Raw genomic sequence first — 144,179 nt, forward strand, 5'->3', positions numbered from 1 at the left:
TAATTTGCTAAAACAGTTACTTTCTTAGTGATGTCATCTCTCTTGATGTTCATCTAAAATGTCAGCTCCTGTTTCCTGACACTGCACATCTGACCATGTTTTACCTTTTCCATTTGGTACTTATTGCTCCTGGCATTTTACTTAATGATCCTTTAATTGCTGATATCTTGTATTAAAACGTTGGCTCCATTAAGTCAGGGCTTTTTCTTTCTGTTTTGTTTGCTGATATTTCCCTAGTAACCAGAAAAATGCCATGGATATAGTAGGTATTCATAAATATTTGTTATATTAATCCTATAGTCATATACTGACTAACACCATGCCTTCTTTGATCTGGGGAGTCACAGACAGGACATTCTATATTTTCGTGTTTCAGAATAGTGTATCTCCTGGTGTGGGATGTACTACTGTATAGAATAATCTTGACACTTTTACTTTCTACGTTTTAGCTGTTACAACCCTTTTGTCTGCTTACATAGACATATGTTTAGGTTTATAACTCCAAACACTTTTAGGTTTATTGACAGAGTTTAATTTCTTAAGGTCGAAGTTCTTCCTACTTTCTCTGTTTTTTCCTTCTTACTTTTACTTACTTGAGACTGAAGGCATTACTCTTCTAGATTATATATGGAGGGATTATATATTTGTCAGTTAAAATCTCTCTTTTCCCAGGAATTTTGAGGGAATGATGTTTCTGTTATGATTTTGTAGCTATGGCTTATTCCTTTTTGCCTTCCAACTATATGCGATTTCTATTTGCTTAATCTTGTAGGAAGTTCTGAGAATTTGTACATCTCAATCATGATCTGTAAGTGCTAATTTAGAGTTAAAAGCATAAGGAGGCTGCATGGAAATATAAACATAATTCCTACGTTTTCTTTAGCTCATACACTGTCTCTTTCCTCAATGAATTCAAGTAGATCAAAATGTACACGTTCTCATTTTCAGGTTGAAAGTTATATTAATTATAATAGGGTAATATTCAAGACAAAAAATTTTTGTTCATTTTAATAGTATTGTGCACCAACATAAAAAATTCTCTTTTTCTGTTGCCTGACCAACCCATTTTAAGAACTTCTGTCATGTATGTGGTTATGAGATTACAACTGAGGTTAATTTCAACAACAACTTTGCCAATAAAGACTCAAGCGAGCAAGTAGCCAAGGGTTTTCTCCACTCTCTAGCGTCTAGCCTTTTCCATGACATGCCCTAACTCTGACTAGTGGCTTGAGCTGGTGGCACTTAGAAATGGGCATGTGGCATGTTTGTTAATGGCCAGCATATACCAGTACCATGATGAACTGATGCGTATACTTCTGAAGAGGCAGAGACTGACTAATCAACTTCCTTTCAAAATCTGTTACTAGAAAATAAGCTTCACCTATGTCACAAATTCATCCAAGGCAGGAAAGTGAGATTAATTCGTGATGTTTATCCAGAAATGAAGTCCAGGGCATGGGGCTTATTTTCATAAGAAATACACTGCGTTCAATAATGTGAATGCAGCTCAGTTGAAAAGATACTGGGCATCAACTGAGCCCCAGAGGCTGCAGCCTCAACATATAAATGATCTGTCTTTGCTATTTTAGGAAGACTCAATCGCCATTGTGTTTGGTAGCCACTTATATATAGTTCCTTGTGATCAGAAATGCAACGATGATCACAGGAGCGAGGTCAGTGTACGTTACCTCACTCCTGCCACCTGTCCCAGGCCTCTTCTCAGATAACCCAAGGTCCAGACATGATTGTAGCAAGGAGTAGAGAATGATGTGTTTAGAGGCTTTTCTTCCATTTATAACCTCACGGGTGGCAACACCGGCTAGCACTGAATGAAACGAAAATGAATCAGAGGCATGTGAATAAATGTGAAGACTTCTAATGCGGTACAAAGAGCACTGTGTTTAAAGTGAGAGGACCTGAGATGAAGCTTTTGCCATAACATTTAACAGCTCTACTGTTAATGACTACCTACCTACTTTCTAGGATTGCTGTGATGATTAGGGAAACTGTGTAAGCAAGAGTTATTTTGTATAAGCTAGAAAGCACTTAACTCTCAATAATACGTGTCGGCCTGGCATGGTAGCTCATGCCTGTAATTCCAGCACTTTGGGAGGCTGAGGCAGGCAGATCACCTGAGGTCAGGAGTTCAAGACCAGCCTGGCCAACATGGCGAAACCCCGTCTCTACTAAAAACACAAAAAATAGCCGGGAATGGTGGTGGGCTCCTGTAATCTCATCTACTCGGGAGGCTGAGGCAGGAGAACTGCGTGAACCCAGGAGGTGGAGGTTGCAGTGAGCTTAGCACACCACTGCACTCAAGCCTGGGTGACAGAGCAAGATTCTGTCTCAAATAATAATAACAATACATGATGTTATTGTTAATATTATTTATGATTGAGTAAGACTAAATCCTATAAAAGTCAGAAGGCTTATTTTCAGTATCTGGAAGATCCTTAGGGGTATTAAAAAGATACCCTTCTTCTGCACCTGTTTCAATTCATGCCATCACATCTTTGAAAACTGGCAATTCAGCCTTGCCTTGAGCATTTCCACAGACAGGAAACACATTATCTCGTCGGAGTCCATGCCACTGTCAGACGATGCTGAAGGATATAAGAGGTTCTCAATATTGGAACCGGCGCTGGCTCCTGGTTTGAATTTCTGAAGCCACTCCAGTCTGGTTCTTGTGCTCACTGTTCCTCCAACTGGCCACCTATGACTTTTATGACAATAAATCCAATGGACCCTTGCCAAGCTTATTATTTCTCAGGAGCATTTGACCCAGTTGGCATTCTTAACTTCTTAAAGGCTCCTTCCGTCCTTGACTGACTCTCCCTATGTCACTTTCTCCTGGACGCCTGCCTACGTCTCTAGGCATGGCTTCTGCATTTCCTTTGCCAATGTATCTGCCTCAATTCCAAAAAAATTACAACATCCAGAAATGCTTTGTCCCACACAAAATATTTACCTAAATGTTCAAGTTTTCTTTAGGTTTACAGTCAGTTTACTCAGAAAAGCATGCCATGTTGTGCATGGGAATAAAAGAAATTGATAAATAGAAAATAATCACTTTTCAAAAGACTACCGTTAATTTGGATGAATATTCTTTTATTAAAAATGATGTTCATTTTTACTAAAAATAATATGCAAGCAAAAAAATTGATGATCTCACTTTCTGTGTTTGTTACTGAATTGTATCTGCCAAATTCTCAAGTACTTATTTTGATTGGTAATTCAAGAAAAATATTATTGAATATTAATGATTTAATTCAAGATACATATATGTTAACACTTTCTTTTTCAATTTTCAATTATTACTCACTCTGAATTAACCTGTACTAATTAAAAAGAAAACAAGACCTTTCATAAGGAAGAAAAACCAGTGCAGGATATACAATCTACAAATACAGTAAAATTGCTTTAATGGGTTATGTGTCTTGAGGAGAGAGTCTAATGCAAAGTAGGTAGAAGATTTAAAGGTGAAGCAAACTCCCTTGTCCTTTTTATTTAATAAACACCATCACCATTGACCTTTAAGCTGATAAAGTTATAAGGGAAGAGAAGAACAGATGCAACATTCTGCGAAAAAGTGATTGTCTTTGCAAAGATATTTCAAGTTGATTTCATTTCTGTGTGGATATTTTGTCATATTAAGGTTTTCTGAATAAAATAAATTGAAATAGCAAGTTAACTGGAAGGGAAAATGAGCCTTTTCTTGCGCTGGTCTTAGAGAGGGTTTGAGATAATGGGAACAACGGCTTCCAGTGACATAACGACGTGATATATATAAGCAAGCATCTGTGTTTGCTAATTCTGTGTCATGCTGAGGTATGATCTCAGGACTATCCACAGAGGTGTGGGAATTAGGTTGCCTTTTATTTGACCTCAACATTTTTGATTTGTTATATTGTCATTTAGTCTGTGAAAATGTTCAACCTAATCTTTCCAGCCTCTTACAATCAACCAGAGTGGTATTGATCTTCCTGTCATTCTCTCATGCACCTTGAAATATCATGTATGAGAATGTGCACACTATTATAGATGATCTGAAGCCATTCAAAATGTTCTTAATTATAAATAGCTCTTTCTAAATTTCCTACAGCTATAAACGTCATATACTGACATATACATATATATTCCCCCTCTTATCCACACCTGCACATTTATGTTCATATTTTATAGTCACACATGCACAAGTTTCACTCCCAGATGTCTCTCTATGAGATCTATTCTGTACTCACCCTCTTAACAATCTCAAGCCACTAATAGATACCTGATTATGAATGAATTGCACACAGGGCTTGCAGAGAAACCCTGGAATGAAACATGCTTCTTTGAGCTGCCTTTAGTTTTTTTGTTTTCAAATATTTTAGCTAAGAGTAGAAGAGATCATTCAGCATCTACTAAATACTTGCCTTCAGGAAATGGCAAACATAACAAGCAGTCACATTAACTATGTAAGAGGACACAATTCCTTTTGTGCCTTTTGAGACATCAGAGCAGTATCTCTAAGTGCAAAAACAGTTAACAGAAATGCAACTTCAGGACTCAGTGCAACTTTATTCACAATGGATAATTTTCTTGCTAAATTCAGTGTTCTTTTTTTCTTCAGTCCCATATTTTATTTGGAAAGTTTTCAAATCCACAAAAAAATTGACATACAGCACAACATGCATCTATTCATCCCTTAAAAAAAGTAACTCAACATTTAGTTATTATTGTTTTTTTTCTATCTATTCTAAATGTTAATATTTGGTTAATGCTGGTGGACAGCCACTTGGAGGTTAGCTGCAGATACTGTGACATTTCACCTCTAAATACTTTGTCATGCATTTCTTGAGAATAAAGGCATTTTTCCACATAACCAGAATACTCACAATCAAACACATGTGAGCAGTAAATCTAATTATACTAATATTTATTCCATATGCTGAATCAGGACTTTTTTTTTTTTAAAGATTCAGGCTGCAGTTTGTGTAGATTGTCCCACACTCTGGGTCTTTTTGATTGTTTGCTCATAACTAATTGCATTTATGTTAACATTTTGTTTTCAAAAATACCACCTGGGGGAACCTGTGTACTTCTTTCATTGCCTCATAGCAAGTAGTACTTCACTTCAATTTTATTTCACTATTGGTGGCTAAATTTGATCACTTGGTTAAGGCGGCACTGTGCAACCTGCTGGTTATAAAGTCACATGTTTCATTTATAGGAAGTGGTGAGAGATATTTTTAAACTCAGTAAATATGTATGATCCCAACATCTTGTAATTGATAATTCTAGCATCAATAGCTATCTTGTAGTTGTTTTTATCAAAAGAAACTTTATGCTGGGCATGGTGGCTTACCCCTGTAATCCTAGCACTTTGGGTCCAATGTGGGAGGATTGCTTGAGCCCAGGAGTTGGTGACAGGCCTGGGCAAAATAGGGAGACCTTATCTCTTAAAAAGCAAGCAAACAAACAAACTAAACTAAACTAGCCAGGCATGGTGGCACATACCTGTAGTCCTAGCTACTTGAGAGGCTGAGGTAGGAGTATCACTTGAACCCAGGAGGTCAAGGTTGCAGTGAGCCGTGATCACAGCCTGGGTGAGAGAGTGAGACCCTGTCACCACCAGCAAGAAAAGAGAAGGAAAGAAGGAAAGAAAGAGAGAAACACAGAAAGAGAGAGAGAGAGAAAGAAAGCAAAGTTCCATTTACAAAATTAATTCATGTGCTTCCATTTAAAAAATACATACGCCAGGCGCAGTGGCTCAAGCCTGTAATCCCAACACTTTGGGAGGCCGAAGCTGGTGGATCAAGAGGTCGAGAGATCGAGACCATCCTGGTCAACATGGTGAAACCCTGTCTCTACTAAAAATACTAAAAATTAGCTGGGCATGGTGGCGCGTGCCTGTAATCCCAGCTACTCAGGAGGCTGAGGCAGGAGAATTGCCTGAACCCAGGAGGCAGAGGGTGCGGTGAGCCAAGATCGCGCCATTGCACCCCAGCCTGGGTAACAAGAGTGAAACTCCGCCTCAAAAAAAAAATACATACACAGAAAGGCAAGATGAAGGAAATGATTAAATAATATTTGAACATAATTAATCCCTTTAGAAAATGTTTACTCCAGCATAACCTAAACATTGAGGCCAACAAAGACATTTAGTTGTTTGTTGGCATATAGACTAAAATGGGAGTGGGTTCCCCGTAAAGCTTTGGGGACTACACTTACCTTCTTTATGAACTAGAGCTAATTACAGATTAGCATATGCAAAATCCAAATAGAATCATAGGAATATACTAATAACTTCTGAAATTGCTAAAAAACTACTTGAATTATTTTACTGTGTTTCACATCCTTTCAAGCACTGTCCAGACTGTTCATTTATTTATTTATGCATTTGAAGAGAAAATAAAAGCACAGGGGGCACGTGGGAAGCAGAGCCGTGATGTCAAAGCCCTCCCTAAAGAGTCCCTTTTTGATTGAGGCATTATTATTATTATTATTTTTTGAAACAGAGTTTCGCTCTTGTTACCCAGGCTGGAGTGCAATGGCGCGATCTCGGCTCACCGCAACCTCCGCCTCCTGGGTTCAGGCAATTCTCCTGCCTCAGCCTCCTGAGTAGTTGGGATTACAGGCACGCGCCACCATGCCCAGCTAATTTTTTGTATTTTTAGTAGAGACGGGGTTTCACCATGTTGATCAGGACGGTCTCGATCTCTTGACCTCGTGATCCACCCGCCTCGGCCTCCCAAAGTGCTGGGATTACAGGAGTGAGCCACCGCGCCCGGCCCAATTGAGGCATTATTAAAAGAGGCGCTCAAAATAACATCTAATGAATTATCTTAGCCAACTTTGAAAATGCAAGAAAACACAATCCACAAACACTTCTTACATAGGTCAGGTCAGCATCCTGACAGAAAACTTTGAAATTGTTCTAAGAAAGACAAATTAAATTATTAAGAGGTTTGAGCCATTTCCTGGTCAGAATATTCTGAAATATGGAAACGAAATAGTTCATGAGGGAAAGTGAAAGACTAAGTGAAGAAGAAAGAGAGAGAGAGAGAGAGAGAAAGAGAGAGAGAGAGAAGGAAGGAAAGAAGAAAGAAAGGGAGGGAGGGAGGCAGGGAGGAAGTTGAAGGTGATGAAATCTACACTGCAAGGGAAAGAGTTTTAGATGAGTAAAACTCTATACAGTTGCAAGTAAACACTTGCAATGTGTTGCTATTGGAGACTCCTAGGCTAAAATAAATTTAAGAAGTTTGACTTAAATTAATAGGTGATCAATTCAAATATGAGGGTAAACAGAGGCAACTACCAGTTTTCTATTATATATTTTTTTCTATTTTCTATTTTCAGATACGATCTTTTAAAAACTTACACCATACAGCAATATAAAAATCCCTATAGTTCTATGCTTTAGACTATATATACATTTTTGGAAATGTATTTTACTTCTTCTTTCAAAAGCAATAAGGATACACCACAGTAATCACCTCTTAAATGTTGATTTTCAAATTATTACTATTTTTCTCATTATAAATATAATACAACTTTGGGAGGTCGAGGAGGGCAGATCATGAGGTCAAGAGATCGAGACCATCCTGGCCAAGATGGTGAATCCCTGTCTCTACTGAAGATACAAAAATTATCTGAGTATGGTGGCGTGCGCCTATATTCCCAGTTACTTGGGAGGCTGAGGCAGGAGAATTGCTTGAACTTGAGAGGTGGAGGTTGCAGTGAGCCGAGATTGCGCCATTGCACTCCAGCCTGGCGGCAGAGCAAGACTCCATCTCAAAAAAATAAAATAAAATAACATTAACAATAACACACATTTATTTCTAATACTAGTAATTAAGAGGAGCAATGGATTATCAAACAACTGAAAAGTGGCTGCTGTGAACACTTAATGTATGTCTTTCATTTTTAAAATGACTAACAGTTATATTTGGATTACACTGCAGCTGTATGCCCTACCCCGCATATTGATGTTTAAAACATGTAAATATGAGTTTGAAATCTATAAGAAGAAGAGCATTGGGCCGGGTGCAGTGGTTCACACCTGCAATCTCAGCACTTTGGGAGGCCAAGGTGAGTGGATCACCTGAGCCCACGACTTGGAGACCAGCCTGGCCAATATGGCAAAACCCCATTTCTATGAAAAATACACGTATTAGCCGGGTGTGATAGCTGGTGCCTGTAATCCTAGCACCTCGGGAGGTTGAGGCATGAGGATCACTTAAAGAGGGATCATGGCACTGCATCCCTGCTGGGACAAGAGAGCAAAATCCTGTTTAAAAAAAAAAAAAAGCTTCTTTTTCAAGTAATTTCAACTTTTATTTTATACTCAGGGGATACCTGTGCAGGCTTGTTACATGGGCATACTGCCTGCTGAGGTTTGGGATATGAATGATCCTTCCAACCAAATAGTGAGCAAAGTTGCCATTAGTCTGTTTTTCAAACCCTGCCTTGCTGCCCTCCCCGCTCCTCTATTAGTCCCTAATGCCTATTGTTGCCATAGTGTGTACTGTATCCAAGTTTCACTTCCACTTACAAGTGAGAACATGTGGCATTTGGATTTATGTTCCTGCATTAATTCTCTCAGGATAATGGCCTTCAGCTGCACCCATGTTGCTGCAAAGAATACAATTTCGTTTTTTTTTTTAATGGCTGTGTAGTATTCCATGTTGTAGCTGTACCACATTTTCTTTTCTAATCCACCACCAATGAGCACCTAGGTGAATTACCTGTCTTTGCTATTGCAAATAGTGCTGCGTTGAACATACAAGTGTGTATGTCTTTTTGCAAGAAACATTTATTTTCTTTGGGATATATCCCAGTGAAGGGATTGCTGGATCAAATGGTAGTTATGTTTTAAGTTCTTGGAGAAATCTTTAAGCTGCTTTTGCAGTAGCTGAACTAATTTACATTCCCACCAACAGTGTTCCAGCGTTCCTTTTCTCTGCAGCATTGCCCTCATCTATTGTTTATTCATCCTTTATTAATAGTCATTCTGATTGGTATGAGATGGTATTTCATTATGGGTTTGGTTTGCATTCCTCTGATGACTAGTGATGTGGAGCATTTTTTTCATGTGTTTGCTGGCCACTTGTATGTCTTTCTTTGAGAGGTGTCTGTTCATGTCTTTTGCCCCTTTATAAAGTGGGATTGTTTGTTGTTTCCTTGTTCAATTGTTACAGATCACTATAGATTCTGGATATTAGGTACTTTTCAGATTCATAGTTTAGAAAAATCTTCTCCTATCCTATAGCTTGCCTGTTTACTCTGTTGATGGTTTCTTCTGTTGTGTCTATAAGCTTCTTAGTTTAATTAAGTTTCACCTTCACTTGTCAATTTTTGTTTTTGTTTCAATTGCTTTTGAGGATTCGTATAAATTATTTCTCAAGGTTAATGCCCAGAATGGTATTTCTTAGGTTTTCTTCTCGGATTCTTAGGGTTCTGAGGTCTTATACTTAAATATTTCATCCAGTTTAAGTTAATTTTTATATATGGTGAAAGGTAGGGGTCCAGTTTCATCCTTCTGCATATGGTTAGCTGTCTATCCCAGCACCATTTATTGAATAAGGAGTCCTTTCTCTATTGCTTATTTTCGTCAACTTTGTTGAGGATCATAAGGGTATAGGTGTGTGGTGCTATTTCTGGGTTCTCTATCTTGTTACATTGGTCTATGTTTCTGTTTTTATATTAGAACCATGACGTTTTCATTATTTTAATTTTATAATATACTTTGAAGTCAGGTAATTTGATGTCTTCAGCTTTGTTCTTTTTTGCTTAGGATGGCACTAATATTGTGGGCTCTTTTCGGTTTCATATTAATTTAAAAAAATTTTTTGTCTTAGTTCTCTGAAACATTATGTTGATAGCTTAATAGGAGTATTGCTGAATATGTAGATTCTTAGGGCAGTATGGCCACTTTGATGGTATTGATTCTTTCAATCCATGAGCATGGAATGTTTTTCCATTTGTTTGTGTCATGTATGATTTTTATCAGCAGTGTTTTGTAGTTATGCTCGTACAGATCCCTCACTTCCTTGGTTAGATGTACTCCTAGGTATTTTTTGTGTTGTTATTGTAAATGGGATTGTATTCTTTATTTGGTTCTCATATTGAACATTATGGGTGTATAGAAATTGAACCGATTTTTCTGTATTGATTTTGTAAACTGAAAATTTACTGAGGTTACTTACGGATGTCATATACTGGAGATCTTCACAAAGATAATAACATAATGAAACAAAAACTCAACTAAGCAATAAAGTAGGTCGCTTGGTAAGATGCGATTTAAACATCCTGCCAGGTTTCTCTGTTTAGCAACTTAGATAGAAGGTCGTCTGGGTAAAACACTTTTTTGCCTCCTTCTAAAGCTCTTAAATGATCATTTTTAGACATAAAAATGCAAATCTAGGAGGTGTCATTTTCCATTCTGAAACATTTCTGTAGCTGAACCAATGTTACTATTTCTTACCACTCTTCTTTGGCACATTCCTGGAAGGCCCAAAGTAAATTTTCCCTGGATTCAGAAGACCTTCTGGGTATAAGTTTCAAACCTGACCCTGTTTGAGAGGAGCAGATGGATGGAGTGGTTGTAACTGAGATATGGGAGCAGGAAGGGACAATACAGGCCCGAGAGAAGAACTCCCTATAGGGAGAGCAGAGCATAGGCTTTTTGAAAAGATCAACAAAATAGATAGAGCGGTACTCAGACTAACAAAAAAGAAAAGAGAGAAGAATAAAATACCTGCAGTAAAAACTAATAAGGGGATAGCACCACCGATCCTACAGAAATACAAAATACCAAACACCTCTATGCAAATAAACCAGTAAATCGAGAAGAAATGGATGAATTCCTGGACACATATACTCTCCCAAGACTAAACTAGGAAGAAGTTGAATCCCTGAAAAGACCAATAGCAAGGTCTGAAGCTGAGGCAGCAATTAATATAGCATACTAACCAAAAAAAAAGTCCAGGACCAGATGGATTCACAGCTGAATTTTACCAGAGGCACAAAGAGGAGCTGGTATAACTCCTTCCGAAACTGTTCCAAACAATACAAAAAGAGGGAATCCTCCCTAACTCATTTCATGAGACCAACAGCATCCTGATACCAAAACCTGGCAGAAACACAACTGAAAAAGAAAATTTCAGGCCAAAATCCATGATGAACATTGACGCAAAAATCCTCAATAAAATACGGGCATACCTAATCCAACAGCACATCAAAAAGCTTACCAAGTAGGCTTCATCCCTGGGATGCAAGATGGGTTCAATATATGCAAGACTATAAATGTAATCCATCACATAAACAGAATGAAAGACAAAAACCACGTGATTATCTCAATAGATGCAGAGAAGGACTTTGACAAAATTCAACAGCCCTTTATGCTAAAAACTCTCAATAAACTAGGTATTGATGGATTGTATCTCAAAATAATAAAAGGTATTTATGACAAACCCACAGCCAATATCATACTAAATGGGCAAAAACTGAAGCATTTCCTTTGAAAACTGACAGAAGACAAGCATGTCCTCTCTCATCACTTCTATTCAACATAGTATTGGAAGTTCTGGCCAGGGCAATCAGGCAAGCAAAAGAAATGAAGGGTTTTCAGTTAGGAAAAGAGGAAGTCCAGTTGTCTTTATTTGCAGATGACATGATTGTATATTTAGAAAACCCCATCATCTCAGCACAAAGTCTCCTTAAGTTGATAAGCAACTTCAGTAAAGTCTCAGGATACAAAATCAATGTGCAAAAATCATAAGCATTCCTATACACCAATAACAGACAAAGAGAGAGTAAAATCATGTGTCAATTCCCATTCACAACTGCTATAAAGAGAATAAAATATCTAGGAATATAACTAACAAGGAATGTGAAGGACCTCTTCAAGGAGAACTAGAAACTACTGCTCAAGGAAATAAGAGAGGATACAAACAGATGGAAAAACATTCCATGCTCATCATTAGGAAGAACCAACATTGTGAAAATGGCCATACTGACCAAAGTAATTTATAGATTCAATGCTATCCCCATCAAGCTACCATTGACTTTCTTCACAGAATTGGAAAAAGACCACCTTACACTTCATAGACAATCATAAGAAAAAAAAAAAAAAAGATGGAGGTATCATACTACCTGACTTCAAACCGTACTACAAGGCTACAATAATCAAAACAGCATGGAACTGGTACCAAAACAGTGATATAGAACAATGGAACAGAACAGAGGCCTCAGACATAACACTACACATCTACAACCAACTGATCTTTGACAAACCTGACAAAAACAAGCAATTGGGAAATGATTCCCTATTTAATAAACAGTATTGGGAAAACTGGCTAGCCATATGCAGAAAGCTGAAACTGGATCCTTTCCTTACACCTTATACAAAAATTAACTCCAGATGGATTAAAGATTTAAACATAAGACCTCACACCATAAAAACCCTAGAAAAGGCTGCTTGGGGTGGCTCATGCCTGTAATATCAGCACTTTGCGAGGCCGAGGCAGACAGATCAACTGAGGTTGGGTGTTTCACATCAGCCTGACCAACATGGAGAAACTTGTCTCTACTAAAAAGGCAAAATTAGATTGGCAAGGCAAAGCATGCCTATAATCCCAGTTACTCAGGAGACTGAGGCAGGAGAATCACTTGAACCCAGAAGGCGGAGGTTGCAGTGAGCTGAGACTGTACCACTGCACCCCAGCCTGGACAACAAGAGCCAAGACTCCATGTCAAAAAAACCTGGAAGAAACCTAGGCAATACCATCAGGACAGAGCCATGAGTAAAGACTTCATGACTGAACCACCAAAAGGAATGGCAACAAAAGCCAAAATAGACAAATGAGATCTAATTAAACTAAAGAGCTTCTTCACAGCAAAAGAAACTATCAAGAGAGCGAACCAGCAACCAACAGAATGGGAAAATTTTTTTGCAATCTACCCACCTCACAAAGGGCTAATAGCCAGACTCTACAAAGAACTGAAACAAATTACAAGAAAAAAATCTACAACTCCACCAAAATGTGGGTGAAAGATATGAACAGACACTTCTCAAAAGCAGACATTTACGTAGCCATAAAAAGGATCAGTTCATGTCCTTTGCAGGGACATGGATGAAGCTAGAAACCATCATTCTCAGCAAACTGACACAAGAACAGAAAACCAAACACTGCATTTTCTCACTCATAAGTGGGTGTTGAACACATGGACACAGGGAGGGGAACATCACACACTGGGGCCTGTCAGGGGGTGGGGGGCTAGGGGAGGGATAGCATTAGGAGAAACACCTAATGTAGATGATGGAGTGATGGATGCAGCAAACCACCATGGCATATATACACCTATGTAACAACCCTGCATGTTCTGCACACGTACCCCAAAACTTAAAGTACAAATATAAATAAAAACAAAAAATAAATTTAAAAAAAACAAAACTTTTTTTTTTTTTTTTACATCCAATTCTGGGGCATCACCAGGTTCTGTGTAGAGAGCTGGGCTGGAAACGACAGTGTAGTGGACACAGCCGCACACATAGCACTGGCAAAAGAGTGAGGCAAGAATTGCATTTTCACTGATTTGACACTCCTTTTATCCTTCCCTCTGGCACTTGAAAATAGCCCTAATGCCTTTAAACTGAGTATGACTTCATGTGTCTTTTGAGTTTTCAGAAGAGCAGTTTCAGAGGGAAATCTTGGGAAAGCAAACAATATAAACAAAAAAATATTTGAACTTCAAGGAGATATTTACAGTGACACATAGTTTATACAATTCTCCCAGGTATGAGGGAGAGCCAGGGAGGTTAACAGACCTAAATGGCTGCTTTTATCCAAGTTTCTGTTCTCTGAGGACAGAGGAAACTAACCAGACAGAACCATCTGACATAAAATATATGCACCCATTCTCTAGCTGGCGTTAATGAGCTTTTTCATCTTGACTTTTTAAAAACAGAATTCTAACCACTAAATGTGCAGAAAGTTAGACTGTCTCTTTGTTTTGTTTCCTTGGCATGCTTAACTGATACCTTAATTCTACAAGAGGAAGAATGCCCAGTCTCCCACTTTTTAAGGGCCTAAGAAATCATCGTCACTGTGCTCTTCCTACCTACTTTAGCAAGGTTATAATTTGACAGAATTTGTACCCTATTCATTACAAATCTTTACTTGAATGATTCATAGAAAATCTGTCTTAGCCTGGCTAGTGATCTGTTTACATTTTGCTTAAGTATAAAATTATAGTCCTTCCAGTGGCTCATTGTTACCTTCGTTTACTGAAAAATTACCTTGGTAAATGCAACTCTCCCTTTCCAGACAATTAATTTCAGAAATATAGAATGTACCCAATCTACTAGGCCTTGGAACTCAGCTCAATTTGAACAATAATTAGTAAAAGATTAACGTGCTCCTAGGTCCTTGCACTTCTTCCTCCTTCACCCCCAATCTATGTGGATAATTCTTTTTTAGAGAAAAAGGGAAAAAAACTTCCTGTGCACTTAATCAGGCTACACTAGGTTATTTGGTAGCTGTCACTTAAAACAGATGTGTTGTCACCTTTTTGTGAATGAATGAAAACAGGCCCCGTAAATAAATGATATACAGTAACCAGCTGCCATAGAAGAAGGAAGGTGAAGGGGGTGAGGCAGGTATCAAAAATGTAAATAAATAAATGAACCAAAAGGATTTGACAAAGTGCAATGATAAATCTCTCTGGGCTATAGTGGTTGCATTTATTTGAAACACAGGAGGCACCATCTGGGTGCTCCTGGAACCGTTTTATCTTTACCTGTACACAGTTTGACAGTTGCATTTTTACTTCAGGGAAAGAGTCAAGGACAGACAAGAAAAATCAAAACAAAAAACAGGGGGCAATGAAAGAAGAGACAGAGCTCACAAACTTGAGTTATTGCTAACGTCATGATAATATCCCTTTCCGCTCACCCTTTCACCGGCATAGGATCCCGGAACGAGGAATCTTGTGGGAATTTTGTATCCGTGGCTTCCTCGCTTTTAAAGATGGAACAGTCAAGCTGAGTTACTGTCTACATAGGAAGAAAAATGAAATATTTAAAAAGCGGAAAACGGCAAAGCTGATAAATTATATTGTATCCCTGTCAGATGTTTTCTTACTGTAAACTCTGGGATAGGAGTAGATTGATTTAAAGGATGAAAAAACAAAAGGGACTTGAAGGAGAGGAAAATGTTTATTGAGAAAGTGATAGAATCACATATAGGGAGAGAGCGCTTACCACTTGAGAAAACAATGAAATTCAAAATATAATGTTTTTTTTTTTTTCAAAATAGAGATAATTTTACAGGATTAATTTCATTTCTCCTGTCTTTATTATATACTATTATCTCTGAACCAAAACCAGAGAAATCAAGGCACAGAAGGATAGAAAATACAGTAAATTGGAAGTTAGTCCTAATGCCGTCAATAAGAAAGTTATTTCCCAGTAACCATGCCCAAACTCACATTTTTTCTATTTCCCATCAAACCTGGAAGCACTTCAAGGCATCATCAAAACCACAGATACTTGTCCGTTCCTGTCGTTATTCTGGGCTGTGAGGGTACCACAACTGGGCACACTCTTCAAGGTCCTGCAGACTGTGCTGCCACTTAGTTCCTGAGGTACTGCGACATTTTTAGGATTTGTAACGGCAGACCCCTAATAGTTTCAAGTACTAAATCCCTTCCAGTTACTATGGTTGCATAACAAAGCATCACAAAACTTAGTGACATAAAGCAACCATTTCTACGTTCATGGATTGAGCTGTTCACGTGTTTGGACAAAATACGTAAGAGATAGCTTCCTCTGCTCCCTGATGTGTTCTGGGACCTCAGTGGGAAAACTGGAAGTCTGGAACTAGAGTCATCTGAAGGCACAGTCACTTAATGTATGGCTGTTGATGCTGTGTTCCAGGAGCCTTGCTTTCTCTCCCTGTGGCTCTTTTCATTTGACCTCTCTAAATGAACTTCTTTGGGCTTCCCTTCAGCATGGTTGCATATTCCAAGGGCAGACATCCCAAGAGAAAGCCAAGAGGAAGCTGTGTGGCCTTCTCTAATCCAGCCATGGAAGTCATGTAGTATTATTTCCACCCGGAAATAAAACTCAGAAACCTGCCCAGGTCCATGCAGAAAGGGAGGATGTGAGGAGGCTCTACCTCTTGATAGGAAGTTGGTAAGGTTCTGAAAGAGCATGAGGGCTCGGAAATATTGCCATGATGATTTTTTGAAAATGTAATCTGCTCCAGTGAGGAAACCACACTACAGAGTAGTTAAGAGATTTACTCAACAGATCCATAGCAGGTAAGGTCGGGGGCAGAGAACAAATCCTTCTCACTCCTACTCCACAGGTCTTCTTTCACTTATGCACCAGTAAGGATATATTAACCCCAGCTGAATGGGAGTTGCCCTTTGTGATGGTTCATACTGAGTGTCAATTTGACTGGAATGAAGGATGCAAAGTATTAATCCTGGGTGTGTCTGTGAGGGTGTTGCCAAAGAAGATTAACATTTGAGTTCAGTGGGCTGGAGAAGGCAGACCCACCCTTAATCTGGGGGGCACCATCTAATCAGCTGCCAGCAAATATAGAGCAGGCAGAAAAACATGAAAAGGCTAGACTGGCCTAGCCTCCCAGCCTACATCTTTCTCCTGGGCTGGATGCTTCCTGCCCTTGAACACAGAACCCCAAGTTCCTCAGCTTTGGGACTTGGAGTGGCTTCCTTGCTCCTCAGCTTGCGGACAGTCTATTGTGGGATCTTGTGATTGTGTGAGTTGATATTACTTAATACATTCATTCCCCTTTACATATACATAGATATCCTATTAGTTCAGTCCCTCTAGAGAACCCTGACAAATACATCCTGATCGAGAGGTGAAATCTTCAGGAAAATAAAATTTCATAAACAGACCAAATGAAAGCAAGCTGGGCTACTTTATAAAATTGGCATCACACCAGGCTGGCTCATGGGAATTAAATATTATTTGAATGACTTTTTGTAAAGGAGTTAGCCATAAACAAGCTCCAACTTTAAAACTCTATGAGTTTTAAATTTGATCGCCATTACAGCTAAGGTTTCCAAATATGTAAACTATAGTACTGATTTTAACATGTAAATGTGAAAGGAATACTCAGCACATGTATAATCACAAATCGGGACCCAAAATGTGAGATATATGCCAATATCAAAGGACTGCAAGTGGACTAAATACTTCTGCAAGTATTCTAGCTAGTTAATATATAAAATATGCCAAAATAAATTTGATCTTTAAAAACTGGTGTGGTGTCATTTCTGATTATGATTGTTTATATTATATAAATCTAAAAGAGATTCACAAATTTCAATCGAATTGTTATATGTAAGTATTATATTAGGAGGGCAACCTCTTCATTAAAAATACCATTGCTACAAAAGGGTCAGTGGTAAGAAGGAAAAATATGCATACTACTGAGGAGGAGGAGTTACAGTTAATAGGACACTTTAGCCTGTTTCCACCCCCACCCGGCCCCTGGCCCCAAGCAGAGATGGAGACAAATTCTTTTTACTCAGTGTATGAGAATGTGTTCTCGGGAGTCTGGGATTCAGAGAGTGGTATAAAAGATCTAGCACAGAAAAGCAACAACATGTGGGTGAGGCTTTGTGTTGGCCACTCTATCCCAAAAGAGGCCTCGGAAGATGCTAAAGGAGTAGACCTCAGATCTTCTTCCATAGAGAATGAAAGAGGAGAAGCTTTTATTTGCTGGCTCCTGTCCTTTGTGGGACAATGATGGTCAAATGGGCGTTCACAATCCTCTACTCATGGGCTACACATGCTGGAGACGAGAGCAAATTCTACCAGTTCCCCCATGTCATGCCTTCAGCAGAGAATGCAGGTATGCAGTGCAGGAGTGAGGCAATGTGCTGCCCACGTACACCTGTGCAAGGCTGCAGTCAATTATCCTTTCGTTTTATTTTTTGGGGGAAACTTATATAAAATAAAATGCACAGATCTTAAGTGTTCATTTACAACGGTGTTGACCATCTTACACTGCAGGTGAAACCATCACCTCATATGACTGTTACCATCACCCTAGAAGGGCTCTAAATTCTCTCTTTCTTCTATTCTTCCCAACTATTTTCTGACTTCTATCACTGAAAAGTGGGGATTTAATTTTATCTGTTCTATAACAATGGAATAAAAAGTATGTGTTTCTCTGTACATGGCTTCTGTCACTCATCGTAATATCTTGGAAGTTCATCCATGTGGTGATTGGTAGCTGTAGTAGATGTTAAAAAAATTATTGGCTAGTATTTTTCTGGTGGAATAGATCATATTTGCTTATCCAGATCCTCAGTGGTGGCAAGTGTCGTTTCCTGCTTTGGGGTATTGATTTTCAGATCTTTAAATTTTAATTTTCATGAATTCCAACTTGTCATTTTTTTCCTTTTTTGTTCTTTTCATTTTGGTGCTTTTTATACCCTGTAAAACAATTCTCCTACTCCAATGCTATGAACATATTATCCTTTTCTTCTAGAAGCTTTATTGTTCTAGTTTTCATGTTTAGGCTTATAATTCTTCTTGGATTAACATTGTGCATTAAGTAACATCTAGGTCACAGTTCTTGTCTTTAGTAAACATATGTTATTTGTTCCAACACCATTTGTTGAAAGCTATCTCCATTAAGTTTAGAATGGTGCTATGGCCATAAATTAGTTCTACAGGGTCTGTCTGTGGTGTGTTAAATTTATCCATTTTGTATGTTTAGGACATTACTACACTCTCATGGGTAACATGGCACTGTAGCAAATTTTGGAATCTGATGAAAAGATCTTTCAATTTTGTATTTCTTTTAAAAATTCTTTTATGTATTCTAAGTGGTTTACAATTGATGGAAATTTTTTAATTAGCTTGCCAGTTTTACCAAAACCCTGATGAAATTGTGAAAATCTTGAATGAAAGACTATTTTCATAATACTGACTCTTCAGCTCCATGAAAGCCATATTTCTCTTTATTATTTAGGTTTTTCTTATTGCCAAGTTTGGGGAAACTCTTTCAATATTTGACTATTAATTATAATGACGGATGCAGATTTTTCCATAGATGTGTTTCATTATTTAAAGAAGTTTCTCTATTTTTCTAGTTTGCTGAGAGGTTTTATTTTAAATGAGTGTTGAATTTTGTCAAGGCCTCTTTCCAGCATCAGTTGAGATAATCATATGGGTTTTCTTTTTATTTTATCATACAGTAAATTATATCAATTGATTTTTCCTAATGTTAAATCAAGCTTACATTTCTGGGGTCATGTGTATTTCTTTCATGATGTTATGAAATATTAGTGGGTTTGATTTGCTAACATTTATTATAGAATTTTTCACCTCTATCATGAGAGTTTCTGATCTAAACTATCTTTGTTAGGCTGAGTTATCACTGTCAGACTTTGTTTCACAGTACAGAAACCTCATAAAATGGGTTAGGAGGCTTTTCTGACTGCCCCGAAAATTGATGAAACGTTTCAGTTCTTAATCTAGAAACTGAGATGACTGTATGCCATTCATTAATAATCAAAAAACCTACAGCTATAAATTTTTTCAAAGCATTGTTTCATCATCATTCTATAATTTCTAACGTTGCATCCTCACATTTGTTCAGATGGAAAGTTTTGAATATGTCTTGTGATTTCTCCCTTCACCATAAACTATGTATAAGTAATTTGACTTATTTTCCAAATATTTGGAAATCTACATCAATATCATAGATTAATAGATTGTTAGCCACAGATACGTTTGAATTTTCAAATGCTCATATAAAAGCTTCAAATACTATAGATTGAAATAATTTTACTAATATATTTTGTACATAATACATATAACGTTTTAAAGCTTCAAATGCTATTGATTGAAATGACTTTACTAATAGATTTTGCATATGTTTTACCTACAATAAATATTTAATAATTTAACCCAACATATCTAACAAAATTTAAATATATATCATTATTAAGATATTTTACTTTTTTAAAACTAAGTCTTTGAAATGTTATATGTATTTTACCCTTACAACATATCTCGATGTGGTTTAACTACTTTTCAAGTTCTCAGCCTTATGTGGATACTGGCTACCATATTTGTGGCAACAAAGGCTGGAGTTAAGCAATGAGGTAGAGAGGATTTTGAAAGAGAAAAGAGTCCAGAACAATGGTATTCGTGCAAATAGGGTTCTCTCCATTTTGCCTAAATTTGGTTTTATGAGTATTCCGGATACTTTATTATCTATTGAAGATTTTATTGAAGAGATATTTGTCACAAACAAAAGACATACTTAGGACATAAATCTCATATTGAGAACATTGTATTTAGTCTGGAGGATTTTTAAAAGGCAAACAGAAAAGAAAAAAAATGCATAAAATTATTTTAAAATTGATCCAGAATTTAAATTTAATTTTTTACTTCCTTGGTAGAGACAAAATAAATTTGGTTAAAGTGGGTGAAAAAAATGTAATCTTCAATATTCTATAAACTAGATTACTAACAAACTTTGAAAATGATATTTTTCTGTTAGCATGTATGAAACTTTTGATAATTTATAATTATTTTTCTTTTAATTCACTGCTAAACAGGATAGTAATGCTAGGTGAGATATGTTTACATCTATTCACCTTTTTTTTTTTTTTTTGAGACAGAGTCTTGCTCTGTCACCCAGGCTGGAGTGCAGTGGTGCTATCTCGGCTCAATGCAACCTCTGCCTCCCAGTTCAAGTGATTCTCCTGCCTCAGCCTCCCAAGTAGCTGAGACTACAGGTGCATGCCACCACACTGGAAAATTTTTTTGTATTTTTAGTAGAGACAGGGTTTCACCATGTTAGCCAGGATAGTCTCGATCTCCTGACCTCGTTATCTGCGCGCCTGGGCCTCCCAAAGTGCTGGAATTACAGGTGTGAGCCACCAGGCCCAGCCTATTTACCCATGCCTTTTCTTGTAAGTCTTTAATCAATGATTATGTTGGAAAAAGGCTATGTTTATAGTTGGACAAACTGCCAATATAAAGGTCCTCAGACCTTTATTTTATATCTTTCCAAAACAAGAACAGTAAGTTTACTTTCAGTCTGTAAAATGGAAGCATTAGACCTAGTGTTTAATATTGCTATCAGAGAGATTAGACCCTAAGAATTTTAAGGAAATGTTAATTTTTTCTAATGATAAATGACATCTCTCATTTTACTAAGCTAATGTTACTGATGGTCAGTTGAATGAGAGATAAGTTAATTTTTTCTAGTTTTAGTACTGGCATTTTAATTCATACTGTAAACTAACTTTTTGGAAGCTAGAACCAAGCCCTTCCTATGTAGGGGCTCCACAAATATTTACTGACTTGACTGATACACCCCAAAAGAGAAGAAACATAGCTAGAGTTAGATTATGGTCTCTAATAACGTAATTAACTTGCCCCTAAGTATGCCGAATCTATAACCATGTTAGTGCGTGCCCTCAAACCAGTTAAATATAGTTGATACTTGAACAACATTGATTTGAACCTCATGGCTTTGCTTGTATGTGGATTTTCTGCTGCCTCTACCACCCGTGAGACAGCAAAACTAACCCTTCCTCTTCCTCATTCTCCTCTATCTACTAAAAGTAAAGACAGCAAGGATGAAGATGTTTATGCGGTTGATCCAGGTCCACCTAATGAACAGTAAATTTATTTTCTTTTTCTTAGTTTTTTTTTCAGATAGGGTCTTACTCTGTTATCCAGGCTGGAGTGCACTGAAGCAATCACAGCTCACTGTAAGCCTCGCAGTGATATTCCTGCCTCCGCCTCAGCCTCAGACTGCAGGCACATGCCACCACACTCAGCTAATTTTTTTCTTTTATTTTTTGTGGAGATGAGGTCTCACTAGGTTGCCCAGACTGGTATTCAGACCCCTGGCATCAAGTGATACTCCCACCTAGGCTTCCAAAAATGCTCGGATTGTAGGCATGAGCCACTGGGCCCGGCCTCTTTTTTAAAGACCCTCCTGGTAAAATGTTTCTTTTTCCATCCTACTTTAAGAATACAGTGTATCTATATTTAACATACAAAATAAGTGTCAATCAACTATTTATGTCATTGGTAAGGCTTCCAGTCAATAGTAGGGTATTAGTAGCTAAATTTGGGGGTTGTCAAAAGCTATACATAGATTATCAATGTGGTGGGGACACTGCCCCATGCCCCATTTTGTTTTAGGGTCAACTGTTATTGCATTTAAAAAACTAACATCTGCATAGATGTTTAAAGCATCCATAGTAACATCCAGATTTTCTATTAAAATACCCACATAAGACACAATTTAGTAACCCATAGTCCTTAGTTCTAATTGTGACATTGTCACTAATGAACTAGTAACATAAAGTAGGCCTTTTACATCTTTGTTCCTCAATTACTTTAGCAACTGGAAGATAAACCACCTTATTATCTTCCCAGGGATTGCTGGACATTTTAAATAAAATAACAGATGTGAAAGCAATTCCTACATTTATAAGTGTATCATATATTCACACAACACATGTTACTATTATTGCAAGTTCTTAGATGACTGATGGCCAAACACGTCACTCTCCACGGCAAATGCTCATTCATATGGAGAGCGTCTGTAATAGCATGTGGGTAACAGAGTGAGCGAGGACTAACATAAAATCCACATCTAAACCTTGGGGATAATGGACTCGTTTGTGTTTTACTTGAACCAAACTTTCAGTATATATTTCTATTTGATGTTGCTTTTACGTATTATATACACTTGAGTATGCACGTATATGTGTATACACATGTTTTTGTATATACTTACATACATGCGTATTTATTTATATTTATTGCACGTTATCAGGAAATATGCACAACTTACAGTGACTGATTCCTAGTTCATACAGTGTTTCAGGAGGCAAATCTTAGATGAGTATTTAAAATCTGCTACTTTCTGAGTCAAAGGAAAACACGAGACTCTTTTAAGTGGTGCGTGCACAAGATTAAGACACATTCTTCATGTCTTTAGGCGTCATGACTTACCGCTCACCCCTCCCCACTCTCCCCCATTTCATTTTTTATGTGCATTTATATTGGAAAAAGAGTTAGCAATTCCAGCAGCTCAATATCACTCTCAGCCCTTTCAGTAGGGAGCACCACCACATTTGGATTGCAGCTGAAAGGTCTTGCTGATCGAGGCACCCCATGTAAGACATTCGGGGTTCAAACAAGTCACATTTGCAAGTAACCTGCACATAGTTCTTGTGGCACCATTTGTTTCAACCCTCTCACCTTCCGCTCTCCATCTTCATCCCACCTACACAGACAGCGCTTAGCTTCTTCTGAGCTTAATGAACATTCTTAAATGTTATGAGAAAATAGCAGAGTCAGGGAAAAGTACACGCCATAAAAAATGTGCAAGTGAAGTAGTATTGTCACTGCGTCTGTTCCGGTGCAGATCACGGCTCCATGGCCTCAGTGTGAGTCCTTCTGCGCCCAGCAAAAATGAAAACAGCATTGTAATAAATTAGCTGGAACTGCACTTCCCTAGCTGTGCAGTGACAGCATGATAAATAATCCCAGGCACTACAATTTGGCTTTCCCTCTGCCAGGGTTTTCTGCCATAATATTTTTAGGCCTTAAGTCATGGTCATCAACACTTGATTAATACAGGGAGGGATGGTTAAGATAACACTAGGGATATATTTTCTTGAACAGTATAATGTGGCAACAGTATGATGTTTCACCTGGGTTAAGCATTTATTGATCATTACACGGATGAGCATTTTTATATATAATTAGCAACTGTAATGTCCCAATCATTCCTATAAAGTAAATACTTTGAGTAACCCTAGAGGCACATCATAGGTTGGTTTGTTTATGGTGATCGAGACATATTTTTCCTTGTCTTCACATTTTCTGATTTTGTGACAGGGGTACTTAAATCTCAAATCTCATAGCACTATTTTTGTGTGTCGAGTTTATTCCTCAGTACATTCTCCATTATAGATCCATAAGTAGATACATATATATACACACACACACACACATATATGCACACATATACCTGAATATATCTAAATGATGTATATAATACAATTGTATTTTATAAATATTTATACCACATTCACTTAACCTCAATCCATCAAATAAATTCAGTTATATTTGTATAAGTTCCACAGGGAAAGAATAACTTAGCATATAACTTTTCTATTTAAACTACTATTGTCAGAAATAAATCTGTCTTTCCTCTCCGTATCTCGGTCATCTTTATTCTCTGATGAAAAAAAGGTAATGATAAACATCCGTTTTCCATTAATTATTGCACCAGAGAAAAATGAATGTTCAAATAAATAACAATAATACTGATTTTTACTGAATAGCAAAGATGGATAAAGGAAGAAAATGTCATTTGTTTTTATTTTTGGAGGGATGGCTTGCATGATTAACTTAACTCTAAGATACTGAACATAATGTAGTCACTCTACATACATTTATTTATTGGAGCACTTCTCATCCCTTAGGCCCTATAGAATATAATGAGTTTAGACCGCAGGCTTCCCTCTACTTGGGCTGAATATGTTTGCTGTGTGTGCATAGCTGTGCTGTGTTTCTGCATTTGCATTTAAAGAGAGCAATGACAACAACCATTAGATATTCAGCACCTACTATGTACTGGGTACTATTTTCAGAGTTTTATATTTTTATCATATTTAGTTTGCAAAATGACTATATTGGGTAGGTACGTTCTACCCCCTTTTTAATGAGGACGAAACAAGAGCAAGCATTTAAGTTAGCTGAAATCGTCTAATGAGAAAATGGCAGGATGAGATTCAAAACCAGTAAGTCCGTCTCAGGAGTCTGAGCTCCCGAACAATGAGCTATACTTCAAAATAAAGAGACTTGGCATCAAAGGTAGAAAAAAAGCCTAACAACCACAAATGGCCTTTTCCCTAAAATACAATTTTTGTCATGGAATCCTTAAAAAATTCTCATCTAGGAAATTCCTCTGATTAAAGTCACCACACTTCCATCATTTCTTTACTATACTTGCTCTATTTCAATAAAAAGTCAAATTCAAATTTGACAGATGTGGATGATCACAAAATTGCTGCAGTACAGCCAAGCATCATCAACACGGAAACACACTGTTACGGAAGATTGAAGGTTTATCTTGTATTAAGAATGACCAGTAAAGAGAGCATCTTTGTTTTGTCTGACTCAAAGCAGTACTTGCAGGAAAAATGTCTGACTGGATAGGATCCATGTCTTACTTATCTTTGGAGTTCCACGGGCAACTTCTGCATGTGATACATAACAAGCACTCATTAAATATTTGTTACACCAGACGTACCTAACTGACCTCAAGATATTCATCAAACATTTTATTTCACAATTTTGGTAAGTGGAGTGTTCACATGGTTTCAGGTCTTAGTTACAATGCCTTTGGGTTACAAATGACAAAACCAAACCAAACTAAAACAAAACAAAAAACACCTTCGTGGTCAGGCACAGTGGCATATGCCTGTAATCCTAGGACTTTGGGATGCCAAGGCAGGCAGACCATCTGAGTCCAGGAATTTGAGAACATCCTGGGCAGCACAGCCAAACCTCATCACTATATAACTAAAACACCAAAAGCGATGCAATTAAAGCCAAGATAGACAAACGGGATCTAATTAAACTTCAGAGCTCCTGTACAGCAAAAGAAATAATCATTAGAGCGAATCAGCAACCAACAGAATGGGGAAAAATTTTTGCAATCTACCCATCTGACAAAGGGCTAATATCCAGAATCTACAAAAAACTAAAGCAGATAATACAAGAAACAAACAAACCCATTCAAAAGCAGGCGAAGGATACGAACAGACACTTTTCAAAAGAAGGCACATGTGAGGCTAACAAATATATGAAAAAAATGCTCATCATCACTGGTCATTAGAGAAATGCAAATCAAAACCACACTGAGATACCATCTCATGCCAGTTAGAATGGTGATCATTAAAAAAATCTGGAGACAACAGATGCTGGAGAGGATGCGGAGAAATAGGAACACTTTTACACTGTTGGTGGGAGTGTAAACTAGTTCAACCATTGTGGAAGACAGTGTGGCGATTTCTGAAGGATCTAGAAATAGAAATTCCATTTGACTCAGCCATCCCATTACTGGATATATACCCAAAGAACTATAATTCGCTCTACTATAAAGACACATGCACACGTATGTTCACTGCAGCCCTGTATATAATAGCAAAGACCTGGAACCAACCCAAATGCCCATCAGTGATAGACTGGACAAAGAAAATGTGGTACATATACACCATGGAATATTATGCAGCCATCAAAAACAATAAATTCATGTCCTTTATAGGGACTTGGATGAATCTGGAAACCATCATTCTCAGCAAACTGACACAAGAACAGAAAGCCAAACACCGCATGCTGTCACTCACAGGTGGGTGTTGAACATTGAGAACACATGGACTCAGGGAGAGGAACATCACCCACTGGGGGCAGCTGGCGGGGTAGGAGAGAGATAGCGGGGGGTGGGGAAGGAGGGGAGGGTGGAGAGGGATAACATGGGGAGAAATGCCAGCTACAGTATGCAGCTAAAGTAAAAAAAAAAAAACGTACAAAATTAGCTGGGCATGATAGTGCATGCCAGTAGTTCCAGCTACCCGGGAGGGTGAGGGGGAGGATCTGCCTGGGCCCCGGAGGCTGAGGCTGCAGTGAGCCATAAGTGCCCCACTGCCCTCCAGCCTGGGTGACAGCGTCAGACCCTATCTCAAAAAACAAACAAAAGGCAAGCCCAAAATCCCACCTTTGTCTCATGTAAATATAAATTTGCAAATTTATTAGAGGGATACATGGAACTCAAGACCAAAAATGTAAAACAGAGCTTTACAGGGTACCAGTAACAAACTGCAGTGGTCCCAGCGATTCCCGTTCTCACTCGTTCTTTCCACATTTACTCTCTGTCAGCATCTCTTCATTCTTCCCTTACTTCCTTACCTAGATTTTCCTGCTACATCATACCCATGACAGAAGACTGTCACTCCAGCACAGTTCCTACATGAGCTCGTAGCGGTAAGGCCACCAACTAACTGACTCAGTCTCTCCATGTGCTGAGGCTAAATTCTCAGAAGCAAGAATTCAATCAGTCTAGTTTGCATCAGGGACCTATCTCTGGCTACCTGGCTCACTCAAAAGAGGCCATGAAAACACAGTCTCTGAAAGGTGAGGGCAAGCAGCTGCTCCAAAAAGGGAGGTGTGGGGTGCTAAGTCTATCATTAGAGAAAACGATCAGCATCTTTAATGCATTTGTATTCATCTCAGCAAAACGATACCTGTTTGAGATTTTGCCATTTTGCAAGGAAATACAGTTATAGCCTTATGTGAAATTCTTTTTGAAAATACATAAAGAGGTAACTATATGATACTAATGCACCAGAAGATTTAGAGAAAAATCAACCAAATATTTATTTGAAAACCAAATATTCCAAATTGAATGAAGGCAAAGTATGTTGCTTCCATTTTGGTCAGTTTATCCATGTGAAACAGAATAAATACCAAAATATTTTTGTCATTTGATCTCTAGTTTACCTGTCATTATTCAAGACAGATCAAGTCAACGTATTCACAACAAGAAAAAAATACACAAAATTGAAACACAATTTCATTTATCTGCATTTTAAATAAAACTAGAGAGGTGGGGTTATAAATATCTACATATTAGTTTGCCATTCTATTTTCTTTGTAAGAAATGCCTTCATTCTAAAATCATTGACATTTTTTTAAAGATGGAGTTCGTTCTTGTTACCCAGGCTGGAGTGCAATGGCACGATCTTGCCTCACTACAACCTCCGCCTCCTGGGTTCAAGCAATTCTCCTGCGTCACCCTCCCCAGTAGCTGGGATTACAAGCATGTACCACCATGCCTGGCTAATTTTGTATTTTTACTAGAAACGGGGTTTCTCTATGTTGGTCAGACTGGTCTTGAACTCCTGATCTCATGTGATCTCCCCACCTCCGCCTCCCAAAGTGCTGGGATTACAGGTGTAATTAATACCAATTGTGCCTGGTTTACCTTTTTGCATTATTAATAAAATGGATATGGTGCCAGATTTCTTTTCTTTTTAACATTACTATTTGACAAGTTAAAAGGCTGAAGTATTAAATACGCACTGCAAATATTATTTTTGTTAACTTGTTAGTGAAGGGAAAAATAAAACAACCACTCATTTGTAGTAAAAGCACAGGTATAATAAGAAACTTAACACATTAAAAACAGCAAATAGATAGGAAAGAGACAATGGCAGAGGAAAGGTCAAGAAGGAAAAGCAAATCTTGAAAATAAGACAACAGTATATTTCATGGCTCGGAGTTTTGTAAGAGTCTCATCAGGAGCAATTCAACCCTTTTCTCATTCTCAGTGTCACGTATGGTGGGTGCTGAATAACAGCCTCCAAAGATGCCCATCCCTTACGTCTGGTTACCTGTGAACATGTTAGCTTGCATGGCCAAAGGGACTTCGCAGTTACGATTCAAGATGAGAGTCTTGAGATGGGGATTGTCTAGGGGTGACTGATCTAATCAGGTGAATCTTTGAAATTGCAGGGAACATCCCTCAACTGCAGAGAGGCTGAGTGATGGGAGCCTCAGGACCCACTTGTTGCTGGTTCTACAATGTAAGAGGCTACATACAAGGACCAGAAAGAAGGCGAAGAAGTCGGAAAAGGAATGGAAATGGATTCTCCCCTGGAGTCTGCAGAAAGAGGAAACCTTGCTGACACTGTGGTTTCAGGACTTCTGATTTCTAGACTGTAAGATAACAAACGTGTGTTGTTTTAAGCCACTAAATTGGCAGTAATGAATTGCAGCAGCAATAGGAAAATAACACAGATACGAAGATGCAAGACTGTTTATGGAAAAAAAACCCAAAAACAACTTTTCTTGCTCCTGAGCTTAGGAAGATAACTTTACTCCTAGAAGCTTTATAAAAGGTTAATTAAGCAGGCTAATGAACAAGGATACCAACTGCAGTTTTTCAAAACAAGACGAGACCAAAAAAAAAAAAAAAAAAAAAAAAAAAAGCCAAAGAAAATGGCAGAAGCATTCTTCACATGGCTGCCCTGTTTATTTTTATTTATTGATTTTATTATGTTTAAAATTCTGTCTTCTTATTTTATTTATTTATTTTGAGATGGGGTTTCACTCTGTCACCCAGGCTGGAGCGCAGTGGCTCAATCTCAGCTCACTTCAACGTCCACCTGCCAGATTCAAGCAATTCTCCTGCCTCCGCCTCTTGAATAGCTGAGACTGCAGGTGAGCACCCCCATGCCTAGCTAATATTTTGAATTTTTTTGTAGAGGTGGGGTTTCACCATGCTGGCCAGGCTGGTCTCAAATGCCTGACCTCGTGATCTGCCTTCCCCTGCCTCCCAAAGTGCTCAGATTACAGGCATGAGCCACTGTGCCCAGCCTATTGTCTTATTTTTAATAATAATTGTATAGTGAAAAATGACCACAGTAGGAAGTCAGAGGGATGTAGCTGATAGATGTAACCTGGAGAACTTTAAGGAACAAACAGTTAACATAGTCTGAACTCAAAAAAATCCTTAGGTATTAAAATGACACTTACGTCTCACGACAAACATAACTGAAAAATAATGAAAGCATTCTATTGTCCTTGAGGATCATGATTTTGGTAACTGAACACTGGCTTTTTTGACTTGAATTCTCTGGAATATACACACTTGGAAAATGGCCTCAAAACAAAATGTACCCCTGATTTATAGTAATCAGTGTACTACGAAGTATACATTGGGATGTTAAAATACTGTAAGTATTTTAAATACTTAAAGTGTTGATCCAAGTGACAGTATTGACAGAACTACAAACTTTCCTCTATTTTAAACTTTGAGGTACAGGCAGTTCTCACTTGGCAGAGCGGAGGAATGCTATAAAAATGACTGTGCAAGGCAAAGCCACGCCGTGTGACCACGTTAGTCAATGGGGAAAAATTCAATTGTCATGTGACCTTTAAACATTTGCCAACACATTAGGAACTCTGTCCTTTACAAATGTACAGAGAAATGAAAAATAGTAAAGCTACTATTGATTTAGTACCCTGTCATTTCAAACATTAGATACACTGAAAATCACTGCTTTAGGCTTGGTGCAGTGGCTCATGCCTGTAATCCTAACATTCTGGGAGGCTGAGAAGGGAGACCTGCTGGAACCAAGGTGTTAAAGACCAGCCTAGGCAAGATGACAAGACTCCATCTTGGAAGGAAGGAGGAGGGGAAGGGAGGGGAGGGAAGAAGAGGGGAGGGGAGGGAAGAAGAGGGGAGGGGAGGGCAGGGGAGGGAAGGGAGGAATAAAGAAAAGGAGGAGGGAGGGAGGGAGGGAGGGAAAATCAGCTGGGCACTGTGGAGCATGCTTGTAACCCCAGCTCCCTTGTATCCAGGAGTTTGATGCAGCAGAGAACTAGGATCGTGCCACTGCAGTGTAGCCTGGGTGATGAAGCGATAGCTTTTCTCCAAGAAAAATAAGAAAATTACCGCTTTACTTCTTTGTAAAATGCTCATCTAGAGTCATGTGAACAATGTTTGCCTTTAATAGCATGAATTACAGTAAGCATTGAGTGTCTTTTCTGTATTTCGGTAGATGGTCAGACTCCTTTCCTAAGTTTCTATTAGCTGTAAACATGTTATCTTTTGGGTTCCAAGGACATAAAATATCTCTGAGGTTTTCTTTTGTGTGAAGTTTTGTGTTAATGTCACTTGATCTAAGACATCTTTACCCTTTTGATTATAATTGCTTTCCTCGTAAATATCAGTAAGTTTGCCTTTGCAATGATTCTCTGGTTGTATTATCTAGAGTCTAGGCAGCTTAGGCAGAGTCTAAAATCTAGGGCAGCAGGGTCAGCATTCCCAGATCAGCCATTTTTTTCCTATAATTCCACGTATGTTCAATTCAAATTTCACTCCCAGTGTTGCATGTCTTGTGTCTTTGCTGCATTTCTATCTGTGATGGCCAATTCCCCACCTGGAGTATCTAACACAAAACATGAAACACAACTTCATGCTTTGCTGTCTGTGTGTAAACTGAATAACATCTGTGCAGGACCAACCACCAAATGACTTTGAAAGGAGAGGCTTGATGGGTCACAGTACTGATGCTCCTCTCTTACTTACGTAGTGATGTGTGAGTGGGAGGGCTAGCAGCGAAGTTTGAAATTTATGCAATTACTTACAGTTAATATACAACGGTGCCTGAGATTTGAACATATCGTTGGGAATTGGCATTATTTAACTAAACCAGGATGACCAAAATCTGTGCATATCACAACTGGGAAGGGCAAGAACTGCCTGTGTTGTGACCTTATTGCAAACAGAGTTTGAATAGTAAAAATTGCCAGTTTTACAGAGAGAGGAGAGACACAGATAGAGATAGAGATAGAGAGAGAGAGAGAGAGACTGAGACTTGTTAAAAACAAGCAAAATATAAGTATTTGAAAAACACATTAAAGGAATTCAAAATGTTATTGAATATATTTAATATAGATAATTCTATGCAATATGGGATTAAGAAGTACTAAAAAGTAGGCAGATAACATAAAAAGAAATGTTCTACTTATCTTCAATTTAAGTGATAAAAAGGGATCCTTAAAAGAAATCAATACAGAAGGCCACAGAGACGGGGACTGGGGAAAAAGCCAGCCCACAGATGCACACAGGACATAAAGACAGTTGTATAAAAGCAAAACATGCTGGAATTTTTGCCCACGAAGCCCTTGCATAATGATAAATGTGAGTGCTCCGTATGTATATTTGGAAAACCAACTGTGCCTTCTGCTGTAGCTGCCTTTTTTGCACCAATGATTTCTTAAACAATATTCTATTTCTACAGCATAACTCTGTCACCGTAGTGTAGCCAAGCTTTTCTTTGACAAATCAAGTACTAAATAATTCATTGCTGCTCTGAGGGGAAAAATATTCCCAGCATACTGCTACGGAAAGTTTCCCTTTCTCAGAAACAGAACAGTTTAACATGGATGTGCAGACGCACGTCCTCTTAGTGTGCAAGTGTCTTTCGGATGGAACAGGGCTGGGTACACACCTTAGGAAGGAGATGGACTCAGTGGTCAGCTGACCATTCCTCTTATTAAAATACTTTGCTGTCATTATTATTTACCTTAAGTGAATAGCATTCTATTGGCTTAATTAATTGGGCATAAATGCATTCTTTTACTAAAGAAAAATATAATGATTTAATCCAAATAATAACTGACAGTTTATTGGATTTTACACATTTTATATATTTACATATTTTGTGCTCTTCCAATCCCTTTATTTCAGACAGTTTTTTATAAAGAGATGGGAGAAGCCAGGACAGGAGGCAGACAACAGATGTCCTTGAACAACAACAAAATAATGTTGAACTAGAATGATCTGATGGTTAGTTCCACGAATTAAAATATATTAGGTGTAGGAATATGTATCAGTAGTATTGGTGTCATGTAAATAAATCACTGATGAGGCTACAAAAATAGTCAAGACCATTATTTTTAAATATGTCTTTTCAAAATCCAAATAAAATCTGATTTTTTTTTTAAAAAAGTTTTTAATCAAGACATATTTGTAGTATATATATTTATGGGGTACAGTTTGATGTTTTGATATGTGCAATTACTACTTTGTGCCATAACTAAATCAGAAATATCAGTTAGCTGGATACCTAAATGCATGTCTTCCCTTCCCATGTGCCGGGTACAAAAGAAGTTGAAGAAATAATGTACACAAGCATAAGATATTTATGTTGCGTATCTCTAGGGGTCTTGAAGAGCTTGCAGAATTCATACCATTAATTCTTACTATATCCCCGTGAGATAGGAAGCCAGCAGATATTACTAGACAATAGCATAACTAATGTGCACACATGGAAGCAGGAAGGCTGGCCAGTTTTGAGAGGAGCCCTACATCAGCTGGTTTTCTGCCTTTGGGGGCAGGAGAATGGCTGCAGGGAAATTGTGCTGGCTCCATAATCTACCAGGCCCTTCCCGGCACTGGGAGTTTGTTTTGCCTCTAGTCCTTTCATAACTAAATTTATCTAGGTAAACTCCTTAAACTGAATAGGAAGATGAATCTTTAAGCAAGGGCACTTTCTGGCTCCCTTTTTCTCACTTCCTAACAGCAGATTGTCCCATAGTCTGAATTCCTTTGTTTACAGCTTATTTTCCAAGTCAAAACTGTTACCTGGTACAAAACTCCAGCGATATTCCCACAGGCTAGAGAAAAACGCAGAGTCTCCTCATTTTGTCTCCAGTGTTCCTGCAGATCCATGAAAGCTGCCCTTCTCATGCTGATTCCTTGCAAAGTCAAGCCCTTTAGAAATTCTAATCAAGAACTAGGTATTTACACTGCTGCTTCCTTACCGCAGGCCATGGATGTTTACTCCGGAGCAAAGAACATCTGCTTATACAAGAACATGTGGTATAAGCACGTTATACTTCATGCTTCAGCCATCCCTGCCCTGACTTTGGCCTTTAAAAACAGTGGCATTAATTATCTCGACAAATGAATCTCTGGGATAATAATCATCTAGATATTATTTTATACTTACTACATATTTACAATGTTCTAAGCACTTTATGGTTGCTAGCACACAAAACACTTCCAATATGAGATGGGTATTTTATGACAGACATTTTCAGATTAAAGATAATAATTTCAGAACGTAACATGTCTTTAACACCAAAGCACGTGTGGATTGAAACTCAAGCCCATGATTCTTTCACCTCAAATCATATGGTTCTGAACTGCTAAATCTGAATGCTATTAAGAATGGTGCATGCTAAGCAATGTTAAGCTATACATTTTTATCATTAATAAATAATATCAAAAGGGCGTGATGGATAGGTTAAAAATTAAAGGATTAAGCTGGAATAACATGTCAAATTTTTCATAGTTTATTTTCATGAAAAAAATATATTTTATATTGTAGCAGAATGAACTGGACTTGTTTAACAGTTTAGGTAGCTGATTGCATATATTTTGATAGTCCTATCATATTTCCAACAAATACATTTTTCTCCCCACCCCACCTGCAACTGCAGATTTCGCAGAGGTTGGGAAGAGGCTTCCCTTCATTGTGATGTGTATCAGGTGACAGAGGACATATAACGAATAAGAGGGAAAACTAGGAATCTGACCTTAGATTCCAGACATTCTAAAGAGGATACAATACATCCCTCTTGCTTTCCTGTCAATAAAAGTGTACTCGGTTTGTGCAGCAGACTGTCCCAACAAATACATTCAACCTGGTATTGCTTTGCTTTTTCTTTTACTGCCGCAGTCGAAGAGTTAGGTGAAATACGAAAATAATATTACGGTTAAGTCAGGAAAAAGTAACCTGTTTGATATCAGGGTCTCACTCACCAGTTAAGTAGTGAATAGAATACAAGCCTGGTGAATGTTGACTGTGCCCTATAATTTGTTTAAGTATGCTTTCACTATACTGGAAGCTTCAGGAGATTATTTGCAGAATTATTGTTTTGCAAATATACAGGCAATGCTGGGGTCTTAAGAACTCTTCTTTTAAAGCTTTATACCAGTTAAATTTCACATAATAGTACTTTGAATGATCACAGACCTATGGGTTCCCAGCTTTGGGTGTACAATATAATAAATCCAACCAAGGATGGGTAAAGTGGGCGGCGAGAGTTTGTCAAAATACTCACAGCCATTATTCAAACACTGTGAGTTTAGCCAAAACAGAAAGATGTTACCGATTTCCTTTTTACTCACATTTTTAAATCCTTCTGAATTTTAATGAAATGTAAGTGTATATATTGCTGGCTTTTTTAGACTTAATTCATTATAATTACATTTATTTGGTCATAATTTCAAGAGCTCATTTTATCTGGAGGAATAGCAAGTTATCTTATGCCTGCAAACCTCATTTTATATATTCAAATAAACAATTTCATGGTGTTTCTTTTATAATACTTTTATATTGCAGGATTTTCTGTTTTTTTAAGGCTGAATAATATTCCACTGAATGGGTATACAATATTTTTATCCTTCCATCCGCCAATGACTATGTAGCTTGTTTCCATATTTTGGCTATTGTGCATAGTGCTGCAATAAACGTGGAAGTGCTGATCTATCTTTGAGATCTTGATTTCAAACAAAAGAAGAAAATCTTGCAGTATCTGACACCATGGATGAACCTGGATGTCTTTATGCTCAGTGAAATTAGTCAGTCACAGAGTGACAAACACTGCATGATTCCACTTACATAAGGTTTTTATAATTTTTTTAAAAAATTTTTATTTCTATAGGTTTGGGGGAACAGGTAGTATTTGATCACATGAGTAAGTTAATTAGTGGTAATCTGTGAGATTTAGGTATGCCCATCTCATGAGCAGTGGACACTGACCCCAACATGTAGTCTTTTATCCCTCACCTTCCTCCCACCTTTTCCCATGAGTACCCAAAGTCCACTGTATCATTTTTGTGCCCTTACATCCTCATAGCTTAGCTCCCACTTATGAGTGACAACATATGACATTTGGTTTGCATTTCTGAGTTCCTTCACTTAGAATAATAGTCTCTAGTTACATGCAAGTTGCCGCTATGCCATTAATTCATTCCTTTTTAAGGCTGAGTGTATTTCATCATAGACATACATCATATATACATATATATATGACATTGTATATACATTGCATACAACAAGTGCATAAAGAAATTGTGGTGTGTATATACACACACACACACACACACACCACACTGTATATACAATGTGTATACATACATACATACATACACACACACACACACCCCCCACATTGTATACATTCCCACCAGCAGTGTATATACAATGTAGTGTATATGTGTGTGTGTGTGTGTGTGTGTGTATACACCACAATTTATCGACTTGTTGTATATATATTGTATATACAATGTGGTATATATATGTGTGTGTGTGTGTGTGTGTGTGTATACCACAATTTCTTCATTGACTTGTATATACATTGTATATACAATGTGGTGTGTGTGTATATATGTATATAAAACAAAATTTATCTACCTGTTGTATATACATTGTATATACAATGTGGTATATATATATATATATATATATATATATATATATATATATATAAGTGTGAGTGTGTGTGTGTGTATGTATATATATATATATATATATATATACCAAAATTTATCTACTTGCTGTATATATATTGTATATAAAATGTGGTATATATATGTGTGTTTGTGTGCATCTGTGTGTGTGTATACATATATACCACAATTTCTTTATCCACTTGTTGTACATACACTGTATATACAATGTAGTATATGTGTATGTGTGTGTATATACACACTTGTATATATTTATCCACTTGTTGTATATACATTGTATATACAATGTGGCATGTGTGTGTGTGTATACCACAATTTCTTTATCCTCTTGTATATACACTGTATATACAATGTGGTGTGTGTGTGTGTGTGTGTGTGTGTGTGTGTGTATATATCAAAATTTATCTACTTGTTGTATATACATTGTATATACAATGTGGTATATATATGTGTGTTTGTGCCTGTGTGTGTATATACATATATACCACAATTTCTTTTTTTTTTTTTTTTTTTTTGAGACAGAGTTTCGCTCTTGTTACCCAGGCTGGAGTGCAATGGCGCAATCTCGGCTCACCGCAACCTCCGCCTCCTGGGTTCAGGCAATTCTCCTGCCTTAGCCTCCTGAGTAGCTGGGATTACAGGCACGCACCACCATGCCTAGCTAATTTTTTGTATTTTTAGTAGAGACGGGGTTTCACCATGTTGACCAGGTTGGTCTCGATCTCTCGACCTTGTGATCCACCCGCCTCGGCCTCCCAAAGTGCTGGGATTACAGGCTTGAGCCACCGCGCCCGGCCTATACTACAATTTCTTTATCCACTTGTTGACTGATGGGCATTTGGGCTGCTTCCATATTTTTACAATTGCCAGTTGTGCTGCTGGAAACATGCATGTGCAAGTGTCTTTTTAGTATAATGACTTACTTTCTTCTCGGTAGATACCCGATAGTGGAATTGCTGAATCAAATGGTAGTTCTAATTTTAGTTCTTTAAGGACTCTCCGCACTGTTTTCCATAGTGGTTGTACTAGTTTACATTCCCACCAGCAGTGTAGAAGGTTCCGTTTTTCCCACATTCACGTCAACATCTAAAGTATCTAAAATAGTTAAATCCATGGAAGCAAAGAATAGAATTATGGTTGCCATGGGCTGAGAGAATTGAGAAACTGGGAGTTACTAATCAGTGGCTATAAATTTTAGTTATAAAGATGAATAAGTTCTAGAGATCTGCTATATGATACCGTGCCTATACATAAAGTACTACAATGCACACTTAAAAATCTGTTAAGAGAGTTATTATATCGTACTTCATATGTTTGAAGTAAAAATCTACAATATCTTATGCTCTACTTCCTATTTTCTGCCACTCTATGCTCTTAGCAATACAGACTAATAAAAAAACAAAAACAAAACAAAAAAACCGAAGCATTAGTTTTAAGTGATAACGGCCTCTGGCATATATAACAATCCTTTCAGGTATTCAACATAATTTTAGGAAATCATTTAGTAATTCCTTAAGTTTCTTAAATATATTTTTATCAACACCTGATATTTACCAACTCAATGTGACAGATATTAGATAGCCAAAGATAAGGTAGAGCAGGTCATCAGCTCAAACTAATCTAGTAATTACTAATTAAGAATTGCTCATTATTAATGAGAAGGCATATATAAAAGTAAATGATAAGATATAATTGGTATTATAGATAATTTTTAATTAATTCAAATAATATTTACTAATCAGTTACTATATGTTCTTTGTAAGACCCTAGAAATATAAAGATGAAAAATTATAGTCACTCATTCAAGAAGTTTATGTTGACGAACAAATCGTGGTAGATATTCAAAGGACTAAGCCATCAATTGTGCTTTGGCTGGATCAGGGAGGGAGAGCAGAGTTGTTAACAATTGTATCTTAAAAAGTAAAGAGTAGCTTATCAGATGAAAGCAAGATTGGCAAGTAAAGATTATTCTAGACCAATTAAAATACTTCTAAAGGCATGAAGGCATAACACAATTAGAGGGCTTTGAATGATTTCGTATGATTGGAAGGAATAGAACAGGGTTGGCAAGAAGTGAGGGCGGGACTGGAAATAACACAGATTCCTAAGTGATAAAGCTGTCAGGGGCATGCTAGATCTTTTTAAAGGTAAGCTAATGAATTTAGCATTTATTCTGTGATGATTAAAAGGCACTGAAAGATTAAAATGGGGTACATGATATTAAGATTTTTGTCAGGAATAAAATTACAGTAGCAATACGGAGAATGGATGGATAGAAGGCAAAAAAAAAAAAAAAGACCAGATTCAATGACAGCCCTCAGTTACCTTGACAGTCTTCCTAGGCAAGGGATAACAGTTTAAGTGAAAGTAACATAAACAGAAAGAGCAATAAGAACTATTCAGTCATGCAACTTTAGAGAAATTAATAACCAATTGGATATAGCATATGAAGAAAAATACTGTTAAGGCTGAATTATCTAGTTTACTGCATTGATAGTAGTACTCATTTTAAAAGGACAGAAGATTTCAAACATAAATAGCTTCCAGGGAAAATAAGAAACTTGATTTTTAGAATATTGCGTTTGGTGAAAAGTTTTATTTATAATTTAAAACTCAAGCAAGAAATTAGAGTTACATTTAGAAGACATCAACATTTGTGTGGCAACCGAATGGCCGGAATAGGGACAATTTTCCAGGGATTATATAAAAAAAAAAGCAACAGAGAACCAGGTTAACACATTGGGAAGCACTGTTACTTTAAGGAACAGGTAAAGAGGGAAGAATAATGGTCATTAAGACAGAGGTAGAACCAGACAGGTGTGTTACGAAAGCAAGGGGATTGTAAAATCCACATAAAGGTCAAGAGGAACCCAAACTTCACAAAGAGGACCTAAGGTAAGAACTGAAATACATTCATTGATTTTAGCAATTAAGAGATAATAGATCATTGATTTAGCAGCACCGGTGAGGATAGAAATCAGATAAAATGATGGGAGAAGTATAAGAGATTTAAATGTGTGCACATAGCAAGGAGACTCTTAGGAGACTCTTGTCTATGCAGGAAGAGAGTGAGGCTGATACCAAGAGGAGAAATATACTGGCTGCATCACGTCCAGGGTTCGAGAAAGAAGATGAAAAAGAGGGAATATATGAATATGCAGGAGAGATGAGATACTCGATAAGAAACCTTCTAGGAGAAGCTGGGGTCGAACAGAATCCAGTAAAGGGGGAAGGTTAAGCCCTGACGTGGGGAGGGAAAGGACCAAAGTGAAATGCTGGTGCTCTCTTGATACCTGAGGCAAGAAAGCGAGGGAGGCTGTGCCTCTAGGTCTCTTCCTTCTCTTTGAAGGTGGTTTTCGGGTGGTTTTGGGTGTTCATCTGGAGGGCCATGAGGGAAGGGAGAGACTTGATCAGAATGGATAAGATTCAGAACAGCTACGTGGAGAAAAGGCAGGACATTTAATCGAGAAAGCATTGGAGGCTTGGCTGAGATTTAATATATGTTTAGTGACATTTGTTCATTTGTTTACATAATCATTTATTCAACAAATATTTATTGAGCATCTACTATCTGTAGGGATTACCTGGCTGTTGAGGAGTTACCAATAAATGAAAACAGAAATCTCTACTCACCTGGAATTAGCGCAGTGAATAAAAGCGCAGTAAGTAAACAATAGCCTATTCGACCCCATCCCCCATCAAAATTCTCTGCCTTTTTCCTAATGAAGATTACAGTTCCTATCTTCACAGGTGCTGTTAGCGCTAAATGAACTCATTTATTTTTAAAGCATGTTTTCAAGTATAGTTTTAAACTACAACCATTTCAGAAGTGCTGACCCATGACTCAAATCTCAAAAATAAATGCTACCGTTCACCGCCGGAATACGTACACAAGAAAAATAATAGGTGAGTAAAAAAAGAATTTTCACCACAGAACAAAAGTTTATTATACACAATTATGAGTGAATATTAATGTCAACAGAATGCTTTTTAGATGCCCCCTAAGCTCTGTATGTACCTAAAAGAGATATAACTATAGTTCAGCTGCTAAGGAAGAGGCAGACCGGAATGTAGTCATGGATATAAACACTTGAACAGATAATTTTAACAGGATATGATAAATGTTACGGGAGAAATTCAGAGAAAGTGTGGAGAGGTCACAGAGGAGAGACCAGCTGTCCCTGGCACAGTCGGTGGAGGTCTTATCAGACACTAATGCTAAAGCTGATTCTTAATTATGAAAGGAAATGCACAGAGAAGTAAGTAAAAAAGCAATGGAAATATTAATATGTGTACTCTATTTCATCACAAGTACATATAAAAACAGAACATTCAGAGACCTGGGCAATAAAACTGGTATTTCTTGCAAGAGGCTTTGGCCAAAAAAGAGTGCGGTTCTGTGATGAATATCAGCTTCATCAACATGCCCCAGGCACCGCGATGTTCTTCTTCTGCTCAGCTGCTGAACAGGGTGGAGACCAAATCAAACAGTATGAAAAACCATCCATCAAAACCACAGTGCTATTACGGACACAAATTCTGACTGAATTTCTTCAGCCGACTATCCAAGTCATCATGTTCATCAAAGTATTTCATTTAAATGGCCATTAAAGCGAAATTAAGTTGGCATTAACCTTGTCTTTTTAGATGATGCCACCGAAAGGTAAACAAACTGTTCTGACATGCATGAAAATGAAATGATAAATTGACACATGCACTGCTTGAATAGATGGAGTCGTTCTAATGAGTGATTACCTGTGCTATAACTATATTGATTGTGTTTGTATATGTCAAATGGGGCTGGTGAGAATGAACTTGAAGAAATCAATCTTGGAACTTGCTAGGACAGCAGCCTGCTAGTTTCACAGTACTAAATCATGACGTTAAAATTTTGAAGAAAGAGAAAACTGCAAAACTTTGTTAAGGTACTAGTTTCTTCCTGACACTGTTTGCCTTGGCAAAAGATTTCTTGACAACTTAAAAGACAAGCATGTGCTCAGATACTGATTTGTGAAGGACAGATAACTATGAGTACATTTAGAAATACACACTCTTCCAAATCCTAATCTTTCCATATAATGAAGTTATTTCTATTTTTAAATGTATTTTTCTTACAATTACAAAAATACATTTGGAGACCCACATTCCTCTATTATTCTTTCAGTATACTGACAAAGAGTTATTTCTTTGCTTTTTTTCTATGTTTTGGGCTCAAGATTTATTAGAAGGAATGTGTAAAACCAAAGGCAGCAAAGTTTGTGTTTTTACATTTTCTTGGGAATCACTCTAGGAGTAAGTGGGGAAGTTGGGCACACATACACTCTGACATACATGCAGTCCTGCACGCAGAGTGATAAAGGGTATTATTTAGTAGTGTTCCACTGGAAGAATAAAGTGTAACTCCTTGTCTGCCCTTTTCTTATATTGGAGTTCACACTAAGAGAGTCTTTGAAGACTTCTGCAACTCCCATTTGCATGAAATCACTTTTGCATATATTCTGAAGGAAAACTTCCTAAGGCATATTTGGACAGAGGATTGCTATCAGAGCAAATGAAACAATGCAAAGCCCACTCCCACGAGGAATGCTGCTCCGCCACCATGACTGAAACGGGTCATCCCCTTGGTTTCTGAATAAAGAATTATGATACCTGGGGCTATAATGCTCAGGCAGGAATCTACCAAACCAAATCTTCCCCATATGGTAGAGAACAAACTTGCATGAATCGTTCTCCACCGTAAGTGCGCGAGCGGTTAGGGACTGTGTTATGGCTGCAGGAGACAGGTGTGGGGACCTCGTTGGCTGTACGACTCATTTCCCGTTGTGATTTTACAATCATCTCTTTCTCAATATTTGCGTTTAAATATAGGAAGGTATGGCTCACCGCGGAGCAGACATTGTCTTCAGGAACAGTAGTGTCTTAGATAGGCAGAGGCTGTATTCTAATCCTATAACTCAATTCTTGAACACATGGCTTTCATCCAGGGATATCCTAAAGGAAAATTACACTATATGCAACCCATCCTTACTCCTCAAATATTACCTATATTAAACACAACTGAAATTTGACAGTGTCTTTACAGGGGAACATTTAATAGAAGGACACTGCTGAACCTGTGGGGACAAAGGAAGGGTGAATCTTCCATCGTAAAAGCCTTCTTGCTGAATTCTTCTTTAACTTCAAAAAGCAAAAACGGGGCTGGGTGCAGTGGCTCACACCTGTAACCACAGCACTTTGGGAGGCTGAGGTGAGTGGATTATTTGAGGTCAGGAGTTCAAGACAAGTCTGGTCAACATGGTGAAATTCCACCTCTACTGAAAATATAAAAATCAGCTGGGCATGGTGGTGGGTGCCTGTAATCCCAGCTACTCGGGGGGTTGAGGCAGGAGAATCACCTGAACCCAGGAGGTGGAGGTTGCAGTGAGCTGAGATCACACCCCTGCACTCCAGCAACAGAGCAAGGCTCTGTCTCAAAAGGAAGAAAGGAGGGAAGGAGGGAAGGAAGGAAGGAAGGAAGGAAGGAAGAAAGGGAAGAAGGGAGGAAGTGGGGGAGAATGCATGTGCCAGAGAGAGGTACTGTATTTGGTTTTACCAATTAACAGCATTTTAGTTAATCCCACATTTATTACTAAATAGTCTAGCAATATGAAAAAAAATAATTGGAAACCTTAGGTGCTCAAGAATTTTCTCTCTCTCCTTTTTTCATTCCCTTCACTGAATTTGTAAATATTCTAAAATATGATAATCATTTTCCCATTGAAGTACTATTCGTACATATTACATATCTGGCTTATTTTTTATAATTTTAAAATTCAGCTGAACAACTGAACTGAAGTTTTTCCATTCTTGATTTTTGGATCAAGAAGGACATAAAATTCATTTATAGTTTTTAAGAAGCTATTTATGCAATTAGATAATAGCGACTATGAATTTTCAATTTGACCAACATGTATGCATAAATAAAATGGGGTGTGCTTATTTTAAAAATATATTAGAATGGTGTCTGTAAGAAACCAGTATGTTTGTCTGAATCTATACTCATTTTGTAAGTTAAATAGTACTGAAGCCTGATGGTCTTAAAGGCTGCTGGAAAATTCTGATCAGTCTTGGAGGCATTGCTTAGTTATCCATTAAATAAAATCAGGGTCTGGGTAGAAAGAAGGTAAAATAAAAATTAAGAATCTACACTGATGTCGGAGGTTTCAAAGGACTGTAAGAAGTAGTCACTGTGCCATGAAGGAACTCTTCAAGGAGAACTACAAACCACATTTCAAGGCATTAATAGAGGACATAAATGGAAAAACATTCCATGCTCATGGTTAGGAAGAATCACTATCATGAAAATGACCATACTGCCCAAAGCAACTTACAGATTCAATGCTATCCCCATCAAGCTACCACTGACCTTCTTCACAGAACTGAAAAAAACACCTTAAACTTCATATGGAACCAAAAAAGAGACCATATCACCAAGACAATCCTAAGCAAAAAAGTAAACAAAGCTGGAGGCATCATGCTACCTGACTTCAAACTATACTGCAAGGCTACAGTAATCCAAACAGCATGGTACTGGTACCAAAACAGAAATACAGACCAATGGAACCGAACAGAGGTCTCACAAGTAATGCCACACATATACGACCATCTCATCTTTGACAAAGCTGACAAAAACAAGCAATGTGGAAAGGATTCCCTGTTTAATAAATGGTGTTGAAAACACTGGCTAGCCATATGCCGAAGGCTGAAACTGGACCCTTTCCTTATACTTTTTACAAAAATTAACCCCAGATGGATTAAAGATTTAAACGTAAGACCTAACACCATAAAAACCTGAGAAAAAAACCTAGGCAAAACCATTGAGGACAAAGGCACAGGCAAGGACTTCATGACTAAAACACCAAAAGCAATGGAAACAAAAGCCAAAATAGACAAATGGGATCTAATTAAACTCCAGAGCTTCTGCACAGCAAAAGAAACCATCATTAGAGTGAACTGGCAACCAACAGAATCGGAAAAAATTTCTGCAATCTACCCATGCAACAAAGGGCTAATATCCAGAATCTATAGGGAACTTAAACAAATTTACAAGGAAAAAAACCAAACAATCCCATCAAAAAGTGGGCAAAGGATATGAACAGACACTTTTCAAAAGAAGACATTTATGTGTGGCCAACCAACATATGAATAAATGCTCATCATCACTGGTCATCAGGGAAATGCAAATCAAAACCACATTGAGATGCCACCTCACACCAGTTAGAATGGCAATCATTAAAAAAATCAGGAGACAACAGATGCTGGAGAGGATGTGGAGAAAAAGGAACACTTTTACACTGTTGGTGGGAATGTAAATTAATTCAAACATTGTGGAAGACAGTGTGGTGATTCCTCAAGGACCTAGAAATAGAAATTCCATTTGATCCAGCAATCCCATTACTGGGTATATATCCAAAGGATTATAAATCATTCTATTATAAAGACACATGCACATGTATGTTATTGTGGGACTGTTTACAATAGCAAAGACTTGGAACCAATCCAAATTGCCATCCAAGATAGACTGGACAGTGAAAATGTGGCACATATACACCATGGAATACTATGCAGCCATAAAAAAGAATGAGTTCATGTCCTTTGCAGGACATGGATGAAGCTGGAAACCATCATTCTCAGCAAACTGACAAGAACGGAAAACCAAACACTGCATGTTCTCACTCATAAGTGGGCAGTGAACAATAAGAACACATGGACACAGGGAGGGGAACATCACACACCAGGGCCTGTTGGTGGGTGGAGAGCTGGAGATGGGTAACGGGGTGGATTGGGGAGGGATAACATTAGGAGAAATACCTAATGTAGATTATCGCGGGATGGATGCAGCAAACCACCACGGAATGTGTATACCTATGTAACAATCCTGCATGATCTGCACACGTATCCCAGAACTAAAAGTATAGTTTTAAAAAAAAGTAATCGCTGTGCTGTGAAATACAGATTTTACCTTCTTTAGCACTTGGATAGGAATAACAACATCAGCAATATATTCTCATTAAATAATGATATAATATAAAGGTAGCATAGTCATTGCAGAAAATTTGAAGAATGCATAGAAGCATTAAGAAAAAAATTAAAATCATGTCTAATTCATCATGTACCAGAGGGTGCCTCTGTGTGTGTGTGTGTGTGTGTGTGTGTGTGTGTGTGTGTCTGTACATTATGCTTTCTGTATCTGCTTCTACTGTTTTCCTTTGTATAGTTTCCACAGAACCCTAAAAATTATGGCAGTATATATTTTGCTGTTTTATCAAAATTATTAGGGAAGCATTTCCCATGCTGTTGAAAATTAGATAATTGGATAGTAAATCTCAAAGAGAGACAGAGGTAGAGAGAGGTGATTCAGGGCATGGCTTTGTTCAGTAGTGAATTTTGCCCTGTGTTTGTGTGTGTGTGTGTGTGTCAAGAGAGAGAGAAAGGGAGAGACAGGCAGAGTATCACATTCAAGGCACTTATTTCTGGGCATCCGGTACTTCCTTTTCGGTAGAACATGAGAATTAACTCAAAAATAAATTCTGGGCCATAGTGGTCAGTCATCTAGAGTAGAGAAGGTGAAACTTTTATAAACAGTGAACGCATAACTATTAATTCACTGTTATATAATACAGCATCTAAATTCATAATAGTATGCCAACAATTTCTACTATGACATTTATACATCTATTTCTACAATTCTACACTTTTGCACCTGAGTCCCTGTCTGTTTCCTCAGTTGGCCATTCTCACTTGCTTGTTCTTAATTCTCCCATATCCAATTTTAAACTATATGGGTCTTCCTCACAAGCTGAAGCTGCAATTGTTTATCCAAAAAATTCAAAATGGGCAGTCACCAGTAATGTCCTAGCCGCATCTTTCTCAATAATGACAACTATTTTTCTTACCAACTGTAAAAATCACTTGACCATTACAAAAACTGAATTCTACAAGTCAATAAAATTATAATTGAATCTAAAAGACCCACTGCTTCCCTCCTCTTACTTAGGTCTTCTCTAGTTTACTTCCTCCCTTGGTTCTCCCATTTATATTTTTCCCGCCCTTTTTCATTCCTGCCTACCTGTCTTGTTTCATTAATTCTTCCTTTATTCTCTCGTTTTGCACCTTTATTCAGTAAACTTACTTGGATGTGTTGAATTTCTTGAAATGTATGGAACACTCACCATATATGCACAGCTGTGTTTTTCTGCTGTGTGAAACCTGAAGGCGCTGCTTATTTCATCACGGTTGCAGAGATGAGCGTGAGATTGGGGATGGACATATCAGTGCACCAAAGTGTCTATTATAAACTCAACTCCTCTTATGTGGACGGAACGACAAATGAACTGAAAATTCCACCAACCTTGGAGAGCCCTCAAGGTGCTAATGTTTGACAGTCAGGATTCTATGCAGCTGCCTGGCAAAGCAATAAAAGCCTTAAATGGTTTGGGGACCACCAGTCCCTGCTTTGTAAAGTATTCATGAAGTGGAATGAAGATGACCTGCTACCTTGATATGATTTTCAATCGCCTCGAACTCTCTCTGCATTCAGTTTGACCTCCTTTGCTACCTCTGACATTGATCTATTCTTGAGATTGTAGCTATAGGCTTTATGTTTGAACCTGAGACTCCAGTTGGATATAAAAGTCAGCGTAATGTCTCTGCCTATACGTTGATGGGCTGGTATTGCAGTTCTTTGTACTAATCGGAGTGGCCAATGAAAAGTCCATTTGGAAAACAAGATCTTCTGAGACTTGAGATGTGATAAAACCATTGCAGAAGGTTGAGGGGAAAGGAGGAAGAAAAAGAACTGTTGTGAGCTAAAAACCATTCCCGAATGATAGAAGGAAATGAGAGGGGGTTGCTAAAAATAGCCAGAAGCACTTTGTATTTGATATTGGTTCATCGAGTACATTCAGCTTAGAAATGACAAAATCATTCTTTTCCCGCCTCCTCGTGGGTCTTACTAAGATGCCTCACTGTGTTTCAATTCTATGACTTTCCTGTCTGCTTGCTTTACCACCAGCAAGCTTTTTTCTTCTGCGTCTCATCCCCAGTATCGTCCGGACTATTTGCATTTCTCTGTGCTCAACAGCGATCTGCTACACCCTCCTGTGCCCTTGTGGCCTTTCATCATAATGAGTACTTTGCAAAAGGTAGTGAATTTCTGACTTTTTCTTCTCTCGCTGTCTCTCTCTTTCATTTTGCCTTCCTTTCCCCCTTTTTTTTCTGGGACTGTTCTTGACTTATTCAGAATAAAGGAAAAACTACATCATGAAGAAAGTACTGTCAATAGGAAAATACAATTGTACCTTCCAGATACTAAAAGAGGAGCGAGGAAGCCAGCACAGCACAGCTGATAACGTGGGTGCTCTGCCTCTCTAGCAAAGGGGATCTTTTCTCTAGCTAATTCCTACTTAGAAACAAAAGGTTTTTCAGAGAACGGAGAGAGAAGACTGAATGATGCTCAACTTGCATTTCTGTTCACATAATATCCATGTTCAGTTCACAAGAGAAAGGTTATTTTTTTCCCCCTTGTTTCAGGTGGAAGCACCTGTTTAAAAATACTTCAATCAAATTTTATTCACAATTACTATTTTTCTCAAACCTGTCTCAGATGGCCAAAGAAATACATTCTGAAATCTATTGGCTGTTTTTGTTTTGTTTTGTTTTGTTTTGTTTGTTTTTTTTAACTCTGCACTAAATAACTTACAGTAGCATGGCATAGTAAGACAGAACGTTGTTTTAGGACCCTAAAGGTATAGGTTATAACCTAAGCTATGTCATTAACGGAGTGTTATTAAGTAAATAATTCAAACATCTTGATCATCATGTGTTTTCTTTTAAAAGTAGGAGTCTGTATCAGATCATATGTAATTTACTTCCCAGTTTTAAAAAATCTGTGGTCTTCTTTTTTTTTTTTTTTTTTTTTGAGACGGAGTTTCGCTCTTGTTACCCAGGCTGGAGTGCAATGGCGCGATCTTGGCTCACCACAACCTCCCCCTCCCGGGTTCAGGCAATTCTCCTGCCTCAGCCTCCTGAGTAGCTGGGATTACAGGCACGTGCCACCATGCCCAGCTAATTTTTTGTATTTTTAGTAGAGACGGGGTTTCGCCATGTTGACCAGGATGGTCTCGATCTCTCGACCTCGTGATCCACCCGCCTCGGCCTCCCAAAGTGCTGGGATTACAAGCTTGAGCCACCGCGCCCGGCCAAATCTGTGGTCTTCTATCACTCTTGCAATTCAAAAACCGTGTCTCTGAAGCTGATGGTTTGTGTAGCCCAGCCTGTGGTAGGAAAGGCAGCCCTCCCCTCAGGGCAGAACCTCCGGCCACACACCTTCCTCACAGAGGATTCTGATGCTTTTGCAGAACTGAAAGAATTGGAATAGAGATACTCTGATTTCCACAGAAATTCTAAGGAAATCACTGTAAATTGTTTAAAACCACTTTAAGTACCATGATCTAACAACCACATTTTCAAACTCACATTTTTAGGGGGGACTGCTCTGGCTGCTTTCTGCTATGGCTGACAGAATTCTGAAACACAGTGGTGCTTTTAAGCTGTATACAGGAATGACTAGCTCATTATTGGTGAATTCCATTGCATCATTTATTAAAGAGTTGCTACTGAGCTAGGGAACTAGAAATGAGATGGACGTTAGTAACAAGTTTTTTAAGAGAAAATACATTTTTAAAATTAGAGTTATAATACTGATTCCTTATCAAACTACACTATAGTCTCCTTGATGGAATGAAAATAATTTTGTTATCTATATCTCCTGATTACTAAATTCACTGTCAGGCACCAGTAACTAACCACAGGCCGTCAAAATATGTTAGACTGACAGCTGAGAAGGGCTGAATCATTTTGATATTTTAAAAACAATTCAAAGTAGTGGTGCCTTGAAACTGATAACTAAGTTTTAAAATATTCGATATGCCATTTATTCTGCGGAAAAGAACTGTCTGCTAAACATTTGCTCATTACCTTTACCTGACTTTCCTGTCTTTTCCCCTTCCACCTTCCCCCTTCATTTCATTTCCTATTTTTATTTTTTACCTTTGCTGCTCCCTTACAAAAAGCTTCAGGGCAGACCTAAGTGGAACGGACAAGATCCAGTTCGCCCTGCTGGAAACACGCACGCCTCGTGCACGGCCCCTCCCTCTCCTGCCCCACTGCCACTCCCCTGGCTACCTCCTAGTTTTCTTTATCACTCAGCTCCGACTTGGCTTCTTCACAGAAACCTTCTGTGACAGCACCAGCCTGCTGAGATGCCTTCGTGTGTGGTAAGACAGCATCTTGCCCTTACCTTTTCCAGTACACTCATCACAACTAATATGACTGACTCATTTGTAAAAATTGGGGAACTCCATTGCCCTGTGAAAATGATCGCTGGAATATGCTTAATATGACATGATATTAATTAACACACTGGTAACATTTCCATGAAAAACCATCATCCTGGTCCATGTGCTTTCTCCAATTTTCTCCTCTACCGGGAATACCATTTTTTCTTCTCCTCGACACATCTGTAATGTTTAGTCTTGTGACTCTCTAAAACTTTTCATGGAAAACAATCTTCATGTTTTTCTCAGAATCGTATCCTTTTAATTCTTCTTTCCCTATCTGGCTAATAGGCATAAAAGATAGTGAAGATGGCCAGGTGCAGTAGCTCACGTCTGTAATCCAGCACTTTGGGAGGCTGAGGAAGACAGGTCACTTGAGGCCAGGAGTTCGAGACCAGCCTGGCCAAACATGGTGAAACCTCATCTCTACTAAAAAAAACAAAAAACAAAAAATCAAAATTTAGCCAGGTAGTGTGAGTGACGGGTGCCTGTAATCTCAGTTACTTGGGAGGCTGAGGCAGGAGAATCACTTGAAACCAGGATGAGGAGGTTGCGGTGAGCCAAGATCATGCCACTGCACCCCAGCCTGGGTCTCTGCTCTTTCCACCTTTATTCAAGAAGCTCCTACGGTGTCTGGTCATTCATAAGATTAAACACAAATTCCTATGCATGTTTTTCTGGGGCTACGTCACACAAGGCCATGCTACTGATACCCTTGGCTATTCTAACCCTCTCTTTCCTTCCAGGCGAGAATTCAACATCCCATTCTTCAGGATGGCCACATGCTTTTGTTTCTTTTCAGATTCTAAAACTCAAGTTCTGATAAACTTTTATCAATCTCACTCTACCCAAGAAAGTCATCACATATTAGAAAAATACATCTCTCTGAATGGCCAGATTTCTAATATACTGGAAAACTATTGAAGACTTAGTAGAGCCTGCATGAATGAAAACAAAATCATAGTAGAAGAAAGAAGATTGTCTTATTTGGTGTTTTAGGCACACCCATAGATACTGGAATAAAGTTATTCTTTGTTTTGAGACAGAGTTTCATTCTTGTTGCCTAGGCTACAGTGTAGTGGTGTGATCTCGGCTCACTGCAACCTCTGCCTCCTGGGTTCAAGTGATTCTCCTGCCTCTGCCTCCCAAGTCACTAGGATTACAGGCATGTGCTACCACGCCCAGCAAATTTTGTATTTTTAGGAGAGATGGAGTTTCACCATGTTGCTCAGGCTGGTCTTGAACTAACCTCAGGTGATTCACCTGCCACGACCTCCCAAAGTGCTAGGATTACAGAAGCGAGCCACCATGTCCTGCCTATTCTTTATTTTTTAAAAAATACTTATTTCTGTACTTTAAAGTGGCTCATGTTTCCCTTTTAAATTCATGGATAACTTTGACATAGATTATCACATCTAATTCTGTGGTGATGAAGCACAGAGCTGGGAGGAAGCATTTACACATACTACTGGAAGGTTTCTGTTAATTCAAGTCATGTGGGATTCTGTAATTAATTCATTTTCATTACTTTAATACTGTGTAATAAGACACATCTGTAATGTAAGTTTAAATATTTATAATAAGATATATATTACAAGGACCCTTTGACATTATGAATCAAGAAAAGGTACATATTTGTGATAATTTTAACAAGTAGATATATAAACCATATATTTTCTCATAGATGCTAATATCTGTACTATGAATAGCCAATAACTGACTGCAAAGTATTTTGCAGACGTCAAATCTGTGCAAATACTTGATTATCCTAAGAATTTCAAAACCGATAGTCAAAGGCATAGACAGAAAAAAAGAGAAACACACTCCAACTATGATTAATAAATGAACAAAGGAAATATATTGCCTACAAAACACTAAAAGCAAATGTGTTTTTTATTACATCTAATCAGGCTATGACTAATAATATTGGAATCTAATACGACAAACTGTGTTTAATTCCCACACGGGGGTCTTGTTGGTTACCGAAATGTTATCTGTGAAGACAGCCAAGCTGGTAAATGTATGTAGTGCCAAACATGACACTGTTTTGAAATTTACAAAGTTTATCTGTAAAAACTGTGGAGTGGTGTTAAAAGCAAAAACTACATTGTCTACAAAAGTATTACTACTTTTATTCATCTCTTTGATATGCTCAGGTATGTTAGGTTAATCCAGCTTTAAAATTAGGTACAGGAAAGAAGAAACTTCTTTACGGAGCATTCGCTATGCCAAATGTTATCAGTAGGTGACCTATCCCCCCAGTCTCTTTACTCATCTATCTATCTTGTATCTTTCTATCTTCTTACATCTGTGAGGCAGGTATTATTCCCCAATAGTACAGTTGAGGACACAGCAGTGAGGGCTCATAAAACCTTGTCCAATGTCACCAGAGCAAACTGGGAGATTGAACTCAGACTTTCGCTGGTTTCTAGCCTAGGTACCTTCTTCTGTGATGACAGCTTTATTTGCAGTGATGACCACATTGCATCACAATGGTTTTTTTGGCTGCTGTCCTCTCTGACAGATGATAGGTTCTTAGTTGCAGGGGTAGTCACATCATAATTACAATGCCCACGTCCACTAGCAGCATGCCTGGCACATACCAGGCCTTCAGCAAATATAGGTTTAATTGAACCGAAAACATGCTGCTTGCACTGGTGTAACTACATTCTAAATCCAGATATTTCAACAGTCTGTGTCTTGTAAAGCACAGTGAAATGGAGACGAGGGCTGGTGGGAGCTGACTGAATGCCATGTGGTGGCCAGTTCTTTACCGGCATCTTGATTGTTAAGTTAAACCTCACCTGACATTAACTCAGTTCACATGAGAACAAAGGGAACTTTCACCCCATTACTTTTTTTTTTTTTTATTTTGGCAAGTGTGGTTTCCACGTTCTTTTTTCCCACCCAAATATTTGGTTCTCCAACACTAGGAAAATTTTATTTCTCCTGTTTCCAAACAATGGTAGTCACTGGTTCAGCTGGTTACAGTTATTCTATCTTCACAGTGTGCTAGTATGCCTGAAGTTCGACACAAAGTAAATAAATTCTATTAGCACGAGGTAGTTATTTTTATCATCCTGGTCATACATGTAAGGAAATGTCACAATTCACAGTGAATGTTGTTGGCATGCAGACAGAGACCACAGGAAACAGAGATATATTTAAACTGACGAGCTTTATGCCTTAAGCTTTATCAGGACATACAGGGGAAAGTCCCCTCTTAACCAGAGTTAATTGCCCTGACTTGTACAAAAATAATTTTCCCTGCAGCTACCCCTGCAGGCCAGTAAAGTAAAAATTCAGTTTAAGTAAAAGTCATCACCAAGGCTTACGGAGGACCTTCGAGTCATGTGATTTTTTGTTCCCACTGGCCACCAGCCTACTGCTGGGTACCATACCAGTGAGAGCAACGGCAAGACACTAGAGAGGGGATAAACGCATTTCTCCTCTTCCCCTTAACGAACAACTCTTCTTTAACATAAGGTGAGAGTATTAAGCTGATGGTTTTCATATTTATCAATCGCCAGAAAAAAACCCACAAAATTTCACTGTGTCTGTTGGAACTGAAGCTAGAAAATGACTTCATTGGCCTGGTGCAGTGGCTTATGCCTGTCATCCTAGCACTCTGAGAGACCGAGGCTGGAGGATCACTTGAGACCAAGTTCAAGATCAGCATGGCCAACGTGGTGAAACTGCATCTCTACTAAAAAATATAAAATTAGCTGGGCGCATTGGTGCAAGTCTGTAGTCCCAGCTACTGGGGAGGCTGAGGAACTAAAATCACTTAAACCCAGGAGGTAAATGTTGCAGTGAGCCAAGATGGTACTGGTGAAATCCAAGCCTGGGCAACAGAGCAAGACCCTGTGAAAGAAAGAAAGAGAGAAAGACAGAGAGGGGAGGGGAGAGGAGGGGAGGGGAGGGGAGGGGAGGGGAGGGGAGGGGAACAGGATGGGAGATGGGGAGGGGACAGGAGGGAGGGAGGGGAGCAAAGAAAAATAAAAGAAAGCAAAGCAAAGCAAAAACGACTTTATTTCTAAAGTGAGTGAATAGCCCTGAGCAGGAGATGGCAAACGATGACTTTAGGCCAAATCTAGCCTTCCACCTCCTTTTGTATAATTAACAAGCTAGGTTGGTTTTCTTTCTTTCTTTTTTTTTTTTTTCTTTTCTTTTATAAAGGGTTTAGTAGAAGGATGAAAAACGAATGAGATGTTAAGGCTTTTACATGAACACATTTAATCTGGCTGTGAACTAAGGCCCTGGATCTTGACCAGGGAATGACAATTGTTTTTTTCTGTAAAGGGCCAGAAAGAAATAATTTTTAGTTTTTTAAACTATACATATTGGCATATTCTTCTCCCACATCCAAATCCTTTAATAATGTAAAAAAATTACTGGGATCTATACAATATCAGAAAAACATGTGTGGGCCAGATTTGGCCAGCGGGCAGGTTTTTGCTGGTCCTTGGCCTAGGGAATGCTTGACCTCAAGATGCAATCACCACATGGAGGAAAGCTCCCCACCAACCAAGGATTCTTCCCATCAGCAGCCTCTGCCATGGACCACTGTGTGACTGAGAAATATACATCTTCTGTATTTGAGCCAGGAGAGATGCTTAGGTCTAGGTGTTACAGAAGCTAGGTTACCCTATTACAGAGAAGACTGCTAAGGCAGGGCATCCCAGAAGATGACAGGTCAACACGAATCTAAAGGAGAAAGCCAGGCTGATGTTTGGGAGAAGAGAATTTCAAGCAGAGGGCTCTGAGTCAGGAGCACACCTCTAGTGTTTGAGGAGCAGAGAGAAGCAAATGAGTCTGGGTTAGAATGCTCAAGAAGAAGGATATGGGGATTTGAGTTCACAGAAGAAAGAGGCAACTAGAATTTGTAGAACCTCAAGGATCATGGTTTGGTTTTATTCAGAGGGTGACGGGGAGCCTCTAGAGGGTTGTGAGTTGAGCAGACATGACAAGGGTGTAGTGACAGTGGTTCCACTCCGACCGCCTTAATGAAAATGCACAGAGGAGATCCCCGGTGGAACTGGAAGACCAGTTAGGAGACTACTGCCATCATTCAAGCGAAAGATGACGGAGACTGGGAATAAACTTGCAGCAACGGAGAAGGTAGAGCCCACAGGATGTGCTGAAGACGGGGTATGGCATAAGAGAAAACTGAACTGCAAGGTGAGTTCATTTTTCTTGTCCTGGGTAAAGCTGATATTTACTGAATTGAAAAAGAGTAGAGAAGGAGGAGGTTTGGGAAGTGTGCAATGCTCAGTTTTCTGCATGTTAAGTATGAGATGTCTGTTGGATATCAACAGGAGGTCACATTAGCAGTTGGATATGCAAGTCTAGGATGCAAGGGAAAGGGCAATGGGATTCCTGTGTCATATATATTATTTTCTGCACTGCTGCTGTGATAATTTTTATTGCATTGCTCTATCTATTATATTGATTATATTCTTTTCCTCTCATAGTTTATTTACTCACTGAAGAAAGGACCAATTATTAAAAACAGTTTTGTATACTGTACAGCAGACAGTACAGGTAATACATATTTTAAAAATGAATTAATAAGTGTACTTGGGCCAGTCCACAAACACTAGAGAAAATGTGTTCTTAGGTAAAGCTGTCAGATCTGTAAAAAACAGTAATTGTCTACAATGTTTCTACTCTGAAATGGAAACATTTAAAAGAGGGAGGATCAAAGATCTTTAGAAAATAATGAAGAGCATGTGTCTAAAAAGTTCACAATTCTTCTGGGTAATGGGAATCTTAACTAAAATTTAGGATCATTACTGTAAAAGTAAAGTCATATTTGTTGTATGAAAAGATCAGTATGATTATATCTGATATCCAACTTCTATGGGAACCTCCCACCCATTAAGCATTTTATTCCTCCTCCTCCTCTTCAGATCTATTTGTGAAGGTTATGTCCACTTAATAGTAAAAAATAACCTGAATTGGTGTTTTCAAGAAAAGTAAGAAAAAACTGAAAGGGAGACATCACCATCACATTATATGATGAGTCTTTGTAACTTCTGAAATAATATAGAATGTATTTTACTCAGGAACAAAACCAATTCTGCTACAAATGAATTAGAGTTCAAAACTCTCCTTAGGAAAACAAATCATAACATATTTAAGAATATATTTGGATTCTCAAATGGATTTCAGCGTTTTTTTTCTAGCATCTTCATGAGGACTGCCAGGGGACCTTTGAGCAATGTGGCTGGTGCTTGCTGCCATTTGCGCCTGTCAGTACGCTGTGGTATGTGGAAACCAAACAAAAGGATTGAGGAGTAAGAGGCAGTCTTCTGCAGGTTAAGGCAATTGCTTAGTTTTCCTGGATGTCACAAATTTTCACTGTTCCGGAACATAACCCTCTGCACAAAACAGAGGTGCACACTTGTTTTTCAGCTTGAGCAACTGACTCGTTTTTCTTTTCCCTACCCTCCACAACCATCAGGCACACTTACACATTCACCTTACCCACCCTCTCCAATACACAAAATCCAAACGGCCTGCAAATTAGCCGTTTGTCAAATCTATTTGTACTTTGTAATTTTAAAATGATTTTGCTATAATTTCTTCTTAAAAATCATTATTTGAGCCAGGTGTGGTGGCTCACACCTGTAATCCCAGCACTTGGGTGGATCACAAGGTCGAGAGATCGAGACCATCCTGGTCAACATGGTGAAACCCCATCTCTACTAAAAATACAGAAAATTAGCTGGGCATGGTGGCGCAGCCTGTAGTCCCAGCTACTCAAGAGGCTGAGGCAGGAGAATTGCCTGAACCCAGGAGGTGGAGGTTGCGGTGAGCCAAGATTGCACCATTGCACTCCAGCTTGGGTAACAAGAGTGAAACTCTGCCTCAAAAAAAAAAAAAAAAAAAAATCATTATTTGCAAATGTTAATTTATCAGCCCAGTTCATCACAAAAAGGCATCTCAATAAATGACTGCATATGAAATAGCAATTCCACCAATTCTTGCATATTTCTAAAAGTTTTAAATAAGTGATACCAGTTGGTTTGGCAGATGAATTTATTCCATTTCACTGCTATCATGCAAAAAAAGAGAGACACAAACTGGTTATATGATTAGTTCGAGCCACATACATGTTCTTCCCTTATTCTGCCATTCGATCCAATAGCAATTTTAAAAGCCTGGTCTAGAATACCAACCAAAAAGTGTCTACGCAAAGCAGTGGCAGGAAAACTAGAAATTGTTTTCGGTTCAGTTCATCAAAGCTTATAAAAGTATTTTTCAAACATTAATCAATAAAAAAGTGTCACACACAAAATATATCAGAAATTTCAAATAGAACCAAGAGAGACTTTGAATAACACCAGCCCCTTCACCTCCTGAATGAGGAAAAGCCATCTCATCTCAAAGTTAGTCTTTCTACAATCCTCCACTTTTTCCAGGGATATTTCTCTGACACAGAATGAAATGACCACCTATCCAGTGATTAAAAACCATATATGTGCATATATTATTGAAACTTTATCTGCCACTCTATGAGACAACATGGAACAAATTCCTACTGATTATATTTTCTGAATATATACAGAAATCCATGCAATTGACACCAGCTGAGTGCCTTAAGACCAGCTGAGTCCATCTGTCACCCAGTACATTAGGAGAGCTTCCTGTGTGGCTTCTCCATATTTTTTCTTATGTCGCCCAGTCCCTTCTCACAATGCACCGCAGCAATCCTTTCAAAGAGCAATGTAGTGAAAACCATTGCCTGTTCATTTTGCTCTAAAAGAGTGATCATACGTCTTGGTTTCATAGTATATTCTCTTGGTATATGTCTATTGTCCTGCATCTCATTCAGTTTAAAATTATTTATGGTTTCTGCATTTTTAATGAATACTTTGAAAAAGTCCTATTCCACTGAATAAATACATTAGTAATAGCATAATATATACATTGTTTATGGAGATTTTTATAGAATTTTGGATATTAGATCTTTGGTGAAAAATGCAACTTCATAGGATAAAACTACTTCAGAGAATCGTTTGATATAATAATTACTTTTTTTTTTTTTTTTTGAGATGGAGTCTTGCTCTGTCACCCAGGCTGGAGTGCAATGGCATGATCTCTCCTCACCACAAACTCTGCCTCCTGTGTTCAACTGATTCTCTTGCCTCAGCCTACAGAGTAACTGGAATGACAGGTGTGTGCCACCACAGCCAGCTAATTTTTTGTACTTTTAGTAGAGATTAGGTTTCACCATGTTGGCCAGGCTGGTCTTGAACTCCCAACCTCGTGATCCACCTGCCTCAGGCTTCCAAAGTGCTGGGATTACAGGTGTGAGCCACTGTGCCTGGCCTATTGAAAGCCTTTTAAACTTAGATGCCTTTCTGAGGAATTAACTCAAGACACTGAATACATACATGCCAACTTTTAATAGCACTTTGATTATCAGGATTTTCTTACATAGTTTATCTTTTTGAATTAAACACGTATCTGTTAGAAAATCTAGTATTTTAAACAATTATCTTGTGGAGAAAGATTGCATATTGAGATCTCTGGAAAGCAGACCCTACACTGGAGTTCAGTGTTCAAGATGGTTTTAAGGCCATGTGCTCTGCATATGCCTGACACCTCTAGCAGGGAGGGAAAGAAGCTGCCATGGGAACAAATAGAAGATGGACTGAGATACAGGCCTGGCAGGCTCAACCCAACCAGGAGCTCTGGAGCTTCATTAGTCTATCATGGCTTTTCTACTTTGGGTCTAAATGGCCACAGTTTTATACTTAGGCCTTGAACACCAACACATGTGGCCTCCCCAAAGGCTGTGACCTTGAGAGAGGTGTCTCTACAGCTGAAGCCATCCCAGGAGCTGCTGACAGCTGAAAGCTGTCATACGCTCATCAGTGACGTCTACAAGACTTCCCTGAAGTGTATCTACATGGCACATCTTCAGGCTCACCACTAGCAACTTATCATTTTATTATTTTACCTTAATTTCTTTAAATAAAAATGATTACTATTACTTATCAAGTATCAGCTACGAGCAGACACTCTAAAAACGTTCCCCATGAAGGGTGTCATTTAATACTTCTACAACTCTATCATCTACCAAATTATTTTAGCTCCATTTATGAATAAGAAAACTTGAACACATAACACTGAAATTTACAAAGGTCACATGAGCGGAATCTCAACCTGTGATCTCTAGCTACAAACACAGAAATTTTAACCCCGCAGCACAAGGGCCTTCCAAAAGGAATGTAAAAAACAACGTAAGGCAATAAATCATCCTGAATGTCTCCAGTTCATTTTTGGTTAAGTGTACCTGTTTCCATTTAGATTTTTTAAGCTAAATTATATTTTTACTAAAAAAAAAGAAAATGCTTTTCTTTAATTATGCTATTGAACACAAGAGGGTGACCCTTGCAGTGATTTACATTTGATGTCAAAGATAGGACAAACAGAAACGAATACATAAAAACTGATGTAGGAAAAAAAGCAAATAAACCTTCATCTCCATTTAACAGTACAACCTGTTTAACCAGCAATCTAAGAAGGTTGAATGATTGCAGATCCTTGAAATAACCTTTTTTTCTTTAGATTTGTTATACTTTAAGTTCTGAGATACATGTGCTGAATGTGCATGTTTGTTACATAGGTATACACATGCCATGGTGGTTGGCTGCATCCATCACCCTGTCATCTACAGTAGGAATTTCTCCTAATGCTATCCCTCCCCAATCTTCCCACCCGCTGCTATCCCTCTCCAACCTCCCCACCCACCGACAGGCCCCAGTGTGTGATGTTCCTCTGCCTGTGTCCATGTCCTCATTGTTCAACACCCACTTATGAGTGAGAACATGTGGTGTTTGGTTTTCTGTGCTTGTGTCAGTTTGCTTAGAATGATGGTTTCCAGTTTTCACCCATGTCCCTGCAAAGGACATGAAATCACACTTTCTATGGCTGCATAATATTCTATGGTGTTTATGTGCCATATTCTTTCTCCAGTCTATCCTTGATGGCCATTTGGGTTGGTTCCAAGTCTTTGCTATTGTGAACAGTGCCACAATAAACGTATGTGTACACATGTCTTTATAGTAGAATGATTTATAATCCTCTGAGTATATGCCCAGTAATGGGATTGCTGGGTCAAATGGTATTTCTGTTTCTATATCCTTAAGGAATCACCACAATGTCTTCATCAATGTCTGAACTAATTTACACTCCCATCAACAGTGTAAAAGTGTTCCAATTTCTCCACATTCTCTACAGCATCTGTTGTCTCCAGATTTTTTAATGATTGCCATTCTAACTGGCATGAGATGGTATCTCAATGTGGTTTTGCTTTGCATTTCTCTAATAACCAGTGATGGTGAGCCTTCTTTCATGTTGGTTGGCTGCATAAATGTCTTCATTCCACTCCCACGCAGATGTCCAGGTATTTGGAGCACCCACTCTACTAGATCAGGAATTCAGGCTGCCCTTCTTCCCATGTAGAAAACTTGGAGCTAAGGAGGTTTCCCAACTCCACACCCTAGGCACATCTCTCGGTGCCTCATAGCCAGAACAATGGCTAATCTCTTCGAGAAGGTGCTGGTGCATGCCATTAAGGGAACTAAAGGCAGAAATGCTCAGTCATGTCCCACCCATCTTGGTCCCCACCTCCCAAAGCTGAGCAGGGAGCCCAGAATACTGTGTACTCCACAAATCAGTCCATTGCATGACGCAACAGAGAGCTTCTCCCAGTAAACAGAGATCAGTTACCCAGCCACGTTGGTCACAGCTGGTGCTTCCTAGAAGTGCCATTGACCGGCTTATAGGTAAAACTGCACATCCCAGTACAAAACAGAAGTGCTCAGGGCTACAGAGGAAAAGCCAAAAGACCCTACTCAGCATTCTAGGGAGAAAGGGAATGAAAAAATAATAATATTATAGAAAAAGAGAAGGGTTCAATTCAACATGAAAACTTAAGTATCCTAAATGAAACAACTTACTCCTGAATAACTTTGGGTAAATAACAACATTAAGATAGAAATCAAAAAAATTCTTTGAAATAAACAAAAACAGATATACAACATACCCAAATTTCTGGGATGCAGCAAAAACAGTGTTAGCAGGAATTGTTTATAGTGTGGAGTGGCTACCTCAAAGAGTTAGAAAGATCTTAAATTAATGATCTAACACCACACTTAGAGAAATTAGAAATGAGGACTAAACTAACCCTTACCTTAAGAGAAGAAAAGAAGGGAAATCAGAGCAGAAATGAAGGAAACGGAGACTCAAAAACCAACACAAAGAGCAATGAAACCGAAGTTTGTTTTTTGAAAGGATAAACAAGATCAACAGACAGCTAACTAGATTAATGAAGGAAAAAAATGACAGGGAAGATACAAATAATTACAATCAGAAATGAGAAAAGTGACATTATGACTAATCCCAAAGAACTACAAAATCTCCTCAGACACCATTATGAACACCTCTATTCACACAAACTAGAAAATCCAGTGGAAATAAATAAATTCCTGGAAACACACAATCTCCCAAGATAGAACCGTGTGATAGTCTGTTCTAATGCTGCTAAAATACACTTACCTAAAACTGGGTAATTTATAAAGGAAAGAGGCTTAATGGACTCACAGTTCCATTTGGCTGAAGAGGTCTCACCAATTATGGTGGAAGATGAAGGAAGAGCAAAGTGATGTCTTCTTATGTGGTGGAAGACAGGAGTGCTTGTACAGAGGATCTCTCCATCAGATCTCACGAGACTTATTCTTATAATGAGAACAGTATGGAAAAACATCCCCATGATTCAGTTATCTCCACCTGCCCCCATCTTGATATGTGGGGATCATTACAATTCAGTGTGAGATTTTGGTGGGGACAGAACTAAACCTGGAACAGACCAATATGAGTTCCAGAACTGAATCGCTAACATAAGTCTACCAACCAAAGAAGCCCCAGACCAGATAGATTTACAGACAACTTACACCAGATGTACAAAGAAGAGCTGGTAGCCACTCCACTGAAAATATTCCAAAAAGTCAAGGAGAAGGTACTCCTCTCTAACTCATTCTCTGAAGCTAGTCTCGCCCTGATGCCAAAACAGGGCAAAGACACAATTAATAACAAGCATTCCTATACACCAATAACAGACAAAGAGCTAGCCGAATCATGATCGAACTCCCATTCACAATTGACACAAAGAGAATACAATACCTAGGAATACAACTATCAAAGGACATGAAGGACCTCTTCAAGAAGAACTAAAAACCACTGCTCAAGGAAATAAGAGAGGACACAAACAGATGGAAAAACATTCCATGCTCATGGATAGGAAGAATTGATATTGTGAAAATGGCCACAGTGCCCAAAGCAATTTGTAGATTTAATGCTATCCCCATCAAGCTACCACTGACTTTCTTCACTGAACTGGAAAAAAACACTTTAAACTTCATATGGAACCAAAAAATAGCCTACATAGCCGAGACAATCCTAAGCAAAAATAACAAAGCTGGAGGCGCCACACTACCTGACTTCAAACTATACTATAAGGCTAGAGTAAACAAAACAGCATGGTACTGGTACCAAAACAGAGATATAGACAGTCCAATGGAACAGAACAGAGGCCTCAGAAGTAACGTCGCACACCTACAAGCATCTGATCTTTGACAAAGCTGACAAAAACAAGCAATGAGGAAAAATTCCCTATTTAATAAATGATGTTGGGAAAACTGGCTAGCCATGTGCAGAAAGCTGAAACCAGACCCCTTCCTGATACCTTATACAAAAATTAACTCCAGATGGATTAAAGATTTAAATGTAAGACCTAACACCATAAAAACACAAGAAGAAAACCTAGGCAGTATCATTCAGGCAAAAGGCATAGGCAAGGACTTCATGACTAAAACTCCAAAAGCATTGGGAACAAAAGCCAAAATAGACAAATGGAATCTCATTAAACTTAAGAGCTTTTGAAAGGAAAAGATACAATCATTAGCATGAACCAGCAACCAATAGAATTGGAAAAAATTTTTGCAAGCTACCATCTGACAAAGGGCTAATATCCAGAATCTACAAAGAACTAAAACAAAGTTATAAGAAACAAAAAAATAACCCCATCAAAAACTGGGAAAAGGATACGAACAGGCACTTTTCAAAAGAAGACATTTATGTGTGGCCAACCAACATATGAAAAAATGCTCATCATCACTGGTCATTAGAGAAATGCCAATCAAAACCACATTGAGATACTACCTCACTCCAGTTATAATGGCGCTCATTAAAAAATCTGAAGACAACAGATGCTATAGACGATGTGGAGAAATAGGAACACTTTTACACTGTTGGTGGGAGTGTAAATTAGTGCAACTGTTGTGGAAGATAGTGTGGTGATTCCTCAAGGATCTAGAACTAGAAATGCCATTTGACCCAGCAATCCCATTACTGGTTATATATCCAAACGATTATTAATCATTCTATTATAAAGACACATGCATACATATGTTCACTGTGGGACTGTTTACAATAGCAAAGACTTCAGACCAACCCAGATGGTCGTCAAGGATAGACTACATAAAGAGAATGTGGCACATATAAATCATGGAATACTATGCAGCCATAAAAAAGGATGAGTTTATGTCCTTTGCAGGGACATGGATGAATCTGGAAACCATCATACTCCACAAACTGACACAAGAACAAAGAAACAAACACTGCAAGTTCTCACTCATAGGTGGGTGTTGAACAGTCAGAACACATGGACAGGAACATCACACACGGGGGTCTGTTGGGGGATGGGGAACTAGAGGAGGGATAATAAGGAGGGGAAAGAGGGACAGATAACGTTAGGAAAAACGCCTAATGTAAGGGGACGGAGGCCGCAAACTACCATGGCATGTGCATACCTATGTAACAATCCTGCAAGATCTGCATATGTGCCCCAGAACTTAAAGTATCATTAAAAAAAAAAATCCTCAGACCAATATCCCTAATGAACACAGATACATACATATATATATATATATATAAAATAAATATCTCCACAAAATACTAGTGAATTTAATCCAGGAGCACATCAAACATTAATTCACTGTAATTAACTTGGCTTTATTCCAGGGGTGCAAGCTTGGTTCAACACAAGCAAATCAATAAATGTGATTCACCAAATAAGCAAAATTAAAAACCAAAATTATTTCAATATTGTAATAGATATAAAAAACTGTAGATAAAATCTCACATCACTTCATGATAAAACCCCTCGAAAAACTGGGCCTCAAAGGAACATACCTCAGCGTACTGCATTCCTCTTGAAACCTGGAACCAGACAAGGATGTCCACTTTCACTACTCCTATTTAACATCGTGCTGGAAGTGCTAGCCAGAGTAATCAGACAAGAGACATAAATAAAAGGCATCCAAATAGGAAAAGAAGTCAAACTACCTCTCTTCGGGTACTAGAGGATTCTATACCTAGAAAACCCTGACGACTCCACCAGAAGGCTCCTGGAACTCACATACAACTTTAGTAAAGCTTCAGGATAAAAACTTAATGTGAAAATGTTAGTAGCATTTGCATACATCAATAACACTCAAGCTGAGAGCCAAATCAAGAATGTAGCCACAGACAAAAACAAAATACCTAGGAATCCATCTAAGTAAGGACTAAAAGATCTCTACAGGAAAAACTATGATACTCTGCTGAAAGAAATCAGATGTGACTCAAACAAACAGAAAAACATTCCATGGTCATGGATTGGAAGAATTAATATCAAAATGGCCACGCTGCCCAAAGAATCTACATACTCAACAATACTCCAATCAAGCTACCAACATAATTTTTCAGAGAAATAGAAAAAAACTATTCTAAATTCATATAGAACCAGTAAAGAGAGCCCAAATAGCTAAAGTAATCCTAAGCACGAAGAACAAATCTTAAAACATCACCTTACCTGACTTTATACTACGAGGTACGATAATCCAAACAACAATGCCCTCATACAAAAACAGACACATAGAGCAATAGAATCGAATAGAGAACCCAGAAATAATACCACACACTTACAGCCATCTGATCTTCAACTAAGTAAGCATGGGGAAAGGACTCCCTATTCAATAATGATGCTGGCATAGCTGACTAGCCATATGCAGAAAGATGAAAGTGGACTCCTTTTTACCATATTAAAAATTAACTCAAAGTAGATTACATATTTAAATGTGAGATCGCAAACTATAATAATCCTAGAAGAAAACCTAGGAAATACCATTGTAGACACTGACCTTGGGAAGTAATTTATGAATAAGTCCTCAAAAGCAACTGCAACAAAAACAAAAATTGACAAGTGGGACCTAATTAAACTAAAGATCTACACAGCAAAAGAAATGATCACAAGAGTAAACAGAAAACTTACAGAATGGGAGAAGTTATTTGCAAACTGTGCATCTGACAAAGGTCTAATGTCCAGAATCTATAAAGAACTTAAACAGTGCAACAAGCAAAAAATAACCCGGTTTTAAAAATGGCCAAAAGACAAACACTTCACAAAAGAAGACATACAAGTGGCCAAGAAACGTGGGAAAAAAAATTCTCTACATAATTAATTAGCAGAGAAATGGAAATTAAAACCACAGCGACATAACATTTCACACCAGTCAGAAGGGAGAGTGCAATGGCTCATGCCTGTAATCCCAGCACTCTGTGAGGCCAATATGGGTGAACTGCCTGAGCTCAGGAGTTCCAGACCACCCTAAGCAACATTTCTGGGTTCTCTATTCGATTCTATTGCTCTATGGTATCATTTCTGGGTTCTTTATTCGATTCTATTGCTCTATGTGTCTGTTTTTGTATGAGGGCATTGTTGTTTGGATTATGGTACCTTGAAGTATAAAGTCAGGTGAAAACCCTCCTCTTAAATAAAATAATAATAAAATAAAATAAAATAGCTGGCTTGGTAGCACATGTCTGCAGTCCCAGCTACCGTGGAGGCTGAGGTGGGAAGATTTCTTAAAGCTATTGGATTTCCCAATACCATTAATAAATGGTATTGGGAAAACTGGCTAGTCATATGCAGAAAGCTGAAACTGGACCTCTTCTTTATACCTTATACAAAAATTAACTCAAGATGGACTAAAGACTTAAATGTAAGACCTAAAACCATAAAAACGCTAGGAAAAAAAAAAACTTGGCAGTATTATTTAGGACACATGAATGGCAAAGACCTCATGACTGAAACTTCAAAAGCAATGGTAATAAAAGCCAAAATAGACAAATGGGATCTAATTAAACTAAAGAGCTTCTGCACAGCAAAATAAACTATCATCAGAGTAAACAGGCAATCTGCAGAATGGGAGAAAATTTTTAAAATCTATTGATCTGACAAAGAGCTAATAACCAGAATCTACAGGGAACTTAAACAAATTTACAAGAAAAAAAACAAAACAAAACACCTCATCAAAAAGTGGGTGAAGGATATGAATAGACCCTTCTCAAAAGAAGACATTTATGCAGCCCACAAACACATGGAAAAAAGCTCATCATCACTGGTCATTAGAGAAATGCAAACCAAAACCTCAATGAGATATTATCTCGTGCCAGTTAGGATGGCGATCATTATTAAAAAGTCAAGAAAGAACAGATGCTGGAGAGGATGTGGAGAAATAGGAATGCTATTATACTGTTGATGAGAGTGCAAATTAGTTAACCTATTGTGGAAGACAGTGTGGCCATTTTTCAAGGATCTAGAACCAGAAATACCATTTGACCCAGCAGTGCGATTACTGGGTACATACCCAAAGGATTATAAATGATTCTATAAAGACACATGCATGCATATGTTTATTGCAGCACTATTCACAGTAGCAAAGACATGGAACCAACCCAAATGCCCATCTATGATAGGCTGGATAAAGTAAATGTGGCACATGTAAACCATGGAATACTATGCATTCATGAAAAAGGATGGGTTAATGCCCTTTGCAGGAACATGGATGAAGCTGGAAGCCATCATTCTCAGCAAAATAACACAGGAACAGAAAATCAAACACCACATGTTCTCACTCATAAGTGGGAGTTGAACAGTGAGGACACATGGACACGGGGAGGGGACATCACACACTGGGCCCTGTCCAGGGTTGGGAGGCTAGGGGTGGGATAGCATTAGGAGAAATACCTAACGTAGATGATGGGTTGATGGGTGCAGCAAACCACCATGGCACATGTATACCTATGTAACATACCTTCATGTTCTGCATATGTGTCCCAGAACTTAAAGTATAATTTTAAAAAAAAGAACAATAGAAAAATAAGGCAAGTTTAAAAATTTGCCATTATTCAGCATAGCACTAAAAAGGGAAAGTAGAGTAATATTGGGGTCATCGTGAGCAAATGAAAAAATGATCACCGAAGTGGAAAACTGTTCCTAATTCCAGTGAAGGTAGGAAAATGGCAAAAGGCTCACATTGCAGTATGAAATCTCAATCTCTTAGCATTGTCTCTGAAAGGTACATATCTAGTGCTTTTGAAAATAGACCATTTTTTTTTTCTGTCATTTATATTTCGAGTGTGGTCCTGAGAGGGAATGAGTAGGTGTTTTCTCAAGCAGACTTAACTGTGTGTGGGGTTGAGGTGGGGCCTGGGAAAGAAGGGAGAGTTTTGATAAATTAGCAAGTTGTAAAATGTCTGTTGAAATAGCTGTATTCTGTATTGCTTGGTTAGACCCTAAATTTGATTGTACTCCTTTACAAAAACAAAGGCTTCTGCACAAGCCCCTCTTACTTTCTCACCAAAGTGAGTGTCTGTGCCTGAATTAAGAAAAAGTTCAAGAGATTTGATAATTGAACAATTTTGAGGCTGTCCAGGGTACACAAAGGAAGTTGATTAAAGTAGTAAAACATAGGCTCTCTGATTATGCTGCAAATCTTCCCAAGCCAGAAGAACAAGCATTGTTGTGAAGGCTCTTTTGCTTAACAGTTTGCTGTATTTGCTTAATAATTCCTTAAATAAATAGTTGTATTTAAAACAACAAACAAACAAAAATTGCCCATTATATTGTAAATTCCTTAGGTAAGTTCCTAAAGCCTTTATAATGAAATGAATAACCTATAAAATAAAATAAATGCATTTTAGTGGTTGTCAATGGGTTATAATGTTTTTATGATTTCAAATTTCATCTTAGATTCCTGGGGTATATGTGCAAGTTTGTTACCTAGGTATATTACGTGGTGCTGAGGTTTGAAGTATGATTTGTCCCGTAACCCAGGTACTGAGGCATAGTAGCCAATAGTTACTTTTCCAGCATTTTTCCACCCCCTGTTTCCTCCTCTAGCACATGCCAGTTTATATTGTTACCATTTTTATGTTCACATGTTCTCAAAGTTTAACTCCCCCTTAAAAGGGAGAGCATGCAATATTTGGTTTTCTGTTCCTGCATTATTTTCCTTAAGATAATGGCCTCCAGCTGCATTCATGTTGCTTCACAGAACATAATTACATTCTTTATATGGATGCATAGCATTCCATGGTATACATGTATCACATTTTCTTTATCCAATCCACCATTGATGGGCACCTAGATTGATTCTAGTGGGGTTTATGTGTGGATGTCCTTTTTGTTGACCTTGATGCTATTTCTTTCTTTTTGTTACTTTTCCTTCTAACAGTCAGGTCTTTCTGCTGCAGGTCTGCTTGAGTTTGTGGGAGGTCCACTCCAGACCCTGTTTGCTGGGTATCACTAGCAGAGGCTGCAGAACAGCAAAGATTGCTGCCTCTTCCTTCCTCTTGAACTTTCATCCCAGAGGTTTACCCTCCAGATGCCAGCTGAAGCTCTCCTGTATGAGGTATCTGTCAGCCCTTGCTGGGAGGTATCTCTTGGTCAGAGGCATGGGAGTCAGAGACCCATTTGAGGAGGCAGTTTGTCCCTTAGCAGAGCTCAAGCACTGTGCTGGGAGATCCGCTGCTCTCTTCAGGGAGGGCAGGTCGGAATGTTTAAGTTTGCTGAAGCTGCACCCACAGCTGCCCCTTCCCCCAGGTGTTCTCTGGCTCAGGGAGATGAGAGTTTTATCTATAAGCCCCTGACTGGAGCTCCTGCCTTTCTTCTAGAGATGCCCTGCCAATAGAGGAAGACTCTAGAGAGGCAGTCTGGCTCCAGTGGCTTTGCTGAGCTGCAGTGGGCTTTACTAAGTTTGAACACCCAGGTGGCTTGGTTTGCACTGTGAAGGGAAAATCACCTTCTCAAGCCTCAGTAATGGCAGATGCCTCTCTCCAACAAAGCTCAAGCCTCCCAGGTCAACTTCAGATGGCTGTGCTGGCAGCGAAAATTTCAAGCCAGTGAATCTTAACTTGGTGGGCTCTGTAGGAGTGGGATCCACTGAGCTAGATCACGTTACTTCCTAGCTTCAGGCCCCTTTTCAGGTGATTGAACGGTTCTGTCTTGCTGGCATTCTAGGAACCACTGGGGTATTAAAACAAACAAACAAACAACAACAACAACAACAAAAAAACACTCCTGCAGCTAGCTCTGTGTCTGCCCAAATTACTGCAATGGGCAATCTTTAAAAAGAAATTAAATGCATTTGAAAGGGCTTCATATGTTACAACTGTCATGTTTCCAAATAAATTATTTCCAAGATTATTATATACAACTGAACTCTAGTCACACCATCTTTATAAATATATTATATCCTCATAATTCAATTTATATGCAGCAGTAAAATAACACAGCTACCTCTATGAAAATAAAAAATAGATGTTGAAGGTTGACTAGACTTAAAACGGACTCTCAGGACGGTAGACTGTGTTCCTTTGTATATGTCATACACACAGTCTTTGATGCCTATGAACATTGCTCTTTTGAAGAGATTCATAATATTCCTAATGTACTAATATCCAGTATATTGGAAATCAAAAGTGGCCAAAAGATAATAATGTTCAAAAGCTCCTTCTTCCACCCAAATACATTTCACAAGTGCACAGAAGTTTTGCCATTAAACTTCCCACCAGGACTAGCAGCAAATCTCTGCAGTGGATATCTGTAATTACCTTGAACTCCTTGGAGCATTAACTGAACACATTACAAAAGCATTATTCTAAGACAGACAGTGGAGGAAATGGATACCATTGTATTTTTGTGCGCATGCATTCTGCTCCCTTTCACTCCTTTTCCAGTCTTTGCAAAATACCTTTTGAGCTTCCCTTTGGCTTCCACCATAATCCTACAATGCTCTATTCTCCCCCATGTATTAAATTCATATCCTCATACATCTAGGTATCACTTGAATTCCTGCAAAATCAAATCTTATCAGTAAGAGATTTGGCAATCTCTCAAGAGCCATTCAGTCAAACAGAGTACTGCAACTTGCTTTCTCCCTTGAGTATCCACATAGCAAGTGCCAGACCATCTTTCCTCTTTCTTTCTGCCTCAGTGTTCTTCATTATAAGTTTCCAGAGCAGACAGGCTTTTTCCCCCCATTATTTAATTCATTTTGCATTACATTTAACTCAATGGTATGCACAGTCTGGTGCTAATTTTTACTGTGAATAATAGAAAATACACTGAAATTCTATTTCCTATAGGGTCTCAATTTGGGTCTGTTTTCTCAGTAATACATTTTTTAATAGGAATTCAATCGTGAGCTAAAGAATTCCTTTGAGTTCAGGAACATCCCATTTGTCAATTTAGAGTGAAATACCTAAGCTCTTATTTTTTTTCCCCTCCTTTTCTATGACCTTTTCAGCTGCATGCCATGTCTCCAGTTTGCAGCCTAGTCTGTGAAAATACCATATTTATATTTCTAAACATACCCAAAAATAAGAAGAGAAGTGATTTGTGGATGACAAAACACTGCTGTCTGGATTCAACTCTGTGGGCATGACTGCCTGGAAGCTTACACACATGATAAGGATGGATATTTAATTTCTGCCATGCAGGAGCCTTAGTGGGAGACAGCATGTCTCTTAAAACTTCGGAGGTAAAAAGCTGTTGATCATAATTTTACCCAGGTGGCTTTTTTTTTTCTTTTGTATCCCAACTAACTTAAAGTGAAATGTCTTTTAACGGATTATTCTCATTACAGGTGTTCTATGTAGAAAGAAACGTGCTTCTCCAACACTGATCTGAATTGTGGAACAGAACTCCAAATTATCTTAGAAATGTTTTTGTTACAACTTGGCGACAGGATGCTATAGAAAAGGGGGTTGTAAACAGAAGTATAGAAGTCAGTTAAATTTTTCTCTTCAGAGTATCTATCCCATCACTGCAATGACTACTTCATTGCCCTAACAATGGGTGACAATTTTATTATAGTTTAAGAGTAAGGTGTCTGAATAAAAGATAGGTAAATGCAGAGTAATGGTGCTTCATTTTCTTTCTTTTCTTCCTCCATTTAAAACATTATTTTCCAGCTTAATTGGAAGGGATTCCATGCAATAAAAACAATTTTACTTCTAACATGCATTAATTCATTCACTAAGAATGTGGCTAAATAGCTGGTTCCAGCATCACAGTAAATGAAGCTAAAAGAACAGATGAATGGAAGGTATTGAAAGACTTAGAAACTCTATGCTGAGCTTAGCTATTTATTCATATGTGCACAGTGTGAAATTAATGAACATACTTTTGACGGCCAAGATTTCTATTACTTTGAAATACTGTAATGTAGGTAAGTACACAAGAGTGTGTTTTAAAACACTATTACTGGAATCCCTATCTTGTCTTTTCAGGAAATAAATTCAGATTTATTTTCTTCATTAATGAGAAACCTAATTTCATTTATGGTTGTGGAAAGCACACTCCAATCATAAGGCATATAGGCAGTTTTGCTTTACAGAAATTTAATTCCACCTCTTAAATGGAACAATACTTAAAACGCAATCGTTCTAAAATTTCTTGGCAAACAGTTTCCCCAAGCACTGGCCCAATTTTTTCATCATTGCATTTAAGTAAGTTCCCAGCTTTATTAAGACTTCAGGCTCTTTGTTGCCAAGAAAAAAACCAACTGAAAAAGCAAACAATAAGAGTTGGGTTTTCAAATAAATTTTGGTTTGCTTAGGCTGTTTAAAATTTGGTTTGGAAGAAATCAAACATTATCTAAGCTTTAAGAGAGATGAATTGTGTCAGAATACCCTGTTTTATGAGCTTTTCAATTGAATTATTGCCTTTGGACTGAAAAAGTACATTTTCATAATCACTGCATCAACCATCATGTTATTTTAACCAGCCTTTAACAAGTAAAAAAGTGAAATTCAGCCAAATTACTTTAGATTTTTTATTCTACAAAAAAATATTTGAAGATACTAAATGGAGGATAGATTGTAATCCCCAAGGAAGTAATTTTTATTGCCAGTCTGGCTTCATATACTGGAGGACTACATATCATCTACCAATGAACAATGAAATACTTTCCAAAGAAAACAATGAATCCCTTTGTAACATTGTGGTGTGCTTGATTATAAGTGGATACAAAATACCAAGCACTTAAAATTTCAATCTGTAGAGATAATTAGTGTTACATAAAAATTAAAGATGAGAGGAAAAGGTGCCAGATTTCCTACACAGAATTAATGCTAAGCTTATTATAAAATTCAGTAAATGCTGACAAAAGGTCCAAGAATCACATACCTGGAAGACGGTCTGCGAAATCATCTAGTGTTGTAGCCAACAGAAGCGGTTTGCTTTCACTCTCTACCTTGGCTTTTCAGCCGTATAAATTTCTTCTCTATTCTTAAAGATTAAATACACCAAGAAGAAAATATGATTTCACACATTGACTATCCATATTATCGTTGATCAATGAAGATTCTCCCTTACTATACATATAACTCTAATCTTTCAGATAGCCTATTTGGTACATTTCTCCTAGTTCTAGAGAATAGCTAGCCACTATCGTCAATTAGCTAACACTGTATATTTTTTTGAAGCTATTATGAAACCACTTTTTAATCACTCCACTTTCAAACTAAGTAATCCCAATTCCTTTAACCTGCCCTCAAAGGTCCCACTTTGCAATTCTTTAATCATCTCTGCGGCTCTTCTTGGGTTCCCTGCAAGGTCCCAATATCCCTACAAGGCTTTGGAGCCCAAAACTCAGTAATAATTTGTCCTTCTTTCATCTGTTGTCTTGTGGGGGGAGCTGTGGTTTTGGCGTCTCCTATGACCTAGATTGTAGATAATTTAAGGATAAACATTATGTTTCTTTGGTTATGCAGCATTTCTGCTGATCGTAATTTCCTACAGAATTAGGTGTATATATCACGAGTGCTTACTCATTTGTTTTTTCTTCCATTTTGTTTTGTTTACTGTAGCAGTCTCATTATCATTCAGCATAAAAGTAGCACCTCATGGCTTTTGTGTTACATCAACTTATTTAAATACTTTGAACCCCTTTCTTTATTTTGATTTGCCATATAAAAGTCAAAGGTTGTCCATTCCGTTGGGGAGGCTCTCAACACAAGTTTGATAGAATTTATCAGTTTCCAATTAAGACCTTAGGGTTTTTATTCGTCTTTGAATAAACTGAAGGGAAAACAAGCTATTTGTTAGTAAATTTTCGCCAATTTCTTTTCAAATTGGAAATGTGTGATTTTCTCAATTCAAACTGTGACAAAGACATGGGGAAGAAAGCCCAAACACTCATTCCTCTTTTATTTAAACACACTTGTACTAAAACCAGCTATGTGGAACACAAAGAGAAAACCAGCACACACCCAGAAGCAGCATTTCTTAATTTGGGGTAAAGAGCTAAGGAAAAAATAGGAAGCCAATCGAGCATAAAATCTAGACTATTAAAGTAATAGTAATAAACCACAGAAAATAAAATGATTGCCCGTGCACTATAGAGTTGAATAAAGACTTTTCCCTAGAGAGAAATTTGGAAGACTGGACAAAAACAAACAAATAAGCAAACAAACCAACTGGCCTATGTTAAAGGCAAAATAATAATAATAGCAATACTTCATACAACCTAAATTACTTACTAAAAGTACTTTCAAAACATAGTCACAGAAGACAGAACTTTGTTGATCTGTTAAGAAGTTTTTAGACTCTGAGTTGGACAGCAAAGCCCTATCTTTATTGAACTCATTCATTAAATATTTATGTACCGAGTACCTAAGATACAACAGGAACTATTCTACATTATGGAAATTTAGCAAGAAACAAAACAGACAAAATTTCTGCCCTCATACAAGTTAAATTCTACTTATAGAATAACTAAACAAAGAAGAAAATACCCAACAAACCGGTAGGTTGCATGTGCCAAATGGAAAGAAAAAGAGAAAGCAGGTAGAAAATGCTAAGGAGAGGCAGATTGTTTTTTTTATAGAGGGCGGTCAGGAAAGGTCTCTCTGACATGATGCCATGTTAGCAGAGAACTGCAGGAAGATAAACAGAATCTTCTCGATCTTTGGGAAAAGACAGTTTCCAGCACAAGTACAAAACCTAGGAGGCTAGAGCATATTTGGCATTTTCAAGAAACATCAAGGAAGGCAATATGACTGCAGAACAATCAGTGAGAGAGTGGGCACGAGAGAGACAGAGAGGAGACAGGAGAGACAGTGAAGGCCAGATCAGATCAGATCATGTAAGATCCTTTAGACCCCTGGATGGTCTATACAGCAGCCAAATGTGAAACGATTGAAATCATTTAAGTCTATTGCGAGTCTAACCAAGAGGTAATGGTCCGGACTGCAGTGTGAACAGTAGAGAAGTTGAGAAGTAACCAGATTCTGGAAGAGTTGGATTTTCTAATAGGTTAAATAAAGATGTGAGAGAAAGCTGAATCAGGATGATTCTAGTTTTAGACTTGACCAACTGAAAGAATGAAGCTGCAATGCAGAGGACAGCAGTCCTTTCGCCAAAAATCAGCCCTGCATAGCTGTGTCTATTTGGTTCCACTGATCAGTGTATCTGTCCTTTGCCAGGACCACTTTGTTTGGATGACTGCAGTCACAAAAACACATTGGGTTTGTGATTTCTCCAACCGTATTCTTCATTTTCAAAATTGCTTTATCAGTTCTATATATTTTTGCCTTTCCATATACATTTTTACAATCTGCCTGTCAAAATATCATGCTGGGATTATGCTGGCAATTTGCATTAAATCTATAGATCCATTTGTAGAATATTACTGTCTTTATTATATTGATTACTCTGATCCCTCACTACATTATGTGTCTCTATTTATTTAGGTCTTTGGTTTTATGAATAAGCATTGTATGGATTTTGCTATAAAGATCCTATGCATGTTTTGTTAGATTTACACCTAAGTGTTTATCTTTTTTGGGAAATTATTCTAAATGATGCTTATTTTCAATGTCAGTTTTAAATTGCTCATTGCTAGAAAACAGAATTATAATTATCAATTAAATTGTGACAGATTTATTTATTTCTGATTCATAAGCCTTTTCTTTTTTTCCATTTTTCTTCTGCTTTTTTGTGCTGGGTAGCATGCCAAGGATATGTTGAACCTGAGTGGTAGAAGTGGACATTCTTGAACTGTTTCCTATCTTAGGAAGGAGGCATTCAGTCTTCCACCATTAGGTGTGATGTTATCTGTAGGTTTTTCTTTTTTTTTGTAAATGTTTTCACGAGACTGAGGATATTCTCTTCCTCTTCCAGTTTACAGAGAGATTGTTTCATGAATGGGATTAACCTCTGTAAAATATTTTTTCTGCATCAAATATTATAATCATGTGCCTTTGCTTGTTTTGATTTTTAATTTACATAATACTTTGACTGATTTTAAAATACTGATTTAGCTTTGCACAACTGGAATAAAGTCCACTTAGTATTAGTGTATTATTCTTCTTATATGTTGTTAGATTTGATTTGCTAAAACTGTATTGAGAATGTGTGTGTCTAGGTTCATGAGGGAATATACACGAACATGTACAATATCTATATATTTATTGTTCCGTACTTTTCCTAAGCTTACTGTCTTTGTCTGATTTTGGTATCAGAGTAATGCTGACCTCATAATATAAACTGGAAGCTGACCCCTTTTCTTCTGTTTTCTGAAAGAAATTGTGTAAGATTGGTGTTCTTTCTTTAAACATTTGGCATGCTTATATTTAAAAAAAAATCACTTTCACAGAATTGAGAAGGTGTGTATGCAAAGTAGAACCAGGGAGGAGGCTACTGAAGCTATTCTCATGAGAGATAAAGCTGTCTTGGTCAAGTAGGTAATTATAGGGCTGTAAATAGGTAATTATATGATGTGTGTGTGTGTATATATATATATATATATGTATATATATATACACACACACAAACATGTCTGTGTGTATACATATGTATATATATACGTATGTGTATTTATATGTGTGTATACACACACATACAACATCTACAACACTTTCTGATGCGTAAAGGATAGTCAATCAATGTAGCTTTCTTTTTCATTTCCACTAAGCTCAATTTTCCCCAGAAGAAAAAGATATAAATCAGAGTAACTCTTTAGATCAGAGGTGGCCAAACTGTAGACTCCGGGCTACTCGCTTGTTTTTGTAAATACATTTTTTTGGGTCACAGCCATGACGTTTTACACAGGTAGCCTACAGCTGCTTTTGTGCTGCAACACCTAGGTCAAGCAGTTGCAATAGTTACCATGCAGCCTGCAAACCTTCAATATTTACCATCTGACGAGACTGCACCAACCCTGTTTTTGAAAGTGCAGGCTGTGCATAATGTAATAACAGTAACATGCAGCAGCTTTTAGCAGATACCATCCCACAGAATAAAAGGCAACACTCTTACAATTTCCTACAATGATCTACAACAATCTGCTGCCCTACTCTCTCCCCTGCCCTAATACTCTCTGACTTCATGGCTTATAACTTTCCTATCATCTACTCCTTGTCAGCTTTCTTCTTTGAAATTTAGACACACTTCTTTTCTGGGATCTTTCTTTGGAGATATCCTCTGTCCAGAATTTTGTTTCTTCAAATGTTACCAAGGGTCAGCCATCATTTCCCTTTTTTTTTTTTTTTTTTTTTTTTTTTTTTCGCTCAAATCTCTCTACCCAGCCCCACATTTCAGGAAAAAAAAATGTGGGTGTGCTTTTCGTCTCCCAAGATCCTCTTCCATTCAGCCAGATGTTTTCTGTATAAATGTTTGGATCTGCCTGTTCATTTTGTTGGGTGGCCTTGCCTCCACCGCGCCCCGCAACCCGTGCTGCCTTCTCAGTCTGCCCCTGGCCTCCAGCCTGGGGGACTAGGTGGGCTAGGGTTCCGTCTCCTCCCTCTCCTCCCTCTCTTCTTTCTGTTGGTCGTCACTTCAGCTGGCTGTATTGCTTTTTAATATTGCACCAAACGTCTTGTAAATAAAACTTTTAAAAAAAAAAAGAAAAGAAAAAAATGGTTATGATTTGTTGTTTCTAAAGATGTCACATTGTTTCTTTTTCTTAAATGAAGTCCAACTTGACCACCCTATTTTCATTAGTTTCAGGGAACTCTACACTAATCCCTAAAACTTTAGCAAGTCCCAAATCCCCTAACAATTTAATTTTTCAAAAACCCTGTAACAGATTTTAATGAAAAGACTATGTTCATCGATGGCCAGATGTTGTCCTTCCCCAGTGTAAATCTAGCTGTTTCCATGTGTTTAAACTTCCCCTTTGCTGCACAAAACCTACATTCTGCAAGTAGTTCGAAACCACTCAGCTATGAGCTGATATTAGTGAGAAAATAATTGTTATGGTCTTGATATTTTTTTCTAGTCATCTTTTCTAAAACTCTTCTAGTGGTGGCTCTAAATATGAGGTGGAACGATACTGAAGAAACAACGTAGGAGAAAACGGTCAGGAGGATGAGGGCTATCCTTTTTGTACCAAAGGACTATTCTTTCTCACGAGGCCTGAGACCTTGTTTGCCCACTGAAACAATGAACTTTCCTCCTCAAAAACTGAGACATTAGGAAAAGTATCACTTCTACCCCAGCTCATCCTTTAATTCCACACATCCACCACCTTTTTAAGCTAAATGTCAGTTTTATCTTGGTAAGTGCAGAAATGACCAAGATGTCTCTCTTAGAACGCCAGCTGAGTGATGACAAGGAGGGAGAATGGAAGATTTGAGAAAAATAAATCATAATTTCATTTTCTCAGTTTGGACCTTAAGTTCAGGAGGCCATTGTTAATGTTTCCTGATTTCACCAAACCACCTATTACAATGTCAGCTTCAAGAATGGAGAGAGTGAAATGCATTTCTTTCAGGAGGAGGTCACTTTTTCCATGACCTCGTGTATTCAGTGTAAGTTGCATTTGAAAACGTTCAGAAAAACATTTAAAAATCCTGACCCATTTAAGAAAGAGAAACACTGTGATGCCTTTAGAAGAACCACATTGTCAAAAGCAGAACAGAGTGAATAGGTTTTCTTTAGCCAGTCTATGTAAACTAACTTGTACTTCTGGAGAAAGAAAATGAGAAGAAAACACAGAAGCTGGTTGTCAGGGTAACCGTGTCCTGATTGGAAAAGAGGAGGTCATGGGGTTTGATAGAATTGAAGTAAGCCAGCCTGTCGCGATATTTTCTCTCTCACCTGCTAGCAATCAAGGGGAAGACAAAGTCAGAGAAGAGCTGGAAGGTTGTTATTTCAAGTAGGAGAATGCGCAGCAGGAGGTCAAGTATTCTTTTTGAAGAGTTGTACGGATAGGTAAAATAATAATCCCTTATAGATTAGCATGAGCATTTTGCAATTTACGAACCTTTCAGAGCCTGCAGCCCCCTCGGTTGTTAAATTTACCCACATCTGCAGCTTTCCGTCTCTAAAAGCCCCTCTACCTGGTTTGCTTCAAAACGAAGTCACTGCCCCTTTTCTTACATTTCTCACGTATTCCTGTTTCTCTTCCATTTCCACCTTCATTTACCATATTCCAGAGCTTGCGCTATCAATTCAGATTCGGATTCTAGCAGGAGATTACTGGCTGGCTTTCTTGATTCCAGGCCCCTTTCCACCCCATCTACAATCTCTCTGCTCCGTTTCCATTAAATGAAATTAGGTAACATAGGTTAAAATGAAATTAGGTAATATAGGTTAAAATGAAATTAGGTAACATATATGAAGTGCGTAGCGTGGAGTTGAATAAAGGCGAGTCATTATTTTTATAATTCAGTTTAGCAAACATGTCAGACAGCATCTCATGTAACAAGACCAATCACTGCTTTGAATACCTATACATTTATATGTATATATTAACACACACACACACACACACACACACATACATACATCTATATAAACGTATGCACACATATAGAGAGCAAGTGACAGTGGCTGTTAAATAGAAATCCATTGATTAACCTCAAGGGATTTGGATTCTCTGAAACATATGCATTCATAAATGTGTTTTTGCTTTGAAACATGAATATTCCCCATCCTCCCAAGTCCAGCTTCAGTTTCCAACCCTAAACAGAACTCCTAGTTCCAATCGCAGCCCCAGCACTCACCCCACAACTCAACCCCAGTTCTGGAGCTAAAATTCCAAGTGATGTCCTCCATCATCAACAGAGTTCTGTTCAGCATTCAGGCGTCTCTCCATTCAGCCTTGCCCACCTCGCCAACCTGATTTCAAACTGTTGAAGACCACCTCCATGTTCCTCTGCTTGTGACCTTCCCCTAGCTCTAAGGAGACGGGTCTTTCTGCTCCCTCTTTTCACACCCAGTCCAGTCTGTGAAGGTGACCTCCAGCTTCTCGCATCCCATAGAAAATTCTCTGACTGCAGTCCACACTGATTTTGCCTTTTTTTCCTCTGGAAACAATTCACTACTCATGCTAGTAGTATAATATTGTTATTTACACACAGGCAAGAGGGGACGGAGACCGAAGTGTGAGAAAGCGAGTAAAGATGGAAAGATAAGAGGAGAAGCCTGAGTGATTATTTGCTTGAAGGCCTGTAAACCCTCTACTGACTTCCTTGGTCGCTAGCCGAGGCCAGAGAGAACACACTGTTCATGTGGAACTCCATATGGAATCAAACAGTTAAGAAGCCCTGAAAGTTTTCTCTGTGCCAAGAGCTGAGGTAAGCATTTTATCTATACAGTATCATGCAAACCTCATGGCAACCCCATTACATGCTATCGTTATACTATCTTTATACCGGTTTATCAGATGAAAACCCACGTCTTAATAGCTAAGCAATGTCAGACATTTAGTAAGTGCTAGGGTCGGGACTGATATACTATTTTGGATGACTTAAAAATCCATGCATTTAATTCTGCATCCTGTTTCTCTACCTCTTTGGGCTGTATAAATGACAGCACTGCTTTATATTCATAAATTTTTAAATCAATTCACTCATTAACAGTTTCCATTGTCCTAAAAATACCTTCAGGCAGAGGTGTCTCACCAGCGTCCTGCGTTGCCTGTTTAGAGCTACCCTGATTCATTCTACTTTGGTGATAAGTTTGGGCCAGCTGTCCTCCATGGAAGGCCTTTGTGCTGGCTTCCATGATCTCTACTGCCATCGCTTATTAAATGGGGACATCTCTTCCAGCAGGTTTTGCTTTTATAGTACTTTCTTAATATGAAGGATTCTGCTGTTCTCAATGATTTCTGATCTACCGATCTTGGATGTAAAGAAAGATTGACATGAATTGGTGTAAATAAAACCGAGGTCAATCTAGAAGTGTTCCGTTTTCACGGTACTTGGTAATCTAGTGCTGACGAGAGTATCTTCAGTGCTCACCAGAATTCTAGATGAAATCTCCAAATCAAATACAGAGACTAACCTGGGGAACATCATAAAGGCAAGATGAGAAACCTTGTGTGCTTTTGTTTCGTTTATATTAAAATTCGGTGTCAACCTAGGTAGAAAATACAGCCCTTCTGAACTAGATGAAGGCATCAAGAACTTCCCCTTTCTGCAGCCCTCAAGGGAGAGACGTGAAGTGGGGAAGATCTCCTTGGAAGGGGAATGGTTTTATTACTGACACCATTTGAATGGCTGGTGCATGGTCACAATAAAAACCAGACCTATTTTAGCGAGGTTTACTGTTGTTTTGAAATTCTCTACAGACAATGTACCCCCTTATTGCCTGTGCCACTACTCCCAACCTCCCCACCATATGCCACTGCCCATATATGTCATGGTAGAAGAGGTCAGGACTTCACTATCATGTCCCGTGAGCACTTGAGCAAGCCAGTCTACATTTTCTGTATAACACAGGAGAATCCGAGGGCAGCACACAAAAAACGGACATAGAAAACATGGCATTTTATAATATTTCCCAAATAATATTATCCACGTAAAGCATTTTGATTTGGAGAGTTCATATAATATTCTTGTGAGCACGGAAGATTTTGTGGCAATTACCACGTACTGTGAATTCGGAACCCTTCTAGATTGACCTGTTTTATTGGTATCAATTTCTTTAGATCTTTCTTTACAACCAGGATCAGGTCAGAAATTACTGAAAATAACAGAATCCTTCATATTAACAAAATACTATAAAAGCAAAATCTGCAGCAAGAGATATCCCTCTTTAATAAGCAATGGAATTGGAGATAATACGACATATAGAATGGGTGACAACTTAAAGATATGGAATTCTGCAATATTTAACATATATTACATGTTAATATACACCTCGAGAAATAATTTTCCATTTGAATTTCTAGAGTAAACATTCTAAGATTTCAGTATTTCCTTCTAAGTCACACTATTAATTACTGAGTCTGCTTTACTCTGGGTATTGGAATATATGGAAACATTACTAGCAGCAGGCAGAAGGCAAGGAAGAATTGTCACCGGGAAAAGTTAATTGTGTATTTCTCTTAGTGGAATGATTCAGAGAGTTTGAGAAAAGAACACGTGACTATTCCAACATCCCTACCGTATACACGGTTTCTGATTGAAACTAATCAGTTGTGATCAAGTCGGATAAATGAATAGCTAATTTTTTGTTTAAGTTTTTCATTGTTCTCTCCAAGTTGGAAAATGCATCTACTTAAATACACCAACACAATACGAGAAACTGTCAGCAGGCATTATCAGGACAGCCGCTCAAGATCTGACCCATTGCCCGGGATTCCACACATGACCTTGATCTCCCTAGTCAAACAATGTCTATAAATAATGCACTAAGCATTCTCACATGTGGACTGAGTAACGTTCTTCATATCTGCTCATGAATTCACGTGTTTCTCATGACACTGCTCCAGTTTTCTGTGTAGTTACCTTTAAAAGGTGATTTACATGCTTTCCTTTAAAATGAGAGCAATGTGTCTGTGAATTTCAATTATAAGGCCTAGGGCTCTGAACTGGAAGAGGAAAAAAAATAGTATTTCTGTAATATGAAGTTAAATGTATGATGAATTTGTTTTGATAACAACAGTTTATGTTTTTACCACTTCACATGTAAAAGGAATGACTGCCAATCAGAATACAGCCATTTTTTTTGCATCTAACTCTTAGATGGTTCTCACTTAGTAGGGAATTCTGGAAGTGTGAATTAGCTGTCCAGGAATATTTTACAGAAGCTAAATTTGTTTCTTTCCAAATCATCTGCACATGTCCAGGTTTACATAAACACAATGAAAAGAGGTTTTCATCGTATTAGGAGCTTTTGGGCTGGTTTCATTTTCCTTTCAATTATTCTATTCCTTGTTAATGGGCAATATACATAGGGCTGTGAGCTAGCATCTGACCATCTCTGTCTAGAAAATTCAGGTTAATGTTGCATAAAAGCATAGCCAATCTGCTGGAAGAAGCATAGGGTTTGAAAAAATAATAAGCTAATGGCATGATTGAATTCTTTTCTCAGAAATACACTTTAACCTTACCAATTAAGCTAAGACTTTTGGCCCTAACAAATTTTCTTTTATAATTAAACTATATGTATCTGAACCACAACCGCAACAAACAAAGAAGCAAACCAGAGACTGGCCCCTGCACCCACCACACACACACAAACTCACAACGCCTGAGTTTTCTATATCATTTAACACATTTTTTTCATTACCAGCTTTAATTGTATATCAGCTTTTCTGAATGAACCTTGTACAAAATGAAGGGATTTTATTTGCATGTTTTATTCCATATTGCTATGGACAAGAAGAGACTGTAATGGGGGAGGGAGGATGTGAAATGGACTCTCAAACTGGGGTATGACTGCCATCTAGCGTGACGCGCGGTAACCCAGAGGAGAGGGAAAAGGCTGTGAGACAATCCAACCTGAAAGTGTAGAAGCTGGAGGGAGGGAGGAGGGCACTTCTCGGAAGAAACATCCACGACACTCCCGCATTCACCATGTAATGAATTCTTTCTCTACAGAAGCATTAGTATGTGGTCAAACAATACAAAGCAGTCTATTTCGCCCAGCAAAATGGAAAAAAACCCTGGTCAATTCTAAAAGCAAGTTCTTTATGAGAAGGCACGTTTCAACTGTAAAGGTTGTTAAACAGCAGGAATGATTTATTCCAAGGAGGGATGGCCGTGTCCTTTGAAAAGAGTCCAGATAGCCATATGTCTACTGCTTTCTGTAAGGACAGTCACGTTTGCACAGACACAGGCAGACAGTCTTGACGGCATCTTAGTTCCGTTTCAAGCTGTCTGATTATATACAGCAAAAATAATATTTGCCATTTATGCCCATAAGTGGTTCATAATATATGCGTTGCCCACAGAAATATTATATGAGTGAAGCCCCAGTGTGAAGGATTGCAAAAGTTAAACCTAACCACATACATGGGAAAAAACACATACAACTCTAGCCCAACACATTGATTTATTTTTGCTTCACATGGCACGATACTGTACTGAAAAGGACGGAGTGATGAGGGGAGTAACGTCTTCTTTCTACAACCCTCCAGAGTCCTCCTGCCCTGCCAAAGTTGTGTCTGATTCTGGCACAGATTCCGTGAGGCTGTAGCTGGTGCCTTTGTAGGTAACAGGCAGCACTGATTCTTCATTCGCTACGGGACAATTCTTCAATTCTTCATTTCACTAACTGTAACTCCTACTACCCCCACTCACATACACACATTATCCTTCCCATCCTGCAGGGGTTTGGGATTTTAGAAGTTAAGGAGTGTGGTGCCCTGGTTATATTTGAAATCTGTGACTTGAAAAGCTCAAAAGGCAAACACCTGCAGGGATAATGAGAGCTAATTTGAAGAATCGTAAGTGTAAAATCTAAGCTCAGAGGAATTTGAAGTCATTACCTATGTCAAAGTAACCTAGAACTGCAGGCTATTTTTGCTGATTTCAAAATTGACCTGTAGCTCTAGGTATCTTGAATCGAAAAAAAAAAAAAAAAATTGCTCTGTCCTACCCTGGGCTCAGGACGCACTAAAGGAGGACATTCATTGCCAGCCATGCTCCAGGGAGAGAAAATGGAAGTAGGAGGAAGTGCGGACATCATAGCCCAGACTGGCAGCACTTCCAGCTTCTCAGGAAATCTTTTGGACAGAAAAGTGTAAGCGGGCTTGTGTAGGTTTCTCAGCTTTTTGTAGCCATCTGGGGTTGAGAGGGGAATTCTGGTAAACTCCCTGTTGGTGTTCTCTTTGCCTGCATTCCAGAAAAGCAATAGAGGGAGGTTAATGCATGTTTTATCACATGCATACAAATTGGGGATCCGAGTTAACTGGTTCAATATATTATTTTCAGGAGCAAAATAAGGATTAAACTCCCTTTCACTGGGCAAGGAGAGAGAGGCACCAACAGAGAAATGGTAAGTCTAAGGTCCATACAACCTAAGGACTTGCTCTTTGTTTCGATTAAACGTGCTGTATAGTTGAATAAAAAGGCAAATCTACTAATTCATCATTAAGCACAGATCAGGAATCAGAGACATTTTCATCCTAGCTGTGGTAGGATTAAAGTCTGCTTGCCTCATTAGAGACTACGGAATTGAAAACTGAGCTTGCATAAAAACATTTCACCCCTCCTTCGTCTTGCACCAAAGCCTGGACTCCCCAGCCTCCTCAGCTCGTTTTCCCTGCTCCTCTGTATTTGTCTGTTTGCATCTGACATGAATAATGCTGCAACCTGGAGAACATGCAGCCCTCTGGTAAGGCACTCACCCGGCTCTGCTAGGATTAATCACAGACTAAAACACTAAATAACATACTGATATATTAACTCCATTAAAATCTAATTCAGTGGCAATAACTTTTAGAAAGCCAACAAAGGGCTTATGAAGAACAAAGTGAAAAAAGACCAAAAAAGGTAAGTCAGTGCTCTAACTGAAAGTAAATCGGAACCAAAGACAAGAGTTTGAATTAAAAGAGGCCCGGATGGAGTCCCAATCTGTACGACAAACTCACATATTCTTGCAAGGTTTATCCTTGAACCTATATATATAAATGTAATGAAATAATACCGATGGGCTCTCAGTCAATCAGAGGCTTTCAAATGTTAGGACACCCTGTTCAAAAGAGCTAGGCAATATAATACTGCCAAAGGGATTTCACTTTTGCTTTCAGAGACTCCTATTCAAATTTCATTGTGGATATTCATTAATCTTTTCCTTTAAATCTTTCTGCATGGAGGACTCTCTTCTAGATCAGCACATAAAGAAACAACGAAAACAGTCTGCATACCAAGAACTTGCAGGGATAAAGAATACAGGGCACAGCACTGAAAAACACCCTAAAGCAGCAGAGAACAGGGTATTCGTTAGACAAGTACCGAGAGAGACGGTGTGAAGACAGAAGGGGGAGGCCCTGGGCAGGCCCAGGAGACAGGCCCAGCACAGATCCTTCCCTGCCAGCCCTCAGGAGGAACGCGGCCCTACGCACACCTTGATCTTGGATTTCTAGCCATGTGAACCGTGAGACAACACATTTCAATTGTGTAAGTCACCCAGTTTGTGGCACTTTATTACGGTAGCTCTAGCAAAATGCAGATTTTGGATTTGTACGACTGACGGGATCTGGTGTCTGATGCAAGAAATATGGACGATACGTGCCCTAGCAGCAGTGGAAAAGCATGCCAGGACGCTGGAGCAGGGTGAGACGAGGCTGTAGGTGGGAAGTCGCGGAGACCCCAGAGCATGGTACCCCGATGACCAGAGGTGCTGCCCACATCATCCTCAAAGCTGCCGTTTCTACAGCTTCAATCCCAATTTTACACAAAGTGGAAAACCTTAGTCTCAAATTGTTTCACTGAAAACTTCCCCCAGATTTGGCAGAGTTTTGGACATGGATGAAGAAATAAACTTGTGGGACAATCAAGATCTTTCCGAAAAGTTTTTTTTTTTTTCTCCCACATTGTAAATGGCAGTTGGTTAGATCTAGTCAAGGACAAGCTTCTAGATAAAAAATGGGAAACTCAGAAAGACAGGCGGCATTTGATTTTATTTAGCTGCTGTCTCTGTCTTAGCATGTTGTCAAGAAACAAAAATACAGACATTGAATGTAGCAAAATTGAAAGACTAGGAGTATTGTACTTTATTTTTGATCTCCACAATTTGCCTCTGTGTGTGTGTGTGTGTGTGTGTGTGTGTGTGGTGTGTGTGTGTGTGTAAACTTGCCTTGATTTTCCCTGGTCTAGTTAACTGAATCTGGGATAGTCTCAAACCTACTTTGTAAATCTGCTGTACATTGCGGCAAAGGAGCCTCTGTGCAGACCCGTCGATGACGATTCACATTCTCACTCACACTCTACTCACTAAGATTGTGACTTTGGGCTACTTCTTTCTTCTGAACTTCAGTCACGTCATCAGTACAAGTACAGATTTAAAATACTCGCCTGGCTTATTTTAAAACGTCACTGTGAGATCCAGGTGGTACTCAGTAATTGAAAATGTTTAGTAACAGCAGTATCGATAGCAAGTCACTGGGCCACCACACTTTAAAAGCATATTGGAAGGGCCGGGCGCGGTGGCTCAAGCCTGTAATCCCAGCACTTTGGGAGGCCAAGGCGGGTGGATCACGAGGTCGAGAGATCGAGACCAACTTGGTCAACATGGTGAAACCCCGTCTCTACTAAAAACACAAAAAAGTAGCTGGGCATGGTGGCGCTTGCCTGTAATCCCAGCTACTCAGGAGGCTGAGGCAGGAGAATTGCTTGAACCCAGGAGGCGGAGGTTGCGGTGAGCCGAGATCGCGCCATTGCACTCCAGCCTGGGTAACAAGAGCGAAACTCCGTCTCAAAAAAAAAAAAAAAAAAAAAAAAGCATATTGGAAAATGCTGACTCTTTCAGTGTTTGAGGAGCAGTGCATTTTTATCTCCTTCTTGTTGGTATCAGAACCACTGTTTGTACTGACCTCGTGTTCTTCAAAAAATGTTCTGATGTAAATAAAAAAATATGATATTGATATAAAGAGTGCTCATAGCTATTCAAGAGTGGATCAGCAGCTTTAGGTAAATACCAGAAAGCTACATATTTGACTAGAACAAAAGGAAACAAGCAAACAAGCAAATCAGTGTTTTATACACTCCTGAACATCAGTTACATTGCATCATTCAGTAAGGGGCAAGGTAATTTGCAGATTGGGGTAAAACAAGTCCAGAATCTAGGACTTGAATCCACAAAAGGCATCTTAAAATAGACTCGTGAGGATCCTTTAAGACTTTGATGAAAGTTCTAGAAAAGGAAAGAAACAGATTACACTGAACATAGTAATTTTTATCTTGGCCTCTTTCTGACTCTCTACTTCTTCCCTACTAATTCACTTGCCTTCTTTATATAATTCGTGCCTTCACGAGGTTTGTCAGAATTGAGGACGCCATAAATTCTCTTAGACAATTCTTTCCATTCTTTCATTCATTCATTCATTTATTTTCCTGAGACAGAGTCTTGCTCTGCCACCCAGACTGGAATGCAGTGGCATGATCCAGCTCACTGCAACCTCTGCCTCCCAGGTTCAAGCAATTCTCGTGCCTCAGCCTCCCAAGTAGCTGAGATTACAGGCATGCGCCACCATGCCTGGCTAATTTTTGTATTTTCAGTAGTGATGGGGTTTTGTCATGCTAGCCAGGCTGGCCTCAAACTCCTGACCTCAGGTAATCTGCCCACTTTGGCCTCTCAAAGTGCTAGGATAACAGGTATGAGCCACTGCACCTGACCCAAATTCTTTCCTTTTTAATCTGACAATTATGGCTTTTGCAAAGACTCTACTTTTGCAAAGCATTGTGATAACAAGTATTTAAAATGTGGAGCTGGAGGCCAGATGATAATACGTATAAACACAGGCATTTCTACGAAATTTTCTATGTGTTTATTGTGCTCCAGATCACATTCTAATATAATAGAAGAGGGAAAATATCAGGACGATGTAGAGGACCGTGAAGAAACAGAAACACCTCTCATTTTTAAGAGCTCGAAGTGGAAAATAACTATTTGGGGCCAAATGGTGAATGGTCTGAGGGAGTTTGCTTTCTTTCCGCTAGCCCAAACCACTGAAAGTCATTGACATAAAATGCTCATTTAACATTAAATGAGCGTATAAGTTGGCAGTCAAGGTTTCAAATGGTAAGTCATGAAGATTTGCATCCAGAGGATGACAGGAAAAAAGGAACACAAGAGCTACAACGGACAGAATCAACATGGCTCATCCACTGAACGGATGTGACCACTGAATGCACGTGACGATAGTCGTGAAGGATCACAGTAATTCCAGATGATGAACCCAAGTGAAAGAAAATCTCAAGGAGCAAAGTGAGTGGCAGAAGCAGAGCTAAGCATACCAGCTCTGTCTCAGGAAGCTTCTAATCAAGGCGGTTCTCCTCCCAGAAAAGGAGGGGCAGAGAGAGGTCAATGGTATCAGTCTAACTGGAAGTTGCACCACCTGAAAACGGAAAAGATGTGGTGGTGCCCCCTACCCCACACAGAAATTATCTTTGAAAGAGGTACAATGTAAAGAAGCAGACCAAAGCCAGATCCTTATCCTTTGTGAACATTCAAACCTGAGCCTCCCCCAGCTTTTAGCTTTCCCCATCTTAGTCATCAGTATCTACACACACACACACACACACACACACACACATCATTATTTACACACATGTACATCATCTACATACACACATATCATCTATGTGCATGCACACACAGACACACACATGCACATTATCTACACACACACATCATCTACACACACATCATCTAAACACACATTACACACACATTATCTACACACACATCATTACACAATCATCTACACACGTGCACACACACATTATCTATACACACATTTCTACAAACACACGCACATCACTACACACACACATGCCTACACACATCATTATCTACACACACACATCTACACACACACATTACACACACAATCATCTATGTGAGTGCAAACACACACATCATTACACACACACCATCTGCACATACACATCATTATCTACACACACACACGCACATCATTATCCACACACACATCATCTACGTGTATGCTCACACACACACATTACACACACACACACACACACACACACACACACACACAAACACACAGAAGCACTTGAGCCAGAGACCTAGAATTCATTCTTAGAATCCTGCTTCCATCCCCAAATACTGTTGATTTCATTTCAAAATTGCATCTTATCCATCTCCATTCCTCTATTAACGGCCCATGTCCAGACCATCATCATGGACAACTAGAGTGGCTACCTAACTGACCTTCTTGCTGCTCCCCAGTTACTTCACCATAAAACAGCAGGGGTGATTTTAAAACTATAAATCAGATTGTGTCAGCCCCCTCTTAAAATCCTCCAAAGCAAGGCTCCAACTTCTAACCACAGCTCATCAGGCCTCTGGTCCTCCCGATCCAGCCTCCCCATCTCTACCTTCATCTCCTGCCATCCTCCCACCTGCACGCTGAGACACGGCCACCCTGGCCTTCTTTCTTTCCTCAGTGCCAAGCTCCTCAAGCCTCAGCAAGCTGGCACTTGGTGCCCCTATTCCCTTGAATGCTTTGTCATGGAACTTTGAGAGGCTGGATCTGACTTGTAATTTCAAGCCTCTGTTGAAATATCATTTCCTCAGAGACACCTTATAGAATTCACAATCTCAAGTCAGTCCTCTGTCTCACCGCTCGCTCACTTTCCGTATCACTTCATCTCATTGTCTTTAAAGTATTTATCACTATGTTAAAGTATCTTGTTTAGGGATGTGTTTATCATTCGTCATTTTCCCACAGCATGCTAGGAGGTGATTTGCATGAGAGTAAGTGGCTTGGCTGTCCTGTTCTACATTGTTTCTTTCATGTGTTGATGCGTAAATGAAAGCAAGAAGATGGAGAGATCTGAGCAGTACCATCAAGTGAAGGAGTGAGCAAGGGAGGCTTGAGCACATACACACACAGCGGCGAGGAATCCACAGAAGAGAAGGGGACAGAGACACAGAAGAGAGGATTCACTGGCGAAATGAAGCCACACGCATGTTATTAGGTAGAGAACTTGAGTAGGGATTTATCCTGGGAAGACGAAATCCAGCTAGGAAACACACCCGCATCCCCTTAGAATTTGCTCTCCTTTAGAAGCAATTATCTGACTTTACTGTGGTTGAAAAACAACACTTTGGCCAAAAGGAAGTTTCCCATTGATGAACTCCATAGCTTTAGATGCCTCTGACACTGGTCCTCGATTTTCCAATGTCCGGTTAAGGACTAACCGCAGCAAAGAAGATGATTTCATCTCGACATGTGCACAGAGAACAGCTGGGCAAGGGCGAATTCTCTGGCTTAGCTGAGCTGTTAAGTGTGGAGGTGAGTTTATTAAGTGAATTATAGGATTTGATAAGTAAACTTAAAAATTGTAAGGGCCAATCACCACCCTTTACCCAGCCTATTCTACAAATCATGTAAGAAGTTCAAGACGTTGCCTGAAACTCTTCCTCCTGATTTACAACTGAAGACTGGTTCCGTTCTTCATGCCACGCAGCAAAAGCCAAAAACCTCACTCCTGTCTGTCCTTCTTCCTTCTCTGTCAAAGAGGGCACCAAAGTGTGCTTTAAGCTCGTGTTTGGGATGGGGAAATCACTGCTGTGAAGGTCCCCCAAATGATATGAGTGTTTAACTTCAAATTCAGCCAAATCTGAGGAAATACTTTGCCCAGTTTCTCAGGTCTCAGTGCCTTTCCTTGGTGCACTGAGTCACATTCTCTCTCCGAGCCTACCAAGAATACGTCCCCAAGTAGAGGCAGGTAACAATGGTAGGATGGGAACGCCAGTCTCTCCACACACATATATAGTGCAGTAATAAAGCGCTCTGGTTCATTTCTCATGCTTAATCCACCTTTTAGAGTTTTCAAATACAGTGATTTCTCTTTGTTCTGAGCAGTCGCAGTTGTGCATATGATATATAGAGCACTAAAAAACATCCTTCATACATTTCCTTTGTCACCCGCTCAGAATCTTTGGGAGATCAAGGCTTCTTTCTGGAAGTGTCTCTTCTCTCTAAGAAAACACATCAAAGACAAAAGCCCCCTGCTCCACAAACAATCAAAGAAATCAGAATGCAAGCTGAAAATGAAATGGGAACGTGAGCTGCTGCTAACTGCACTAGTCACATGTTTGTTTTCAGAGCTGCTCATTTCCTGTGGCTTCTTCTCCCATGACTGGTTTCCACAAGGGTGACTAAGACCAGAGAGTGACACCATAGTGTGATGTGCTGGGCTGTCTGATTTGTCACCTTTCAATTGCCTCATGAAAAACGAGAGTTGTTTGTCTCCTTCACCACGGCCTCTTTTCTCTTACTACCCTTCTCAGAATACAAGAATTTCTTATTATCTTAGCGATCGCTGCTACTGCTTTCTTGTGATGTTTTGTCTGCTAGAATCTGATTGAAAAGTGCTACTGTTCCTCCTCCCATTTTATCCCCCAGAAAACTGGCAGTCTTGACACTTTTCTGACATTTCTAAACAGCTCAGGCTCTTCCTGCCAACTCCCAGTTGCTCTCTAAACCTTTTTAATCCCATAGAATGCAAACTAATCTACTGAGAGAAAGGCACCAGGCCTGGTCTGGCAGCTGAAACTAGGAATGTCAAAGTGGGGAAAATGATAAATACACCTGCCACAGAGAAAGGGAGAGACACAGGCAGGCTCAGCAGCACAATAAGGTTATTTAATGTGCAGAGATAGGCAGGACACTCTCCAGTACCCTCGAGTGCAAATTGCAAGAAGGTGATTTGTTCAGAAAGAGAAATGACAGCTATTAATAATGTGCACAGTCTCCAGGTAGCTGTGTTAGGGAAGACACAGAGATAGGAGCAGAAATCTTCCTGGTCCCCTCAGACTGCCCTCGGTTTTCCTGTTTGTTCCAGGGTTACGGAAGTCAGTAGCACCTTGTGATCTACATGTTCATGCTGAGGAAGGAGGGGAATGGCTGCCTCCTAGATGAGAAGCCACTGGATTAAGGTAGTATCAGGCTGCTCCAGAAGCCACGGAGTGACATTGAGTAAAAGTGCCTTTCTATGCCCTCAGCTCATCTCTGCTCAGGAGTGGCGTGCCGGGCAAGTCATTGAGTTCAGAATTAAATCTGAATTGGAATACTGTGAATGTGTTTCTACCATTTTCTTTTACTTTTATTTTTTGAGACAAGGTATCACTTTGTCATCCACGCTGGAGTGCAGTGGCGCGATCTCGGCTCGCTCCCACTGTGACCTCCCAGGTTGGAGCTATCCTCCTGCCTCAGCCTCCCAAGTAGCTGTGACTACAGGTGTACACCATTTCACCCAGCTATTTTTTTTTTTTTTTTTTTTTTTGTAGAGACGGAGTTTCGCCGTGTTCCCTAGTCTGGTCTTAAACTACTGAGCTTGAGCGGTCCTCCCATCTCAGCCTCCCAAAGTGCTAGGATTAAAGGTGTAAGTCAACGCACCCAGGCATCAACCATCTTTTTTTTCTTTGAGTCCATGACACCGGGTCTATGGCCTGGTATGTGTCCACCTAAATAAGATAATGACACACGCCTTTAAGTGCACCTGCGGAAGCGCAAACAGGCACACGCAGACACAGAAGACAATGTATCTGCAGGTGCGAACTTGAAAAAGAGCTAAGGAAAAAAATCACAGGTTACACAAAATAAATGGAAGTTTTCAGGGTTGCCATAACAAAATTTTTCTAAGATTATAAACTCCTAGAGGGCAGAGAACATGTGGCGTTACTTAATTTTAAACCAGAAAGCATGAAACTATGCAGAGTTAGGTAGCTGAGAAAGTATTTGGATGACAATGGCAGGAGTGACAAGATAGTTTAAACTGTAAAACCCAAATGAAATTATGGCTTAAGCAATTTAATCATTTTCTTGGAGCAAAATGAGATTGGTTGATACATAAATGGACGATGACAGACTGAATACTGGGAACTAGACCATTAGGCACCGCAGGAATATGGAACTTATGAAAAAGCCCCTCTTTCCTCTCCCATCAACAGAGACAAATCAACTAGTGACCAGACCTCATAAAAAATCAGAGATTCTGTATCTTTCTCCTTCTTTTCTTGCAAAAGGAATATGACCAAAATTTTATCAGTTTTTACCTAGGTAAAAAATAATATAGCCCGATATCAATTACTAAAAAATAATGTAGCCTAACGCATCAATTATCTTTATAAATACTGGCCTTAAAGAATCTGATTTTTTAAAGTACAACCTGAATTCCTATAAGATTCTCATGAAAAAAATTATACTGCTTCATGTGAAAACAGTGTAATGGCAAGCTATTTTGAAGCTTACATTATAGACTTAAGTTGACATTACAGAAAATTTTCTAATAATATAAATATTAGTCATAGATACAGTTTTCACTTGGCAATTATTTTTCTTTGACATCAAGGTCAATATTTTCCGATGTTGTAGTCATCAATTTCAAAGGAAATACGTGGGTGCTGTTTCATATTTCTATTCTAAGCAGCCAGTGGGCTAGCACAGCAGCTGGCTATGAGGTCAACACAAAGTTAATATCTGATGCAATATATTAGCAATTAATGCAAACTCCAGAACCAGGCATTGGTGAGTTTTGATCAACGCTCAGAGAACAGACAACTGGGCTCTTTACAGAGCTTTCCATGTTTGAGCTCTTTCTAGACATAGGTTTTGCTGGGAACCAAACAAGTCATAGTGACTTCACGAAAGAGGGAAAGAAAATCTTGACTATGTGAATATATAGAGAATATTTAATATGCATCTCTAAATATGGTCTAGGAATACGTTCATGTGAGAAAAGATTCATGGTGGTTCTCAAGTTAGTCTTGGTTTTGAAGTTTCTGTAAACAAGAAGACTGATCTTGAGAATTAAAATAAAAGGACTATCCTTATAATATTTTATTCTCTATTATCCAGAAATCCATTACATAATACACAGAGTTTTGCCTTCACAAAATCTGTGGAATAGTCTATAGAATTCTATCTCCAAAGATGAATCGCTGAGGTTTTAAGGGCATTGTGTCAGAATTATATAAAACATTTGCTGAAAAAGTATCAGGGAGTTCATCAAACTCAACCACAGTTATTTAGCACTTAATAAGAACCCAGAACACCTAAACTAACCCTTAAAAACCAAATCATACCACCATATTTTAGAATCATCATGATACCTCAGGTACATGTCTAGTGAGACAGCATTTAAATATCCAGATAACATATCTAACCTTCCATAAATCCATCTCAGCAATATTATTTAAAAATTAACCAGAAAAAAATATACTTCACTCTAGATCATCTGAATCGCCCAGCAGCCCTCTTCTTACTAAGATAAAATTTTTAAAGTCATTAATAACAATCTCTTATGTAAGTGCGAAGGACAGGACTTTCACTGCAAGGAATGAGATATGCTCCAGAAACACAAAACAGACATTAGGAGTATCAAACACTTATTTTTCAGTTATGGATACATAACATATTTTTGAAAAGAATGCATTATAATTCACTTACCTGTTACTGTCGTTTCATGTTTACTGCAGACTTTATAAATTTCGACTACACTTTCACTGGAGTGTTGCTGGTCAGTGAAATCTGTGAAAAAGCACAGAGCAAACAATGATGAGACAAAGTAATATTTGAATAGAATCAATGCTTCATTTTAACAACATAGAGTTAATTATAAACTTATTTATTTATATGAACAATAAAATCACTCCTCATGTAAGATACACAAGTCTGTTAAGTAAAAGCAACAATTCATATAAACTGATGGGAAATGACAAAAGTTTGGTCTCACAATGTCCACTGCAACAAGCAAGGATTCTATGGTTTAGGCTGAAGTTCACATACATAAACACTAGTCTGTGAAATCTGAGAATCTGGTATCAGTCATTAAGAAAACAGATTATCCCTACAAACATATTGTAGAAAGCAACAATAACCATCTGTAAAAATTTATAATTTTATAAGATCCAGAACATAATGATAATTATTTTCTGCTTAAGGCACAGGTCAATAATTCAAAGATTATTTCCATATCCAGATAATATCACTGTAGCAGCAATTATTTGCCTTGGGCATTACCCTAGTTCTGACCTAGGATCTTTTATTTACTCTCCATAAACAAACGTTATTTTAATTGTACAAGAGACCATTTTCAAGCTTTTAATTAGAACACGTCCCAGCGTTACTTCTCAAGTGTTGCTCCTCATTCCTAAGTACGAAATCATTTCTCTAGTTACCTTGTTAGTAAACTGGAGTGACCTTTGAATGGGATTTTAGGCATCTAAAGTGATTTAAAAAAAAGCAGTAACATGAAAAGATGCCTTTAATTTACCACTAAGTGAAAGAGGGGAATATGATTTGCATAAATTATAACAATATTAAGATCCTAGGCATAAAAAAACCTGAAAATGCACTAGAAGTGCCTCAGTTGCGCGAAATTGGTAAAACTGTATTTCCTTTTTCTAGATCCATTTTAACAATATTAATTCTTCCAATCCACAAACATGTTTTCTCATTTGTGTAAGGAAATTTCACACATCAATTTCTTACAACAGTGTTTTACAGTTTTCAGTGTGTAGATCTTTCATTTCCTTGGTTAAATTTATTTCTAAACATTTTATTGTTTTATGCTACGGCAGTTGAGATTGTTTTTTTTCTCCAGATAGATCACTATCGGTATGATGAAATGCAACTGATTTTTACATGTTGATTTTGTATCCTGCTGCTTTACTGAATCCATTTATTAGTTCTAGTTGTTGAGTCTAGAATTTTTGACATATAGAGTCAGGTTATCTAAAGATAGGGATAATTTTACTTCTTCCTTTCCAATTAGAATGTATTTTATTTATTTTTCTTGCCTGATTGAGCTGGCTGGTACTTTTAGTACTATGTTGAACAGAAGTGGCCTGTTCATAAAAGGACTTTGTTATGTTGAATAAATTGTCTTCTATTATCTATTTGGCTGAGATTTTTTTTTTTTAAAATAATGAATGAAGATTGCACTTTGTTGAATGCTTTTAACGTATCTATGGAGATGATCAAGTCATTTTTATCTTTCATTTTGTTAGCAGATAACTAGCAGAGACTCTAACGGTAACTTTTCTTAAAGTCTTATTTGGTTTTACGAGACCAGTAAGCAGCACTAAATGATTTGGTCCCAAAGACTTAACACAGGTTACTCCAAATTCTACTTGAGTCTGAGGATGTGGTAGAGAAGGCAATTATTTTTTGGATGTAGCCAGCTTAAAAATGTAATTATACCTTGCCATAACTAATTCCAACTTTTCTAAATCCTTGTGCTTAAGATTTTGATGAAATTATATTAAATGAGTCATTTGAAAAGCCTGGCAATCATGTAGACCAACACATTTTATTTTGTTTCTAAGTCTTATTGTTTCATATGGTTTCTTTTTCATTGTTCTAATATGTTAATACATAATTTTAGGCATCTGTGAAAATGAGTGATTATCAGAATAATCATGTCAAGTCACTGAACCCTTCTGTCATATAAATAATCAAGGAAAAACTAATTTGGCTTTTTTGTTTGTTCATTTTTTTTTTCTTTAGTAACCTTATTCATTTTATTGCAAAGGTAGCATAACCTTCTGAATGTATCACACTGGTTGAGAGTGCAAAGGTAACACTGAAAGAGTGAATTCATGGGTGATTGTAAATTTGGATTATTAGAACAAGCCGACAAACTCTACTTTAGATTCTAAATTTGATAATGGATTATTTGATTAGCACAAACAATGCTCAGGAGCTGGCGATATTTTAATACAGTAGCTTACTCATGTTAGGATAAATCTCTATACACTATCAGGGACTATAAAGTATCTGTGTTGCTGACAGGCTTCAAAGGCCCATCTTTAGGTTTCATGTCCCTTTATAGTTTGGCATCCAATTGTGTTTGCTTGTAGAAACTTAGAGTACATAAAATTCAACATTATTTTTGAAGAGCTCAGAGGTTAAATAATAAGTCCTGGGCCACGTAGCTAATTAAAAGCATGGACCAGGGCTTTTAGTTTAAGTTCAACATATAAACAGCTTGCAAGTTGTCACCCTCAACTTTGCAACAAGAAAGAAAGCTAAACTAACTAAAAATCAGCAATGTTTCTTCAATAAATCTGATAACTGTAGTCACAGAACACACGACCACCCTGAAATCTAAAGAGACAGATGCATCCAGAGAGATCCAGCTCCCAAAGCTTGCCTGTCTGGAACAGAAGCCACTGCAATCCCTGGCTTATAGAAATGCTTAAATTGCTATTTTGATGAATTGATAGAGGTCAAGTTCAGGCTAGTATGAGAGTGAAAAATTCCTGGGAATAGCAGTCTTGGGGAGGTCCCACACTTACGTGAACTTTTATTACAGAAACCCCTCCAGACCTTTTGGTGGGGATCTGAGAAAGCACTCCTCCTAAGGTAGGTTGGGGCAGGGAAGAGTAGTAATCCTAAAATCCACACAGATGCTACCCCCTAATAAGAGCCTAGTTTATAGAGGTAAGGAATTCAGCAGATGGCAAATGTAAAACCTTATCTTAGTTCAGGGAAGCACATTCTAATTTGGAACAAGACTTCAAGTAAATAGACTGGGAATGCTGCAGCCAGGGAAGTGAGAGAATGGGGGATAAAAGCTATGGTCTTGGAAGAGGAACAGAAACACTTCTGAAGGCTTTTCTTCTGAAACACAGGCCCATTAAAAGACTGAGTCTTAAGAAGAAGATTATAAAATCCTCCTTCTTCATTTCACACCCTACCTCAATACCAACAAGGCTCTTAAATAATAAGAGTGAATTATAGCTGAATGGCACAGATTTATACCTGGAGGTTTCAACACTCTTTTCTCAGTTATTGAAAGATCAAGTAGGCAGAAAATCAGTAAGATTACAGATGACCTGAATAGCACATCAATCAACTTGATCTAATTGACAATTATGGAATATTCCACTCAACAGTGGCAGATTATCCATTCTTCTTAAGCTTACATGGAGCATTTATCAAGATAGACAATGTTCTGGTCCACAAAAGGCATGTTAATAATTTTTAGAAAATAGAAATCATACAAAATATGTTCTTAAGCCACAGCAGAATTAAACTAAAAATCAAGAAGAGAAAGACAGCTGGAATATTCCCATATATTTGGCAATTAGATTGCACACTTCTAAAAAATGAATAAAGAAGAAGTCTCAAGAGAGCCTAAAAAAATTTATTTAAATGAAAATGAAAATATAACCTCAAAACTTGTGAAATGAAGCTAATAATATATGTATTATAATAATTATGTATCATACTCAAAAAGAAACAATATTAAAAATAATAACCTCAGCTTCTATTTTAGAAAACTAGATAAAAAAGAGCAGGTCAAACCTAATGAAAGCCGAAGAAAAAAAATAATAAAATTTAAAGCCGAAGTCAATAAAATTGAAAACAGAAAATAAGTAGGGAAAATCAATGAACTCAAATTCTGTTTCTTCAAAAAGATAAAAAATAATGAAAAATCTCTAGCCAGGCTAGTCAAGGATAAGGAAAAAAAAAAAGGAATATTCTACCATATTAGGAATGAATAAGAGGGATAATTACTACTGATACCCTGAAAATTTTAAAGATAACCCTATAAAAATTTACACCCACAAATACGATAATTTAGATTAAATAAATTGATTATGTGATGGAAGAAACTACAAAAATCTTCTCAGAAAGAAAAGATAACCTGAATAGCTTTATGTCTATTAAAGAAGGTGACATAGTAGTTAAAAATCTTCCAAAAACGCAAAAGGAAACAGTTGGTCCAGATGATTGGTAAATTTTACCAAACTTTTACGTAAGAAATAAACCAATTCTACGCATTTTTTTTCTCAAAAAATAGAGTCAGGAGAACCTCTTAACTTGTTTTAAGAGGACAGTGTTACCCTAATACAAAAACCAAATAAAGACACAACAAGAAAATAAAACCACAGACTAAATTTTAAAGAATATAAAAATTGCCAACAAAATATGAGCTAGTCTAATCCATTAATATATAAACAGGACAATGCATCATAACCAAGTGGAACTTACTACAGGAATGCAAGCTGGTTTAGCATTCAAAAATTAATCAATGTAATTGGTTAAATGACAGAGTAAATGAGAAAAACAATGTGATTATAGGAATAAAGAGCATTCGACAAAATGAAACACCGACTCATAATAACATGTGTGAAAAACTAGTAGCAAATGGGAATGTTCTTAACCTAATAAAGATGATATACTAAAAATCTGCAGCCAACAGCTTATTTATGAAAGGTTGACCACTTTCTCATTAACATCAGGAAGAAGGAAAGCTATTCTCTCTTATTATTCTTATTCAAATTTAAAATAAAATCTATAGGTTGTGTCAGTAATGCAAAAAAAAAAAAATCTTCTGCCGATGAGATGATAGTCTCTGTAATAACTCTTCAGAATCAGTTGAAAAAGACATCTCTGAGACTAATAAGCAAGTATAGGAAGGCAAACTTTCAGATTCAATTGCTTTCTTTCTTATATACTAATAACGAGCCATCGGAATGTAACATTTTTAAAAAACTATTTGAAATAGGACTAAAAATGAGACTTACATAAATCTAAAATAAATATATAATCTAATTCTATACATGTATAGAATCTATATGCAGAAACCCAGAAAACACTTTTAAAAGAAATCAAATATCTAAATAAATGAAAAGATGTTCCACAGTCACAGATTAGAAGACACAAACGTTTTAAGATGTTAATTTTCCCTAATTTGGTCTATAGACTCAACAGTCTCAAAGTCCTAAGTATTTTTTACAGATGTCAACAAACTGATTGTAAAATGTATATGAAAAGGCAAAAGTCCTCTAATAGTTTCTCCTAGGTCCTTTGTTCTTCTAAAAAAGAACAGAGTTTACATTACTTACTATAAATTTATCAGATCAAGATAGTGTGATATTGGCAAAAAACAAAACAAAACAAAACAAACAAACAAACAAACAAAAAAACGCATCAGATGTGTAGATGAATAGGTTATGGAGCTCAGATACAGACTCACACAAATACAGCCAACTGATTTTGACAAGGGGTCAAAGGCAATCCAATAAAATAATGATAATCTGTTAAACATGAGATACTGGAAAACTTGGATGTCCAGACACAAAGAACTCAAACACAGACCTCAAAATTTCATAAAAATTAAATAAAAGTGGATCAAAGGCACAACTATAAAATTCAAAATATAAAAATTCTAGAAAAAAAAGCTTTGTGGTCTCAGGTTTGGTGATGAATTTTTAAATACAACACCAAAAACATGATCCATGAAATAGAAATGATTCAATAGACTTCATTAAAATTAAAAACAGTTGCCCTGTGAAACTCACTACCAAAAGAATGAAAACACAGACCACAGGCTGAGACAATATCTCTGCAAATCACATAGCGAATAAAGGATTTATGTCTGGAATATACACAGGACTTTGAAACTCAGTAACATGGAAACAAAGACAAAATTTAAAAAGTAAGTAAATGATTGTAATAGACACTTCAAAACAGGAAGAATACAGATAGCAAATAACATACGAAAAAGTGCTCACCACCATTCGTCATTACGGAACCTAGTGGAATGGCTATAAGGGGTTAGGGTATGGGGACGTGAAAATACTAACTGCTGGCAAAAATGAAGAACAATAGGAACTCCCATGATGCAATTTTGGAAAACCCTTTCAATTTCTTTCTTTTTTTAAAATTGCATTTTAGGCTTTGGGGTACATCTGAAGAACATGCAAGATAGTTGCATTGGTACACACATGGCAGTGTGATTTGCTGCCTTCCTCCCTTTTACCTATAGCTGGCATTTCTCCAAGCATAGTGCTAACATTTAATCTAGCAACAATTCTTCTAGATAGTTCAAAAAGATTTGAGAACTTATATCCGCAAAAACAAAAACTCTGCCTGTGAATATTTTTTCAACTTTATTTATTGTCAAAAACTACAAGCATCCAAGATGTTCTTCAGTAAGTGAGTGGCTAAACAAAACGTGGTACATCCGTACTTCCATTCTGCTTACACCCATACTGCTTAACAATAAAAAAATAAACAAATGAGTTATCAAGCCATGTAAAGTCCTGGGTGACTCTTAAATGAGTATTGCTAAGTGAATAAAATCAGAAGGCAACATACCTCAGGGTTCCAAGGCAAAACTATAAAAATGTAAATCAGGTCAGAAATTACCAAGGTTTGGGAAAGGGTATGGGTAAACATGCGAAACATGAAGGATGTTTAGGGCAGTAAAACTATTTCATATAATACTACGTGGTGGACACTGTAATAACCCTGTGTAACAACCCAGTAACAACAATTCAAAGAGTGAATCAATAAAAGGAACTAGACCTCCTTGAAGAAATAGATAATGCAAGTGCTGGGACAGAGAATAAACAAGATAATCCTGAAGCTTTATTAGTCCCAGAAATTAAGGAAGGGCTCAGAAAACACAGTGATGGATATGTGTCAAAGCAACACTGGAAATCTCTCTCAATGGTCAAAGCTGGAACAATCTGAGCAATAAGATAATATGGTATTGGATTATAACCCACATTTTCCAGTAAATATCCATGAGTCCCTACTAATATAAGTCAGTGATAGAAATTTATTCTATCAATGGAGATGCACCCAAAGCTATCAAGGGAGACATACATAAAACCTCCCTTACAGAGAAATGTCAAATAATTTCTGTAAATGTTCATCCCTCAAAGTGTTCACACAAACCTCTCTACCTCTTAGTATGCACTGCGCATAATGACTTCCTTCCAAAAGCACAGTACTGAAGAAGGGGAAAAAGAAACATTACAGTGTAGAAACATGGCAGATGCTACTTCACCCAAGTGGTCAAAATTAACATTGACAAATCACATTGATAACATGTACCACTGATGATAAGATAGAAGAGTAGATTTCCCCTGTGAACTTCCTGCCTCAAACCCACAACCCCAACCCATTAAGCATGAGAAAAAAACATCAGAAAAAAATAATGAGAGATATTCTACTTGGCATTGGCGATTAAATTTTTCAATTAAGGAGGGCCTTAAAGGAAGCTTCGAAATAAATGGAATGAAGAGGTTCCATTTTGTGAGTGCCTGTAGCTTTTCTCCATTAATTCACTAAACTGTTAAGTCTTCAAAAACAAGGTAGGTGTGAACAATCCTTACTTTAAAAGAGGAACCAAAGGAAACATGACGACTAAATGCAATGTGGTACCTTGGACAGGATCCTGGAATGGGAGAAAAAATAGTGACAACTGAATAAAGTATGGACTTTAGTTATAATAATGTATCAACATTAGTTCATCAGCTGGGACAAATGTACCACAGTAATTTTAACAGTGAAAACTTGCAGCTGAGTATACAGGTACTCTGTAATATACTGGTAACTTCGCCAAAAAAACATTGTGAGGCCCAGTGCCATGACTCAGTTTACTCGCTTTCCTGAAAATATCACACTAGCCTGTCTCAACTCATCAGCCATTTTTAAATGCATCAATGTATCAATTTATCTTTGGTATTAAATTTTATTCTTTCTAGAGTGTTGGGTACATAGTCATCACTCAACTTCCTGAATGCTAGAAAAGCATCTTTAAATTCTTGAACAAATATATTATTTTAGGGAAAAAAGTCACAGGCACCAACAAAATGGAACCTCTTCATCATTGCATTTATTTAAAAGCATCCTTTAAGGCTCTACCTATTTGAAAAAATTAATCCTCATTAATTTTGCATAACACAGAACAGAGGTCAGAAACTGTTTTCTCAAAAAAAAAAAGAAAAGAAAAGAAAAGAAAAAGAAAAAAACCAAAAAACTTGTTGCTATTAAAATCACAGTAACAATCACGACATGTTCTTAAATGGGAGAAAGCCAAAGAATAATACAGGCAAGTTTATAAAATTGCTGAGTTCAACGGCTCATAAAGGTTTTTCAATTACAAAAGTAATCCTGGGGTAGAAGAGAATTCCAGATTCTGGAGCTCATGTCTAAGAAATTTCTTTTTCCCTTGAGCTTAACCTGTCATTGACGGGCAGCTGTTTTAACTAAATGGCTGAGATAAATGGAGGAGTTACAGGTTTCTCCTGCCTCTGCAAAGTCCCAATTCACAAAAGGTCTTAAAGAATTAGGAGTTGAGGGCATATAATCACAGAATCATTGAATAATTCAAGTTGTGAAGCTCAGTATGCAGATACATTTCAGGAACATTCATCTCAATATTCCATACGGATAACTGAATAATAATCAAACACTGCCTAGTATGGCTTAACACTGGTAAATTCATTATGAATTTCTATTGTGCCAGTCTGGAAAAATTAGAAAATAAAAATAAAAACGACCTTCCATATATTTCACCTATAATAAAATGTGTGAATACTGCCCTTCAGAGGAAGCGGAGGTAACAAGTCACGATCTCTTTGCGTAATTAATGATATTAGAACATCTACCTTGTGTTTTGAATGTGGAGATCTATCCAGAATCTTTTCTCTCAGAGCTCACCTTCCTTTTTCACCAATTCCTTTATGAGAAGAGAATATACATTGACTGGAAGCTGGCACAAAAGATTGTTTTTGGAATGGGTTCGATAATCCCCACTTTATATGGCGCATTGTATTTCATTTCCTAGTTATATGCTTAAGATGCTTATGTTTAAACATTTTATAGCTTCCTCTTATAAAGCCCTCTCTCTTTTAGTTAAGTACCTTGAAGCCAAGATCTTACAAAGTAGAATCTAATTAGACCTTTCAATTCAGAGAGGCTGCTGAACTCTTTTAGCTCCATTATAGAAATGTACAGTAAAAACTTCCTTTTCCTCTCCGCGGTGAAAATAGCAGCTATCTTCAAGAAGAAGAAGAAGAAGAAAAAAAGACTTCAATTATCACACTTCAATTTAAGCACAAGGCCCAGGCAGCTGACCCAGCCTCTTTGTCCTTTTATATAAGAAGGAGGGTGATTTTCAAATTTTGAGGCAGCAACTGGGAGTGGGGATGTAGAGAGAGCATTCTCATCGCTTTTATACCCTTAAATACACCAAATCTAAAATGCCTTCACATTGAAAGCATGAAAATTGCAGTAACTACTTCAATAAGCAAGTCATTTATATATAATTTCTGGCAGCATATATATGTTCACAGGGAAAACGAGTTAAGAAAGACAGTATGTAGTTTTATAAAAAAGAAAGCATAAAATTCTAAATATCCTTGCCAGTGTGTATCCATGAAAGTAATGTCATTAGGAAAAAAAAAATTATTCCCTAGGATTCGTATTCCTTCCTAACATACATTTGGCATCAAAGCAGCTTTGGGGAAGAGGGTAGAAAACCTTATAACAGAAATAACTCTCATCAATATCAAATGAAGCATGTGAAGCTTACAACCAGGAACTAGAAAGAATTGGGGATGTAAAGGGAGGATGGGCAATTCTAATATGGTTAAAGCAGAATGTCTTGCAAGACTTGTGAATGAAATAAGCTTTCAGATGATGCCCACAAAGATGACATACTGGATGAGGAGTAAAAAGAATGGCCTGCAACCCTCACAAAGCACCAGAGCTACCGTAATGATTTTGCACCTTACCCTGTGACCCTTGCTATTATTTAAAAAAAAAAAAAAAGCTAAATCCCACAGGCTCTTTACTCAGGGTGACTAATGTAGGATGTTAACAGACTAGAGGTCTCCTACAACAACTGTGTGGTAATTAGCTCCATTAGTATACAGAGCAGTGATATCATTGCAAAACAATGACAGATTATGGGGTTTTTCCCATCACATACTTGGATGCTTGAAAATTATGCTTTTAGAAGTTATTCATAATGGTTTCGAAGCAAGGGTGTACTTTAAAAGGGCAGAATCACCACTCTCATGATCTAATTTAGATAATTATGAAATGCTCAGAATCAAAATGAGTTTAGTACCTGATGACTCTTAAAACTAGTTATATGCCTCTGGATTAAAAGCTCTCATCTCAGGTAAATGTTTTTCTTATTTTCTCACCTCCCTTGAAATTAAGGGTAGATGTGAAGAAACAGGAAGGGATCTGGTACCAGGGCATGGGTTGGTCAAGTGGAAAGCACAAGCCCAGCCCCGAAGATGCCGGGAATTCTTTCATGACCACCTGGCCCCACTCCTTAACTCTCCCCTCATGGCTTACAAAATTTTCTTCAGCCAGAGACCTTTCTATTACAAATAAATCTCACTGGAAGCTTGCTATACGAAACAACCGATAAGAAACTTCCTTGGTTAAGGAAGGACGGAGAGTTTCCAGGGTGAATGGAACGGGGAGGTGAGGGGATTCTTCTGAAGATCTGGAGACTCAGAGGAGTGTACGTGAGAAATACCTTCTAGTTTCACTCCAGCTGTTTGTCTCCATCTTTCCATTCCCTGCCGGAAACTGGTACCAAACACTAGTCCCATATATTTCTTGTTATAGCACAGCCTATGGAACAAGGTAGGGTGACAAGAAGATGCCAAATGTATCTCAGGGTATCTTGTTTTGATGATGAAAGACAATGAATCCTAAAACAAGATTCCTCAGATAGCAGCATACCGAAATGTATAATCAGATGTAGCCAGCTTCATTACTTGAGTTCTGAAATCTATCATTAACACGTGACTTGAACTCAAATGTGACTATACGGGACGGGAAAGTCAGACAGAAAAACAAGAGGAGAAGACAATGGTCATTTTCAGTATTTGAGGGGGACTAAAAAGGTGCCAATTTAAAAACCTGTCAGAATACAACACAGAGAGCAGAGGCTTAATCAGAACACGTCGGTTCGAGTCCTCATGTCGATACCTAATGGGTGAATGATTGATATTAATACAAGTTATTTTCACTGTGAATTTCAAAGTTCTTTTCCACAAAGTGAACATAATATTCACAAGATGAACCGATCTTATCTACAAGAAGATGCCCGTATTCACAGGGTGAACCTATCCATAATAAGATCACCTCATCTGCAAGACGAACCTATCTTGGCATTCAGAGACAGGTGAGACAGAGTAACATGGTGATAGCATTCTACGCAAGATACACATTACACATTACTAAGGACCTTGAATCCTTCACATCTCACGTTATGTAAGACTAATACCAACAAAGGTATTCTCTATTTCTCGTTACTCTGAGGATTTGCTAACGTTGTAGTGATCGCAGAAAACACAGTTTAAAATGCACTTGGTCCAAAGCTTTGGGATTTCTTGATGCTTATGGAATTTTTAAACTGGAGAGATTTGTACAATTTCAAAATGTGTAAGGCTTAATTAATATTTATTAATTAACTGTACTGTTATAAAAATATATCAATGTCTCACAAAATTCAACCACACTGAATGTAAAATTCCTTTTTAAATTGTGGTTGTCACCATCACTATCGTTGTTACAAACTCAGATGAATGACGGCTAATTCCACCTGTTCAGTTTCCTCCACTACTCTATGTGTCACAGTTTCTAGTGTTGTAGGGAAAGAGGATTGGGCTATATGAGAGTGGCCTAGTGACAAACACTAATGATTGTAGCTATACAATTTCTTTCATTTATCGAATCAGTTTATTTTTTAACTCACTCTAAAAGCAGTATTTTCCTGCACATAGGCAGTATTTACCTGTACGTAAGAACAAAGTGGCCAAGCTAGTGCTACCAGAGATGAAAGCAGGAAAAGCCACGGAGCCTGCCAGCCTCAGCGGACCACAGAAAGAGTCTTGTTGCTCATGTGAACATTTTTATGTGTCTGCTTAAGCTACTGGTTTGGAACATCACCTGAAGAAGACCTTGCCTTAAGCATGGAAGCTTTTTAAAACTCATAAAATAGTTGCTTGATTTTTCAATCATTTTTTTTTTTTTGGTTGTGATTGCTTCCTGAGCACAGTTACCAAAGATATTATAAGACACTTCAAGAATGGAAGGGGCATATATATTAATATGAATCTAAAAAGGCATGCAGTTTCTCAGAAGCAAAAGTTAAAAATAATTCTTTGTCATTTGACCATAATTAAAGAGCCACAAGGCCTGTTCCATTTATCAACTTACTTGGCAATGATAAAAACCTTGAAAACTTGAAAAGATCTATATCCAAGAAGAAAATACTAGAAAAACAACACTTAGGTGTATCATGGTAATATTTTAAAATGTGTCGTCCATTTTTATTAAGTCAGTGAGAAAAATTTTTGCATTCTTTCTGACAACAGAATTTATTTCTTTGAAAATGTTCATGTGATTCTTGAAAAGAAATTATTAATGCATTTTTTCCAAGAACATCTTTGCCATTTTATTTATGAAAAAAACTCATATTCATGTCAGTGGAATCTGGCCAAATCCAATTTCTTTTTTCTTTTAAATGAGGAAGTCAATTTTTTACCCTTGAAAGCTGAGCCTTAAAAATATGACATGAAGGTTATGGTTTCGCCTAAAGGGATGACCAAAATGAGAGGAGATAAGGCGAGTGGTAAAACTATAAACAGATTGTGGTTCATGTCAATAGAGATAGTTGGCATTTGTCTTTCAATTTTCCAATTTTGCACAATGCGTATTCTCCCCACCCCCAACCTTTTTGGGGTTAAGATTGCAAGGCCAGCCTAAAGAAGGTGATTATATCTTCCAAGGCTCTATCCTAACAGTGTACATAATAGGACTAGACAGAATATCACCAATGGAGAAAATCCATCTTCTATACTTGTAAAGGGCCCCCCTCGGAACACCGTCAGCTCTCTTCCTGCTACTCTAGTTCACTCCTCACTTACTGACAATATTGACCTCCTTGCGTTTGCTCCAACACTTCACTCATTTTAGAGCCTTTGCATTGATTCTTTCCTTTTACTGCAAAGTTCTTCCTACAGAAATGTGCAAGGCTACTTCTCTAACTCAGCTCCAATTCTTTTCCTGAATGTCAACTTTCAACGAGGCTCATACTGAGCACTCTACTCAAAATTGCAACTGTCAACTAAGAGCTCCACTTTCAGTCAATCCTTACCTTCTTTTTTCTCACAGCACGTCTAACCTTCTGAGATACTATTTAACTCATTATGTTTTCTGGTTATTTTTAATTGTTTGATTCCCTCAACCAGACTATAAGGTTTGTGAAGAAATCAAAAGTCTCAAATCAATGATCCTTAGCTTCCATCTTAAGAAACTAGAAAAGTAGAATAAATGAAACCCCAAAGGGAAAAACTGAAGTAATACACATCAGAGTAGGAATCAATGTCAGAGAAAATAGAAAAACAATAAAGAAAACAGATAAAAGCTAAAAAGCAAGTTATCTGAGAACATTAATAAACTTGTACCAAAACAGCTGAGGAGAAATCGTAGACAAATTACCAGTATCAGAACAAAGAGAGGTGTCATGTAGGCAGAGTCTATGGATTTAAAAGAATAAAAAAAATGAACAAACTTATGAATTTGACATCTTAGATGAAATGCACAAATTCTTTGAAAGAAAGAAACTACAAAAGCTTACTCATGAAGAAACAGGTAACCTGAATAGCCCTATCTATATGTTATAAAGAATTTAAATTTGTGATTAAAATCCTTTCCACAGAGAAGCTGCAGGTCCAAATGGCTTTCCAGGTAATCAAACATTAAAGGAAGAAATCCTACCAATTGCATACAAACTGTGAGAAAAACTGAAATGTGTATTTCCCAACTCATTCTATGGTGCTTACATTACCCTAAGACAAAAAACAAAGGCATCTTTAAAAAAGTAAACCACAGAATAATATCCCTCATGAACATGGTTGTAAAAATTCTAAACAAATTTTAGAAAATCTGAATATGCCAGGATTAAGTGAAGTTTATATTAGAAAGTCAATCATCTAACAGTAGGAAATCAATCACAGCAATCCACCCTATCAACAAACTAAATAAGGAAAGTCAGATAATCACTTACATAGATGCACAAAATAATTTACAAAATCCAGTATCAGTTTTGATATGTCAGAATGGAATGTATAAAACTTTAGTGAATTAATTTGAATTGACTTGAGCTGCATTTAGCAGAGTTGAGTTGACTGAATGGAACAAAATTGAAAGAAAAATGAAAAATAAAAAAAATGACTTGCCTAACAATGAAATTAAACTCTGGCGAAGTAGAAGAAGTAAGGAATTTGAGTGAGGTAAGCCTGTAAATTTATTTTATTTTTTTTTAAAAAGAGTTTTGCTCTTGTCACCCAGACTGGAGTGCAATGGCACAGTCTCAGCTCACTGCAACCTCTGCCTCTCAGGTTTAAGTGAGTCTCCTGCCTCAGCCTCCCGAGTAGCTAGGAATACAGGCACCCACCACCACACTCAGATAATTTTTTTGCATTTTTAGTAGAGACAGGGTTGCACCATGTTGGCAAGGCTGATCTCAAACTTCTGACCTCAGGTGGTCTGCCTGCTTTGGCCTCCCAAAGTGCTAGGACTACAGGCATGAGCCACGATGCCTGGCAAGTTTCTGAATTTTTTATTAGCTGAATGATGAAGCACTCAGATGATAAGAGAAAATAGAAAACATTTTAAAATATCACAAATCGCAATTAGTGCCTAACTCTGTTCGTAAAGTCTCACAAATCGCAATTAGTGCCTAACTCTGTTCAGCAACAACAGTAAGCTGATGACTGGATATATTTGTACATAATTTTTATACAGTAAAAACCTCATAATGAGAACTAAAGTTGATTCTGTACCTAGAGAATTACAGAGCTTTTACATATATTTATATACGTAATATGTATTTATAGAGTGTGTAATATGTAACATATATACAATCTGCAAACTAGAAATCAAAAGTTACATCTTTAACTTGATAAAACTTAGGAACCTGTAGAATAACAGCAAAGCATCCGGTATGTGCATAATTGGAGTCCCAAGGAGAGAGAAAGAAAAAAAGAATAGGGCAGGAAAAAAAGTGCTTAAAGTCATAATAGCCCCAAACTTTCAAATTTGGAGAGAGATATGGATTTACACATTTTAGAAATTCATTAAATTCCAATCCAGATAACTAAAATGAAAAACACAACAGGGTATATGGTCTTAAAACTGCGGAAACCAAGATTTTTAAAGAGATATTAAAAACAGCCAACAAAGCACAATGCACAGGTGAGCCATGATAAATAATCACTGAGTCCCTTAACAAAATACTAGGGATCCACAGACGACAGAATGACATTTGTGAAGCACTTAAAGGGGAAAAATAATGTCCACTTAGAATTACATGCCCAGCAGAAATGTCCTTCAAAAATCAACAGAAAATTCATTGGCAGATATGGAAATTAAAAGAATGTGTTATCAATAGATCTATACTTCACAGAGAAAGGAAGTTCTTCACACCAAAGCAAAATCACAATAAATGAACACTTGGATCTACTGAAAGGAATGAAGACCACTGGAAATGGTATTTCTATGGATAAATAGAATGCATTTGTTCTCTTAATTTAAAAAACATATGTTTGCCATGGTTTATTCAAATTCTGCTTATATCTCCCAGGCAGACCTTTCTGTTTCTCTGTGCAGACATACTGCCAGGAGTAGCAGTCTGGACCGTAAATATTTGTTCTTATCTCTTTATTTAAAAGCCCATTTTTAGGCCCTAATTCATGTGAACACTTGTTTGGGGTGAATTCCCAATAAAATAAGCAAAGAAACCATCCTCCTTGTAACTTAATATTTAATATATATTCAACATCTTTATTCGGCATTGTCTATGTTGATTTATGTCTTTTTGGCAACACAGTTTTCCCAGAAATGCTTAAGACTTTTTCATGGACCATAAAAGAAAGAATATAGGTCTAAAGGCATGAAGGTATATGTCTCTAGTGTCTGGTGGTTTGTAATGCCAGCTGCCGTCGTAAATGTTGCCCTTAAATTTCCACGCCTTAGCACAGGAGAGGTGATTTCTTAGTCACTCAGAGCCCAGTTGGTTGGGATAGGAAAGCTATTGCCAGTCCTCCAGGAGAACAAGCTGACAGCAGCTCTTACATTTTCAGCCGGACGTTTCTAAGGTCACCCCTTTTCTTCACATCTAGATGAAAAAATAACGTGATGAAATTTGGGTCGTTCTTCCTCTAAAGTCCACAGGTTCATCATTTTTGTTTTAAGAGACGAGGGAGAAGGAAAGTAAAAGGTAAGAGCAGGTTTATAATAAGCAGCAGAACATGTTGACTTTATAAGCAGAATTTTCATAGTAACCCACCTCATTAACAACCTTCCTAATATCAGCAATGCCTTCTCAATCCAATTAGTCTACATGACTGAAATCAGGTATGCAGGGAGTTGATGGACAGTGGGGAAGGAGGAATGACTAGGAGGAAGGGCACAGACAAAGAAAGCAACAAGTGAAAGACAAATGGACCAGGTCTCTGATATAAAAGCAAATGATAAAAGTCATAAGGAAGAAAATGAAGTATAAATATACTAAATAACAGTGATATTTCAGGAAAAAAGGGATTCTTTTATGAGGGTAAAGATCAGCTAGGTCTTTGGAACTTAAGATTTAGTAGACATTTTTTGAAGTGGAAAGTGGTTGGTCTGTATCACCTTTACTCCATTTTCAAACTCTCTTTTTAACTCTCTTTCCCTGTAGGCATTGCCCTTTTGGTAACCTCAGGAGTCTTCAGGGAAAATCTGGCCCTTGAAGGGCTCTGTTTAAAAAACACTGACTGATAAGTAGCCTGAGGTCATTTCTAGAAATACCTTTATTGGAGTTCCTACTGCCACCATCAAACATCTTATTATTTTTTTAATAAAATCCTACTCGTTTTACAAAGTTCATCTCTAAATTTACCTTTATCTGAAACCTTCACTAACCCTGCTCCAAAACTGGGGTATTCTCCTCCTCTCTGATCCCATTGTACCACGTCTGACTTGCTAGTGTTACAATATTGCTTTGTGTTTCTGTAGATGGTCCAATAGACTTTGAGCTCCTGCAGCAACTTTATTTTCTCAATGAAAAGGAGAGTGCCCAGTCTACAGCGTTTGCTCTGTAAATGGCAACAGAAATGTCTGAAACCTAACTAAATTGATTTGAATTGACTTGAGTTGCAGTAAAGAGAGTTGAACTGATTGGGAAACAAAAAATAAAGAAAAACTAAAAAAGCAAAAAAAAAAAAAAAAAGTTAAAAAGAATCAAGACCTAATGATTGATAGCACAATAACGGACTACAGTCAATAATAATTTAATTATACATTTAAAAATAACTAAAAAGTGTAACTGGATTGTTTATAACATGATTATTGCATACTGCATGATGGCGCCAAAGTATCTTCTGTACTCAATGTATCCACCTACTATGTATGCACAAATTTTTACAAAATTTTAAATATGAGATTTAGGATGGTTAGAAAATGTGTCCAGTATTATATCTGGCAATTCAAACAAAGCTATATTCAATTTTGAAGCACATGCCTTACCCAGGAACTCAAACATATACTTGCATGCCTTATCATTCTTGTTACAGGGACAAGTGTGCCTGCTTTGCCCAATTTGAGGTACCAGGATTTCAGTTACAGTTTTAAGTTGGCTTTAGCTCTTTTGGGTTAACAATTTTTGACATAAAAAAAAATTGTCTCTTCGTTTATTTGCATATCACTTGGGAATATGCAATCCTATTATAAAGGATTAGTTAATAATAATGGCCAGAAGACTTCCAGTACCTGGAGGAAAAGCAGGTGGGTAGTAGACAGGTAACTTCCCAAAATCTTTTCCCCAACAGTACAAAGTAACTTCACACCTATAAAATTCAAAGCAAAACTACATTTCCCCAAGCTACCTGAAAACACAGAAAACAAAAAGTTCAAAATAATTGCATGTAAAAAAGAACAATTTTTTTGGTGGGGAGGGTTGGGGGACTAGTGGAGGGATGGCATTAGGAGAAATACCTAATGTAGATGGTGGGTTGATGGGTGCAGGAAACCATCATGGCATGTGTACTCCTAAGTAAGAAATCTGCACATTCTGCACTTGTACCCCAGAACTTGAAATATAATTTTAAAAAATCGATTATATATTTTTAAATAAAAGAGTGGAATTGAAATATTTCTAATGAAAATAAACGGTAAATGCTTCAGGTGATAGATGCCCTTTCATGAATCTATTATGCATCAATTATGCATATATATGTAAATATTATGTACCAATAATTAAAAATAAAAAGTAATGAATGGAAAAAAAAAAGAAAAAGAAATACAAGGGCCACAGCAGTCTCACATGCTCACATTCTCCTGTCTGCCCTCTGTGTGGCCCTCACAGTCCATAGCACGGAGCAGGAAAAAACCCAAAGAGTTCAGAACAAGAACACTAGCTAAGAGGGCCTGAGTATGACTTGGTGGCATCAGTGTTATGGACTGAGTATGTCTCCCTGAAATGTATATGTTGAAGCCACAATCCAATATGATAGTGTTAGGAGGTGGACCTTTAGGTGGTAATTCAGTTTGTTTGAGGTCACGAGGGTAGAGTTCTCATGATGGGATTAGTTCTCTTATCTCAAGAGACAGCAGTGTAAATCTGAGAGGAAAAATAAACTGGGCAGATCAAACCAAGCCCTGTACAGAAGGGATTTCAAAGTATGTGTCTTAAAGGGAAGGATATAAAAAAATAAACAGCTTGGCTTCAACCTTTATGACGTGAACTTTGTCCTGTCTTTATCTGGTTTTTGTACTGTCTTCATCTTCTGCAGGAGGTGCAGAAGACATACAGACTAGGAGAGCTAGCTGCATTAGGGTAAGGCAAGCAAGAGTGTAGAAGAGTTCAATAAATGTCGATTGAAAAAAAAATCTGTGATGACTAAATGTATAATTGTGAATAAAGACAAGAGCTGCCCATTCACTTACACAACTCTGTCTCACTCATCTCACTGCAAATCTGGCCCAGATTCCAATAAAACACTTTTATATAAACAGAATGTTGTCCCACAGACTTATAGTTTGCTTATTTAACTTTTAAAAATACTGCATTAAAACAGTATTTACCCTGATGACTAGAATTTTTGGTGCCCCATTCAATTTGGCATCAAAGGTGAGTAACTGTCATAACTTCCTGGTCCCTGTCTTGCTAACAGGAGGCTTTACTACACCATTCTCATTATAAGATAGTTAAAATTCACAGGAAATGAGTAGAAACACAAAAAGTTAAAAAAGCACCAGATGCTTCCACAGTTTCACAGGAGAACTCTACCAAGTTCTTCAGACTAGATATTCCCAATAATCTATAAATCATCCTAGAGCATTGAAAATGAAGGAAAAAGTACGTAATTCTTTTCTCTTTTTTTTGAAGAATAACTGGTAATTAAAGCAGATACAAACAATACAAAGGGAAAAAATCAGACTAATATTACTCGTTAATATGAATTTTTAAATTCTGCTCATGAATCAGTGATACTTATATAATAATAATGTGCTATGGTCAAACGAGATTTATGCCAAGAATACAAAGCTGGTTTAATACTGCAGATTTTGGGTTTCCAGAACTATAAGAGAATAAATTTATGTTGCTTTAAGCTATAAGACTCGTAGTCATTTGCTGTGGCACCCCTTGAAAACTAATCCAGTTAGTTTACATACGTAAACTTTCCAGCTCTGTCTGCCGTAGGGTCTTCTAACAATGACACTGCAATAGCAGTGAGAAGACCTAGCACCAAATTTTAATTTTCTAAATACCATTCACCAATAAAAGGAACTAGGACTTCTTGAAGAAATGATTGAGGCCAGAAGCGAGGAAGGGAACATCATGTAAGACGAGTCTAATATTGTATGGTATCAGAAATCAAATAAGCATTCCAAAAAGACGAGGGCTTGATAAAAGAAAAAGGACCGAACGTTCTGGAGGAATTTGAGCAACAATGTAAATAAGAGTAGCGTTTGATTTTAATCCATAGGCCAAACTTAAAATACACAATAAATAAATAAGAGAGAAGGGACAGTTCTTCCTCGGAGTAGAATGCTAATGACTAATGAGAGAAGCAAAGAGGAAACATAAAACCATTAGGTACACACTACAGTGATAATTGTCACAGGTGAGGTTGAATAAGGAGTGCTGAATTCAATGAGAAAAAGTTTAAGGAGAAACAGAATTTGTATATTCTCCAAGTGTCTTCCCAAGTTATTTATTAACTACATAGGGTAGAACAGTAATTTTACAGTCGGAAAAAAAACAGTAGAACCCACCTTTGCCAAGTAATCACAGTTAATGTTACCAATAATAAAACATGTGAACACCATGGATCCCATGATACGACACACTGAGGAAGGCACACAAGTCTCTGTGATAGTCTTGCTAAAGATGCATGACTTTAGGCCAATGATTAGAAAATACCACACAAATCCCAATTATGAAAAAGTAAAAATAATGTGCATTTCAGCAATGCTATAAAACACCTGTTCAAATTCGTTTGAATTATCTTTAAGCGAACTCCAAGTGAAGGAACACTTGAAACAACTGGTCAATGATCTTCAAAAGGGTGAAGGCTGTGAAAGACGAGGACAGATTGAGAAGCTCTTACAGATTACAGACAACTGCACCCTAGCCTGGGCCACAGAGAGGAATCATGTCTTTGGCGGCGGTGGGGGGCAGGGGCGGTGGTGGGGGGGTAGTGAGGGGGGAGGGGAGGGGAGCGGGAAGAGAGGAAATTCTGCATGTATTTACTCCAGTGTCCACAGTGCTTGAACCACAATTTTAAAAAGCAGGACAATGTTATGGTCATTTAAAAAAGAGAGAGAGAAAGGACTGTTTTGTGTTCTGAAGGAAAAGTAAAAGCTTTTGCTAATGGAATATTAACAAGCAGTTTATCACATTATATAATTACAGAGTAATGTTACACATTTTCATGAAGGAGAGGACCCTAGATAAAGGGATTCATGGCGAAGAATTCAAAGGCCATGTGCTACGGAGTATGGAAAAAGCATTATGAGGCCTTCAGCAAGTTAACTTTTTCAAACTATTTCCTCCCTCTAAAATTAGCAAGTTTATATTGCTAAATTTTGTCCATACCTATAAATATGTACAATTTCACTAAGTCTACTGAATTCAATTCCATTTTGAGTGATAATGTACTCGTGCATTCAATGGTTTCAAAAAAACCTTTTATGTCTATGATTCAGTTCATGTATTTTTTTTTCTTTTCCAACTCATAATACTGCTGCTAAGAATGTTTCCAAATATATACTTACAGGACGCATATTATATATAGTACATTTACCTAAAAACTCTCAAGAGTACTACTTATCTATTTAGAGCCACGTTTTTAAAGATGAAATTTCAGAGCTTACAGTGAGTTTTATCTGAGAAAAGAAAGATTGCAGGAAAATCTGATATCCATCGATAATTTGTAATCTGGCTTTGGATCCCATCGTAGCCGTGAAATGCATGCTAAATTCATTAGTAATAACTTTATTCTGCAAATCGGCGAACACTTTCTCAGTTCTTATTTTAACAGGTGTGGTTAAAATTTACCTCGACTTGACATAACACTGCTAAGGAGGCCTAGCTCTCCTGGTCCCTGTCTAGTCATTCGTTTGATGTCTTGATGTCCATTCCGCAGGCTTTGTTGTTAGGCCTGTGTTTGCTTCTCACCGATTGCTCATTTCAAGATTTATACCTGGGGTTTGTTTTAATCAGAAATAGTAAGGTAACAGATGTAGAGACAACTGCCTTTGGGAAAAAAAAAATTATTTCTTACATTTCCCGAAAGAAGGGGTATGCCAGGCCACAAAGGCCGCAGGCGGAAAGAAGCACCAGGTTTCATCGGGAGGCAGAGCAAGAGGAACAGGAAAGCCCAGGCCAGAACATTTACTGGGTTCTTCATGAGAAAAGGCAAGCCAGGGTAGGGGCACGGCTTCTGACTGGCAGTTAAAAAAATTCTGGAGGACCTTAAGGCAGAGGGGCTGTCTCTAGTCTCTGGGTACCAGGCCTTGGGTTGATTTAGGGCAAGGGGAATATTGGCTTTGTATGTGAGAGTTAGGTAAAGAAGTATTTCAGCACATGGGCTCTGGATCCCAGGTGTCATAAACAGCTTCGTCCATTTGGCTCTCTTTGGCTCTGTAATTAACAGATGGCAAATAGATGAACACAGAGTGTAAGAAAACACAATGAGAGTTTACTGCGTTTTTAGATTTTTAACAACACTTGCATACATCTCTTAAATCTAGTCCTGTAGATTCTGCAAGCTTCATACATCTCTCTATTAGCCATCTCTTCATGAATGCAAATGCACATCACAATGTGAAGATACTCAAAACTGAAGTGATTATCCATGCCCTGCAGAGCTGAGCTTTGTCCTCTCTTTCTACCGTTGGTTGTCACCATCATGATGCATCCAGTCTCCCAAATCATAAATCTGAAAGCCAGCATGGCCTTTTCCATCTTCCTAATACGTAATGAGCAGTCATCAGTCCCTCTGTTATCTCTCACATATTTTTTGAATCTCTACATGGCTACCAGTTCATAATCCCTTATTCCATCAGTACAACTGTCATTGCATATACAACCTCGTCAAAGGTCTCTCTACTTTTGGTTCTGCAGGATACGGACTTAATAACTCCCTTAATTACTCCCATTTTTAGTGACTCCTCATAGTCTCGGGGGTGAAGTCCAAGCTGCCAACACAACACTCACAGCTTTTGGTGGTAACACATGCAATTATTTTTCCCAGTCTTATTTTCAACTAACTTTTCCCTCACACTTTGCACTCCACAGTAAAATGTGTGTTTGTTGGTTTGTTTGTTTTTTCTAAAAATGTGTTATTTTCTCTCTTTGCCATTACACATTCTGGCCCTCTCATCTGAAATGTCCGCTACTCACACCCATCCGGTTGGCAAGTCCTTTTTGTTCCAGCGTCCTACAGAACTGGTTCAGGCCTCAGTTCGTTTTGAGAACTTTCTTCAACGCATCCGTTTCTTCTGTACTACTTCATTTCTTTGTGCTTTTTTATTGCACTTCTCCTAATGGGTGATAAAGATTCCTATGCCTCTTATGTTATCTCCTCTGGCCCCTTAACTGAAGTTTCATGAGGGCAGACTGTACTGCGTATCTGTATCTTAACAGCTCCTATCCACAGTCTAATACTCTAGCAGGCAGTCAAGAAATGTTTATTGCACTAAAACGAACTGAATTTAAAAAATTTCAGAACCCTCCTCTGACTGGGGAACCACAATAAAAGTTAGAAGCAATTTTGTTCCTCACAGGGGAGCAGGTTTTCCTGCGAAATCTAAGTATTTTTTTTTTTTATAACATGTTGTGTTTTTTTCTTTCTATTTTGGTTTCACTATTAGGCAGCTGTGGGACAATTTCTTCCCAGCGATGAAATCTTTAATATATGGAGTGCCTTTTGTGCCTCACTGACAGTCCCCGAGATCTCCCTCTTGAAGAATATATGGAGAGTAAAATAAATGCTGAGAGAACAGTCTATGCAAATTATGCAAAGAAGAATTGAAGAACAGAGTGTTACAACAGACTCTGAACTCTCCTCCGAACATGATTTCCATGATTTCAGAATGCCCCTTAATTGTGCTCTGGAGAGGTCAACTCATAATAGTAATAATTTTTTAAATAAAACAATGCCCCTTTATTTAAAAAGAAAAGTCTACATAAAGAATAATTAGGTTTGAAATGTTTGAATAAAAATCCCAGCCAGGTGAGTTGGCTCATGCCGGTAATCCCAGCACTCTGGGGGGCCAAAGTGGGCAGATCACAAGGTCAGGATTTCGAAACCAGTCTCACCAACATGATGCAACCCCATCTCTACTAAAAATACAAAAATTAGCCAGGTGTGGTGGTGCACATCTGTAATGTCATCTATTTGGGAGGCTGAGGCAGGAGAATGACTTGAACATGGGAGGCGGAGATTGCAGTGAGCCAAGATCATGCCATTGTACTCCATCCTGGGCGATAGAGTGAGACTCCATCTCAAAAAAATAAAATCCCATTACTACATATTCATGTATTTATTAAGTACATTCAGTAATGTATTTCAGACTCTATGCATCAGTTTCGAAGGTGTTTATGATTTGGGAGTATAACTCAGTTTTCATTTTATCTTAAACTGTATTACCAGGTAGACAAATCCAATATTTTTATAAATTCCTTGACCCTGTATTCCAGATCTTGCCTTTCTAATTCACTCTTTAGTTATCTGTCATCCTCCTGAGTCATATGTGTCTAAAACGACTCACTATAGGTAGCAATGTGTTTTTAAAAATGTATGTAAGACAAAATCAAGATGTATAAGTTAACATATGACAAAAATACGGTTGATGAGTCTCAATATTAAGAGCTTCCAAATATACAGAAAACATGGTAGCAGATGTTTCCTGGAATCTTAATTTCAGTAAGTATTGAAAATAACAGAATCAGAGTTCAGCATTTATGCTATAAAAAGGAATATAGAAAAAATATTCCAGGCCAGGCATGGTGGCTCACACCTATAATCCCAGCACTTTGGGAGGCTGAGGGAGGCAGATCACAATGTCAGGAGTTCAAGACCAGCCTTGTAAACATGGTGAAACCCCATCTCTACAAAAGTACAAAAATTAGCCGGGTGTGTTAGTGCATGTCTATAGTCCCAGCTACTCAGGAGGCTGAGGCAGGAGAATCACTTGAACCTAGGAGATGGAGGTTGCAGTGAGCCGAGTTCACACCACTGCATTCCATCCTGGGCGACAGAGCAAGACTGTCTCAAATAAATAAATAAATAAATAAAATAAATTCTAATATACTGATTTAAAGACTTCTTCCCTGTATATCACATCATTTTGATTCTGAAATAAGTTAGTTTCACTATGCTACTTAAAACACTATTTGAAAACATATCAATATTATTAAAAATCAACAGTTAAACTGTTTTTTGCTTTTTGTTTTTTTGAGATGGAGTTTCGTTCTTGTTACCCAGGCTGGAGTGCAATGGTGCGATCTCGGCTCACCGCAGCCTCTGCCTCCTGGGTTCGGGCAATTCTCCTGCCTCAGCCTCCTGAGTAGCTGGGATTACAGGCACGTGCCACCATGCCCGGCTAATTTTTTGTATTTTTAGTAGAGACGGGGTTTCACCATGTTAACTAGGATGGTCTCGATCTCTTGACCTCGTGATCCACCGGCCTCGGCCTCCCAAAGTGCTGGGATTACAGGCTTGAGCCACCACGCCCGGCCCCAGTTAAACATTTTTTAAACTCATAATAGACTTTATGAGTATAAGAAAATTATATCCTCAGTGATATAGTTATGCAAAGCTATATTAAGATTTGCCTTCCTTCAACAAATTTAGAAAAAAAGAAGTCCCTATATATTAGTAATAATGAATAAAAAATGTTTATTCTTACACATTAATTTATGTAATTTATTAACTAAAGGACAAGTGAGTGGAGTTGAAAACTTTGAAAATATGTAATTCATGACTCCCTTCCCTTTCCTTGCCTTTTAATTTCCAGATGAGCAAACTGAAGTACCTTTGACCAGGAGTTAGGACTGTGTAGTACATACATTAGACCTTTTGAAAAGATATAAAATATCATTTATATAACATTCTTATAAAATATTTAATTTTAATCTTATAAGTAATCAGACCAATTCAGGATATGGATTTCTATGATAGATCAATACACAGTAATATAAATTGTAGTGAAATATTTGTATTTATTGACCAATTAATTTGAGGTCTAGGCTTAAGTAATTAGTGGGGACACAGATCTAAATATTATGCTAATTACTACACTGTTATGATTAACAATAAAAGATGTAAAATCTAGTTATGAAATTATATTGAAATGAATATTTATCTTGCATTGATTGGAGAGCATCCAGCTATTCTGAAAAATGTATTTTCAGTGAATCATTAGGTAAGAACAGAGAAACACCCTTTGTATAATATTATGTGAACACACCAGCATATACAGTGTATATACATCATACATCTGAATGTGTGTTTACAAAAAGTAAAGTGTTATAAAAAATGGACCAAAATAAAAATAGTATATCTCAATGGTGGAAATACTTCCCCTGGTTCTGAAATTTTCTAAATTTTATTTTATACGTTCATATAATCTTTTCAAGCTGGATTATATTTAAAGAGAAAATGTTAGCAGTAGTATTTCCAATCGACCAGTGTACTCACTGTAAATAAAGCATTCTATGTACTGACAAAATCAATATTTTCTAGAATAATCCCTGCTTCTATTATGGATTTTGTATGATATTTGCTGTTCCTCATTATAATGGCAGTGCATATAATCTTAAATGTTGTGTAACTCAGCCATTTGTTTATTTCAGCTGAACTTACTACCCATTGGCAATACTGCGTAGTATCACATGGCTATATCTTGAAGTTATTTTATGTCACAAAAGATTCAACAAAATAAATACCATAAGTGACAGCTAAGAAGAGTGTTATGAAGCATATTACAGTGACAAATAGGAAAAATTAGGGCCCAGGAAGAAGAAACAGACTATTAACCCATTAGGATGGCTACCATCAGAAGAAAAAAAATGGAAGGCAGGGAGGGGAGGGGAGGAAAGAAAAAAGAGAAAGTGGGAAATCAAGAGCAAAAAAGAGAAAAGAAACAGAAAATAACAACTGATGATAAAGATGTGAAGAAACGGAAATTTTTGGGTATGTTTGGTGAGAAAACAAAATGGTGTAGCTGCTAATATAGGGGGTTTCAAAAAAAAATAAAAACATATAATTACCATATGGTACAACGATTCCAATTCTGAGTATACTTCCCAAAAAATTGAAAGTGGGGACCTGAAGAGATGTGTGTGAACCTATGTTTATAGCAGTAATATTCATAATTGCCAAAAGATGGAAGCCACCCAAGGTGAGTTGACCTACAAGATGTGGTATACACATGCAATGGAATATCATTCAGCCTTAAAGAGGAAGGAGATTCTGACTCATGCTAAAACATGGATAAATCTTGTGGCCATTATTCTGAGTGAAACGAGCCAGTCACAAATACTCTATGATGCCTCTTATATGAGTAGTCAAACTCCTGCAGACTGATCATAGAATACTGGCTGCCAGGGCTGGGGGAACGGAAAATGGAGTTATTGTTTGAAAGGTACAGAGTTCAGTTTTATGAGATGGAAAGAGTTCTATAGACAGATGGTGGTGATGGCAACACAACTGTACACTTTAAAATTTAAGATATTAGATGTGATATTCTGTGTATTTTATCAAAATTAACAAATTTTTAAAGAAGGAGTCTACAAAAACATAAACAAAGAATCTAAGCAGCTAACAAACAGCAAGTGTAGTATTGGTATCTAGTCCCTTACTTTAAAATATGTCTATTTTTTTCTGATGCATTAAAACTCTAGTGAAGAAGGAAAATTTTATAAGAAGTCAGACAAAGTACAGTCTAGGAACCATCATTCTTTTGAAAAAAAAAAAAAATAGTACTGACGAAAAGAACTGAAAGTATCTAAGGATATCAGGCTTTAAAATAGTATTAAGAAATTTCATGACTGAGAGGTAAAATTTAGGTGTTTGACTCTTGTAACTCTCTTACAGTATTATTTAAGAGCCCAGAAACTAGCATGTAGACCTTATTTTTATGTTCAAAAGAATTATCTCAAAGAATAATGTTGAAAAATTATAATTTCTTTATTAAAGTGTTTAACATGAGTGCTTTTTTTTCCAGCCCAATACTTCCCAATATTCAGGAAAGGGTCTATATAAACTCATGAGAAAATCAGGCTTGCCTTTAAATTTCATGCAACTCTTTACCAAAAAATGAACGTAGGCATGTAACTTATCTTCTCTGAATCTCAAATTTTCTAATTGTAAAATGGGAGTGATAAGATAGGCTTATTACTATCATTAGAAGTATTCAAGGCACATTTAAATTACATAATACTAGTCACATTAAAGATAGGTGTATTTGTAAACATTCTTTAATTTAGCTAAATCTGAAGACTAAATATCTCAGAATTATTCAGAGCATGGTAATAACCACACATTTGAATATTGGGAGAATCTAGGTATAGAGAATCCAAGATCCAAAGGAGATCCCAACCAATTTGAATACTGAATGATTTTCCTGTGAGTAGTATAACAAGACACCCAATTAGTACAATTAGAAGATAATGCATATTTTTCAGTGGAAAAAGTAATTTAAAAAATAACTTCCTGAGTAAACAAAAAGATGTTTATATTTTTGTTGCCCGTCTTAGCAATGTTCCCTTCCAATGAATAGGGAGAACTGTATTGATTGCATGTTAGATGTTGTATATCTTACTTGGAAAGAGCTGTACATGGAAAATAACTCAAATTCTACTTGAAAAAAACTATACTGCATGTAAGTCTGTACAAAATACTTCCCAAGTGGTTATTTTTGCATGCAATTTAGAAGGCGGCTTGGTAAAGTGGAAACATCTGTGGAATGGGAACTAGAAAACTTGAGTTCTGAGCTGACACAAGTGAAATCTCAAAAAGTTAATTTAATGTCTCTCTCGAAACCTCAGTCTCTTTATGGGTAAAATAAAAGCTTGAACAAAACAATTTCTAAGTTTCTTTCCCCAGGGAACGAACACTTATCCTATCTATTTATACTAAAATCAACTCTGATCTCAATTTAGTCTCAGATTGACTTTCTTATCTCTATTTCTGATATATTTTGAAGATGAGTGACAACATAATTTTTAAAAAGTAGTGGCAAGAAAATTGGTTACAGAATACTTCTCCCTCAATATGTAACTAAATGACTCAAAATTTATTTAACAACAACAAAAAATACCAGGAATTTTCCAGCTCACTTAATGAGAAAACAGTTTATAATCTCATAAACTGTAATGGTGTTTTCCATGGCTAGAAAGAAATAATGTGTTTGTGGCTAAACACCTGACCTCTCCATCTTGCCCCTACCTCATCTCTACTCCCAGAAGAAGTGCAGAGAAAGAATGTATGTGAACAATAACTTGAGAGTTCATAAATACCCTGCAAATGGAAGATATGTTGTCTGAGGCAGTGTGACTATAACCGTTTTTGATATGGTTGTGGTAAAACTGCTTATCTTAAAAGTCCTTTGACCCACTCCAGGCCTTTAGGAAAGACAAAGCCTTTGCAGGTCTTCTGGAGCACAGTGCTGGCCAGAGGATGAAGCTGAAGTACAAAGAACTTTATGGGTAGAGTGGACAGTGATGCTGTTCACTTAAAATGTACCTCAGAAGAGAGAAAGCATTTCAAGTCCCCCATCAAGGGTTCTTCACCTAGAAAGGTAACTCAAGGAAAAGTAGTACCGATCTTCAGAACCATAGTTTAAAAAGAAAAATGAAGTAGTTCAGCTAAGGACAAATTGACATGAATAAGGGTTACCCACACAATATCAGAGCAATTAATGCTGCTCACATTAAGCTTGGGTGTACTGAGAAAAATGTTACATTATAAAAATATTGTATTTTGAAGTAGTTATAATGAATATGAAAAGGATTAAAAATAGCATAGCTTACTACAAAGTTGAAAGAACCCTATCTGGAAACAAAGAAAGAAACAGAAGACAAATCCCCAGCAGCGTTTTATGCTATTGAATAACTTATTAAGAATGGACATTCAACAAAAGTAAATTTCAATAATGAAATGATAACATTGCATAATGGGAATTTTTTTTTAAGATAGCAAATTGAAAAGTAGGACAAAATCCTAGAGCTAGAATGTTACTGTAGTTATTAGCACATGCTGAGGAGTGACAAGACACTGCCTGATTCCTAAACTCAACTCTTCCCTTACTAACTCTATCACCCTAAGCAAACTACATAAGCTCTGTGTGCCTTAGTCTTTCACCTGTATGATGTGAATAAAAGTACTGTCTTCTGCATTTGGTTTCTTGTGTTAACTAATATGGTTACTGTTTAAAACATTACAAACAACATGAGCAAAACAGATTCAGTTGAAAAGTGATTTAGTAGAAATATGAAAAGGCCAAATAAAATTTCGGCGAATTTAAAGGGATAATTAGTATGCTAATACAAAATGACAGACTTTAAGATGAAGATGTTAGACGAATATAGACAAATGTTCATTTTAAAAATCTACTACAACTATAATAAAGCTTTTTTTCTTTACATAAACACCCAGGAATAAGAACACAAGAAGTGGAATATTAATAACTATTGGAAACAGGACCATATTAAAAAGTCTGATTTATGCCCTAAAATCCTCCAAATATGTAGGAACCTAGAGAGCTCCACTATATACTGATATCCAAGTATCAGACACATCTTCCAGGCAGGACACTAGAAAAGTACTGCTTAAGAAACCCAATTAACCCTGTAAAAAAGATCTACAGTTTCTCATGTCAGGTACCAAAAAGTACCCTAATAAATTACTCTATAGCAAAGTTCAAGGTTAACAAACTGAACTATGCATGTAATATTTTTAATTAGCCTTTTAATCCCCCTCACACACATACACATCTTACTTGTGAGTTGAAAATTTCTAGACTTATCATTAAACTTCTCATATAGGATACAGAGGCTGAAATAAGCAAACAGAATGAAAGTGACTTTCAGAAAGAAGACATAATACAGAGGGAAGAAAACTTTTTTTTACAAACCTCTATTTACATCATTCACAAATTAGAAAAAGGAACTGTATTCATGAAACAAGAACAGGATGAAACAGAACAGGAATACTGAGAAGTCAATAAAGAGCTTTAGAAATTAAAACATGACAGTGCTCATTAAAAAAATCCCTTTTGATTATGGAAGGAGAGGTAAGCATAATTGAAGAGTTTTCCTAAAATAGAGCAAAAAGAAGAGCAAAGGTCAGAAAACTGGGTAACTACTGCAGAAAGTCCAATGTTTGAATAGTAGGTAACATTTTTTTAAAAAGAGAACAATACAAAAAGGAGAAAAATTCTTAAATAATTGTTTTCACCAATAGCAAATAATTGTGAAATTTTGGAATGCTAGAAATATAGGAAATAGATTCCACGAAGTTTTAAAAAGTAATTCATGCACTAACAACCAAGAATCAGAATGACTGGATTTTACTGGCACAACTGAAACCAAAAGAAAATGATGAACGCCTGAAGGAATTTCTCAGGAAGTGACTGGATGACACTCTCTATCAAAATGAGGAAATAAATCCAAAACCAGTATAAAATGGAACAACAACAACAAAGAGATCCAAACAAGATAAAAACGAAGAGCATATCCAGACAGTAGTGAAGGGGAAGACTACAATGACCATGTGGCGCCCTAGGTACAGGAGAAGCCGGTTGAAATTGGAGTAGTGTGACCTAAAAGATAGGCATTGTGATGCCTTCACAGAATAGCAAAGCAGAATACGGTTGGCCTAAATACAGGAATACTACAGATAAAAACAAGGATGTGAGAGTCACTCATTAGGGACCCAGCACAGAACTGGCAAGGATGCCAGCAAAAGAAGTCTTGGGGTGGTGCTGAAGAGATCCCGAAGAGGTCCTGGAGAGCAACTGGCCCAAATAGAATGATAATTGATGCTTTCAGGAATGATATTTTCAAAAGATATATGAAATTATGGTTCAGCTAACATGACAAATATTGCGTGAATCACATGGAGAGACTAAACTGTGAGAAGATATAAGCAACATTTCATATTGGAAGACAGTGATGTAGCATCTACCAGGAAACTGATCCAAGAATACTATTCACTCTAAGTATAGAAAAACAATAAACAATTATTCTCAAATAAGAAAAATCTCAGGGAACAGAGTATATGTAAGCCCCCTGCAGGCAGGTGGGAAGAGGAGATAATGACATTATAATAGCTAAATAAAAAATGAGAACATTAAGAACTGAGAAGCTGATAGAAAAACATTAATTATTTTAACTATATGATATATATACCACACTTATGGAAATTATGATTATAGAATAGAACATACATGTTTTGAACACAAATTATAAACTCAATTAAAAATACTAGGTATAGCCGGGCGTGGTGGCTCAAGCCTGTAATCCCAGCACTTTGGGAGGCCGAGGCGGGTGGATCACGAGGTCGAGGGATCGAGACCATCCTGGTCAACATGGTGAAACCCCGTCTCTACTGAAAATACAAAAAACTAGCTGGGCGTGGTGGCGCGTGCCTGTAATCCCAGCTACTCAGGAGGCTGAGGCAGGAGAATTGCCTGAGCCCAGAAGGCGGAGGTTGCGGTGAGCCAAGATCACGCCATTGTACTCCAGCCTAGGTAACAAGAGCGCAACTCTGTCTCAAAAAAAAAAAAAAATACTATGTATAAAAGCACTGATGTCCCCATCTTTTAGATATCCTTTAATTTCTACTGATTAGAATTGAATAATGTAGTTTAAAAATATAACATGATTTCAATTTCTTCATGTTTTTCATGTATTCTAAGTTCAGGAAGATTCTATAGAAATAGCAGCTCTGTGGCAAAAGAAAATTATCTGGAAGTTGAAGATTTCAGCCCTTTTACTGTGACTGTTTTTTTTTTTTTTCTAAGTGCAATCAAACTAAATATGCTAATTCTATTTTGTAAAAGCAAGTATAGTACCATTTGCCTGTATAAAGTTATTTATATTTATCTATCTACCAATCTATTTAGGTAGCAAAGCACTCTCTCAGAACTCGTATATTAACAGTGGTTACTTCCAAAAATCTGTGATAATTTATTACATTAGTTTTTGTATATATTGCTTACCTATGTAGGTATTTTCTATCATTCTCATAGAAAGTAAGGCACCATGTTTAAATTTTAAAAGTCTCTACATGGAGAATCCAGGGTAGAAAGTGAGCTCTTAGAGCTTCGAGAATGCAGAAAATTCTTACTGCCTTCATTCTCTGAGAGAGTCACACAAGCTGTGTGAAGCATGGCAATGAGAAGACAGCACAGTGGAGTTTCAGCTCAACTGAGCTCTTTGAAAAGGTAACAAAAGCCAAAATAGACAAATGGGACCTAATCAAACTCCACAGCTTCTGTATGGCAAAAGAAACAGTCATTAGAGTGAATTGGCAACCAACAGAATGGGAAAAAAATTTTGCAGTCTACCCATCTGACAAGGGGCTGATATCCAGAATTTACAAGGAACTGCAACAGATCTACAAGAAAAAAAACAAAGGAGCCCATTTGAAAGTGGGTGAAGGATATGAACAGACACTTTACAAAAGAAGACATACAGGAGGCCAACAAACATATGAAAAAATGCTCATCATCACTGGTCATTAGAGAAATGCAAATCAAAACTACATTGAGATACCATCTCACGCCAGTTAGAATGGTGATCATTAAAAAATCAGGAGACAACGGATGCTGGAGAGGATGTGGAGAAATAGGAACACTTTACACTATTGGTGGGAGTGTAAATTAGTTCAACCATTGTGGAAGACAGTATGGCGATTCCTTAAGGACCTAGAAATAGAAATTCCGTTTGACCCAGCAATCCCATTACTGGGTATATATCCAAAGGATTATAAATCGTTCTACTATAAGGACACACGCACACAAATGTTCATTACAGCACTGTTTACAATAGCAAAGACCTGGAACCAACCCAAATGCCCATCAATGATAGACTGGACAGGAAAAATGTGGTACATATACGCCATGGAATATTACGCAGCCATCAAAAACGATGAGTTCGTGTCCTTTGTAGGGACATGGATGAACCTGGAAACCATCATGCTCAGCAAACTCACACAAGAGCAGAAAATCAAACACCACATGTTCTCACTCATAGGTGGGTATTGAACAATGAGAACACATGGACACGGGGAGGGGAGCACTACACACTGGGGTCAGTTGGGGGAAAATGGGGGAGGGACAGTGGTGGGTGGGAGGTTGGGGAGAGAGAGCATGGGGAGAAATGCCAGATGTAGGTGAAGGGGAGGAAGGCAGTAAATCACACTGCCATGTGTGTACCTATGCAACAATCTTACATGTTGTTCACATGTACCCCAAAACCTAAAATGCAATAAAAATAAATAAATACAATAAAAAATAAAAAAAGAAAAGAAAAGGTAGTCCTTGCAGTGAAGCAGGACTGGAGAACAAGTTTCCAGCATCGGTTAGAATGTTAGCGTTTCTCGGAGCACGCCTCTCTGGAGTGTGCACGTTGTGCTCTGTTTTGAAACATGCAGAGTTAGATGGAAACGAATTTAATAGGTCCCCACTGACATGAGAAGCTGCCAACGTAAAAACCTATTCACTAGTGAGAGAGAATATTTTTGACATCTCTAGAGAATGAAATGTTTCTGGAATGGCAAAAGGGCATCTATTCTTAGAGAAATCCTGTCAATTAGAGTCTTCCTCTGACAGTACTCAGAATATGTGAAATTCAAGAAAATTCCTTTCTTTATCCTGAGTAAATATGTCCATATGGTGAGGTCACATCAGCCACACAGACAAGAAACACAGCTCATTTCCATATGTTCTCTCAGAGAGACAAAGTTGACCAACAACCACTGAGATCCTTACATGTTGTTACTTTGAATAAATTCCACTTGAGTTGATAAGTAATGAGAGAAGTTGAACAGACTTGCACATCCCTAAGCAGAAATGCATAGGTGTGTCTGACATGCGTTATTCCCAATTATTAATGCACTGTTAATATAATTGAGGTATTATTTTTTAGTTTATTTGCCTTGCCCAGTGACTGTTGTATACGACCAACCTCTCCCTTTCCCTTCACCATTCTATTCTTCCAGCATAAAATATGCTCCTCTGCTCTGCTGCCTAGCTAAACTCCTTTCCACCACCAAGGCTCTGCTTAAGTCCTGTGCCCTGATGCCATTTCTCCAGCTCCACCTTGGACTCATAGCTCCCGGTCTCTCACCGTGCTTTACACCAGCCATCTAGAAACAGTAGGGCTAAGTATTTGGGCTCCACTGTGGGGCTTGGATTTTAATCTCAGCACCATGATTCACTAGCTTTGTGACCTTCGTCAAGTAATATAATGTGTTTGTGTTTGTTCTCTCATAGGCAACATGTAACTAATTATGTACTTGCCACTCCAATTTGTCATGATTAAATGAGATTATACCTTCCCACTCCAATTGTCATGATTTAATGAGGTTACCATGACTTGATGATAATTTCATGTGTGAAAGCTTAATTTTCCAAAGGATTGCAAACTTCCTGGTGAGATCCATGTCTAACATTTAGCACAATGATAGGTACTAAGCAGATAATAAACACTGATTCATTTATTTTAACGCAATGTTGCAGAAAGGAAAGACTTGACTAGTAAAGAAGAAACAAGGCTTATTTTCCCCTGGAGACTGTCCCCAAAAATCCGTGATCTTGACAAAGTCCCCGACCTTTCTAGGTTTTAATGTCCTCACTGATAAACATAGAGCGAGCGTAAATTTGGAAGATTTAGAGACACAGAAGTCATCTATGAGAACTAAATGGGAGACAGTTTACAAACCGGGAAGATGCTAGAGAGTTCTTTCACAATCTCTTTTGCCTAAATTAAAAAGTGCACCTTTCTTTCTCTTCCTACGGTTACAAAAAAAGTCAGGAGTCTTTACCTACTTGTTAACAAAGAAAAAAACTACCTCCAAAAGTCGACTCTTTCTTATCAAGGAGAGTTGAGTGTCAAAAAATTTCACATACGTCAAAACACATCTTGGAGCCCATCCAGGGCAGTATGTAAAACGCTGTGAGCTTTCGGACTCCAGGCAGTAGCCTCTAACATGGTGTGTTCTGGCTATGCGTATCTCATGCATTTTTTAAGGCTCTGCTTTAAATGCAGGTTTATCAATAAAAATGCCACCAGAAAACAGCTTTGAAATTTTAATATCTTCCTGAAATAAAACGTTTCCTTAAGGCAGGTCTGGAATTGGTTGTGTCTGAACGTCATCTACTTTCATTATACAAGGAATTTTCTTATAGCTGCTAAATCCTAATTTTGCAAGAAGTTAAAGTGAAAAAAACGTACCTCTGCATCTGTCATCATCAAAAGCAGCATAATTTAAGCCTTTATTGTGTCAGTCATGAATTGTCTCTCCTATAAGCTCACAGTGTCATAATATTCTTTTAGATTAATGAGGATCTCTACAATTACAGAGTGGAAACCGTCATGGTGCACGGCAGAGCCTGTCTAATGGGAGAAATTACTGTGAATGTTAATGCGTTAGCCAAGACTACAAGAGGAATTACTGCTGTCACCAAATCCAAAGGATCTACAGTGGAAATATAGACAAATCTGTTATCTCGCAAAGTCATTTTGGGGAGAAGGTGAATTACTACAGGGGACATTTTTATTCCTTCTATACATATTATAAGTAACACTTTTGCCGGCCTCGGAAATTAGCAAAGAGGTTTCTTTTAGGGCGTTAATACTCTACAGAATACAACGCCTTTATTACCTTCCTTGTGCACACAGAATTGAAAGATGTGCATGATTCTCTCATGCAAACTCAGCACAGTTTCCTCATCTCCGAAACTTGGATAACTGTAGCGCTTGCCACATGTGGTATAGATTCTGAACGGAAAACCAGAATGAGAAACGTTGTCCTGGGCTCTCCTTGTTCTAACTCATCTTCCATTCTGCTCTGGGAAAGGCTACCTTTTAAAGATAAATATGAACATTTTATTCTTCTGTTTTACACCCATGGACAAAGTTCAAATTCTCCAGCATGGTACTGAGTTACCTGCAAGTCATTTCTGCAGCCTCACTTCTTCCAGAAACTCTCTGCTCTAGACATCGTATGACATTTCCTCTTTTCTTCCCCGTCTTTATGCATGCTTATTTCGCACCCGATAGCCAGGGTACCATTGCTCTTGTGATTCTGTCACTGACTCCATTTTCCCTTAGGCATCCATTCTCATGATGCTCACTATATTGGATTAACATGATTGGTATCTGTCTTTTTTTTTTTTTCCCCATAAAACTGCTCTGCCCAATGCACCAGCCCCCAGATAGATGAAACTGTTTATATTTAAATTATTTAAAATGTAATAAATAGAAAACTTCAGCTTCGAGGTTACACTAGCAATATTTTAATACTCAATAGCCCTGCATAGCTGATGGCTACCAAGTTAGATGGTGTCGATATGAAGAAGTTCTGCTGTCACAGAAAGTTCTGCTGAATCACGCTGATTTAGAAGGTGAGGTTGCAGACTGTTCTATGTACCTTAGTGTCTAAATAGAACAACAGAAGAACATCTAGCATAATGAATTAGACAGCATCCCCCAAAAGAGAGCATAAGTCCTAATTCCCAGGACCTGTGAATGTGACCTTATTTGGAAACAGGGTGTTTGCATAAGTAATTAAGGATCTTAAGATGGGAGCACCCTGGTTTTATGGTGGGTCCCTAATCTAATGTCCTTATAAAAGAAAGAAAAAAGACAGTTGAAACGGACACAGAAGAGAAGGTCATGTAAAAATGGAGGCAGAGATTAGAGCAATTAAGCTACAAGGCAAAGAATGCCAAGGATTGCCAGCAACCATCATAAGTTAGGAGAGAACATGAAACACATCATCCCTCAGAGAGTACAGAAGACGTACCCTGCTGACGCCTTGATTTCAGATTCCTGGCATCCTGAACAGTGACAAAATAAATATCTTTTGTTTGAAAACAATCCAGTTTATGGCAACGTGTTACTGTAGTCCCAAAGCTCTATACCTTCATAAGCAAGAATAACATTAAAGACTCTGTGGTTGCAATAGAGGGAACTGAATGTCGGGGATCAGTTATGCAGAGGATAAAAGTTGCTGAGTCAAACAAGGAGCAATGAGACATTTAGAGATTAGATATTACCATGCTAGGCTGGAGAGATGAATGGGGTGGAAACTTTCTGAGAGGTTTCCAGAGCCAGAGGCTAAGGGCACCTGCCTCAAGTGGGTACATGGCAAGTCTGAAGTCATGGAGGAGGTGCTCTGACCTTAATAAAATATGACTAACTCTGGAGAAACTTACAGGATCACATATTATTTCAGTAGACCCAGTATAAAATAGATGATCCCAAGTAAAGATTACAAAAATATTTTACTTTTTTTGTCTCTCCTACTTAATTCCTCAGTAACAGAAGATTAAATACTTTCTCTGATTTCTCCAAGTTTTCCAAAATTTAAATCAAAGTATATTTTTCACCACCTCAGAACATTCAGATCATGGCATTCAGAGCATAATATAGGTCTGATGGTCTTTTCAAAGAATTATCCTCAAAAAACACTTTCTTCTTCTGCATCCTCAGTCCCTGATCAGTTCTCAGTGGCCCACCTGACCTCATGCTTTGGAACTTGATGTCCATCAGCCATCATTCCTTTGCTGATCTCCATATGATAACTCCAGCTTATATGAAATCACCTTACTTTTTACGCCACTGTGGTCTCCTTTACTGTGACCATTTTCATATCGGAAAAATTCTTTCTATGCTTTTCGGGCAGGGATCTTTATTTGTGCTCTGAGATAGTCTTCTCATAATTGGTCTCCCTTTGCAACTTTAAATACCCCAGAGCTCTTATTTTCATTTAAAATGGCTTTTGTGACTCTAGAGAAGGGCTTATTTAGGTAAGTGTTAGGGGAAGAGGATGTTTTTCTTTCATCCTTCTATCACCCTAATCTATTGTAATTGTCTAATATAGAGAACCATTTGTATGTGTAAGAGATGATTTTAAACTCGAGGATGTGGTAAGAGTGGGCATTATCTCAGCCCGATGATGAGTTAGTGGTAAGCGCAGTTCTGGAGAATCTGGAGTTTGGAGACAGATGGCTGTGGGTTGCAATCCATCTCTGACATGTGCCTGTCATGGGATCTTGGGCAACTACCTCTCTATGTCCGATGTACTACTTTTCTCATCTCTGATACATGCATAATTAAAATGCCCATCACCTATGTTGCTTAAACTACCTAATATTTATAAAACACACAGAACATAGTGAGTGGTCAATTACTATCATCTATCATGTTAGCATTATTGTTGTTACTATGACTAGGAATTGGGAAAAGAACTATGGGTGGTGATAGGAACAGGTAAGTTGTAGAAACATGATCAGGGCTGCATTTGGAAGAACAGCAACATCCTGAGGGATGTGTCAGGCGATGCCCGGAGCATGGTTTGGTCCTAGGATATAAACATTAAGGCCGTCTAAATGAATCATGTGGAAGGCATTGCACCAGGCATTTTCTTATACAGCATTACATTCGATCTTCGCCACAAGCCCATGAGACAGATCTTCACAAACTTGTTTCACACATGAAGAGGCTGAGGCTCAGAAAAATGAATATGATCCAACAAAAAGCAGGAGGCTTTGGATCCAAGCAGACACAGCTTTGAATCCCACCTCGGCCATGTACCAGTCATGTGATGTTGTTGAAGTTACATTACTTTTAAGAGCCACAGATTTTTCATCTGTATGATGGCAATACTACTACTTACCTACAGAGTTTTGTAAAAGCTCAAGATGCATGTATAAGCCCTTTGAACAGTGTTTCCTGCGCTACTGGCTTTCAACACATGGTACTTTTATCTTTGTATTATTATAACCAATGATAGATAAGCTAGTCTATCTAGTGTGCTGGCTAATGGGAGATCAATTACTCCTAGGCTGCCATGGTTTTGAACTTTATTTTCACAGGATCATACTTATAATCATGTTCCTTCCTTGCTAGAAGAAGAGCTCCAGGAGAACAGGAACTGTGTTTATCTTGCTTAGTGATCTATCTCCACTGCCTACATGGCACACTCAGATGCGGAAAATTATTGGCTATTTAACTGGCTGACTTTCAGAGCAATGTTGTGGTCAGAGACGATGGCCGTAGAAGGAGCGGACATGAAGGCGTGCTCACAGTGATCATCAGCGTCCTTGGGAATTGATGGACATCTTCCACGTTGAGCAAAAGGCAGAGATTTCAGAGGAAGAAACTGTGCACATAAATGTCAAGGAAACCGGGCCTAAGAGATCCATCTGGCAGTGTTAGTGTATACTCTAAGGTGATGTTTAGAATTTGTTTACAGTCCTTGATTTCTTCCATCTTTCTTCTCTACGTGTAGGTCTAGCTCAAAAGTTTATCACTCGCACTGCATCATATTTCTACTCTAAGGGAGGTCTTCTGTTCCCTTAGGTATAATTTACAATCCCACACAGGAAATATCTGCTACACAACAAATGCTATTTCATATGTTTGGGCCTTTAGGGAGTCGACTGAGAGAGAACTAAAATTTACAGCTGACACTAACCAAGTAGGCTCTACTTCCAATACCTAAATAAAGGCTCTGCAATTTTGCAATTCGTTCCTTTCCAAATTTATAGGATTTTACAGAAAAAGAAGTACACTCCTTATAAGCAAGTGAATATATAACCTAGTTTAACTTGGGTGGTCCAGTTACCCTTGTTGTTCTAGACTAATTATTAAGGATGCCCCCTTTTCAGAGTATACCAGTCAGAATGATAAAATACATGATCCCCTTACTGATGGGATAATTTATAACTAGGACTTTTCAAAGTCATTCTAACTTATCCTCATCATACTCTGAAGACCCTATGAAGGGTTTTGTTTTGTTTTGTTTTGTTTTGTTTTAATCTTCATCCCAGCTACTACTTATCCACACAGCTGTGTTATCCACAGCACTGCACTTAACCTGCATACACTGGAATACCCACTGGCCTCCTCCAGGGCTGCACAGCTTCTGCCCATCCATCCTTCTTTCTACAACTTTTCCAACATCTTCCCTATTTTTTCTCCAGTGACTCTGACAATGTGTTAATGTAGCTTTTGTTGGTAACATACAATTTGCTTTTGATTACACATAATTTTTCATTGCTTTCTAATTGTGTTTTTCCAGTCAGTTTGCAAACTTCTCAACAACTTAGAATGATTCATGCATTTTGATCCTATTTCTTTCTTTCTTTTTTTTTTTTTTCGTAATATAGCACTGGTTTTCCAACAAACACAGGTTACAGAATCAGAATAATTGGAAGGACATTTGAGGCTAACAGTCTAGCATTTTCATTTGAAGAATGAGAAAATGTATTTAGACATGCTGAGAGGTCAACTCAAAGACTTTTTCAGTGCAAGACCTTTGCTTAGAATCCTGTTCTCCCAATCTTCAGTCCAATACTTATTCCACTATACAATTCTGTCTTATTTAATAGTATTAACCAATTTAATTATTTAATGCATGTTTGCAAAGATGAAAATATATTTATCTTTCAGTGTCTCAGAAAGAGACTCAGTATCTCAAGCCCAAAGCAAATAGGCAATAAGATAAGCTTCCTAAGTAAACAACAATAGTAATAAAGTGTGAAGTCAATAGTTTCAGCTTACCCAAATAGTCCAAGTACATTCTCAACAGCTCCCTAAAACTAGAATTCTGCAATTTAGAATAGCATTCTTTCAATGTAAATCTTACTATTCTACTAAAATGTCTTGGGAAATATAGTTAATTAACCCTCAATCTGCATTTCTATGTGGTAATTTTGATGTATTAAATTCCTCAGACTGAGATTTTGAAAAAGTGGAGAAAAAATAAATAAAAATAACATTAGGCTTCTGTGACAGCAGAAGAAAATTATCTAAGGAATCAAAAGAATATCAAATTTGGGGAGGGGTAATCTGGATACATGGAAAACAACTCAAGGAATTTATCAATGGGCTCAACTCTGACAATAACGATCCACAGTTTCTAAAGAGAAATTTTATCTTACTGTATTGATTTCTGAGATGAACACATTTTTCTTTTGTTAGAATGGGTTTTTACTTTTTTAATTGTTTTCCTAAAAAGGAAGAATGCCTAACTTTGAAGTATCTTTTAGACCAATTTAGAAATAGCAAGGGGATGACCCAATAACAAAATGCCTGAAGTTAAATAAACATTTACACATCCATTTTTAGAAAGCCTTGCAAAGCAAATGACCTGGGAAATGATGTGGGAAAGATTAATAAACTTTGGTAACAGCAGATTTCTGAGATGTTTAATAAACCATGAAAGACTATACCAAGCCACAGAATCAGGATGTGGGAAAGAAATGAGAAAAGAAAAGTCTTAAGTAATAGGCAACAGTTGCCTTCTCCTTTTACAGAATGGCCTGGATCTTTTTCCTTCATCTATTCAGTAGATATTGCTCTTTCAATATGTGGCAGACACTGGAGTTGCCTAATGAATGCCTTTTCCTTATTAATAAAACTCAAATCTTGTTCAAATATCTGATGCGTAGGGGAGGCATTCTGTTTCGGTGAGGTAGCCTCAGCTTCAAGAGATGATTCATGCTTACTGTGAGTCAATCTTGGGAGTTCTGTTCCCTGATGAGTTTGAGAAGGTCATGTGGCAGGGTATTTGCCAATGGAACATACATAAACATGCTTCTGGGAAAGATTTTCTTTCTCATTCAAAAGAGTGAAGTACTAGAAGACATTCTCCCCTCCTTCCTACCTTTTAACCTTGGCTCATCAAGATGTGCTGCTTGGCGCTATGGTGACCATCTTATCATTCTGAAGAGAAAGACAGGAGAAGGACAATAAAGTATCTTCCTTCAGAATTCTGACTTGAAATAGAGTAAAACTGGCTCCACCTGGCTAGGCTTTGGTTAGAAGATAAAAGAACATATGAATCTTGAAAGTGCTACCCACATTAGGCAATGCCAATCCTCTGCATAAAGCTTTCAATGATTTCCTGAATCTGGAAGGAAAACCAAAGTTTCACCATGGTCTGAAAGACCCTGTGATCTGGCACCAGTTATCAATCTGATCTCTGCTCTCATTCGCTTTTCTCTTGTTCACTCTAGTTCAGCTAAACTGGATTCCTTGCAGTCCCAGAGAGCGAACCTTAGTGCTTCTACATTTGCTATTACATGGCTTCCTTTCTGCCTTACCTCAATAGAAGCCTTTCCCTGAATTAACCTCATCAACTAACTACTCACTTTTAAAAAATTCTCTTATCCTGATTTTTTTAAACTCATCAATTGACATCAGGTGTGTGTGTATGTGTGTGTGTGTGTGTACACAGGAATACTTCAGAGATGTTACAGGTTCAGTTCCAGACTACCACAATAAAGCAAATAGCACAAGAAAGTAAGTTACACAGATTTTTGAGTTTCCCAGTGCATGTAAAAGTTACGTTTACACTACAGTCCTTGAAGCACACAATAGCATTGTGTCTAAAGAGCAATGTACGTACCTTACTTTTAAAAAATTTATTGTTTAAAAATGCTAACAATAATTTGAGCCTTTGGCAAGTCATAATCTTTTTGCTGGTAGAGAGTCTTGTCTTAATGTTGATGGCTGCTGATTGAACAGGGTGGTGGTTACTAAAAGCTGGGGTGGCTACGGCTATTTCTTACAATAGGAAAACAAAGTTTGGCACAGCTATTGATGCTTCCTTTCATGAAAAATTTCTTTATAGCATGTGACATTGTTTTATCACCATTTACTGACAGTGGAATTTCTTCCAAAACTGGAGTTAATCCTCATACTGAGCCACTTCTTTATCAACCAAGTTTATGGAATATTCTAAATCTTCTGTTGCATTTCAACAGTGTTCACAGCATCTTCACCAGGAGTAAATTCTATCTCAAGAAGTCACTTATGTTGCTCATCTCTAAGAAGCAACTTCTCATCCATTTAATTATCTTGAAGGGATATCTCAATCCATTCATTATATTGAGATTGCAGTCATCCAGTCACATCTTCAGGTTCCACTTTTAATTCTAGCTCTTTTGCTATTTCTGCCACTCTGAAGTTCCTTCTACCACTGAAAGTATTCAACCCTTCAAAGTCATCAGGAAGGTTGGAATCAGCTTTCTCCAGCTCCCTTTTAATCTTCATATTTTACCTTCTTCCCATAAATCGTGAATGTTAATGCAGCTATAGTCTTACAAAAACATGTTTCTTAAATAATAAGACTTGAAGGTTAAAATTACTCCTTGATCCAAAGAATTATGCATTGATTCCTACAGAATGGACGCTGTATTAGCAAGAAGAAAAACAACATTAGTTTCCTTGCATATCTCCATCAGAATTTTGGGATGACTAGGTACACTGTCAATTAAGAGAAACATTTTGAAAAAAAAATATTTATTCTGAGCAGTAGGTTTCAATAGTGGGCTTAAAATACTCACTAAATCAAGCTGTAAACAGATACACTGTTATCCAGGCTGTGGTTTTCCATTTAGAGATCGCAGGTAGAATAGTTTCAGCACAATTCTTATAGGCCCTAGGATCTTCAAATGACAAATCAGCATTGGCTTCAACTTACTGCATTTGCCCCTAACAGGAGAGGCAGCATGTCCTCTGAAGCTTTGAAGCTAGGCATTGACTTCTTCTCTCTAGCTGTTAAAGTCCTAAATAGTATCTTCTTCCAATAGAAAGCCATTTTGTCTATGTTGAATATTTGTTGTTGGGTGCAGTCATCCTCATCAATTATCTTAGCTGGATCTTCTAGACACCTTGCTGTAGATTCTACGTCAGCATTTGCAGTTTCACCTTGCACTTTGATATTATGAAGACACCTTGTTTCTTTAAACCTTATACATCAGGGGGGAAAAAGGAAATAAAAACCCTCATGAACAAACCTCTGCTATCTTCAAACTTTTCTTCTGCAGTTTCCTCATCTCTTTCAGCCCTCATAGAATTGAAGAGAGTTGGGGCCTTGCTCCGGATTAGGTTTAGGCTTACGGGAATGCTGCGGCTGTTTTTGTCTTCTATCTGGACCACCTAAATTTTCTCCGTATCAGCAGTAAGAGTGTTTCACTTGTTATCATTTGTGTGTTCACTGGAGTCACACTTTTGTTTTCCTTCAGGAACTTTTCACTGCATTCACAACTTGGTTAACTGTTTGGTGCAAGAGGCCCAGCTATTATATCAGCCTATTTCAGTTTCTGACATGACTTCTTCATTAAACTTAATAATTTCTAGCTTTTGATTTACAGAGAGGGTCATATGATTATTCCTTTCACTTGAACACATAAGGCCATTGTAAGGTTATTGACTGGCTTAATGTCAATATTGCTGAGTCTCAGGAAATAGAGATATCCAGGAAAAGAGAGAGAGATGGGGAAGTGGCTGGTCAGTAGAGCAGTCAGAACGCACAGTATTAACATGCATCATACATGGCATGGTTTAGGGTGCTTCAAAATAATTACAATAAGCTGGCACGGTGGCTCACTCCTGTAATCCCAGCGCTTTGTGAGGCTGGTGCGGGAGGATCACTTGAGGTCAGGAGTTCGAGACCAGCCTTGCCAAAATGGTGAAACCCCCGTCTCTACTACAAAATACAAAATTAGCTGGGCATCATGGTAGGTGCCTGTAATCCCAGTTACTTGGGAGGCTGAGGCAGGAGAATCACTTGAAGCTGAGAAATGGATGTCGTAGTGATCAGAGATCCTGCCACTGTGAGACTCTGTCTCAAAAAAAAAATTACAATAGTAACAACAAAGATCAGGGATCACAGATCACTATAACAGATGTAATCATTATGAAAATAACTGAAATACTGCACAAATTACCAAAATGTGACCCAAAGACATGAAATAAGCACGTGCTGCTGGGAAGATGGTGCTGATAAACTTGAATGAAACAGGATTGCAACAAACCTTTAATTTGCAAAAACCACAACATCTGCAAAGTACAATGAAATGGTGTATGCGTGTGTATATATTGTTAGTCTCCTCACACTATCATATGAAATCCGTAAGATTAAGGCCTTTATTCACTGTTAAGTTTTTCCAAGTGCTTAGAAGAATATATAGCTAAGAGCAGCTACTAATGTTTGTTGAAGGAATCAATCCATAAGAATTGCTCTGCCATTCATTTCTTGACTAAGTCCACAATTTTTAGAACCTGTTTTCCAACCATTGAGGATTCTTCTAGCTAAGAGTAATTAGGTCCTTAAAGACTGTCTCTAACTCTCTGGCCTTTCTCCTTTCTGTTCTCCTAATCTAAGAAGTAGGATGGGGAGAAAGGAACAATAATGCCACATACATTAAGAAGTCTCAGGTCTCAGCATAATTTTACTTTGGATTCTATTTGTTACTAGTTTCTGGGTAAAAGAATCAGCTGCAAAGAAAATCTAGAAATAAGAAAATAATTGGTGGTAATTGGAAGTAAGTGCCATACACTTACTTCTTCTCCAGGGCAGATGCTAGGGCTGCTGGGTCTCTCCATGACCCAATATGTAGACCCAAAATCCCAAGTGAAGACAAAACCAATCAATCATCCTTGTTAGAGACCACAAATTCAATTCCTCACTGTTACATTCAGTGAAGTAGTTACTTTAGATTTTACTCATATTGTAGTATGTTCCTTTAGTACTAAATAAAACTCAGATAAGCATTATGGGCTGGGTTAATCACATCAGAATTACAATTGCCCTCTAAATCCAACCTTTTAATAACTAAACAAAGTATGGGTAACTTGACGACTTCTTCTCCAAGGCATCTTAGTGCCTTTTATCAGAAGATCTCTGAGTCTAGCTTATCAATCTGATCTCCAAGACAGAACCACACAGCTCTGAATGTTAAAGTGAGAACAGTGACTTGTCAAGTAAAGACTCTTCCTGTAGCGATATGTCAAAGTGTCTTGAATCCTCAGTGATTCACTGGGAAAATATCAGAAACACATAGAAATCATTTTGAGGAGTAACAGTCACCAGCGGAACAGGGTTCCACTAAAGGGAAAGTCCATTTCTGAAAACATAACCAGTATATTTAAGAAATGTTTGGTTTGGGTTAGATGAAGTCTCTGATTAACCAAGGAATTCAAGCCATGAGAATTCCGGAAGATAAACCTCTATCTTGTTTTAACCCATGTCTTCGAAACATACTTGACCACAAAACACTTTTCTTTCACATGTGGGCAATACCAAGTTAGACTATTTTATTGGCTTTGCAGGGACACTAAAAATAATGTAATTATCATTTGATGACTAAGGAAAATATAGCCAGAGTCATAATTTGTAGGTATTCATAATTATACAATTATACACCTATACACTTTAAAGTGTAGGAGAATGAACAGAATCCATACTAACCTCAGGGCATGTGATGGAAGTTACTTTTAAAAATAAACACTTGAAATCAATTTTCATTTTGAGACCTTGCCAATTCTCTTCAAATTCAATCACAAAAATAATGATATAGGGTCGGCTAGATTCTAATTAACCAAAATTGTACATTTAGTGGTATCTTAGCATCTTGACACATTACATGTAAACAGATGTGTTAATTCACATACAGAGTAACACCCATTTTTTTTTAGAATAAGGATTCTAACATCTATAGATCTATAAAGCATATTTATACATCTCGAAGGGAAGCCTGCCATAATATAAGAAAAAGTCTAAGACAAATATTCATAAAGGAAACAATATAGCTTATAGATATTATCTGAGTACTTATTTCAAAAGTAGTCAATTAGACAGTAACTATTAGACATTGCTGACTTGCTGGTATATCCCAGCAGAAAGTTAAGCTATTTCCCTGTAAAACTACCTATCTTCTTACAAGCTTAGCCTCTAGATTCTTCTCCATAGGGTTCAGAAACACTATTTCTGAAAACTCAATGTCTGTCCCTGGAGCCACTTTCACTGAAGCTTGCACACTTGAATGCTACTGACTGATCTAATTTTGTAAAGTGGATAGATAAACTCCAGAGGGACTTGATAGATGGTGTTCATTACACATAGGTAGGTTCGGGCAAAAGTCATTGATTTTGAAATGCCAAGATTTTTTTCCTGGTACCCCAAGGAAGTCTTCTAGAACTAACAGAAAACCTCTAAGCAGAAAAACAAGTAAAAGAGTCAACCCATTTGTATGTGGAAGCTCGGAGCCAAATTTTCAATTCGCCTTTAATAACTGTATAGGACTTCCTGGTATTCATTTTGATTATTAGGTTTCATTAGTTTATGATTATTCTTTTTGCCTTTACTTACATCTCTTTACTTCTTCTATTGTATCATATTCTATGTGCATAATATCAAGCTTTTCACATCTCTCTCTATATATATAAATATATATATCTATGTCATCTATCAATCATCTATGTATCTATCTGTATCTGATGATTAGGTAACATAACTACTCCTGATCACAAAAGGCCCTGATCTATTTTGGCTGTTCTATACGCAAGTAACAGAGAAGTGCTTTAAAATAAGTGCTTACTAAATGCTTACGATGTATTCCATAAAAAATGTAAAAGAATCATCCCTGTTTTAAATGACTTGTATTCTCTTTTGGATGCATGACATATTTCTATAGATCCTGCTCAGCACACATTTCTTATCAATTACTGTTGTAGGCAATGGGGGAGATAAACATTTGCTAAGCTTGTCATGTATATTAGGTACTTAACATGCTGATTTCATTTAGTTTTCAAAACAACCCCGGGAGATACATAATATGGTTTTCATTTTTAAAATCAGGAAACCGAATCAGAGAAGTTAAATAATTTACAAAATCACTGAGCTCAGTTTCTAGTGATAAACAACTGGGACGGAAACTGTGTGAACTCCACAGCTCAAGCTTTCTCTTACATCCACTGACGGTATCATGAGGTGTCCTGTCATTGTGTGTGGCGCTATTTTTTATAGGAATTCCTAGAAAATAAACAGTGTGGGCCAGTATATTAGGGGCAGACTTCATGGAAAGAAGTGGGATTTGAGCTGAACTTTAAAAGATGAATGGCATACAGATAGGCGGAAAAAAGTCAAGAGGACTAAAAATACGAGATGTATATTGGCAGAGACCTACAGATGGAATAAGCACAGCACATGTGGGGTTCATGAGGAGGCTCCTCTTTGTTGCAGGGAAAGACTCGATTTTGGAGTCAACATAATGGGGACCTATGATTCTAGGATTAATTTAATGTTATGTTAATGCACCATCAATTACAGATGACAGTGATGAAAGAAATAGCAAACTAATAACAACAGTTGTGATCACTCACTGAGTATACACTCTTTAGCAACTGGTACACACGCACCATTTTATGCAATCTTCACAACTGTGGAAAAGGAAGTACGATTACACATACTTTACAGTTGAGAAAACTAAAATTTACGAATTAACAACTTAATCAGAGTCACATGGAAGGCAAGTCCCTAAGCTAACCTGTCACACAGGATGATCTCAAAGTGTGAGCTGACTTCCCAGAGCTACGTCAAAGGGATGGAGCCAGACCCAGGTGAGATTCCATTTGTCAAAATATGCTAGGGTTACAGAAATATTAATTAACACCCATGAAGAGAATTTAGAGAAGTTTGCCAATTACATAGTAAGTAAAATTTAATGTCCTTTTTACATTAAGAAAACTGAGGTCTAAATAGGTTAATTGTCCATACCACAGGTCAAACCAGGAACTTAATGCTATTTGCTGCCAATCAACTATTGTTTTCCTTATTTTAACGCGAATTAAAATACTAGTTTGAAAATATTGCCGCCCTCACCTCCCCTCACTTATTTTTGCTGTTCTAGCAAAAATTACAGAGTTCAACAAAGTTGTGGGTGTCTCTTTACCAAATTTATTGTAA

This window comes from Saimiri boliviensis, chromosome 4 (assembly GCF_048565385.1).
Source record: "Saimiri boliviensis isolate mSaiBol1 chromosome 4, mSaiBol1.pri, whole genome shotgun sequence".
Lineage (NCBI taxonomy): Eukaryota > Metazoa > Chordata > Mammalia > Primates > Cebidae > Saimiri > Saimiri boliviensis.